At 38.2% G+C, this 109,529-nt stretch overlaps 1 protein-coding gene, 2 long non-coding RNA genes and 1 pseudogene across 6 annotated transcripts; 1 reads left to right on the top strand and 3 right to left on the bottom strand.

The window, feature by feature from the left end:
* Positions 1-3,176: 3,176 nt before the first annotated feature.
* Positions 3,177-107,018, top strand: WASHC3 (WASH complex subunit 3). 3 transcript variants are annotated; one of them, XM_035257396.2, is made up of 8 exons: positions 3,177-3,307; positions 3,864-3,962; positions 10,393-10,458; positions 12,299-12,406; positions 16,848-16,958; positions 38,881-38,945; positions 104,753-104,820; positions 105,180-107,018. In XM_035257396.2, the coding sequence occupies exons 1-7, from the start codon at positions 3,257-3,259 to the stop codon at positions 104,793-104,795; spliced, it is 543 nt and encodes a 180-aa protein (XP_035113287.1). In that variant the 5' UTR covers positions 3,177-3,256; the 3' UTR covers positions 104,796-104,820; positions 105,180-107,018. The 3 variants fall into 3 exon arrangements, with proteins under 3 accessions (XP_035113287.1, XP_009002737.1, XP_002752953.1); XM_009004489.4 differs by lacking the exons at positions 104,753-104,820; positions 105,180-107,018 and adding an exon at positions 51,423-51,675 and having other exon boundaries at positions 16,851-16,958; XM_002752907.4 differs by lacking the exons at positions 104,753-104,820; positions 105,180-107,018 and adding an exon at positions 51,423-51,675.
* On the bottom strand, positions 12,310-41,752 carry LOC118144320 (uncharacterized). Of its 2 annotated transcripts, none has more exons than XR_004729012.3 (4): positions 41,557-41,752; positions 34,662-34,799; positions 29,099-29,153; positions 12,310-12,444 (listed from the first exon to the last, which is right to left on the bottom strand). It is a non-coding gene; the product is annotated as an uncharacterized LOC118144320 (long non-coding RNA). The 2 variants fall into 2 exon arrangements; XR_013522386.1 differs by having other exon boundaries at positions 41,712-41,752.
* LOC128928600 (uncharacterized) lies at positions 59,546-88,842 on the bottom strand. The gene is made up of 4 exons (XR_008473946.2): positions 85,885-88,842; positions 61,325-61,361; positions 60,321-60,351; positions 59,546-59,787 (listed from the first exon to the last, which is right to left on the bottom strand). It is a non-coding gene; the product is annotated as an uncharacterized LOC128928600 (long non-coding RNA).
* LOC118144319 (neudesin pseudogene) lies at positions 94,609-100,144 on the bottom strand (annotated as a pseudogene).
* Positions 107,019-109,529: the final 2,511 nt, after the last annotated feature.

Raw genomic sequence — 109,529 nt, 5'->3', positions numbered from 1 at the left:
AATATCAAGCTGTCTAACATACAAGTATTTTTTGAAGTCCCAGAAGAAAAAAAAAATGATAAAAACTTTGTGAAGAATTAAAGCCAAAAATCTTTCCAAATTTGATTTAAAACAACGACCCCCAGATCTGAGCAGCTCAGCAAGCCACAAGCAGGATAAATACAAAGAAAACCATACCCATACCCCATGCACATTATATTCAAACTTGAAAACCAAGGACAAAGGAGAGAAGAGATGTGAAGAATGAGTAGGAGTTAGCCAGGCAGGGGTGGTTAGGAAGCAAGGGAAATAGTTCCAGTCAGAGGGAAGACAACATCTTGAAAGACCCACACAGAGCAAGCAGTTCCAAGAATTGAAAGAAATTATTTGGGGTTAAGGAGAAAGTTGTAACAGTGAGAGATATGGTTAAAGAAGTGGCCAAGAGCCATAGAGAGGACCTGTGAGCATATTTTTTTTTTTTTTTTTTTTTTTTTTGAAACGGAGTTTCGCTCTTGTTACCCAGGCTGGAGTGCAATGGCATGATCTCAGCTCACCGCAACCTCCGCCTCCTGGGTTCAGGCAATTCTCCTGCCTCAGCCTCCCGAGTAGCTGGGATTACAGGCACGCGCCACCATGCCCAGCTAACTTTTTGTATTTTTAGTAGAGACAGGGTTTCACCATATTGACCAGGATGGTCTCGATCTCTTGACCTTGTGATCCACCCGTCTCGGCCTCCCAAAGTGCTGGGATTACAGGCTTGAGCCACCTGAAGGAGATGGGGAACAAAATTATATCCTGGGTAATATAATCAGATTTGTCTTCTTATAAGTTACTATGGCTACAATGTGTAGAATAGATTAGAGAGACACAGGACAGAGGCAGGAACTATTGCAGTAACCCAGGCGTAAAAGTGTATTGAACAGAACTTGAGATATGGCAATAAAGATGCAGTTACAGATTGATTCAAGAGCTACTTAGGAGATAGAAGAGGTAAGATGTAAAGGAGGATGGAGTAAAGAGTGACTGTTTCCAGGCTCAGCCACTACCCTCAGGTCACATTCATTATCTTGTACCAAATAGAATGTCCCAAAGTATAATTCTGATCATGCTACGCCCCTGCTTAAAAGCTCTTCAGTGACTCCCATAATTTCTCTGCTCAAGATCTTTCCATGACTTCCCATTACACCCACAGTGAAGGCCAAAGTCCTTATGATGTCCCATAAAGCTCTGCATGATCAGGTCGCCACGTAACTTTCAGACATCATGTCCTTCAGTTCCCCATGTTGCTCACTCTGCTTCAGCTACATTGGATTCCATTGTGAGATTTGGGCTAGATATATAAATGTGAGAAACTCTAAACATTGGGGACATGAGAAGGAACCAGCAAAAGAAACTGAAAAGAAATGACAATGATAAAAACAAAACCAAGGAAGATTTGCCTTCTTGAAAGAAAAATTAAGAAAGTTCAATCAGGAGAAGGTGATCAATCTAAGGTTAAGCTAGGCAACGTGAAACACCACCCACTCCCAAATAATTGCTACTGATGGTCTATGGATCACATTAGATAAACGTGGACTACAGTATCAAATCTGGCATAAAAGGCCCTTAAATGAAATTTTTCTGGCTATGTTTCCTGAGGCAGAATAGGGTCTGGAGGGAGGGAGCCTAAAGCCGATTCATACTGACTTCCTAGAAAAAATCAAAAGGAAAACCCCAACTTTCTTTACCTAAGTAATAAAAGGACCAGAGGCTACTCCCTTTGCAAACCCCTACCTTTTTTGATGGGCAGGTGAAAATGAAAAGTACCTCTAATTGGTTGCTTTCTACAACCAGTCAGATTTTGCATAGGAGTGTAATTTTGTAACTTCCTTCAGCTTCTGATTAGTTGCTGTCTGCAACCAGTCGACTGACTGTGGGCCAAATCTTCTTTTGCATAAAAGTGCAACTCAGTAACATCACTTAAGCCTCTGATTGGTTGTTTCCCACAACCAATCAGATGTTTGCATAGGAATGTGACTGGTGTAACTTCAGTGTCTGATTGGTTGTTTTTCACAACCAATCAGACTGATTGTGGGTCACCACTTCATTTACATGAGGAGAACAACAAGTGGACAACGGGAAACCTCTAGCGGATATTTAAACAGAAGATTCTGTATCCAGACCCTTGAGCTCCCACCTGCTCCCACACTGTGCAGTGTACTTTTGTTTTCAATAAATCTCTGCTTTTTTGGTTCATTCTTTCCTTGCTTGGTGCGTTTTGTCCAATTCTTTGTTCAAAGCATCAAGAACCTGGATACCCACCACCAGTAACACTCCCACCTCATTTCCTACCATTCTCCATTTATGGGATCATTTGCTTCAACCAAACCAAGAGCGCCAGGTGCTGGTGGCTCATTAGAGTCACCAAATAATAATCCCACTGCTTAGGGATCGTTTGAGTCAAGGAATTTGAGGCTACCGTGAACTATGATCCTCACGGCACTCCAGCCTGGGCAACAGAGCAAGACTCCACCTCCCTGCATCTTTAAAACAAAACTGCCCACTTCGGTCCATGTCTTCATCTTTTTGATGCTCATCTTTTAAAAACCTTTGGAAGACTAGGTTTGGTGGTTTACACCTGTAATCCTAGCGCTCTGGGAGGCTGAGGCAGGAGAATCGCTTGAGGCCAGGAGTTTGAGACCAGCCTGGGTAAATAGCGAGAACTAGTGTATACACACACACAAACACACACACAGACACACACACACACACACAAACACACTTTAGAAGTACGTCTTATATCTCGTTCTTCAGAGCATAAACCTTGCCAGTGCAGCAATCGAACTCAATCTTTGTTTTCCCAGCAAGGCCTAGCTAGCAGAGTATATGGCACTTAGGATTTTTTTAAAAATTGTTGCTCAAGGAATGACGGAGCTGTTATATAACAGAACTAAGTAGGGATAACCTCAAAAGGACCCGCAATTTCTGGCTTTTTTGTTTATTTGTTTTTACCCGCCTCTAAGATTTTACTGCTATAACTGCATCCTTGCACCATCACGCACCACCCCGAAATTAACGTCACCATCTGGACTTAAACTACCAATCCCAGAATGCCTAGCGAGGAGGCGGGCTCTCCGGAAGCCCCGAGTGATTGGTGGGCGGCGGCGTTTTCTTCCGCCGGGAAGGGCCCCGGAGGCGGGGATTTGTGGGGGACAGTTGAGACACGATTACCAGGTTGGGCGGTCACCATCTGGGCGGGGTTTGTGGGTGAACTCTGGGTCCCCCGCCCGCTGAGGAGATGGATGAGGATGGGCTTCCTCTCATGGGGTCAGGCATAGACCTGACCAAGGTTTGTAAAAGACGGTGCTAAACTTCCGGCCACCCGGGAGGAGGTTGGGGAAGACGCCGCTTCCCGGGGAGACCCCACCTTCCCGGGCCCCACCCTGTCCCGACCCCAGGCCCTTCTGCCGGCCTCAGGAGGGAGAGCCCCACCGTCTACCTTGAAATAGGGTCCCTCCTGAGCTGATTAAGGAGAAGGTGTGCATCTCCCAACTTTCGCTTCCGGTGTCGGGGGTCTCTAGGTGCCACCGGCGACACAAGCCGGTTGTGATCGCTAGCCCTACCTCTTATTCAGCCCCAAGTTTTTATGTGTGTTTATGTGTGTGGCTTTTGCCTGCTAAAATTCATACTAGTGACGCTAGAGCCTGGTCTCAAACTTTAGTGCATTCTCTGTCATCTTCGGACACCCCACCTACGGTTTAGGACAACAAGTTAATGACTATTCACAGTCTTTCAAGAAATTCATCTCACACAGCAAAGTGCCTCGTGATTATGTCCAGATATTAAAAGGTTTGCACAGTGTACGTTCCTCCTGTATGAATCATGTTTGTTTTTACGTAACACAGGTGCCAGCTATTCAACAGAAAAGAACAGTGGCTTTTCTAAACCAATTTGTGGTGCACACTGTACAGTTCCTCAACCGCTTTTCTACAGTTTGTGAGGAGGTAGGTCCTGTGATACTGGTTTATAGAGTCGCCTAGAAATCACGTTGCACTGCTGAGATTGACAAATGGAGTAAAACAAGAATTACAGTCTTTATTCGTGTACCATGATCTCTTGTCACCAATTGTGTTAACACACCTTAAGTCCTCTTTTCTCTGATTTCTTGCACCCCCTCCTCTAGTGAATTAGTGTTCTAGAAGTCCTCATGAGATAGTTCAGTCAGGCTTATTGCAATTAAAGAGAACAAAAGGAAATCTAAAATTTCTTTCTTTTTTTTTTTTTTTGAGACGGAGTCTCACTCTATCGCCCAGGCTAGAGTGCAGTGGCGCGATCTCGGCTCACTGCAACCTCCACCTCCCGAGTTCAAGCAATTCTCCTGCCTCAGCCTCCCAAGTAGCAGTATTACAAGCATGCACCACCTCTCCTGGTTAATTTTTTGTATTTAGTAGAAACGGGGTTTCACCATGTTGGCTGGGCTGGTTTCGAACTCCTGATCTCAGGTGATCCACCCGCCTCGGCCTCTCAAAGTGCTGGGATTACGGGTGTGAGCGACCGCGCCCAGCCTCTAAAATTTCACAGTTGAAAATAGTTTTTATTTTGAAATTCCTTCTCCTACCCCAGAAATGCATTGTTTTTATTAAAATTATTTTACATTCTAATCTAAAAGATGGCTAGAGGATATAGCCTAGGACTTTGGCATCAAATATGATTATAGAAATAAAAATATTTTCTGTGAATGACTTGTGATGTAAGGATTAAGTACCCAACTAGGGATCAGGTACCAGAACTGGCACAGCAGTGTGCACCTGTAATCCCAGCTGTTCAGGAGGCAGAGGCAGGAGGATCACTTGCACCCGAGAGTTTGAGACCACCCAGGAGTTTGCGTGAATAGTTTTACAAATGAATGTTTCTGTGGGAGAATGAGTGCTGGGAAGTCCTATTCCCCCATCTTGCTGTTGTCCCACCTTTTTCTCCTTTATGTATGATAATCTAAGGTTGACTGTAACTCATTTTCTACAATATATATTTAGGCAATTTGGACATTCGTGTCAGCTGGAGACTGCTCAATGACATGACAACTAATATTTATTGTGTACTTACTCTGTGCCGGACATCATACTAAGTGCTTTATGTGTATTTAATTATCAGAGTCAGCCCTTTGAGAGAGGATTGGTTATCCTACTCGTGCAGATACAGAAACTAAAATGCAGAGAAGTTTAAATCATTTGCTTGGTCATTCATTTATTCAACATATCTTTGTGTGCCCCCAGTAGTTAGTTGTAGCTGCATTCACTACACATACACAGAACGTAGCAGAACTGGATTCCAACTGATTTTTTAACTGGAAAAGTCTGTATCTCATTACTTTCTTACATTGCACTGCCTTATCTGAATAAGAAGCATGTTTATGTAATTTTCGAGTGAGAGAGTACAGTACCAGTACCTTCTTATAGATATATTAAAATCTGTTTTTAGATTCATATTCACTTCTTTGCTGTGCCATGTCTGTTTGATGTAATATTTTTTATGTAAATTCCAAGGATATGTGTATTCAAATGTGAGGTGCCATTTTCTCCCAAGTTAAAGTCACTTCAGTGTTTTGAAATGTTTTTTGTTAATGGCCTCTAGTCCTTGTTTATTTAAAGCCTTAAACAAGAACCAAACTGACTGTTTCTCTCAACAAAAGAGGAATCTCAATTGTTAGTTTTTAAACTGAAAGTGAACTGGGAGGAAAAAGGAAACTTTTTCCACCCGCCACAGGATCTGGTCTGAACCAAACCCAAACTTAAGCAACTTTAGTCACAGATAAACTCTCAAGCCAGAATTAAGTTTGAAACAAATTGCTAGGCTTCTTTCCTCATCAGTGACACTGTTTTTAGAGTTCTTCACTAAAGAGAAGAGTATAAACTGCATTCTGTGAAGAACTCAACTTTTCAAACACTTTCTGCCTATTAGGCTACTTTTATAACTCTTCCATTGATTGGCACCAGAGTAGAAGAGAGATTAGATGACAGAGAAAGTAGTAGAATCAGACCCAAGTTACAGGGGTACTTAGGGTCATCTCCTCTTCCTTCACAAATCCCCAGTGAGCATTTTTATTCTTGCTTTAGTCAGCAGAATCTTATGGTCATCCATTGGAACTGCAAATTTTGAGGGGTTGGCAGGAAGCAATGTAAGATCTATGCATATTGCAGGTAAAAACCTGAGCATTTAACCTTATAGTGAACCTTAAAGTCAGGTATTTTGTAAACAGACATGTCAGATGTGTTACTATGTTTTTTTCATAATGTAATTTTTTTTTTTTTTTTGGAGACAGGGTCTTGCCCTATCACCTGGGCTGCAGGGCAGTGGCATGATCACAGCTCAAGTCAGCCTCAACTTCCTGGGCTCAAGTGATCCTCCCACCTCAGCCTCCTAGAAGCTAGGACTACAGGCATGTGCCACCACACCCGGCTATAAGTGTATGTGGGTGTGTGTTAAAGATAGCATCTCACTACATTATCTAGGCTGGTTTCCAACTCTCGGGCTCAAGTCATCCCTTGGCCTTGGCCTCCCAAGTGCTGGAATTATAGGCATGAACCACTGCACCAGGCCAGAATGTATTTTGATTTAAACTTTGTGTTGTTTTTCTGAGACAGGGTCTCACTTTGTCACCTAGGCTGAAGTGAAGTGGAGTGATCTTAGTTCACTGCAGCCTAGACCTCCTGCCTCAGTGCCCCAAATAGCTGGAACTACAGGTGCGTGCCACCACACCTGGCTAATCTTTTGTATTTTTTGTAAAGACAGGATTTCACTATGCTGCCCAGGCTGATTTTGAACTCCTGAGCTCAAGCCATCTCTGTGCCTTGGCCTCCCAAAGTTCTAGGATTACAGGTGCCCCCGGCCAAACTCAGACTTATTACTAAATATTGGATTTTTAAATAATTTTTAATATTCTGAAATTTCTTTTTCTAAAATTTTTAAGTACAAGCAAACGTGCTGAGAATTGTCACATAACCTAAAAGTTTCTTTAGTGCTTATTACCTGCCAGTGGACTTAACCTTTAATCAGATAATGTTTTGCTTAAATCTTTATTTGCTCTTGTATCTTTAACAACTGCTGGACTTAAGTATCAGATGCAACCTAATTAAAACCATTGATTGTTTCCTTTTCTGGCTTCTGGGACACATACAACACAGTGGGATATACCAAGAGATCCATTATTTTAAAATACTGTTTCTCTTTTAGAGAAATGGATATATAAGCTAGATATTTTACATCCATGAAAAACCAGTGTTTTATTTTGTTTCCATTTTCAACTAGTAACTCCATATTTCCTTTTTCTTTTTTCCTTTTGTTTTGACTTTATAAAATGTACTGCCTTAAAAATAGATCAAATTTTCAGCTTATCTGACAAATATCAGGTACTTTGTAAATTCCCCTGTTATCCCAAACCATAGCATTTCAAGTTTGTTTTTAGTCTTCATAAAGGTTATGGTTAAATGGATGAGAAAGACTTGTTACCTTTCCATTTCCTCTTGCTAAAACTTTCAGAGATGAGGACAGCTACTGTCACTGATTATGTTACTTAATAGAGCAGTGGTTTTCAACTAGGGGACATATGGCTATATATAGAGGTGTTTTTATTGTAATGACTGGGGAGTGCTACGGGCATTTAGTAAACTACTAATCTCTACTGGATAGAGACCAGAGATTCTGCTACCCATCTCGTAGTGCACAGGATAGTCTTCTGCAACAAAGAATATTTCACCCATAAATGTCAATATAGCCAGTGCTGAAAAATCTGCTTTATAGTGGTCTGGGGATTATATAAGGAAAACGCCACAAGCATAAACATCTTAGAAATGAACTTAAGCAGCCCATAAATGAACCCAAGTATACCTTTTGAACTGACAATGGCTCTGTAAAAGGTATACATTCATGTATGTTATAGCAATAAATACATTGTAACAGGCAAAACCATTTATTAGACTGAATTATCTTTGAAAAATAGTTCTTTCTTTATCATTCCATGGACAGTTTGACAGTCTAGTGAAACTAAATCAGTGTTTTCAGGTGGATAAAATAAAATGCATAGGATTACAAAAGAAACCAGTTATGTACTTTAAAAAATTCAAAACTATGATATACTGGTAGGTTCTTTATTAAAGCATCAAATTATAGAATCCTTTGGTATGTCTAATAACCATAATTTTGAAGTATAAAGAAATCTGTAATCATTATAATGTGATTTTTTAAAATCTGATTTCTATTGGTGATAGTCATAGATTCTAAAACCACTGTGATTTTTTTTGTTGTTGTTGACAAGAGTCTCACTTGATGCCCAAGCTGGAGTGCAGTGGCATGATGATCTCAGCTCACTGCAACCTCTACCTTTCGGGTTCAAGTGATTCTCCTGCCTCAGCCTCCCAAGTAGCTGGCACCACAGACACACACCACCAAACCCGGCTAATTTTTTTGTATTTTTAGTAGAGATAGGGTTTCACCATGTTGGGCAGACTGGTCTCGAACTCCTGACTTCAGGTGATACACCTATCTTGGCCTTTCAAAGTGCTGGGATTACGGGCATGAGCCATTGTACCTGGCCTGTGGTGATTTTTTTTAACTACATTTTTTTTTTAATGCCAAACTTAAGCTAGCAATAGAGAAAAATAAAGGTAGATTTTTTTTCTCTCATCTTGGTTCATGTCCTGTAGTTCAGAACCACTTTGTAAATGATCATCTCAAAATCAGAAGAGCAAAAGGCTTTTCCTTTTGACACAGAATCATCATAGTGAGAAATGAATTGATCATTTGTTAGCTTTGGATAACAAAAATTCCATGCAACACCCAAGAATTTACCATTATATCTTAACAATGTAAAATTCTCTCAAAAAAATCTGATGAAATGTATTGCCTCTGGAGTTAGAGGGTTTGAGTTACGTTATTTTAATTGTATGAACCTCAATTTTCTTATCTTTAAAACTGGCATAATAGTTCCTACTTCATAGATTTGGTATAAGATTTCAAATGATATATTGCATATACAGTGTAGCATATATGCTAATGTAAATGCTCAAATATTTATAATATTGATGATTGTTTAAAAGTACATATTTATATAGGTATATTAAAGCACAAAAATTTTTAATTCAATTTTTTGTTTCTTTTTCTGTTTCCTTCAATCAAACCATTACATCCCATTTTTAAATAAGTTGGAAATTATCATTCACTTTACGTATTAATTTGCTTAGAATTTCTTCTCTAGTGAATTGAGACTGATGAGATTTGCCAAAATTAAATTTCTATGATTTAAGGAATACACTTATAATTTGGAGAGGGACTCATCCATAATACATGTTATAAACCTGTATTAGTATTTACTTAGAAGCTTTATGTGAATGAATTCTGAAGTTAAGGGTAGATTTAGCTTTGATACCATGAAAACTAGATTCTAATATTTTATTTATAGATTATCTTGATATCTTTATGGATATCAAGATGCTAACCTAAAAATAAGTGACCTGTAAAGAAGCACTCTCTACTTTGTGGCCACTTTCAGTTTTTGCCCCCTCTAATTGTGGGCAGATGACAGTTTCACAAGATGATAAAGTTCTACTTAATAGTCAGGATTTTTAAAATATCCCAGGATACAGTCAGGATGCGTGTATCTGCCAACTGCTCTTGGACTATGTGACTGAATATAATGTTTAAGATTAGGAGGTTTTAAGTAAATGTTCCTACAGGCAATATTTTATGAGGTTACTTTTCTTTGTGTAGGTGTAAATTTACAAGGTATATTGATAATGATAATTTAATTATACGGAGTAACAAGCATGATAAGCTCTTCAATCTGGTTTATCTTGCATTTTGGTGGTAGATTTTTTAAAATACTCTAATTTTTTATCTTCTAACTCTTTCCAAAATGAATTACTCATCTTCCAATTTCATCCCCCTTTATTTTTCAAACTAGGGATGTTTAAATCTGGGACAAATTGTATATGCTTATTCATTTAAGTAATTTATAAAGGCAGTCCTTGTTACAGGGTGTCTTTGAATGGGAAAAATTCTTCATTCATCAACAAATAATTATTTAGCCTGTTAAGTGTCAAGGTATTATTCTGGGCACTAAAGGTACGGTAGTAAACAAAAGGCTCTGTCCTGGGCTGTTTATATTCTAGTCTCAACAATCGTTTACTGCTCTGATAATGAGTTTGCTAAAGCTGAAAATGTTACTATCTTAAAAGTGAATATAATTTTATAAAATAACTGAGAAGCATTCTAATACAGGTAATAGAAGAGTTCTCATTCCTACTCATGTAAGACCGTACTATATTAAAACATGACAAATATTTAAACCATGGTTTTTCATATTTTCAAATCTGCCCTTAGTATTGTTAACAGTTTATCTTAATCAGTTCTTATTTTTTGTCTGTGATTTTTCTTTTCCAGAAACTGGCAGACCTTTCACTTCGTATCCAACAAATTGAAACAACTCTCAATATTTTAGATGCAAAGGTTTGTATTTCTGAATAGTTTGTAGTATAAACTTTGCTGTACATATACCAGCTTTCTTAATCATACTTAACTTTCATTGCATTTAGGAATGATTCCATTTAACTTCTGTATCTATGAAGTGATACTGGTTGTGTTTTTAATTTTACTGCAGTTGCAAAGAAAATGGTGTTCAGTATGAAACATTAATTCAAATGTACACATAGTTTGAGATAGGCAAATGCATAATGCAAGTAACATGTTAACAAGTTGAGCTGTTATATAGTTCTCTTCATTTGATAGAAAATTCCAAAATTATTTTACTAGTTATTTGATAATACAATAATAATTATATAAATGTTTAGATGTCTCAGAGCAAACTTTGGAGACAATATATGCTGTTTCTGTTTGCAAATATCTTAAGTACTAATGAAGAATACCAGTTTTCATTAGTGTCAGAAATTGCAAATGATAACTAAGAAAAATAGGAGACTGTTTTAGATTGAAAGCTTAAAGATTTTGATAACAGGGATATATTTAGTTTGGTTTCATTTTTAATATATTTATATATTTCACAGGTTTTTTTCTGTTTATAAAGTTTTATGGAGACACTAGTGTATTTTCATGACTAACTTTTCTGAAATTAATATTTTCTTTGTCCATTTACCAAAAAAAACTAAGAAATATTCAATGAATATTTATTAGGAAGAAAATAATGATATCTCTTTTGAATATGACCAGAATATCTAGTTTGCACTTTCTAGGTCTCCTTATGGACCTCACCTGTGTTTCTCTTAGAACATTTCTCTAGTTTGAAAACCTGGCCTTGAACGTGTTTAGATATTCTTTTAGCAGCCATAACCACTTGAAACTATTTGGGCTGTAGCCACTATGCTAACTATGGTTATCAGTCAACAGTTTTCAATGAGTGCTACTGCTTGAGATCTTATTACCATTGGTTTTTTAAATTATTCTTTATTATGAATATGTGTCTTATTTTAGTGTTTAAGGAATTCTTATGGAGTTAGAGTCCAAGGTGACACGTTAAGTTACCATATGGAGAAGTTAACCTTAGTTATTCCCATAGCCATAGAGTCATCCCCAAAATTAGCCAAATATCTGATGAATATGTGTCATTGATACTGGGATGAACTCAGAAAAGAAGGTTTGCGTGGGTCTTGCAGATCTAACCTGAAATGCTTAACTATTTCATAGTGAAATGCTAAACCATTTCAGGTTGAAATGCCAACAATATGCCCATTGTTTTGCAGACAAGAAACATTTTAATAACATTCAGTGATGAGTGTTCAAAGAAAGAAAAAAGAATGAGCTGTGTCATACATTAAAGTGTAAAGACAAAATTTTTGTCATATCCTAGGTAATTTAAAATTTGCACAAAGCAATTTTTTCCCAAAGTATTATTAATAGAAATATTTTTACAACAACGTTACTAGGTACATTTTCTTATCTCCACTTTACAGGTGAGATAATTGAGGCATAGAGAGATTTATACAAGATCACACAGCTTGTGAATGGTCGATCTAAAACTTAAACCTAGACAGTCTGACCCCAAAGACCAGGCTCTCAGTCTTAACACTACGATTGTCTACATTTTGAAAAATGATATAAATGACATAGCTTCTTATATAAACTAAATTAGATTTTGAGAAGTTCTTCAAAAGTATTTATGACTATCTATCCCCTTTAGTTTATGACATGGAGAATTAAAAACAAGATTTTATGAACCTATTTGTGTAGACTTAAAACTTAAGACCGCTATTAAAAATACACAAACCTAGAAATGTATAGTGGTCATCTATGCAGGTTCTTTCTTTATAGTTCAATACCAGTTTTCTTTTCTCAGTTGTCATCTATCCCAGGCCTAGATGATGTCACAGTTGAAGTATCTCCTTTAAGTGTCACAAGTGTCACAAATGGAGCACATCCTGAAGCCACTTCAGAGCAACCACAGGTGAGTTGTAAGAAACGAGCAGATGTTCTTTGTTGAGACTGATAGCAGCAGGTTGGAAGGAAGAAAAATAAAAACATAAAACTTCTAATAGTAAAATTTTAAAACCTTAATATAGAAAATGAAATTTGGGAAAAACAAATTTGCTGTGTTATTTTGAAGGCCTTCCTGATGTTAATACTTGCTTTGCCTATGAAAAAGAAAATGAATCTGTATAAAACTAGGAAAAATCATCAAATAATTATTTTCTTGAAAATAATTAGAAATTTTTCTAAGTTCTTATAAGAAATGTATATTTAAGATGTTTTATTGTAAAATTTTAAAGCATACACAAAAATAGACCTAGATTCACCAGTTATTATTTTGTTACAATTGCTCCATCTATTTTTTGTCACTTGCTGAAATTAATTTCAGACATGTCATCTCACTCCTGCATAAATTTTTGAGCATCTCTGAAAAGTTTTGACATTTTCTTTTGTAACTTTTTTTTATATAAATGCCTTTATCATATACAATATAATTAACAATAATTGGCCAAGTGCAGTGGCTCACACCTATAATCCCAACACTTTGGGAGGCCAAGGCAGGTGGATCAGTTGAGCTCAGGAGTTCAAGATCAGCCTGGGCAACATGGTGAAACACTATCTCCACTAAAAACACAAAAATTAGCCAGGCGTGGTGGCGCATACCTGTGGTCCCAGCTACTCAGGAGGCTGAGGTGGGAGGATCAGTTGAGCCAAGGAGTCAGAGGTTGCAGTGAAATGAGATTGCACTACTGCCCTCCAGCCTGTGTGACAGCACAAAACTCTGTCTCAAAAAAAAAAAAAAAATCCTGGTATTGTCTAACCCCTTGTTACTCACATATACCCCATGGACCAACTGCATGGCCATCACCAGCAGCTTGGCAGAATGAAGCATCTCAGACTCTACCCCAAAACTGCTGATCAGAATCTACATTTTAATAAGACCTCTAGGTGATCTGTAGGCTCTTGAAATTTGAAAGCTACTGATCTTAGAAATACCAGTTGTCTAAAAAGTGTATTTTTGAAGTTGATTCGTTTGAATCTGCATCCTAGTAAAACCTATACTTTACATTTGGCTCTTAGATCTTAATGTTCACTTAAGCTTCTGTAAAATTTTTTATTACTTTTTATTTCAAAAAAATAAAGATTATTTGTTGTTTGAGAACAGTCTCTAGTGTATCTCAGTGAGGTATTAAAATCTAAAACAAAATAATCATCAAAATGGTGGCCTACCAAAATCATAATAAACAAATAAAACAAATAGACTTGCATAATGGAATTCGGCCTTTACACCTGGAGGTACTTTTCCAGGATATATTTTAGATCATGATGACGTTGACAATGATGATAATAGCTAACACATAAAGGGTGCTTCCTGTGTACCAGGGCTTGCACATTTCTAAGTGCCTTGCATAAACTACTTCATTTAATCTTTACAGCAGTCCTATAATATAAGCACTATATTATCTTACTTTATAGATGGGTCAAATGAGGTATATAGAACTTAAGTAACTTGCCAAAGTTCAAAAAGTAATGTAAGAACTGGAATTTTGACCCAGACAGTCTGGTGCCAAGAGCCCTAGCACTTACCTGCTACACTGCACAGTACTACACTACACTACACTACACTGTTTTCACTACCCGTGTTCAATTTATTAAACATATTGATGATGAATGGTATGAGGCCCTGTAGAAAGAGCCATATTTTTAGAATATCATATGTATTTGGGTAATAAATTAAATGGTCATTTACTTAATTAGATATTATGAAATTCAACATCCATTTATTTAATATAGCAAATTTTGGCTGGGCGCAATGGCTCATACCTGTAATCCCAGCACTTTGGGAGGCTGAGGCAGACAGATCAAGAGTCGAAACAATCCTGGCCAACCTAGTGAAATCCCGTCTCTACTGAAAATACAAAAATTAGCTGGGTGTGGTGGCATGCACCTGTAGTCCCAGCTACCCAGGAGGCTGAGGCAGGAGAATTGCTTGAACCCAGAAGGCAGAGGTTGCAGTGAGCCAAGATTGCGCCAGTACACTCAGCCTGTTGACAAAGCAAGATTCCATCTAAAAAAAAAAGAAAAACTACATATATATGTGTGTGTGTGTGTGTATATGTATATATACATACGTATGTATATGCATATATATGTGTGTATATGCATGTATACATATATATATATATATATATATATATATAGCATATTTCATTATCATGGCCACCCAAATATATAAAATGTGCAAGAAAATATCCAGATGTTGTAGAGGAGTTTAACTTTACATTACCTCAATTAAATATGACTATCCTCTTTCTAAAACAAAGCATCTATAAAGAATATCAAAAAAATATTTCTACTCTACCTAGTAGTTATGTGGTAGACAGTGTTGTCATATACTTTTATAAAAATTTTAAGTGTACCTAACTTTGATTATTAATTTTTCCAGGTGCTATTATGAATGCCATCTATAATATGTACTTTAAAATTTTTATTCAGTTGTGTTGGTCTCACATGTTTAATGTCCCAAAAAGTTGATTACCAGTAATCACAGCTGAATTTCTTAATGTGCTTTGGAAATTAAGAATAACCTGATATATCTCTGGCAGCTTTATTTAAAAATTGTACAGGTATTTATTTAGAGGGTTTATGAAGTTTTTTGGCTTCCAACGTTTGAAATATTGTGATAAAGTTGTATGTTGATTAGCTTAATAAAATAACTGCTCAGCATGTTCTTAATATTCAAATCAACTTCTCATTTCTTCATTATTATTAAATGGTATATTTTATATTTTATACAAAATGTTTTGAAATGGGCTTAAGTATTACTTAATGCAGAGTTTTCATTGACATTCTAGTCAACTCGATTATCAGATAAAGGAGAATAATGCACTTAAAAAAATTATTTATCATTCTTTCTAATCTATACGTGAGTCAAAGATGCAAGCTTTGTTTACTGATTTTTTGGCAAAATTTAATTTCATGGTTCCGATTTTATCATTATTCACAATAGAATATCCAGTTGTGGAGATTGAGATTGGTTTGAGAATAAATGAAGGACAGTTGAGAGATATGATAGAGGATTGAATGGGTCATTCAAATAGCAAAGGTATAATATATTTCATAATTAAACCTTGTTGAGGTCTTTGTTATTACACAAAAGTTAACAATTGAGAGCTGATATCTGGCCAGGATATAGTTCTCATTTGCACAATTTTGCTATTATATGAGTTTAATTTCCATGAATTTGTTAAAAACATACTTGGATATATTATTTTAATTTTTTATTTAACAGTGTTTTGAAAGCTTTGTATTTATGTATATTTTAGATGAATATATGTATACTCACTTTTGTAACACTTAACAATATCATGTAACAGAAGAACCTAAAGGTTTTTTGGGTGTTTTATTTGCTTTAGAGTTTTTGACAGATTTAATTTATATTTGAATTATCTGAGAAAAAACTTCAATATGCAATTTACATTCATATTCTAAAGACTATGAAGATAGAAAGATTGATTTTTCTATATTTCAGCATAGACAATAGACATACAATTGATTTCTGCTAAGGTAATTCTTCTTAATGCTTATATACAGATAATGAGAGAGATTCACAAAACTAAGCTTTTTCTAAATGTTTGGTTTGATAGAAAAATCAAGTGCTGTATACAGGCAGTTCTAGCTTTGCACTTAAGCAAGGATATTGATCTGATTTGCACAAGTTTCAGTACCATGGTACCAAGACTGCCTGGGTAACAACAGCATTTTTGTCTAAAAAGACCACTCCCCAGTATTCTTATTGTTAAGTTATATTTAGTAATTCATCTTAATCAGTCTGTAGGCAGTGTTACCATTAATAGTTCCATCAGTAGCTGAAATATATAAAACCAGATAATTTTGTTCTACAAATTCTCTAAAAATTGCTTTCTAAAAAGTTAGAAGAGCCATGTCCACTTAGAATAAAATGATTTAATAAATAAAGGGCTCAATTAGGTAGATGATAGATACCTAGGAAATCAATTCATCATTATCTCAGTAAACTTATTAATTTGTAGATAGTTCATAAGTTTCATTAGCTTTATTAAAAGTTTTGTTAAAATAGTATAACCACCTATAATTCATGCTTTGTGTCAGCACTCTGAGGACAAATAAAGCAGAATTTTAATTTTATTGCATGAATATACTTGCATTTTAAGGAACCAATATAGGGTTGAAATGTAACCTCTTCTGAAGTGATATTTAAATATTTGTAGGTATTTGGAAACATATCTCATAATTAAATTATTGGTATTTAAATTTGGGGATATGATTTTTTCTGCCATTTATTGCCTTAGAATTATGGAAAGAAACATCCCTTTTAAGTAAGATGATGGACCCCTTTTGTGAATTGTCTAAAGATTTACACAAAATACTCTCTACAGCAGAACAGTACACAAGACTCTGGACTACAGGAAAGTGAAGTATCAGCAGAAAATATCTTAACTGTAGCCAAGGATCCAAGATATGCCAGATATCTCAAAATGGTTCAAGTGGTAAGCTATTAGTCTGTCTTCTTTGTGTAGCAGCCTCATTTGAAATTCTTAACCCTGGAGGTTTTACTGTTATTTTTTCAATCTGAGAAAACTGGTAAACGAAGTTTTCTGTTCTCTTCTTTCCTATTTTAATTAATAATCTGATTTTTAAAAATCAGAAGTCAAATCTTGATAATTAGAATTGATCTCACATTTCAAATTAACATAGTTTAATTTAGATTTATGTAAATTTTTTTGCTTTACACGAAGTTATCAATGCAAATGTTAGATACAGAAAGTAATGAAAGTAGACTATTCATTTGGTAAATCATTTGACTCTAGCTTAATCCCCATACACTAGCACAAATAATAACTTTTTTTTTTTTTTAATTTTTATTGGATTTTAGGTTTTGGGGTACATGAGCAGAGCATGCAAGACAGTTGCATAGATACACACATGGCAGTGTCCTTTGCTTTTCTTCTCCCCTTCACCCACATTTGGCATTTCTCCCCAGGCTATCCCTCCCCACCTCCCCCTCCCACTGGCCCTCCCCTTTTCCCCCCAATAGACCCCAGTGTTTAGTACTCCCCTTTCTGTGTCCATGTGTTCTCATTTTTCATCACCCACCTATGAGTGAGAATATGCGGTGTTTCATTTTCTGTTCTTGTGTCAGTTTGCTGAGGATGATGTTCTCCAGATTCATCCATGTCCCTACAAACGACACAAACTCATCATTTCTGATTGCTGCATAATATTCCATGATGTATATGTGCCACATTTTTCCAATCCAGTCTATTATCAATGGGCATTTGGGTTGATTCCAGGTCTTTGCTATTGTAAACAGTGCTGCAATGAACATTCGTGTACATGTGTCCTTATAGTAGAACGATTTACAGACTTTTGGATATATACCCAGTAATGGGATTGCTGGGTCAAATGGAATTTCCATTTCTAAGGCCTTGAGGAATCGCCACACTGTCTTCCACAATGGTTGAACTAATTTACACTCCCACCAACAGTGTAAAAGTGTTCCTTTTTCTCCACATCCTCTCCAGCATCTGTTGTCTCCAGATTTTTTAATGATCGCCATTCTAACTGGCGTGAGATGGTATCTCAATGTGGTTTTGATTTGCATCTCTCTGATGACCAGTGACGATGAGCATTTTTTCATATGATTGTTGGCCTCATATATGTCGTCTTTCGTAAAGTATCTGTTTATATCCTTTGCCCACTTTTGAATGGGCTTGTTTGGTTTTTTCCTGTAAATCTGTTTGAGTTCTTTGTAAATTCTGGATATCAGCCCTTTGTCAGATGGGTAGACTGCGAAACTTTTTTCCCATTCTGTTGGTTGCCGATCCACTCTAGTGACTGTTTCTTTTGCCGTGCAGAGCTGTGGAGTTTCATTAGGTCCCATTTGTCTATTTTGGCTTTTGTTGCCAATGCTTTTGGTGTTTTGTTCATGAAGTCCTTGCCTACTCCTATGTCCTGGATAGTTTTGCCTAGATTTCCTTCTAGGGTTTTTATGGTGCCAGGTCTTATGTTTAAGTCTTTAATCCATCTGGAGTTAATTTTAGTGTAAGGTGTCAGGAAGGGGTCCAGTTTCTGCTTTCTGCACATGGCTAGCCAGTTTTCCCAACACCATTTGTTGAACAGGGAATCCTTTCCCCATTGCTTGTTTTTGTCAGGTTTATCAAAGATTGTATAGTTGTATGTATGTTGTGTTGCCTCCGGTGCCTCTGTTTTGTTCCATTGGTCTATATCTCTGTTTTGGTACCAGTACCATGCTGTTTTGATTACTGTAGCCTTGTAGTATAGTTTGAAATCCAGTAGTGTGGTGCCCCCCGCTGTGTTCTTTTTGCTTAGAATTGACTTGGCTATGCGGGCTCTCTTTTGGTTCCATATGAAGTTCATGGTGGTTTTTTCCAGTTCAGTGAAGAAAGTCGATGGTAGCTTGATGGGGATAGCGTTGATTCTGTAAATTACTTTGGGCAGTATAGCCATTTTCACGATATTAATTCTTCCTAACCATGAACATGGAATGTTTCTCCATCTGTTTTGTGTCCTCTCTGATTTCGTTGAGCAGTGGTTTGTAGTTCTCCTTGAAGAGGTCTCTTACGTTCCTTGTGAGTTGTATTCCAAGGTATTTTATTCTTTTTGTAGCAATTGCGAATGGCAGTTCGCTCTTGATTTGGCTTTCTTTAAGTCTGTTATTGGTGTAGACGAATGCTTGTGATTTTTCCACATTGATTTTATATCCTGAGACTTTGCTGAAGTTGTTTATCAGTTTCAGGAGTTTTTGGGCAGAGGCAATGGGGTCTTCTAGGTATACTATCATGTCGTCTGCAAATAGAGACAATTTGGCTTCCACCTTTCCTATTTGAATACCCTTTATTTCTTTTTCTTGCCTGATTGCTCTGGCTAGAACTTCCAGTACTATATTGAATAGGAGTGGTGAGAGAGGGCATCCTTGTCTAGTGCCAGATTTCAAAGGGAATGCTTCCAGTTTTTGCCCATTCAGTATGATATTGGCTGTTGGTTTGTCATAAATAGCTTTTATTACTTTGAGATACGTTCCATCGATACCGAGTTTATTGAGGGTTTTTAGCATAAAGGGCTGTTGAATTTTGTCAAATGCCTTCTCTGCGTCAATTGAGATAATCATGTGGTTTTTGTTTTTGGTTCTGTTTATGTGGTGAATTACATTGATAGACTTGCGTATGTTGAACCAGCTTTGCATCCCCGGGATGAATCCTACTTGATCATGATGAATAAGTTTTTTGATTTGCTGTTGCAATCGGCTTGCCAATATTTTATTGAAGATTTTTGCATCTATGTTCATCATGGATATTGGCCTGAAGTTTTCTTTTCTCGTTGGGTCTCTGCCGGGTTTTGGTATCAGGATGATGTTGGTCTCATAAAATGATTTGGGAAGGATTCCCTCTTTTTGGATTGTTTGAAATAGTTGTAGAAGGAATGGTACCAGCTCCTCCTTGTGTGTCTGGTAGAATTCGGCTGTGAACCCGTCTGTACCTGGGCTTTTTTTGTGTGGTAGGCTCTTAATTGCTGCCTCAACTTCAGACCTTGTTATTGGTCTATTCATAGTTTCAGCTTCCTCCTGGTTTAGGCTTGGGAGGACACAGGAGTCCAGGAATTTATCCATTTCTTCCAGGTTTACTAGTTTATGTGCATAGAGTTGTTTGTAATATTCTCTGATGATGGTTTGAATTTCTGTGGAATCTGTGGTGATTTCCCCTTTATCATTTTTTATTGCATCTATTTGGTTGTTCTCTCTTTTCTTTTTAATCAATCTGGCTAGTGGTCTGTCTATTTTATTGATCTTTTCAAAAAAACAGCTCTTGGATTTATTGATTTTTTGAAGGGTTTTTCGTGTCTCAATCTCCTTCAGCTCAGCTCTGATCTTAGTTATTTCTTGTCTTCTGCTGGGTTTTGAGTTTTTTTGATCTTGCTCCTCTAGCTCTTTCAATTTTGACGATAGGGTGTCAATTTTGGATCTCTCCATTCTCCTCATATGGGCACTTATTGCTATATACTTTCCTCTAGTGACTGCTTTAAATGTGTCCCAGAGGTTCTGGCATGTTGTGTCTTCGTTCTCATTGGTTTTGAAGAACTTCTTTATTTCTGCCTTCATTTCGTTGTTTACCCAGTCAACATTCAAGAGCCAGTTGTTCAGTTTCCATGAAGCTGTGCGGTTCTGGATCGGTTTCTGAATTCTGAGTTCTAACTTGATTGCACTATGGTCTGAGAGGCTGTTTGTTATGATTTCAGTTGTTTTGCATTTGTTGAGCAGTGCTTTACTTCCAATTATGGGGTCAATTTTAGAGTAGGTGTGATGTGGTGCTGAGAAGAATGTGTATTCTGTGGATTTGGGGTGGAGAGTTCTGTAAATGTCTATCAGGTTTGCTTGCTCCAGGTCTGAGTTCAAGCCCTGGATATCCTTGTTGATTTTCTGTCTGGTTGATCTGTCTAGTATTGACAGTGGAGTGTTAAAGTCTCCCACTATTCCTGTGTGGGAGTCTTAAGTCCTTTTGTAAGTCATTAAGAACTTGCCTTATGTATCTGGGTGCTCCTGCATTGGGTCCATATATGTTTAGGATCGTTAGCTCTTCTTGTTGTATCGATCCTTTTACCATTATGTAATGGCCTTCTTTGTCTCTTTTGATCTTTGTTGCTTTAAAGTCTATTTTATCAGAGATGAGAATTGCAACTCCTGCGTTTTTTTGCTTTCCATTAGCTTGGTAAATCTTCCTCCATCCCTTTATTTTGAGACTTTGTGTATCCTTACATGTGAGATGGGTTTCCTGGATACAGCACACTGATGGGTTTTGGATTTTTATCCAATTTGCCAGTCTGTGTCTTTTGATTGGTGCATTTAGTCCATTTACATTTAGGGTTAATATTGTTATGTGTGAATTTGATACTGCCCTTTTGATGCTAAGTGGCTGTTTTGCCTGTTAGTTGTTGTAGATTCTTCATTATGTTGATGCTCTTTAGCATTCAGTGTGATTTTGGAATGGCTGGTACTGGTTGATCCTTTCTATGTGTAGTGCCTCTTTTAGGAGCTCTTGTAAAGCAGGCCTGGTGGTGACAAAATCTCTGAGTACTTGCTTGTTCGCAAAGGATTTTATTTTTCCTTCACTTCTGAAGCTCAGTTTGGCTGGATATGAAATTCTGGGTTGAAAGTTCTTTTCTTTAAGAATGTTGAATATTGGCCCCCACTCTCTTCTGGCTTGTAGTGTTTCTGCCGAGAGATCTGCTGTGAGTCTGATGGGCTTCCCTTTGTGGGTGACCCGACCTTTCTCTCTGGCTGCCCTTAGTATTCTCTCCTTTATTTCAACCCTGTTGAATCTGACGATTATGTGCCTTGGGGTTGCTCTTCTTGCGGAATATCTTTTTGGTGTTCTCTGTATTTCCTGCAATTGAGTGTTGGCCTGTCTTGCTAGGTGGGGGAAATTTTCCTGGATGATGTCCTGAAGAGTATTTTCCAGCTTGGATTCATTCTCTTCGTCCCCTTCTGGTACACCTATGAAACGTAGGTTAGGTCTTTTCACATAGTCCCACATTTCTTGGAGACTTTGTTCATTCCTTTTTGCACTTTCTTCTCTAATCTTGGTTTCTCGTTTTATTTCATTGAGTTGGTCTTCGACTTCAGATATTCTTTCTTCTGCTTGGTCAATTCGGCTATTGAAACTTGTGTTTGCTTCGCGAAGTTCTCGTATTGTGTTTTTCAGTTCCTTTAATTTATTCATATTCCTCTCTAAGTTATCCATTCTTGTTATCATTTCATCGAATCTTTTTTCAAGGTTCTTAGTTTCTTTGCATTGATTTAATACATGATCTTTTAGCTCACAAAAGTTTCTCATTATCCATCTTCTGAAGTCTAATTCCGTCAACAAATAATAATTTTAAAACACTTTTTTATGTTCATCTATCAGTGATCTCTTGGCCATGTAAGGTAATGCTTTTTATATTATACGACTTCAGAATTCATATTTTTCATAACAAATCATAACATGGTATGGTACCAAAAATATCTGCAGTTATCTCTGACAGCACAAGTTAACATTATTTTATTCCTTTAGAAACTATTTCAGTAGTTGAAGGGTGTAGTTGTCCATCATTTTTCTGTTAATCAAATAATTAAGGCCACGCACAGTGGCACATACCTGTAATCCCAGCACTTTGGGAGGCTGAAGTGAGAGGATCACTTGAAAACAGGAATTTGAGATCATCCTGACCAACAAAACAAGACCCTGTCTCTACATTAAAAAAAAAAAAAGTTAACTCTATATGATGGTGTGTACCTGGTAGTCCCAGCTACTCAAGAGGCTGAAGTGGGAGGATTGGTTGAGCCCAGGAGTTCAAGGATGCAGTGGCTGACCTTACTGATTATTCCACTGTACTTTGGTATAGGTTACAGAGAAAGACCCTGTCTCGAAAAAAAAAAAGTTTTTGTAAAATTGTATTATCAAGCAAAAGAAGCACAATGCTAATACTAAAGGACAGTTTTGTTTTGCTGTCCACAGGATAGTTTATGACTAGTAAGTTAAAAGCAAATTCTGACAATCAGAAAGAGTAGATTGGCTCATTTGGAAGCTGCAATGGTGAAAGTGGTTAAGAAAGTACATTTACTTTCTCTAGCTATCTGAAGTGGATTTTTCACTTTCACGATTCCTTTTTCTTCTGAAGCCTAGAGCTCAGGGTATTGATGGTCAATTTAGAAAAAAATAAACCAGACTTTGGGGTGAAAATATATGAAATTTTTTAATTAATAAGAATAAAGCAGGCCAGGTGCAGTGGCTCATGCCTGATAATCCCAATACTTTGGGACGCTGAGGCAGGTGGATTACAAGGTCAGAAGTTAAAGACCAGCCTGGCCAACATGGTGAAACCCTGTCTTTAGTAAAAATACAAAAATTAGCTGGGCACAGTGGCAGGCAGCTGTAATCCCAGCTACTCGGGACGCCGAGGCAGAAGAATTGCTTGAACCTGGGTGGCAGAGGTTGTAGTGAGCTGAGATCAGGCCACTGCACTCCAGCCTAGGCAATAGAGTGAGACTCCGTCTCAAAAAAAAAAAAAAAAAAAAAAAGAATAAATCATATTGAACACATTTTTAAAGCTAAAACTCAGGAAAGCCTAAACTTAAAAGATAGACTTGTTATAAAAAAAAAAAAACTATGGGGCTAGGCATGGTGGCTTTACACCTGTAATCCTTACACTTTGGGAGGTGAAGCGGGCAGATCACCTGAAGTTTGGAGTTCAAGACTAACCTGACCAACATGGAGAAACCCCATCTGTCTACTAAAAATACAAAATTAGCCTGGAATGGTGGCGCATGCCTGTAATCCCAGCTACTCAGGAGACTGAGGCAGAAGAATTGCTTGAACCCTGGAGGCAGAGGTTGTGGTGAGCCAGGATCACACCAGCCTGGCCTGGCAACAACAGTGAAACTCCATCTCAAAAACAAACAAACAAACAAGAGAACACTCTGTTTCACTCTTTAAACAAAAGGGAGACGCTTCACAATGACTCTGAAAGATTTTTATGTTCACCCCTCCTTGCCAAGCCTATATAAAATAAGAAATAGGAACATCTACTAGGTTATACTCCATAAAATTGCCCTGAAATCTTTTATGAATACTGCATCTTAGAATAGTTGTTAAATTCTTGATAAATTGCCTTCGATTTTACAAGAACTTCAAAAACTTTTTCAGTATAAATCCGCCAACTGTTTATTCCACAAATATTTATCAAACACTTTAAACTACTGTGTTAGGTATTGTCTAGATTTATTTAGTGAGCTAAGGTTTCCAGATACCACTTGCAATTTTTATTTTTGTTATTAATTATGTAAACAAGTTCCATTGCTTTTCAGTCATTTATATATATAAAATAAATGACCCTTTAAATATTTACTTTTTTAATCATGTCTTATCGCCTCAGTAGGAATAAGCCAAGATCCTTCACAGGTCCATGAAATCCTAAACAGTTTAGCTCCCCTGTTAGCTTTACAATCTCATATCCTCACTTACTCTTCTCCAGCTCTACTGGCCTCCTTTATGTCTCTTGAATGAATATATTGGCAGTCTCCTGTTTCAGGGCCTTCGCTTCAGCTGTTCTCTCTGCCTGAAACACTTTTCCCCAGATATCTCCATTGTTTGCTCCCTCACTTCCTTCAAATCTGTATTCAAAAATACTACCTTCTAAGTATGGCCTTCCTTGGCCACATTATTTTAAATTGCAGCGTCCTCTTACCCAATTCCCTTTACCCCTTCTCTGCTGTATTTTTCTTCTTATCAACTTCTAGCATTCTACATGTTTTATGTATTTACTCTCTCTTTTCTCTACAAGAGTATAAACTCCACAAGGCAGGGAATTTTTTCATGTACTACACCATTCTTCATTCCTGCAACAGTACCTCCTTGTCTGTAGTCCTATAAATGAAAATGCTTATAATTTGTCTGTACCAGTTCACCTTCTGATAGGTTTAGGTGATAGATTTCTTTTCCACACTAGCTCAGCGGTTTTCAGAATAAGAAACTTCCAAGATGTAAGTTTCTGGGCCCTCTCTTACAAAATTAGAAACTCTAGAGTTGGTACTTGGTACATAGAGCATGTGTGTTTTGAAAAAATACTTCTGATGAAGAACTGCTTAAAAATATTTTAAACTATATATTAACATCATTTAATTTTTTTAAATTTACAAGCATTTAAGAAAATAAATAATTGTTTTATATTTAAAAAGCCTTAACTTTCTAGCTGTGCTTGGTACTTGACTCCAGCCCATCCTTTTTTGCTTGATGTCACTGAGTATGATAGGGGTTCAATTTCTTCTGCCTCAGACTTTTTCTGATTTAAGACAGATTTTTCTGTTTTTAGTCCTTTGTCTCATTTTTGCCTTTGGTAAGGGTATATCTATTTCCTAAGCATTTTCAGGGTTCTGGAAGTGCAGCTTCTTCCTGGTATCTCCTTCAGACACTTAGACTTTGACCTTCTTTTGCTCTGCTAAGTCATCATTCTTCTACCTGCTCTTAATTTTTATGCAATTGGTTCATATATGCCTCTTACTCATTGAAGCTGGAGGTCATATTCTGTTTCTAATTGTTAAGGAGTAATTTTCAAGAAGAAAGTGGGGAGCAACATCAGACTGCCATCATAATACTAGAAGTCCATCCAACTTAATTTTATTGTTTTTAGTTTTTTGTGCCAACTGACATCCCAGAACCTTATTACCCAACTTTTATTTCCTGTTGCTCCCTGTCCTAAATTTCACTTTTTTTTCTTTGAGATGGAGTCTCATGCTTGTCTCCTAGGCTGGAGTACAGTGACGCGATCTCGGCTCACTGCAACCTCTGCCTCCTGGGTTCAAGCCATTCTCCTGCCTCAGCCTCCCGGGTAGCTGGGACTACAGGTGCCTGCCACCATGCCCGGCTAATTTTTGTACTTTTAGTAGAAATGGGGTTTTGCTATGTTGGCCAGGCTGGTCTTGAACTCCTGAACTCAGATGATCCACCTGCCTCGGCCTCCCAGAGTGCTGGAATTACAGGCGTGAGCCATTGCATCAGGCCCTGAATTCCATTCTTTAATCAGACAGAACCACAAACCTTTCCCTATATAAGTTCCATGCTTTTCCTTCTCTGAATCTAGATTCTCCTTCTCTTTATTGTCACATGTCCAAATTCTGTTATCTAACATGTTCCTATGATTGTGTCCACTAAATCATCCCGGATTCTAAACCCACCAACACATAAAGCTAGAAGTAATAACTCCTTTTGTTGACCTATCCAGTAACTTTACTGGTATTCTTTCTGGAATTTGTCACTTAATAGCTTGTTTTATGATTATCTGTACATATTTTTATATCTCCAGTTGAAAATGGAACCATGAGAGGAAGAATGGTGTCTTGATTAATTTGCATATTCATTTTAACACCTTACCCATAAAGGTGCTCAATCAATATTCGTTTAAGGACTATATATGTAATCACACATATTATCTCTCCTTCCTAGCTTTGTGCTACCTGGATATGTATAAATATGTTCTCATTTTTTATGTTATCAATTTAAAATGTTTTCAGGACCAAAACAAGAATAGACCCAATAGAGGTCCTCCTCAAGATTAACATGAATCTACCAATCATTGTTTTTTGGATTATGATTATTGAACAGTCTATAAATTCACTCTTTCTTCTGTTTTCTAAGCATATTATGAGCGACTGTCAAAATTTCCAACAAGAGATGTAGGCTACATGTTTGAAAATGCCCAGGAATTTTCTTTCCTTGGTGTGATCAGTACCAGAATTCCTGCCCCTTCTTTATTATCATTTATTTTGGCCTTTGTGTTCAAACTTAGGCACAAATAGTTGCGTGTTTCATTGCCCCCTTTATCTATTGAGGAATTAAATTTTCATCAGGGCAACTTAAGAATTTATCATAGGCAAAATTAAACTTCTAGTATGTGTAGATGGATAATATTTCCCATCGTGTCTGTATCTTTCTGCTCGTTTACAGTGTTTTAAGAAAGACTTATCTAAATCTTCCATCTGGCAGGGTAGCAAAAAAGTATGCTCCATTTGATAAAATTCTTGCCTTCTTTTAGCCTCACATAGGAGTTTCTTTATCCCTTGTTTAAGAATTTCTCTATAAGTGTATATATTTTGATTTATGGTAATTGTCCTCTTTCCGCTGGGAAGCATTGTAAGACATTTCTTTCAAATACCAGTTGTCATACACAAGTTTCTTCCCATTAAGCGTTAGCTTATTTATTTTGAAATTTCAGATTTGCTCTATTTACATACACACAGACACACATATCACACACACATACACACTTTTTTTTTAGGCTATTGGCTTTGTTTACTGCTTACATTTTCCTCCTAATAATTTCCTGGCAGTTCTTCCACTGCTTTTTCCCTACTATATTGTTGTTATTCATAGGTCTAGTCTTACAATTTCAATTGAGGATTTTTTAATCTTTTGATTTCAGTGTAAAGCTTCTTGAACATACCTGTGGGTATTGCTGAACATAATCTGTTGGTTCTTCCAAACCACTTAGCACTTTTCCAAGAGTACAATCATTTTAATGTCATAAGTTATCACCTAAAATATTATTCTTCAGCAGTATCTGCATAGCTAGTTGTGTTTCCTATATCCATTTCTTTACAAAACTATAACTTTTAAGTGGAAGAACAGATGGCAGTACCACTCTGCGTTAGAAAATGCCTCACAGAAGTGGAGTGAAGAACAACCATTAGAGACCCATTACAATTTGTACCATTGAACCATTCATTTTCTGTCATAGACGTGGAAAGAATACAGATGGTTTTCTATCTCTATACCTCAGGATGGTGTTATGCCTTTCTATTTTCTGTGTTTGTCTGCTAATTGGTTGTTCACTCTGAAAATGTGGTTCAATTCCTGGAGTGTAACTGAGAACAAACAGGGTTCAAAGGGATATAGATAGAAAGAAAAGCAAATTTGACCACTGGCTCTAAGGAGGAGCCTAACCCCAGCTAATTCTGGAGGGTCACTTCATTACAGACTACCTTATCATACTGAAAAGTGTTTCACTTCCCCAACAAGATTTTAAATTTGTATTAAAATACCCACTTTTTCTCAACTTTAGGGGTGACTAAAGTTTGCTTATCTACCAGGCAAAATTCAGTTTTAGTTCTTAATGCACAGAAAGACCGATAACAACATAATTCTTTAAATGAGTTCCAGTTTGTCTATTGGTAGCTTGAGTAGCTTACCACCCATTGTACATAAGACAATAGGCTATAGAAACAGTTTTAGAAGCCTGCCTCTCAGCTTTTAGGGAATTGTTTGAATTAACGAAAAGGAGGATAACATTGTCTCAACAATAAAAACCTCTTTATGAAACAAAAAAAACTATATTTATACCAACAATATCTAATTCTTTATGCCAACAATATCTAATCCTAAGAGCCTAAAAATAACTGTCTCTATACATACAAAAGGGAATTAACAGTGCCACAGGTCTTTCACTTTGTGAAAGGGTAATAACAGATTTATCTCTTTTTCAGTTGCCTTTATATTCTTTTCATTTAAAAATATGAGTTACTCCTCCATAAGCAGAATCTTATACCTCTGTTCCAATGATACTGAGTTTCTTTTTCCAAAGTGTAATATACTTCCCCTCAGTATCATCTTGATACATAGCTCCTCAACAATCTTTTAACCTTTTCTCCTATTTTTTTAGAACAATTTTGTCTTATGTAATATGACAGAACCATGTTTTTCAAGCCCTTTTGGCTTCTTCTGTAATATAGAAAGCTTTGATTTGCAAAATTGTGATATGATCAATCACATCAGAAAGTCTTGCATGTTACAAAAACAGATTTTCTTGATTTTAAGACTTTCTGGGTATCAGGATGAACACAGGCTCCTTTGGCTTCCTCCCTAAACTGCTATGAAAACTTCCTCTTCCTGGGTACTATCTTCTGGAATGCCTTGCTTTTATATGTGCCTTGCTTCACTTGCCACATACCTGTAAATCTATTTTATAGTCTAGAGAATTAAAACTATTTAATCAATATAAACTCCTTTGAGAGTATAGAGGTGCAAACCAACACAGTCCTTCACTAATTACAAGTACCAGTTCACAGAGTAATAAGCAATACCTTGCTTTTTGATCTCCACGCCTTTTTCCGTCACTCCTGGATTACTGCCTGCCGTCTGAGAGATAAAACAATGATTAGATTAAAACAATGAAAGAAAAGTTGTTCTTTCTCTGGGGGAAAATTTCATTGCCTAGGAGTACACCCAGATCTTTACCCAGAACTTCTGGGGTACAACATGGTATAGTTTCTTAGCTTTCTCATCACACCGGGCCATGTCACCTCTCAAGACTTCAGTTCTCCCGTACATAAAATGAGATCAGAAGTTCCTTTTAGATTTATGATCTATTAATTGATCCCCAAATTTGAATCTCATTACTAATGACTGTTGCTGGAACACCTGCTGGCATTTTCTGACTTTTTTTTTCCTTTTAATCAAGTTTTATGCAAGATTTTTCAGTAATACTTTTGTGTTCCAAATGTGGCACAGAATTGATTTTGATTTAATGTTTGTTGTCATAATAGTGCAGCACAAGCCTTTACTAAATTACATATTGCTTTTATAACTTAACTGGAATTGTGTACATAGATCACTTTTCCAACAATTCTCCCCTTTTTACTGGCAGATCTTGGTGAATCCTTTGCCAGTAATAAATTGTGCATTGGGAAAATCCGACTTCCACATTAAGAAGCTAATGACTTGTATTTTTTGAAACCCTATTTGCCAAAACAGTCTCTTGGACACTTAGACTTTTTTAAAGCTCTATTTTCTTTGGCTGGCTTAAAATGTGAATTGAATAATCTCTTTGGTTCTGGTGGTTCTGATGCATCTGTTGCCAGTGGTGGATGTTGGCCTGAGGAAATGTGACTTCCATTACCTAAGGCAAATGATTATTAAAGATGTTCATCGAGAAGTTATGCACCTTGGACCTTGTGAAACCAATCAAGCAGGAAGTAGCATGTTCTTTAGATAACAAACAAAATGTAGTTACTGTAAGAGAACTTAAAGTCTTTAAAACCTTTTTTGGATATGACCCCAATGTGGCTTTCCATGTTTTAGACAACTCCAAGTCCTCATCACTGATCAACAATATAGTCAAAGTATAATCAAAAAAGAGGAGCTATTGGTTTATATATAATCATAGCTGTGGAAAACACTGTTACAGATTTAGCTTAATAATTATGTGATTTTTTTAATTTTTGACTATAGATATCATAATATTAATATGTATTTCATTTGTTTTATAATACCTAAGGCTTACTAATCAATATCAAAATCAACATTTATTGAGTACATGAAGGTTTGTGGGATGGAGCAATAACTTTTGTATTGTTTTAGCCTCAATTTGTTCATTGAAAATAAAAGCTTCATGTCCAGTTACTTTGATTTGCCACACTTATGAATATAAAGAAAAGATACAAATGAATATTTGTCTGTTTAATTAATTGCACAATTTAGCCAACTTTGATAATTCTAAGTAAAAAGTATTTTATCCTTCCTGTGAACTAAATAGGTAGGCAGGTCTGTCTGACTACAACTAAAAGAAAGAAGCAAAGCTTAGCAAAATAGTAGACTATATGAGTAGTAACTTTGAGTTGGGATAAATGAAATTAAAGTGACCTCTGACATTTGTCCTCCTCCTTCTACTTTCTATCTTATATGAAATGCAAGAAGGTTTGGATAGAACTTTCCCTTAAGCAGAAAACTGACAGTTATCCACCAACTGGAAGCTCCTACCATGGTTCCTATGCTTTGCCATGGCCCCGGTATACAGAGGACCTAGAGACAGATAACTTTTGTCAAAGAATTACAAAAATTACTCTCTGCTAAAGTCAGTGAACTGGCCTCTAAGGAAAGTATGTGTGAAGAATGATTATGCTAGGTTTACAGATTATGATTTTTCCATCGTTTTAGCTGCCTTTTGAACCCTCCCATGTTGCCTTGAAAGTTAGGGAGCTTAGAACCACTCATACTATGTACAGATTTAATGTTAAGAAGTATTGCCTTACTATTATGTATTTGTCCTTTTGCATATTTTAAATTTTTCTTGTTATAAGTGTTTGTTAGAGAGCAGTAAACAATGATACTGCTAAGTTTAGGTTTTAAATTTCTTGCTCTTTCTGATTTGTGATAAAGATAGAAGATTGAAGGAATTACTTGCCATGTAGTGGGCAGATCTAAATAGTTATATGGTTTTCATGTCAGTGCCTACTTGGTAATATTACATATGCCTCCCTCGATTCTTATCTCTTTATTTCTCACTGATACCACTGTTGTCATAATAATATAGCTGAGAATATTTTCAGGCTAATATCACATTTTTTCTTACAGCCATCCTTAGGTGGCATTTAATTGCCATGAAAGTATTTATTTTTGAATAATCTGTTTCCAGGAATTAGTTGTTTACCATAACTATATTTGTATATAGTACATACTGTCTCTGGAAAACATATTTTAAACTGTGACCCTTCAGAACATTCTAGAATTCTCAGTCATATTTGAAGAATAGTCACATACCAACAAACTAATAGATGGCATAGATGCCAGTCTCCATTAGAGTTGTAGAAGGCTAATTGGCTACTGTAGACTTGAGTTCTTTGTTTTTTTAATAAAACATCAGACAAGTAAAATTAATTTTAATTAAAAAATTTTAAAAGAGAGAATAAGTGAAACATAAGAGAATTTAAAATGCAAAATAATCTTTTTAAAAAATTGATAAGCTAATGTAAGGTGCTAAATTTGTCAAATCATTTTTTCATAAGTGTGAAAGTGTATTTGAAGAAGATGTTATTTCTTCAGAATTTATTCTCCATATTTTGGTGTCACTGGTATTAAAATTCAAATAATTTAGATAAGGTGGAGGATGGTTTATCTGAAACAGTCCTTTTTAAGCCAAAATGTTTAATTCTTGATTTTAGTTTATTTCACCAAGTGCTAATAATACGTATTTATCTACCTTAAATTCATCACAGCACCAAACCCCGTCCCCATCTCCTGACAGAAGAAAGTAAGGCAAAGAGAGAACACAAGAAAGCAAGTTCAGGGGAGAGAACTTTCAGCGGGTTAACTCAGAGTCATTCTGTTTCACAGGAATTTCCTTGAGATGATGCATAAAATGATAGTGCACAGAAGGCATAAGCAGAAAAACATTTTAACTTGTGACTTTATATCTTTCCTTCTAACTCATTTAAGCAACTCCTTAACTCTTTGGAAGGTGTGACAAAAGGAGCAGCACCCTACTGTTGGGATTCATAAGGAAGCTCTTGAAGATGCACATAAGTGATGACAGTTGTTATGCTTGCTAAAATGTGTGGTATCATTCTTTTCTCTGATGCAATCGTAATTTTTTAGTTTTCCAGCTTTGTTTTCTCAGTGCCCTTCTCTTGTCTTTCCCACTGACCACCTCTGCCAGAAAGAAAGGATCTCACATAAGTTTTCCAAGTTGGTGTATTTTAGAAACACCATGATTCTGACCTTAACTATAAATTTATCTAAGATCATGTTTAATTAATGAGAGAAAAAGTAAGGACCAGAGGAGCAAATGAGCTAGGATAAGCAAGTGGGCTCACCTCAGAAGGGAGAGAAGTGCCTTAGAAATTTTAGAGACCATGAACTTGAGGAAGGCATTTTTAGCACTATATCAAGGATCTCAGATGGTATAAGCATTCATAATGTGGTAGATCGTCCTAGGTCAGAAGAAAATTTGTCTTGAGTGGGTCAAAGCAATGTGAGATGCAACCACATACTTCATTCATAAGCCAATTTTTTGGGTGAGGATTATTTTACATTTTGGAGAAAATGCTGTTATATTAACTATATGTTTTAAAAGGAAATTAAAGAAGATTTCAAAAATATTGAATTTCATTGGGAAAAATGAATGAAAGTTTTCTGTTCTTTTACCTGAAGATAACCTCATTTTTGTGTTTATCTTAATGCCATCATTTAAAAAAACCTTTTCAGACCTAAGTATGACTTTCTGAAGACTTTCATAATACAGTGAAACACCCCAGATTTTATTTTCTTGCTTTTTCCTAGCCCAAGTTCACAAATGACTTTTATTCCATTGATTAGTTATACCATGTGCTGATGACACATTGTTATCAGGTTGAAGGCCCTTTCATTGTGGTTTCTTTTGCCACATGGAATGCCTAATCCTGGCCATCTCTCTTTAAATGGGTGCCTGTTAGATCCCTAAGGGCATTGAATGAGAGAATCATACCAGTTCAAACAAACTACCACTATTGGAAAATTAATTCAAAAGTGAATATGCTGTTATGTCAATCAGTAGTATCATCTTTATTGTTAATTACTAAGGATTCTGTTCTTTGTAACTTTTATTACTGTATTTGGTTGGAGATATTTCTTTAAAACTTCTTGAATAGGTGCAATGTAGTAATAAGTTTTGAAAAACTGCTCAGGAGACATCTGAACTTATTACACTCTTTATTAAATTTCAGTTTTAGATTTAAGGAGTACATGGGCAGGGTTGTTGCAAGGGTATATTGCATGATGCTCAGGTTTGAGGTACAAATGCTTCTGTTACCCAGGTAGTGAGCATAATACCCAATAGGTAGTTTTTCAACCCTTGCCCCATCCTCTCCTCTCCTCTCTTACCGTCTCCACTGTCAGTCATTTCTATCTTTATTTCCATGAGTACCTCATGTTTAGCTTCACTTATAAGTGAGAACACGTAGTATTTAGTTTTATGTTTCTGCATTAATTCACTTAGGATAATGGCCTCCAGTTACATCCATGTTGCTGCAAAGGACATGATTTTGTTCTTTTTTTATGGCTGTGTAGTCTCCCATGGCATGTATATACTACATTTTCTTTATCCAGTCCACCACTGATGGGCACATAGGTTGGTTCCTATCTTTGCTATTGTGAATTATGCTTTGATGACCATGTGTGTGCATGTGTCTTTTTGGTAGAACTGTTTATTTTCCCTTGGGTATATCTACCCAGCAATAAAATTGCTGTGTTGAATGGTAGTTATATTTTTAATTCTTTGTATACTCTTAATTTAATTAGCAAATTTCAAAATGGTTTACTATAAAAATTCTCTTAAAGTTCTTATTCCTGTAAAGGAAGATTTAGAAATGTATAATTAATGTATATTTCAAATTAATGTATATTTCAGTTTCATTCATCATTTGAATGAAATTAGGTATATATTCATAATGGAGTTTTAGCATTGATTAGCCTAGCATAGCAAATCTATAAATTTTAGATGCTGCTTTTGCATTTATAATGCAAAGAGGAAAATGGGTCTTCAACAGCCCAAATTATCCTTAAATCAACAAATACTTGAGTAGCTACAGTACGCAAAGAAAATACCATATACTTTTTTTTTGGTGATTAACAAGTGATGATGTCTATAATATATATATTTTATGCAGCATGGGAGGCAGGTGAAGGGAGTAGTGAGTCAATCACATAGAGAAATTTATGAATTGTATTTTCAATTGTGTCGTTAACAATAGATCGCTGACTTTTTGAAATTATTTTCTTAAAGGTTTTTCTTCATAGGCACTCAGGTTAACCTTAGTTCTCACCTGTAAAAGTCACAGGTCGAACTGCTAAAATGTATCTATTTTATGAATAAAGTAACAGTAATTGCCTTACCAACTTCTTGGGGCCCTGGTCTTGGCTGGTTTCATTTTTGTTCATTTTTTCATGTGATTTGTTCCTTCACCTTTAAAGATATCTCACTGGAGTCAGTGAAGAATACTTTTTGACTGAAACTGATGTGTTGAGATAATCCTTGAAAAAGGAATAACTTGCCATTAGTTTTCATAGAAACCACTGTGTGTGTGTATATATATTAACATATATATGTATATATATATAACTAGTAAAGATTTGTGAGACTCTTTTTGACCCACATATTTAAGTTCTAATTAATGATACTTGATGGTAACAGTATCAGCATTAATCTCAGAGTCTAGCATTTTCTAGGTCATTAGAAATAAAGTTTCCATTTTTTTAGATAGCCATATTCATTTTACAGTGATTAAAAGATTTATTTAAATTAATTTCTATTCCTTCACTGAAAGCCTTGAAGAGAAAAGGTCATTGAGCATTTGCTTTTATTTATGTTATAATTTGTTCAGTGAACAGTAATCCATTATATATTTTATCTGAAAATTTTATCCTAAATGTAGCATCCTATGAATTTATTTTATAAACTGCAATCAAATATTTTTTAAATAGCATTGTTGAAAGTCAGAAGGCAGGGGCTGGGCGTGGTGGCTCATGCCTGTAATCCCAAGCACTTTGGGAGGCTGAGGCGGGCGGATCACGAGGTCAGGAGTTCGAGACCAGTCTGGCCAACATAATGAAACCCTGTCTGTACTAAAAATACAAAAAATTAGCCAGGTATGGTAGTATTCACCAGTAATCCCAGCTACTCAGGAAGCTGAGGCAGGAGAATCACATGAACCAGGGAGGTGGAGGTTGCAGTGAGCCAAGTAACAGTGTGAGACTCCATCTTAAAAAAAAAAAAAAAAAGAAGGCAAAGATATGATATGAGTCCATTTTATGAAGTTAAATTTTAAGTAAAAGGAGCCTAATTGGAGGACTGGCTGCCTTTTAACAACCTGTAGCATCTTTTCAAATTCTACTAGTTCCCATTCTCTGCAAAGAAAAAGCTTTTTCCATCAACGTATTCAATAGATCTGTTTTTTATTGTTGCCTTAGGTAGGGAAGAAAACTTCAGGTTTTTCATCTTTTATAACTGAAATGTTGTGATTCACATTCATAAACTTTAAAGTTTATGAATAAAGAGGAAAAAACTTTAAAATGTAAGGCGGATTTTTAGTTATTTTTAAACTAGGAAAGTAATTTACCTCTCTTGAGTACAAAGTGTTTTTTTTCCTCCTTCTAATCTAAAACTTGAGGAACATTTCAACATGGTTTATAAAAGGATTTTGTCTTTTGACTTTCTTTAACACAATAAGAAATAAATGTAAATATTGGCAGGCCTATAAACCTCTAAACAGTTTTTTGTGATATAAGAAACTAGTATTTAACTATTAGTGCTGCCATCATAATTTCATTAGTGTGGCTCTGTACACACTTTCTCCAGTGACGCAAATACAGATGTTATTTTTTGGAACATCAGACTTATGGCTGCCTTCTCTCTTCTTCATTACTTATGTTGGACACACTGCCATTTTCACTTGCCAAGAAAAACCCCACAGTTCAGTAGACTTCAGTTTTGAGGTCTTTCTTGTCCTTCTTAGACCACCAGTAGCTTTGTCTGTTGGCAATCAGAAATTGGACACTTCTTTTTGGTGTTTAACAAACCAGACTCTGTTACGTGACCTCTAAGGAAGAATATAGCAAACTAAGCAACATCACTGGCAACAACAGCAGATCCCTTTGGAATGCATTCTTTGGAACACAGGCCAGATTATTCTTTTTTATCAAGCTTTATGAGATTTTTATTAAGGTAGTGATAAGTCTAAGAATCAAGTAAGATATGAGCAGTTGTATGTATTTTCCTTTACCCATATCCATATACAGAAATGACTAAAGATACCAAATTGTATATGTATCTGTGCTGTTCTACTATAAGCAGACCCCAGAAACTAAGGTTCACAATTGGAGCTTACAGGTTTAGGTTTCTATTATTCTTATTGTATAATCAATTCCGTGAAGCTAATGTTCAAATAGAGGGCTTATCTAATTCTACCAACTTCCCTGTTCCCCATTCCCCGCTTCCCACCCACTGCTTCCCCTCACCACCACCCAATATACACTTTCTTTGCTAATTTTAGGAATTTTTTTTCAACCTCCTTCTCCTCCCTTCTCTTGTCTTGGCTTTGTAACTTATGTGTATAACCTTTCCAATGATGTCCTGTGGATTATGCTAAAGTATAATGAGTAAATCACATGCTTGAGTTTGTAGAAAGACCTTATACCATCAAACCATAGTTTATAGAAGCCAAGAGGTCTTTTTAAAGAAGTATGACATTAACTCTGCTCTTCTTCTCTTTTTTCTTAGCACTCATATATTTTTTTGTGGAATGTTCCAAACTCCTAACTTACCCCTGTTATCCTAAATAATTGAATGACATTTAATTATCAATGCCAGCTGTGTCATTCAAGTAATCAGCTTTCTCCTCTACTATAAAAATTTTGTTAAAAAGTACATTTTGTTTTTAAATATATTTCATTCAAGTCTTAGTTTTAGATAATATATTTCAAAAGTGGTGTTAGTTTTAATTTCTTGCTTACTTTATTTCAAACTTGAGTCTGTTCACATTGGATGCCCCTAGCAAGTGGGCTTTTTTCTTTTTGCTTTTCTCTTTTTGCTCATTAAACTTATCTTCCACCTTCTTTGTATTCCAAACCTATTATAATGCACTTTTCAGAATATCTCAAAAATTGCCTCATGGAACAATATTGCTTTCAGAGGTATGGTTTTGCAAAGAATTCCATGATGGTGCTATTTATATTGATTCATCTAATATGTAGAATGCACTTGAGTATTCATTTTTATCTGAGTCTTAATAAGCTAAATCTTACTAATTTATGAGATAAAACACAAGTTACCGAGATAAGTATATAAATGGGCCTGCGAATGACTGCTTTGCCTTTGCTACCTCTCATGAGAGTCTTCTAAGTAACCTGTAAACTCAAAAGAAAGCCTTTGCTTTCCTAACCTTACTTAACCTAGCAGGCTGTGAGAGGGGATGTGGCTATTTTTTTCCTCCATAGCCAAAATAAGTGCTTATGAGTCTTTCTGTAGCTATCTTTTCTGGGCAGTTTTTTAAAGTAAATAAAAATTAATTTTATGACATAAAATTTTCTGATTAAAAACTGAGGATTAGATGTAATGATTTAACTTAATTTGGCAAGATCAAATTTGAAGCATGTACATATGATAGGTTAAGATTTATGTATATTTCTAAGTGTTTATGTTTTTCATTTTAGACAAACTCCTATCCCATCTTCAAGATGTATATTTCAAGCTAGCTATGGGAGAGGATTTTAAAAGTTTCTACCACAAATAATAAATATTGGAGGTGACAGATATGCTAAATAGCCTAATTTGATTTTTCCTCAATTATGTACATATTTCAAAACAGCACACTTTACCACATAAACATGTATAATTATTTGTCAGTTAAAAATAAAAGTAAAAATAAATGAACATCACAACTGGCTAGTGATAAGGGAAGAGTGTGCAACAGCATAGAGCAGTGATTGGGCTTTTTCCTGTGTGTTCCTGGGTGTACCTTCCTTCTTATGCCACATGGGGTAGGAGAGAGAGTCCCATGCTGTGACTCTGCCTCCTTTAAGGAGATAGAATCGAGGCCCTCAAATTGAACACATCAGTCTAGTGTTTCTTATCCTTGGGGATGGTATGAAGAGGGGGAGTTGACAGATTTGATGACATCTTCTCCCCTTAGAGCTTTACTAAGTGAACTTGGAGTAAATGTTTAGTTGTACATCAATTCTCTTCCCTTTTCAAGTAAAAGTGTTTGTTGTATCATTTCAGCTGGTATTTTAATCATTTGAGTAATGTTTTCTTTCTTTTGGTGATATAAGAAGAGTGAGAATATGATCTCTGTTTTCTATATGGCAGAATTAATAATGAATAAGCTCAGATGACTTAATTTGGGCTTATGTGGTATTGGATAAGACTGATTCTGTTAGATCAGTGTAAAATGGGTACTTTACTAGATTATGCAAGTGCTAGGTATGTGCTAATTTAAAAGTAGAATACGAACTCTTTTAAATAATGAGGCATCTAAAGGTCTTGTTTTAGATGGTATGTGTAGACATATAAAGGAAGCATTTTTAATGATCAGATTATCTCATGTCCTTTGCTTAGGGTGTACCAGTGATGGCAATAAGAAACAAAATGATATCAGAAGGACTAGACCCAGATCTTCTTGAGTAAGTAATTCTTCTAATATAATGATATTATTACCAGGACATTGACTTTGTCAGTTATAATAAAAATATTTCAGATTCTCTAAAATTTTTCTCTACAGTGTTTTATGGTTGAGGATATCATCTTTGTAAATAGCATCTTTTATGTTACCAAAAAGAAAAATATCCTATTCTACTAAAACCAGCCTTTATACATTTTAGAAACAGTTTCAATAGATCAATAATGATTCTAGATATCCAAAGGAGCTGGAATTTAATGACAGTTTTGGGTTTTTTTTTCCTTTTTGTGCTACCTCCTTCTTGGTTTTTGTTTGTTTGCTTGTTTGTGCTTTTTTGGTGGGGGGTGATTATTATCTACCAGGGGGTAGATGATTTCATTTAGGATCTTAGTTTGTAGGAGATTTAGTCTACTATAATGTAGGTTAAGGCAGATTGAAAAATAAATAGGTTAAAGTTACTCTATGTCTATGTTAATTGTTATTAAGAAGCTAGATACTAATTTATGTGAAATTTTTTTTTTTTTTTTTTTTTTTTTTTTTTGAGACGGGGTTTCGCTCTTGTTACCCACGCTGGAGTGCAATGGCGCGATCTCGGCTCACCGCAACCTCCGCCTCCTGGGTTCAGGCAATTCTCCTGCCTCAGCCTCCTGAGTAGCTGGGATTACAGGCACACGCCACCATGCCCAGCTAATTTTTTTTGTATCTTTAGAAGAGACGGGGTTTCACCGCGTTGACCAGGATGGTCTCGATATCTTGACCTCGTGATCACCCGCCTCGGCCTCCCAAAGTGCTGGGATTACAGGCTTGAGCCACTGCGCCCGGCCGAAATTTTTTAACCTTTAAGTATTTAATTCCATATTATGTGGGTTTTATAATTTTTTTTTTTTTTTTTTTTTTTGAGATGGAGTTTCGCTCTTGTTACCCAGGCTGGAGTGCAATGGCGCGATTTCGGCTCACCGCAACCTCCACCTCCTGGGTTCAAGCAATTCTCCTGCCTCAGCCTCCCAAGTAGCTGGGACTACAGGCGCACGCCACCATGCCCAGCTAATTTTTGTATTTTTAGTAGAGACGGGGTTTCACCATGTTGACCAGGATGGTCTCGATCTCTTGACCTCGTGATCCACCCGCTTCAGCCTCCCAAAGTGCTGGGATTACAGGCTTGAGCCACCGCTCCTGGCTGGGTTTTATAAAATTTTTTTGAGGAATGATAAAAAAAATTATGGCTCAGAAATTTGACAACTATTTATTTCATCCAAGTAAATCTGGCTACATAGTTCATCTTGGATAAAATATATCAATGGATTCTTCAGAAGAATTCTGTTTTGCAAGTATCTAGGTACTTGTAAAGAATCTTTCCAGTTTGGGGTTGTAGTTCACCCCAATGTATTTGGCAAAGCACTCCAAGCATTTATTACTGTGCTAGCAGTATACTTTGGAATTTTTACTTTGGTTCTCAGTCCTCCAAGAAAAGGTGTACACTTTGGAGGTAAAACACCATAAAAGAGTCTTTTTATCATATTTTATCTGCCAAAACATGAAATTTATGAATTCTTTTAAAGTCTGAAAGAATGAATGGCCAGCATATATCTATATTTGGTATACATCCAAGTAGCAAACAGTTCAAGTGTCGTGGCACAGTTTGGTAACTTGAGCTGAAGCATCTCTGGGATAGTTTGCATTTGTTCTAGACATTGTCTCTGACACACACTTTAAAAGCCAGATGGATTGTGATATATATTTTAATGTGAATAGAACATACAGGTTCCATCCATTTTGGTACTCATTGCAATATATAGGTTGTAAATATATTTAACATTAACTATGACCTCCTTTTGCTTCTGGAAATATATAGACCTCCTATAATAACAGAGAGCTAAAATTACCTTTAAAATTATGACATTTTTCTAGAGCAAATATAATAAATGGAAAAGTAGCTCCCTATAAACATCAGCATATGCTGGATATCCAAGCCTTTTATCTGCTACTGGCTTCATTTCATCCCCTGCCCAACCTGAATCTACTTTATAATCCTTTACTTTAACCCACACTGGCAACTTGATAATCTTCCTTGATTCTGTCTTATTCCTTACCCACTACAGTGTCAATCACTGTGATTTTCTCATTTTTAATATCTCTCACATCTCACCATATGCCTCCATATCCATTGCTGTTTAGTTCACGCCCTCATGATTTGTAATCTGAATTGCTATAGTAGCTACTGATTGGTTTTCCTGTTCTCTTTCAAGTTATCCACTGAAGCCTGAGTGGATTTCTTCATACTTCATCATTGCTTCACCTCTTCCTGTGACCCTCCACTGCCTTCAACATGTAGTCTAACCTCTTAGTATTGCATAGAAATGCTTTTATCATTAAGACCCAGATTCTCTCACTAGCTTCATCTCTTGTGATTCTTTCACATAGGCCCATTTCATTTAGCCATACCAAACTACTTGCTGCTCCCTGAATGTATCATTTTCCTATTCCCTTTTTGTGTCTTAAATGTTTTCTTTTTCTTTCTGTGAAACTCTCTTCCCCCATCTTACTGGCCTGGCTAACCCATTATTCTTCAAGACTCCATCAGGTGTCACCACCCGATAGAATCCAAAGGTAACTACCATGGCGTCAAGATCCCAGGCCCTTCAAAATTTCCATGTATCTCACTTGGCCAGTTTGAAAGTATTTCGTTGTCTATAAATGTTGAGAAACATTCACTTGTGAGGTGGTGCCAAGTTTAAGGGTAAAATTCCAGTAACAATTAACATTGTCTTACAGAAAAGCTGCTCCTCAACCACAGCCTGGAGCCTCAATTCTGACCCATTACCTCATAAGCACATGCCATTGGTCACCAGGGGCACTGGTTGGAATGGGGGTGACTCACTGTAACCTATCATCACTACTGGCAAAGCAATTTTAACTGTCTTTAGCTAGATATGATAAGTGGAATCAACCACCTTGTTAACAGAGGAATTCTGGTGCTTTTGGAATCATGTTTACATAAAAGTTACATAGCCTCACTTTGGGAGAAAAGTATGAGATGATGAAAGAGAAGAAAATGTGCCATCCAAGGCAAGAGTACACTTTATTTAGAATCTTAGGTACATTTTAAGCCTCAGCCAAGAACTTTCAGTAAAGATTGTTCTGTGTTCTTTTTTATTTTAAAGTGTAAACATACGCTTTCTTTTTTATTAGCTTTAGGTAGTAAGACAAACTCATATAACTGTTGGAAGAAATGGCCTAGATCTGCCTGCATTGAGCAAAGGGCAAAACTGAGGTTAATATAGAAATAAATGCTGATCAGAAAATATATTGATATTTGATTGACTTATGTATATCAAAAATTGGAAGCTGAGAGTACATAATTTTAAACCAAAATATTTACATGGTAAAGGAGAAGAGACCCTGACAATATTCCTAGAAAAATGACTATTACAGAATTTTAGGAAGTCTATAAAACTGTAGAAAATGCCTGATAATTACTAAATAAAAATTAGATTTTATTCTTCTGATTGTTTTTAAAAATTCAAGTTTTTGAAAATAATTATTTATATATAACCAAGAATTAGTCCTGTTTCGTTTCTAAAAATTAGTTTTACTACCACTGAGATAAAAAGATAATGTGAAAGAATACCTTTGTCACCAAAATATTCGAAAGAGTTTAAGGGGAAAGAAAATGGAAAAGTTTAATTGGTCTTTGGCCAAAGGTTAATCTGTTTTAGCTTTACATTCGGAAATATAAAATGGGTAAATCATGCCTTAAATATTCTTTCAATTATTGCCTAGATTTTCTTGCTTAGAAAAAAAGAAAAAGGTTTCTCCCCTATCCTGTTCCGTCCTCTTACATTTAAGTCCCTGAACTAACGTTACTATTGTTACCTAGTAATTGCTACTTTTACTTTTCTAGGATAAACAGATCAGCTTCTGGACTTGACCATTAGCAAGGCATGAAATTCATGATGGTTAAGGCTCAGGAAGAAGGCCTACTTTAGAGATGGTCTACTTACTTGTATTCAGACTCTACCCTGCCACTTTCTAGCTGTATGAACCTGGTTTGATTACCTAACCTCTCTGAGCATCAGTTTCCTCATCAGTAAAATGAGAAATAGAAGAGTTCACTCCCTTATAGAGTTATTTAGACTAAGACAGATAATGATCTAAGCACTCAGCACAGCTCTGGATAAGCAGTAAATGTTTAATAAATATTAGTTGTGATTTATTAATGTTTTAATGGAGGAATATGTAGCAAATTCTAGACAATGGAGTTATCAGGCTTTTGGATCACAACTTGTTTATAATCCTTTAGTTGCCTCTATAGTGTTCTCAACAAAGACATATTTAACATATACAGAGTAGTTACCTTTTTAAATTACATTCTGTTTTCTCAAACTGAAAACCTATAGTGTTACTTTGCTATAAAGAACAAATTTCTGAAATTAAAATTCAATTAACCACACTCTTAACCTTAGTGGGAGGGTGCAGTGTGCAGTTTATCAATTTGGCTAAAGAAAGCATATAAAAACTGAGTTCAGAAGCAGACTTTGAAGAGAACTAGCTCAGTTGGGATTTCTCCTGAATATATCTATCCAAAAGACATTTGTACCATCCTCCCAGACAGTGAAATGACCACTCTTACAGTTGCCAGAAATAAAAGTAGCCACCTTCGCCTACTTATTATTGAGACAAGAGGGGATTTATTATTGTTAAACAAAAGCATACTGGGAAGCAAGAAAACTTTTTTTTACATGGCATGTCTAGCAGATTTTTCTGCCATCTAAGAGAATGCCTTATCTGCCAGAAGGATCTTTATCTCCTGCTATATAATAACATAGTGGATTAAAGATTGAGTTTTGGCTGGTTAAGGATAGATTAGACCTCATTTGAACAACTGGACATCCAAAAATAGGGTTTTTACTGTTTCCATTTTGTTAGTTTTTGGTGAGCTTGCTTCTCCATTTAATGTAATTACCAGTCCTCATTCATTAGCTGGCAGACATTAGAAAGTACAGGAAAAATAAAAACCATGTCAAAAAATTGTGATTGTTCTGCTTCTAGAGAACTTGATCCTAAGAATGAGAGAGATAATAGTGTATCAAAGAGGAGGTGTTAAAAAGCAGTTGTGGTCTGTCGTGGCTGGCAGAGGCGTGACAGAGGAGCTGCTGAGAAATAAAGTATCTCAAGATCAATAGCAAAAGCTCATCCTCCTAGAACAGCTGCTTTTCTTTTTCTTCATGATATCAGGCATTAAATTGTTTTCATGGTTGCAGGAGTCTACATATTAAGGCAAAGAACAGGATATACCTGTCGATTAGAATTCAAAAGAGAAAGATACCAAATGATCTCACTAGCTGCTATAATATCAAAGGCAAAATTGTTATATTTTTAACTACCCAGAGGTCCTTATTAAGTCAATGCAATCTCAGTTCATCTGACAAACCACCATTAATTGACAAAAGTACCATGTGACATTATAATTTCATGTGTGTAGTTGACATTAGTGATTTGAACAACTACCTCACCACCTCCTACTCAGCAATATTTTTACTAACAATGTTTTTGTACTTAATATGCTTTAAATTCAGTGATTTTAAATGTATAGAAAATGAAAAATGTTTTTAAAGTCTTTATCATACCTGTTTTCCCAAAGAATGTTTGGTTTTTGTTGTCTTTAACTGCAGTTTTTAAACACAAATACAAATCTTCCTTTAATGAAAACAAATTAAACCAACAATATTGCTACATTAGGACTCTCTTCATATTTAGGATGGCAGAAACCAACTCAAACTAGCTTATACAAGAAGGGAAGTTATGGACTCTCATAGCTGAGAAATCTAGGTAAGGACAGGGTCATAGGATTCAGTGTCATCAGGGCTGCTGGCAGCATTCTTCTCTCCCCACCTCATTCTACCTTTACTTCCTTGGTATAATAAACCATGCCTCTCCTAATTTCCTCTCTGAAGCCTGGGAACATATTACCCAGTAAGGCTTTAATATTGCTAGTTTTTCCAGTTGAACAGAAATAGAGCTCCTTCTTCTCCATAACCCATAGTTTATTTATTTCTTTTTTTTTTTTTTTTGCCTGTTTTATTTTTTATTTATTTATTTGCATTTTGGGTTTTGGGGTACATGTGAAGAACATGCAAGATTGTTGCATAGGTACACACATGGCAGTGTGATTTGCTGCCTTCCTCCCCTTCACCTATATCTAGCATATCTCCCCATGCTATCTCTCCCCAACTCCCCACCACCCGCTGTCCCTCCCGTATTTCCCCACAACAGACCCCAGTGTGTGATGCTCCCCTCCCTGTGTCCATGTGTTCTCATTGTTCAACACCCGCCTATAAGTGAGAACATGTGGTGTTTGATTTTCTGTTCTTGGGTCAGTTTGCTGAGAATGATGGTTTTCAGGTTCATCCATGTCCCTACAAAGGACATAAACTCATCGTTTTTGATGGCTGCACAGTATTCCATGGTGTATATGTGCCACATTTTCCCTGTCCAGTCTATCATCAATGGGCAGTTGGGTGTGTTCCAGGTCTTTGTTATTGTGAACAGGGCTGCAATGAACATTCGTGTGCATGTTAAGGGGACAAGTCCTGCCTGAATTGTGTGCCTTTCTTTGACTCCATCTCTCTCTCCTTCTCCCCACCACCCAGGAAATAAATAGATTCCTGTGATTGGCCAAGCCTAGATTATGTGATTGAAACAAATAAGTGGATAGGGAAAAGATGAGGTAGCAAGGATTCTGGTTGACAACCTTCATCGACTCACATAAATAGTAGAAGAGTAGGTGTCAAAATTAGAATGCACACAGCATCTGATATTAAAACAAGGGCAGATTTGTATATACTTTATCCTTCCTCCTGCTCCTTTCTATATTTTGTCTCATTTTTAGTTGAGGTCAACCTAGTAACTTCTTTGAATATATATATTTAGATAGTTTAGATATAGTAATTAGTTTAAACTTAAACTTTTTAAAAATTTGCTTTTATTAAAAATTGTACTGATAATTTTGATGTCACAAATATAAATATGATTATTAAAATGTAGCCACCAAGTATTTTTATTGTAACCATCAAAGATTGAAATTTTTAAAAAATATACATGATATTCATGATATATATTTTTCTGGATTTTGTTAATATAATATTTTTTGGAAATTCACATATTTTTAAAATAATGAGAGACTATTATAAAGTCGACGTTTCCAAATTTTAGTAGTAAAGTGTGTTTTCTTTGAATTGAGAGAAGCTAAACTTTAGTAGTTTAAAGTAGCAAGTTTTTCAAATATGTCTTAAAATTTCTTTCCATGAAAAACAACTTATAGGATGAAGTAAGAACATTTATGATCATAATATACAGAGCCAAATTTTCATTCCCCTTGAAAATACGAATATTCAGGCTGGAAATGATGGTATTGCTTGAGTTTTATTATTAGTAAGAATATTTTTAAGGCTTTACAATTTATAAAATGCTTTCCTATGTATTACCTCATTTGATTCTTATGGTTTGCTTTTTTTTTTTTTAATTTTTTGAGATTCCGAAGTCTTGTGCTTTTCTTTTTTTATACTCAAAGAGAACTAGTGTATACTTTTTGTTTTGTTCTCCTGACAATTAGTATATATTTATTTATTTATTTACTTATTTATGTTTTGAGACGGAGTTTCGTTCTTGTTACCCACGCTGGAGTGCAATGGCGCGATCTCGGCTCACCGCAACCTCCACCTCCTGGGTTCAGGCAATTCTCCTGCCTCAGACTCCTGAGTAGCTGGGATTACAGGCACGTGCCACCATGCCCAGCTAATTTTTTGTATTTTTAGTAGAGATGGGGTTTCACCGTGTTGACCAGGATAGTCTTGATCTGTTGACCTCGTGATCCACCCGCCTCGGCCTCCCAAAGTTCTGGGATTACAGGCTTAAGCCACCGCGACCGGCCTAGAATTTATTTTAACTTGAATGAGGGGGCCAGGCGCAATGGCTCATGCCTGTAATTTCAGCACGTTTGGAAGCAGGGGTGGGCGGATCACCTGAGGTCAGGAGTTTAAGACCAGCCTGGCCAACATGGCAAAACCCTGTCTCTACTAACAAATACAATCCCCAATACTCGGGAGGCTGAGGCAGGGAGAATTGCTTGAACCTGGGAGGCAGAGGTTGCAGCGAGCCAAGACTGCACCACTGCACCCCAGTCTGGGCGACAGAGCAAGACTCCATCTCTAAATTAATTAATTAATTAATTAAAATAAAATGAGTGAGGAACCAGGTGCAGTGGCTCATGCCTGTAATCTCAACACTTGGGAGGCCAAGACAGGAGGATCACTTGAAGCCAGGAGTTCTAAACCAGATTGGGCAACAAAGTGAGACCTCATCTTTACAAAAAATTAAATTAGCCAGACACAGTGGTGTCTATCTGTAGTCCCAACTACTTGGGAGCCTGAGGCAGGAAGATCACTTGAGCCCAGGAGGCTGAGGCTGTAGTGAGCTATAACTGTGCCACTGCACTCCAGCCTGGGAAACAGAATGAGACATTGTCTCCAATAAATAAACAAAGACAATGATAAGTATTGGTAAGGATATGAAGAAATTGAAGCCCCTGTGCGTTGTTGGTGGGAATATAAAATGATGCAGCTGCTATAGAAAAGAGTATTGTGGTTCCTCACAAAATTAAAAATAGCATTATTGTTCAGCGCTTCCACTTTTGGGCACGTACCCAAAAGGATTGAAAGCAGGGTCTCAAAGAGATTTTGTATATGCGTGTTCATAGCAACATTTTTCACAATAGCCAGAAGACGGAAGCAATGCAAGTATCCATCAGTGGATGAATAGATGAACAAATATGGTATATACATACCATAATATTCCAAGGCGGAATATTATTCAGCCTTAAAAAGGAAAGGAATTCAGACACATGCTGCAACATGGATGGCCTTTTAGGACATTATGCTATATGAAATAAGCCTATCACAGAAGGACAAATATTGCATGATTCCACTCGCATGAGATATCTATAGTAGTCAAATTCATCGAGACAGAAAGATTAGTGGTTGTCAGCAGCTGGAGTGAGAAGGGAATATTATTAATTGGGTACAGAGATTAAGTTTTGCAAGATGAAGAGAGTTCTGGAGATGGATGGTGATAATGGTTGTACAACAGTGTGACTGTACTTAACACTACAGTTGGGAAAATGCTAGTTTAAAAAGTTCACTTGCTGGCTGGGCACGGTGGCTCACGCCTATGATCATAGCACTTTGGGAGGCAGAGGCGTGTGCATCACCTGAGGCAAGGAGTTCCAGACCAGCCTGGCCAACATGGAGAAACCCCATCAATACTTTTTGTATTTTGTAATAAATACAAAAATTAGCTGGACATGGTGGTGCATGCCTGTAATCCCAGATACTCAGGAGCCAGAGGCAGGAGAATGGCTTGAACTCTGGAGGCAGAGGTTGCAGTAAGCCAAGATCACACCACTGCACTCCAGCCTGAGTGAAAGAGCAAGACTCTGTCTCAAAAATTTAAATAAGATAAAATAAAAACAGAGCTGGGTGCTGTGGCTCACACCTGTAATCCCAGCATTTTGGGAAGCCAAGACACATGGATCACTTCAGGTCAGAAGTTCAAGACCAGCCTGGCCAACTCTCTGCTAAAAATACAAAAATTAGCCAGGTGTGGTGGTGCATGCCTATAGTCCCAGCTATTTGGGAGGCTCAGGCAGGAGAATCTCTTGAACCCAGAAAATGAAGGCTGCAGTGAGCAAAGATGATACCACTGCACTCCAGCCTGGGTGACAGAGTGAGATTCCTTATAAGATAAGATATAAATACTAAGTGATAGAAGTTTCTCAGCTCTATTATAATCTAATGGGCCCACCATCATATGCAGTCCATCCTTGACTGAAACATCATTATGTGGCACCTGGCTATATCACATTCTGTAACAATTTGTTTGCATTTTTGTCTCCCTCACAAAAATATTATCTGCTTCAGGGAAGGAACTACTTGTTATTCATCTCTGTATCTCCAGTACTTAATGCATTTTCTAACTAATAGTAGATACATGATGAAAATAATATAATAACAGCAGATAACATTCATTTCCAGATATTATCAGACATATTTTATGTTTATTAATTAATTTAAACATCACAAAATCCAATCAGTCAGACACAAAGTAGTTAAATAGCTTCCAAATCGACCAACAAGTAAGAAACAAGCATGGGATTTCATCACAGGCTGTCTATATTCTTAATTACTCTGCAATATATAGCATCACATGTATCAATAAATGATTACTCATGTAAACTAATGAATTTTATAGTTTCACTTTCTTCTAGACCTAAGCTGCTGCTTTTACCCTTTCCCTTTTTTTTTTTTTTTTTTTTTTTTTTTTTTTTGAGACAGGGTTTCATTCTGTTGCCCAGGCTAGAGTGCCAAGGCATGATCACAGCTTACTGCAGCCTCTGCTCCCAGGCTCAAGTGATCCACCTCACCCTCCCAAGGAGCTGGGACTACAGGCCTGCACCACTACACTTGGCTAATTTCTGTATTTTTTTGTAAAGGATGGGATTTTGCCCTGTTGCCCAGGCTGGTCTTGAACTCCTAGGCTCAAGCAATCTGCCCTCCTTGGCCTCCCAAAGTACTGGGATTACAGGCATGAACCAACATCCCTGGCCTACCCTTTACTAAAGTAGCATTTATTTTAGGAAGTTATGTACATTGTTGTATTTGTTTGAATTGTCATAGATACTAATATAATTTTGATGTGGTATTGAAATAATGCCCACTGTGAGTGTTTTCCTACTTAACAAAGTGTAGTCAGTAAGAAATCAACTATATAGCAAAGAGAAATTTACTGGGGAAAATGTGCCTAGTATTCATGCCCACTGATTCTAGAATTGTTGCTTCAAATGAAAAGCGTTGAAGGTGATGGCCCCATGTTAGTATTTTAGGCAGATGGAGCATCAGTCAAATCTTGGAACTGCTGTACCCAGCTTTAAAGTTTTACTGTATTGAGTAGGTAAGTCTTCCTTCTAGGTATAATCTAAAATTGTTCAGCAGAGCAAATGGGTTTATATTTGACAACTAGGGAGCAATGCTAGCATTTCTTTCTCTTTTGTAGTATGCCAAATATATTTTAAAACATAAGCCATAATTTTAATACCTAAAGTAAATACCATGCATTTTTTTAATTTAGTAATTTCTGTTTGCGGTGAAGAAGAGTTTTATTTTTAACTGTCCTAAATATTTAATAAGAGTCAAAAAGCATGAGGGAGATATCAGTTTGGTAGTTTTTAATTATTAAGATACAGCAGTTGTAGGCTAAGCACGGTGGCTCACGGCTGTTATCCCAGCACTTTGGGAGGCTGAGGCAGGCAGATCACAGGCTCAGGAGACTGGGACCATCCTGGCCAACATGGTGAAACCCCATCTCTACTAAAAATACAGAAATCAGCTGGGTGTGGCGGTGCATGCCTGTAGTCCCAGCTACTCCAGGGGCTGAGGCAGGAGAATTGCTTGAACCCAAGAGATAGATGTTGCAATTAGCCAAGATTGCACCATTGTACTCCAGCCTGGTGACAGAGCGAGACCCTGTCTCAAAAAAGAAAAAAAAAAAGATATGGCAGTTGTATTGTTATTCCTTCTCCTGTTGTTTCCCCCCTGAAAATACTTTCCTTGCTTAATTTGCTTTCTTGGTAAGAGTGAATAGAGGCTGAGTGATAGTGCCACTGCACTGATAAGTGATTTACTGGCACAAAACTACTGGGGCTTAACTAGTTGACTGTTTTAACAACATCATTACAGTTTCATTTTTGGTTTATTAGAGCACATCCATGCAAAGTTGGAATCTAACCATTCTCATGTCTCCTTATTACGCCTAGGGAATCTTTGAAACACTATTTTTGCCACCTCATACTTTATATTTTCATTCTATAAATGTGAAATATGTAAGTGAAAACATTTAAAAAAACATTAAGAACCTTCTTTGACCAGGTACTCTCCTTCACTACCAAATTTCCTTATTACCTATTTTGTTAATAGCCATTATTGAACTCTCTTCCGTTTCTAAGTTTCTCCTTGCGGCTTTCCTGAACATGAAGTGTTTCCTTTTCTTTCCATTTCTAGCTTTCCTTTCACTGTACCTCATGTACATTTGGAAGGTTCAGGGATTTAGCAGTGGTCATGCCAGCCTCTACAGATCACATCTCTGTCTGTAGTTGAGTCTCCATGGTAATGAGAAGCAAAAAGTGCTGAAGCAGCACACTATGTAGGGACTGGCAAGAGAAAATACTGCCGAGGCCTCTACAGGCGTAGCATTTAATCCCCATGGTGCCGAAGAAGCCCAAGAGAAGCACGCTGTGGTGTGGAGCGGGAGACTAAGAACATGGACTTGGCAGATTTACTAGCAGCAATATTCTAAGATGAACCTAATTTACAGTTTGCAAGTGCTCTTTTCAATTGGAAAAGACCTTGAATTTTTTTTTCTTTTCTTTTAGGAGGCCAGATGCTCCAGTGCCTGATGGCGAAAGTGAAAAAACTGTAGAAGAAAGTTCAGATAGTGAATCTTCTTTTAGTGACTAAACTTAATTTTGATAAGAATTACATATGCATGCATAAGGGTACATTTACATTCTATGAGAGACTGAGCCTGAACTCTAACTCTTAGTCATAAAAACAGATGGCCATCTGTCCACTGTCAAGCTTCTTGTATATTAAAAATAATAATAATAAAGCATTTATAACCTGCCAGTATGTCTCATTCCTAAAATAAAGGGCCTCAGAATGAAAAATAAGATAAACTAAAGAACAATTAGTGCTACAAATACTAAGATGGACTATTTTAGAGATGAAATGAGCAATTATGGCCTGGCACAGTGGCTCACAACTGTAATCCCAGTATTTTGGGAGGCCTAGGTGGGTGGATCACCTGAGGTCAGAAGTGCAAGACCAACCTAGCCAACATGGTGTAACCCCGTCTCTACTAAAAATACAAAAATAAGCTGGGCATGGCAGTGGGCACCTGTAATCCCAGCTACTCAGGAGCCTGAGGCAAGAGAATGGCTTGAACCCAGGAGGCATAGGTTGCAGTGAGCCAAGATTGTGCCATTGCACTCCAGCCATGGCATCTAGTGAAACTCCGTCTCAAAAAAAAAAAGAGAGGCAATGAGCAATTTTAGATGAAGTCAGTGTGAGTTTAGTGATTAATAATAAACCTCATGCAAAAAAAAAATAGTGAATTTGACAAAGTTATTCAATTTTTGTGAATATTTTAGCATGAAAAGTATATGGATTCATATCATGAGTTGTTAAAGACATTTCTGGTAGAAAGTAATACTGGGTTGAAATTTTCTGTGGCAACTTAAAACACATCACCTATGTTATGGGTATGGTACTTATTGGTGGTATTTTTTAGCATATACAGACTTTTACCAATGGCCATTAGTTTGTATGTTTTTTTAAGTCAGATATACAGTTGCATTGATTAACAATAGGGATCCATTCTGAGACATGTGTTGTTAGGTGATTTTGTTGTGCAAACATTGTGGAGTATACTTACACAAAACCTATTTCTTCTAGGCTACAAACCTGCACAGTGTGTTACTGAAGTGAATACTGTAGGCAATTATAACAGAATGGTATTTGTGTGTCTAAATGTAGAACAGGTGCAGTCAAATATGGTATTATAATCTTAGGCAACATTGACCAAAATATTGTTATGTAGAGCAGGACTGTATTTATTAGTGGATGGAAATTGAATTGAAGGTAGTTTCAGTGTGGTTCAGAGTGAGTAACCATCATTGCCATCAACTCCTTTATTACCTAAACAACAAAAAACATTTGTGCAGGATTAAAATGTTCTCACCTCACCTTGCAAATAAGTAATTATTCATAGTTATTTACACACAGTCTAGAAAATTCCTAAAGTACTTACGTGGAAAAATATATAAATGCCTTTAACTAATTGTGCCCATTTTAGTTTAGTTCACCTGAAAGTCGAGCCTGAGAAGAGGACTTGGGTGTATATATGTCATTTGCAAGGTGATCCCAGAAAACAGATGTGACAGGTGGATCACTTGAAGTCAGGAGTTCGAGACCAGCCTGGCCAATATGGTGAAACCCTGTCTCACTCCATCCAGCCTGGGTGATAGAGTGAGACTCAAAAATAATAAAAAAGTTTTTAAAGTGTGTTATCAAGATTGCCAATTAGGGTTTGAGTGCTCCAAGACCTTCTGAGAAGCTTTCAGAATGCCTCCCAAAATTTTCCACCTAATATAACTGGGACCATTTATTAACCAGTTTCTATCCACCATTAGATGAGAGTTGTCTCTAGGGGCATTAATTATCCTTGCACTTCTGGGCTGTGCTTTTGTGTGGGAAAGCAGCACCTCAGTGTTGAAAAAAGACTCAAAACAGAAAGCAGAAAGATGCATGGCTTCAGCTTGCAGTGGGATTTCACCAGCAAAAAGGACAAGTTTGAGCTTACTCACCTAGAACCATCCAGCTGTGACCGATACCGGAAGTGGACAAGGGAATGTGCAAAAGAGATACTTACTTCAGTCTACCCATAAGCAGGCAAATCAGAACTGTTTGAGTCCCGTGTTAAGTCTGTTTTGTCTTTCGTCTGTGGAATAGCACAAGGTGGTGGCCAGCCACAGTCTTTCTAAAATCTACACAGTAAGATTAGTGAGACAAGCTTAGTGTCACTACTCCTGAATGCAAGACCAAAACTGATACTTCTCATCTCCTCCACCACCCGTTTTACATTTCTCTTGCTCTATCAGAAATTCCGCTGGTCTAGGTTGATTGTCATGTATAGTGACCCAGACCTTCGTCCTTTAAGTTTTCTAGGGTTTTGATTGCTTTGCCCTGTCTAGGCAATGGTTATCACAGTAATCTGTTTGCTGTTCACACCAGGAACTGAAGCACCATGACATGCCCCAGTGAATCACCTGCATTCTAGACATATTCTTCCTGTTTCAGTCTGTAATCACAACCCTAGCTCCTCATGTTAACATATTACTTCCTGTTTTTGTCTGTTATCCCACAGACATGAGCAGTCCCAAGGGACCGATTGGCAGCAGTAAATTCAGTTTAGTGGAATCCTTACTGTGCTTGCCCACGGAAGTGTGCTAGTTTCTTCCCCCTACCCCATCTGTGAACTGGGACTTCCAGCAAAGTCTGAAGTGGCAGGATGGGAAGCACAATTGCTAAAGAATGTCACTGAGAATGGTGGGAAAGGACCATTCCTATTTCTTTTCTCTTGGTTCCTGGGTCTGTGAATCCTGGCAGTTGAAGACACAGCATCATACACTAGTCATTTTTATAGTGCATTTACCACAACCTAGAGATTGGCACTTCAACCCTGCAGGATGTCATCTCTGAGCTGGTGCCTACACTGAGCCTATAATAGGCAATTTCATTGCTCTATTTGATTGATTTCTTCTGGATAATGCTGTATATGGTAAGACCGGTGGATCCAACAATTCATGCATCTATTGTTGCTCATTTGCTACAAAATAATCCCAAGATCTGAAGCAGTATAATGCAGAATACCATGTTGATAAATAGGCATTTCTGTAGGGTTTCAGAGAATAATGCTGGCAGAGGTGCCGCTTGAAGAAAAGGAAAGCCCCTATTAAGAGTAATAATTAATTACAATAGGAAAGAATTATTCTTCTTCCAAGGTGGAAGAAATTTAATGCAAATAAATTGCTCCCAAGTGACTGGTTAACCTCTTCAAGGAGTAGTACCAAATCATTGGTCTCTGCTGCCAACCAATTGGGTATTCAGCAGTAGTTGAATCCTAGCTCATCTAGCTCATCACTAGATGAGTTTTAGTGAGGAAGCCCAAGCTGTTGGTCCCAATCATAGCTTGCATCTCTGCCACCACGATTACTCCATTTGTGGGCTCGTTGTGTAACCTGGGGCAATCAAGGACAAGGCTGGTTGACATGTACTGGAGAAACCATCCTATCCACCTAATTTTTCCTCCTAAGTGTTTCTGGTAGAAAATCTACAAAAATCTCCACACTTGGGCACATTCCCATAGTTTTGTGCACATTCTTTATCTCTAAATCTCACTTTCTCTAATCTTCCAATATTGTTCCTTCCTCGTCCCTGACCAGCCAAGCCAGTTACCAAGATCAAAAGTGTATAGCACTTAACTCAGTCCACGTGCTTTTTCAGCAACATCATGACAAAGTGTACTGTTTGAAGTTCTGTCCATCAGGAAGTTTATTTTCCCTACCACTAATTGTTAGAGCCGCCTCTGTTAGAGGCAGTAGTGTGGCCACCAGTCATTTTTGCCCACATCAATATATCAATCTTGACCATGCGTCAACAAGGTCCACTCTTTCCTGTCAGCTGGTGTGATACTATTGGCAAAAGTAGCTTCAATTGTTCACTTCTCCCTATTCCATGCCTTTTGCCAGTTTGCATTGCCCTCCCGCTCTGAGTAGAGAATTTGGCCTCAACTTTTTATTCTGAACTTAGCCAATGGAATATTAACAAATGTGATCCAAGCACAGGCTTGACAAATACTTGGTTGGTTGGTCTTGCCTTCTCTTGTGGCTCTGTTATTGACATAAGAACATGACTTGGATAGTCTGATGAGGATGAAAGATGCATGGAGCAGATGAGTTGTTCCATTCACATATCAGCCAGCCCAAGACATGAGCAAGACCAGCCAAGATCAGAAAACCTACCTAGCCAATTCCCAGCTGGCTGTGGATGTGTGAATAGTAAATGCTCACTGTTGATTATCATAAAGTTTTTTGTTGTTCTTGGTTGTTACCACGTAATTGTAGTGATAAATAACTGACACAGTTGACAACTGAAGATGCCCCATGAGATCACACAAGTATGTTGAAGATAAGGCATTGGTGTAGAGATGTAAATGAGATGGGCGGTAAATGATAGGTCACTTGTCCGTGTAACTTACATGTGCTGTATCGACTTTTTCAGGCTTCATCCCAGATGTATAATTCCATTAAATAATGGATTGCTACTGTGACTACTTGACTTTATGATTTGGTATATCTGATAACACCCAGCTTATGATGGGTAGCTCAGTTCATTACTTGATACCATATATGGTCAGATTCTGTTTTTTTTTTCTTTGTTTTTTTTCTAAAAAGAAGAAAGGAAAAAACAGATTCTCACCTTCTACTGGGCACACGCTAGGTATTGCTGTTCAAACAATGAGAAGGCAAGACCTTCGCTCCAGAAGCAGGGGTTCTGTTCTATTCATCTTGTTAGGGCTGGCTAGACATACTGTACAATCTTCATATCTACTATAGACATCTCTATCATCAATCGGTAATCTGAGCCATATAGTTCAGGAAGGAGGGCAGCTTGTATCACAGCCTGAGCTGGCAGCAGAGCCCTCTCTTGTTCTGGGCCCCACATAAAACTTGTAGTCTTCCAATTCAGAGCTGTATTCCTGAGAAAGTATATGAAGCTTTCAAAAGCAGAAGTCCCCAACATGCTATGTCTCTTTCTTACTGGTAAAGGGTAAAAGTTCACTAATTTGTCATTTACCTTGGAGGGGATGTCCCAGCACCTTCCAGACTATTGAACTTCTAAAAGCTGTGGGGATCTGAATCTTCCGTCCTCTGGCTTGTGTGCATCTTATTGAACACTAAGAGTTCTTTCTGCTGTTTCCCAGATACATGCAGCCTAATATTATCAATATAGAGGATCAACACAAGGTTCTCTGTAATGTGAGAATAAACAAGATCCCTGAAGACTACACTGTGGGCCAGGCCTGGTGGCTCATGCCTGTAATCACAGCACTTTGGTAGGCTGAAGCAGGTGGATCACCAGAGGTTAAGAGTTTGAGACCATCTGGCCAACATGGTGAAATTCTGTCTCTCCTATAAATACAAAAATTAGCCAGACATGGTGGTACGCACCTGTAGTCCCAGCTACTCAGGAGGCTGAGCCAGGAGAATCACTTGAACTTGGGAGGCGGAGGTTGCAGTGAGTCAAGATGGTGCCATTGCACTCCAGCCTGGGCGACAGAGACTCTTTCTCAAAAGAAAAAGACTATACTACATTGTGAGAGAGAAGACAGCTAACGTATTTCTGGGGCAATCAAATTAATACATATTTCTATCATTTTCATATAAATATAAACACTTTTGATGTTCCTAATGATTGGAAAAATGTTTGTCAGAACAGTAGCCACATATCATGCAGAGGCTATGTTGATATGTTCCAGGAAAGCTACCATACTTGACATGGTAGACACAATTGGTACTACTACTTGATTAAGTTTATAATATTCCCTTGTCTTCCACCATGGCAGGTACCATACACGTAAATGCAGAGGATGCTACCTCTGCATCCTCTAAGTCTTTGGAAGTGGTACTCATCTCAGAAATTCCACTCAGAATGCAATATTGTTTCTGGTTTGCTATCTTGGCTGGGTAAGGAAGGTGCAATTTTAGGGAATTTTCACTAGCTCTTCCATACCACAGTGGATGTTTTTCCATAGGTCAGGAAGCTAATGAGAAGGTATTAAGAATATTTAGCCCAGGTATGCACTAGATACCAGGGAAACAATCAAAGTAACCCCACTGGAGCAATTGAAAATACTGTGAAATGAACTGGAGGAAAAACTCCATCTATTACCTGGTATCCACAGCCTCCACTCTCTTTGGGGGGCAATGAGGATATTTTAGATCACCTCATATCAGGTCAACTAAGCCTTGTATACAACAACCTTTGAGAAGATTGAGTATTCCACTTGTTTCACTTTGCTAAGTGGTTTAAAGTCCTTTGGAGAAAGATTGAGTGAATGTTTACCATATGTACTCCTGGTGACAGAGGTAGCATTTACTTCAGGATTGCTGTCACTTTGTTGCAGATGGTTGAATGCCACTACCTGCCTCCTGCCATTATGGAATTCTTTCATCTCAGTTAGTACTAAAGAGCCCAATTCTATGCCATCATATCCTACTGTGAATCCTGGCCTATAGGGTACAGTTTCTGATTATTTTATCGAAGATATTGTTGTCACCCTCAGTGACATCCTTTATTATCTTAGTCAAGAGAGTATTCTCTGGTCCCTTCCTAGGTAAATGGTACATTTGTTCTCTTCTTCTCACATTAAATAAATGCATTCAAATATCCACCTCTCTCTGACCTCTTCTTCAACACTTTGATGAGGCATTTCCACCATTCCTGCCTCATTTAGTGTAGACCATTATGACCAAGTCTCAAGAAGCCATGTCAACAGCCTGTTAAGACCAGCTCATGTGTCCTAAAGATGACACACTATATCTTGAGTCATCCTAAAGATGAGATACTATATCTTGAGCCATAAGAGAGTGCTCCTGTGTCAGTAAACTCTCCTCTATTCCAGCCTTATATTCTGCCTCTCTGGTCCAGCCCACTCAAGACCTATCTCCACTTATACTCTCCAACTTACTGCCAGTACTTCTTAGCTAGTACCTAAAATTCTTTCAGTAAATAAGCTATTTCTTCCCAGTCCAAGGACTGTATTTTTCCTCTCAGTTAAATCTGAGATTAATCTAAAAGCAGTTGGGGAAGTCAGAGTCAGATCTTGAGACAGGAGTCATTTTACAAGGCATCCATCTCAGACAAACACTTCACATGGTCTCCAGGTAAGGGGAGGTTGCTCTCCTCTAGGGTGGGAGAAACAGCTGCTTTGGCTGGCATGGAGGGTTCAGAGGAAATCTGAGACTCAAGCTTCTCAAGCACATGCACTCAAATTGTCTCATCTCAGGTCTCAGAGTCCTACTCCTTTGACATGAGAGCCCTGACTTAGCAAAGGAGACTTGTTGAGGTGGCATCTTTTATCTCTTTGCCACTCTGCCATCCTTACAGTTACACTCTGTGCCTGGCTTTTAGCATAGCTTCCCTATGGCTGAAGGGATAATAGCCTTTTTAAACACTGCCAAGGAGGACTTTTGGCTTTCACAGCATGCCCTAAATTGATAATTGGCTGATCTGGGCCTGCCAGCGTTTTTTTTTTTTTTTTCAAAGTTTCCAAGGCAGTGGACAAATGTGAGCCAGTTCCACAATCCTTTGCCTCCATCCATTGTAGTGACAGAGTCACCAGATAACCAATTTCTTCTCATCCCAATCCACCACAGGTAAGATTCATAGGAATTAGGATGCACACCAGGGGTTAGCACCATCCTACTTGTCCCAGCAATAAGGGTAAGTGATCCAGTCCCAGAATCCCATCCTAAGATTTGTCCTCTAGGGTCACACCTCATATCAAAAGTTTTATATTCCTCCTAAAGCAGAACCTGGGACAAACACTTGGGTGCAAGGAGTTTGGTAATCCCAGGAAGCAAAAGTGAGAGAGCAGGAAGAATGAGAAGAAAGCCCAATAAAATGCATATTACTGTGATTGTCATTATGGGTATGTGGGATTTGATTGCAGGACTAGCAGCTCCTTAGAAATGAGCAATGCTTTTAGAATTGTCCATTGGAAGGACTGGAGACTGGAGAATTTGTCCACTAACCTAGACCAACTGATGGGGGGCATTACTCCTCTATATTAATGGGATTACCCACACAGAGCTATCAAGGAAAAGAGTCACACTCTATAAAATATTTGAAGAGATTTATTATGAACCAAATATAAGTGACCACTGGCCTGTGACACAGACTTCAGGAGGTTCTGAGACCATGTGCCCATCGTGATTGGGCCACAACTTAGTTTTATACATTTTAGGGAGACAAAACACATCAATCAATACATGTAAGATGTGCATTTTTTCAGTCTGGAAAGGAAGGACAACTGGAAGCAGGGGCTTCTAAGTCACAGGTGGATTCTAAGATTTTCTGATTGGCAGTTGGTTGAAAGAGTTCTTATCCAAAGACCTGGAATGAATAGAAAGGAATGTCTGAGTTATGATAAGGGGTTGTGAAGACCAAAGTTTTATCATGCAGATGAAGCCTCCAGGTAGCAGACTTCACAGAGACTAGAACATAAATATTCTTATCAGACTTAAAGGTCTGATCTATCAGTAATTCCAAAAGGGAGAAGGGCATGTATGGCTTCCCATTCCTATCTTTGCCTAAACTAGTTTTTCAGATTAATTTTGGAATGCCCTTGACGGAGAGGAGGTGTCCATTCAGATGGGTGAGGGACCTTGGAATTTTATTATTGGTTTACATAGGCCTAGGGTGCTCCCATGACCTTGGAAAGGATACAAGATCAGAAAGTGGAGAAATGGAGAAGTCATTTAAGGTTGGTTGCGGTCACCAAAAAGTGAGTCTAAAATTGAATGGAGCTCCCCACTACAGCTGTGGCTGAAATCCAAGGTGGGTCTGGGGATGTATTTCAGAATATCACCATAAGCATCAGCTACAGACAGTGCTGCTTCCAAAACACCAAAAGGACGTGAGCTTACCTTTATTTAAAATGCACACTTTTCTTGTTGGCTAGAAAGACAAGTTGGATAGTAAGCCACATTTAAGATTTCCAGAACTTTTTCATTAGAAATTTTAATTTTAAAAATATTCCAAGAATGAGCAAAAGATAAACAATGACTAAATCTGTATCTTTATAGTCTGCTGTAATTATAATACAATTTTTAAATGTTTCCTTTTACACATACCTCACAGTGTTTTTCTGTGAAACTTTTATATCTGAACCAGAGCATGGCTCCTGTTAAAGAATAAATTGTGTCCATGTGCTCTTGAAGACTGTCCAGACAGCATAATGTTTAGTAACACTCTTTTGTTTCTGATCAAGTTCTTCACACAAACAAGCTTGATTTCCAGGGCTTGTGCAGAGCTTAGATTCACACAATTCAATCATCTTCTTTAACAGCTGCTGCAACAGTGCCAAGGAATCTTTTCAAAAACACTCACTTTTACCTTTTTGGTTGGTAAGATTAATAAATGAGAGGACTGCCACCAAAGCAGTTCTGACTTGGATTTTGGGCAGATTGCTTAAACAAGAGACATCTCTTCCTTTGGAACATGAAGCATAAAGATTGTATGTGTGACTCCATTTCCTCTCTTCCCAAATCAATATTACTTTAGCAGCTTACAAGCAAATTAACTTGGAAAAAACTCATTTTACAGTATCTACAAATTATTTACTAGGCATCTTTATATACTTAGGTTCCAATTGGTATAATTATTTTAAAACACTTCAAACACTTCGTTTCATAGTTAACATTGAAAACTTTTTTAAAAAGTTGATGTTTAGAAGAAGTCTTAGTAAAAATCTAATCTAATTGACTCATTTTTACCAGTGAGTAAATTGAGGCCCAGAAAAGTTGAATGATTGCCCAAGAAATGGGAGAAAGAAAAGAGTTTAATTATATAAACAAAAATATTTAATATATTAGTAATATTCTTATAAATATTACTAATTTTAGTCATCTATACAAGACAAAATACTTACAATTTTGGTAATCTTGTTAAAATTTCACATTGATAATCTGCAAAGTGAAATTGTGAAATGCTTTTTATGTCTCTTAAGTACATTTTAACATTGATCTCTCAATTTTTCACTTGCATTAAAAGATGTGACCCTGTAGCAATCAAATAAAGCTACTTCTACATTTTCTTAGGGACCTCTTAATCATATTGGTTTATATTTTAGTACACTGTCATTCTAGTTTTAGAAATAAAACCTTAGAAAATTCTGAGAAAGTGGAAGAATAGTTTTTATTCTATCTTGTATTTTAAATATTTCACTGACAAAATTGTGTATATTCAAGGTGAACAGTGTGATGATTTGGTATGAGAATACATTGTGTACTGATTACTACAGTCAAATTAATTAACACATCCACCATCACCCTTCTTTTGTGTGTATGTGTGTGGTGAGGATGCTTAAAATGGCCAGAATAAACACAGAATACTTAGAAAATTTTTAAAAACCTCCATGGCTAAAATCTTTGACACAATTTCTTGAAGGACACAAACTATCAAAAACCACTCAAGATTAAATAGATAATTTGAACAGCCTATGTCTACCAAGGAAACTGAACACAGAGTTTAAAACATTCCCATGAAGAAAACTAGAAACACACATGGTTTCAGGAGTGAATCCTACCAAACTAAAAAGAGAATCTATAATTTTTTTAAAAATAAAACATATGTCCAGGTGGGATTTATCCCAAGAATGCAAGAATGTATTGGCACTTGGAAATCAATCAATGTAATTCGTTATATTAACAAACTAACAAAAAAGAAAGCCCATTATAGCAGTCTCAATAGGCAAAGAAAACACATCTGACAAAAATCCAACATCCACTGCTGATTTTTTTTAAATTCTCAACAAACTGAAAACAGAAATGAGCTTCTTCAGCCTCATAAAGCATGTCTACAAAAATCCTGGAGTTAACAGCATACTTAATGGTGAAAGACCAAATATTTCCCCTAAGATCAGGAACAAGACAACAATATCTGCTCTTCCTTCTTCTATTCGGCACTATTTTGGAGATTCTAGCCAGTAAAATAAGAAGAAAAATAAAGAGCATACAGATAGTGAGGAAGAAATAAAACTGCCTTTACTTATAGATGACATTGTCATCTATGTCTAAAACCTATTGCAATCTATTAAAAAGCTGCTAGAACTAATAGGTAAGTTTAACCACATTTTTATATATTGATCTTGACCAGAAATGTGATCCATAAAAACCAAGTTGATAAATTGGAACACAAAAATTAGAAACTTCTATTTGGAACACAAAAATTAAAAACTTCTATTTGGAACACAAAAATTAAAAACTTCTATTGCCACCATTTTTAAAATGGGCAAAGGGCCTAGTGTGGTGGCTTATACCTATAATCCCAGCACTTTGGGAGGCCAATATGGGTGGATCACTTGAGACCAGGAGTTTGAGACCAGCTTGGGCCATATAGTGGAACCCCAGCTCTACAAAAAATACAAAAATTAGCTGGGCATGGTGGCATGAACCTGTGGTTCTAGCTACTCAGGAGGCTAAGATGGGAAGATCACTTGAGCCCAGGAGGTTTGCGCAGCAGTGAGCCGAGCTTGTGCCTCTGTACTCTCGCCTGGGTGACAAGGCAAGACTCTGTCTCAAAAAAAAAAAAAAAAATGCAAAAGATTTACCAAAGAAGATATACAGATTACAAATAAACATATGAAAAGATGCTCAACATCATTAGTCATTAGGAAAATGCAGATTAAAACTATAATGAGATGTTAATGTACACCTATTGGAATGGCTAAAATTTAAAAGACTGAACATACCAATTCTTGGCAAGAATGTGGAGGATTTGAGATAAAGTTTACATATACACAAACTTTAGATATATATTTATTATATATTTACATATCAAAGAAAATTTTACATAAATGTAATAGGAGTTCATGAAGAAGAAAAAGAAAGCCATACAATGTAAAAAAGAAATGTTAAAAAGTACAATTCAAGAAAACTTTTATAAAAAAGACTACATATTGAGAAGGCATAGTATGTATCTGGGAAAGTAGACCCAGAACAGCTAACATCAAGACATATTTTACTAAACCTATTGGACAATAAGAAAAAAAAATATTTTAGGCATCCAGGCAAAAAGAGCAAGTCATTTCTAATTGAAATAACATTAGCTCATCCTCAAACTTTTTGATAACAACAGTTTATGCTGAAAGATAATGGAGTAACATATTTAAGACACCCAAAGAAAGAAAATATGAGCTGAATATTTCATATCCAACAAAATTAAACTTCAAGTATAAACATACAAACTGTTAATACTTCAACTCAACAAAAACAACCCAATTTAAAAATGAGTACTTGGATAGTCATTTCTCAATAAATAAATAAATAAATGTGTGTGTGTGTGTGTGTGTGTGTACACCTATTGTAATGGCTACACACACACACACACACACACAAATGGCCAAGAAGCACATGAAAAGATATTCAATATCATTAACCATTATGAAAATGCAAATCAAAACTACAGTGAGATACCAGCACCTACCCATTAGGATGACTGTTATCAAAACAAACCAAAAGACAACAAGAGTTGGCAAGGATGCAGATAAATTAGAACCTCTGTGCATTGTAGGTGAGAATGTAAAATTGTGCAGCCACTGTGGGAAACAGTAGAGCAGTTCCTCAAAAAAATAAACGTAGAATTACTATATGATCTCGCAATTTCTCTTCTGGGTATATACCCAAAAGGAGTGTAAGCAAAGGACTAAACAAATATTTCTCTGGCCATGTTCATAGCTGCAATATTCACAGCAGCTCAACGTCAGAACCATCTGAAATTCCTGCTGATGGATGAATGGATAAGCAAACTCTGCTGTATACACACTGGAATATTGTTCAGTCTTCAAAAGGAAGGCTTTCTGGTATATGCAACAACATGAATGAACCCTGAGACATTATGAAAAATGAAGTCAGCTAGACTCAAAAGGACAATTTTTTTCTTTTTTACTCAGAGTCTTGCTCTGTTGCCTAGGCTAAAGTGCAGTGGCGCAATCTCAGCTTACTGCAACCTCTACCTCTCGGGTTCAAGTGATTCTCATGCCTCAGCCTCCCGAGAAGCTGGGATCACAGGTGTATACCACAAAACCTGGCTACTTTTTTGTATTTTTTGTAGAGATGGGGATTCACCATGTTGGCTAGGCTTGTCTCAAACTCTTGACCTCAAGTGAGCCACCCACCTCAGCCTCCCAAAGTGCTGCCATTAGAGACGTGAGCTACCGCACCCAGTCAAGGACAAATGTTTTATTACTCCACATGTCTGAGGCACCTAGAGTAGTCAAATTCATGCAGCCAGACAATAGAATGGTGGTTGCCAGGGACTGAGGAAAGAGAGGAGTAGGGTGTTAGTGTTTAATGGGTGCAGCATTCAGTTAAAGAAGATGAAAAAGTTCTAGAGAGGGAATTGGAAAAGTTCTAGTGATGGTTGCACAACAATGCGAATGTACCTAATGCCACTGAACAACATACTTAATATTGATTAATGATCTAGGTATGGTGGTATGGTGGTGTGCACCTGTAATCCTAGCTATTTGGGAGGCTGAGGCGGGAGGACCGCCTGAGCTCAGGAGTTTGAGACTAGCCTGGGCAACATAGTGGATCTCATCTCAAAAAACAAAAACAAAAAAACAAAGAGATTAAGATGTTAACTTTTATTTTATGTATATTTTGCCACAATAAAAAACTTTTAAGAGAATGCAGGAACCTAATTACAGAATATTTTTTCCATAAGATTTTTCTTAGGAATCCAATAGAGAATGAACTGCAGGCCACCAAATTAACTGGAGAAACATGATACAAAGAGCTGTGGCCCTGACCAGGTATGGTGGCTCACACGTGTAATCCCAGTACTTTATGAGGCCAAAACAGGGTATCACCTGTGCCCTGCCAGAAGTCCAAGACCAGCCTGGACAGCATGGCGAGACTGTGTCTCCATATAAACTTTTTAACAAGTTTAAAAAAGAAAAAACTGTTGCCCTTCATGCTTAAAGACCAAAAAAGTCATGATCGATTTAATATCAGTTTTGACTTTTTATCCTTTCTCATAAGAGGAATCAAGTCTCCTGGGCAGGGTAGAAAATATACACTATGAGACCAGACAAGATGTTGTCATATCAGCAAGCGAGAAAGCTATTAGAAGCCAGGCTTGGCGGGGGGAGGGGGGGGTCTGGTGGCTCATGCATGTAATCCTAGCACTTTGAGAGGCCAAGGAGGACAGATTATTTAAGGTCCGGAGTTCAAGACCAGTCAGGCCAACATGATGAAACCCTATCTCCACTAAAAATACAAAAGTTGGCCAGACACAGTGGCTCACGCCTGTAATCCCAGCACTTTGGGGGACCAAGGTTGGGAGTTTGAGACCAGCCTGACCAACATGGAGAAACCCCATCTCTGCTAAAAATACAAAATTAGCTGGGTGAGGTGGCTTATGACTGTAATCCTAGCTACTCGGGAGGCTGAGGCAGGTGAATCGCTTGAACTTGGGAGACTGAGGTTGCGGTGAGCCGAGACCGCACCATTGCACTCCAGCCTGGGCAACAAGAGCGAAACTCCATCTCAAAAAAATATAAACAGAGGGAGACCGATCCAAGATGGCCAATCACTAACATCCCAGGACTGCAGCTCTCAGTGAAGGCACGGAGAACTAGACGACGCCACACTTTCAGACAAATTCTGGTCGCTCACGGAGCAGAAGATCCCCAGTGGAGGAATCACACGGGTTGCCAGCGCGACTTTTCGTGGCGAGGCAGCTCTCGGAGCAGAGTAAACAGGTTCGGAGGACCCACAAGGGCCCCCAGCACAACACCAGAGCCCAGCGCAACGGCTGTGACTGCACCTCGGTGCGGCAGCACTCAGCGCAGAGGCGCAGAGTAAACGGAACCGGCTCCCATTCTGACCGAGGTTTGGAGCCCCGGGAAGGCAGAGTCACCCACTACGGACACAAGAAGGAAGCCAGACAAGAGAATCCTGGGCAGAAAAGCACCATCAGTTTTAACACCGCTGCTCTGGCCCTGGGAACTAACAACCAGGACGCCCACTCAAGAGACCTAATCTGAAAGTTGGTAAATTCAAAGACCACAGGAGGATAAACTTACAATGACGGGAAGAAACCAGCATAAAAAAGCTGAGAATACTCAAAGTCAGAACGCCTCTCCCTCTAAAGATGATCACAGTTCCACATCAACAATGGAACAAGGCTTGATGGAGAACGAGTGCATCCCGATGACAGAATCACTCTTCAAGGAATGGATAATAACAAACTTCGGTGAGTTAAAAGAACATGTTGTAGCCCAACGTAAAGAAACTAGGAACTTTGAAAAAAAGTTTGATGAAATCCTGTTGAAAATAGACAACTTAGAGAGGAGTATGAGTGAAATAATGGAACTGAAGAATACAATACAGGAACTCCGAGAAGTTTGCACAGGTTTAAACACTCAAATTGTTGAAGCAGAAGAAGGGATATCAGAGGTCAAAGTCCAACTTAATGAAATAAAACGAGAAGACAAGATTAGAGAAAAAAGAATAAAAAGGAATGAGCAAAGTCTCCAAGAAATGTGGGACTATGTGAAAAGACCAAATCTACGTTTGATAGGTGTACCTGAATGCGATGGAGAGAATGAATCCAAGATGGAAAATACCCTTCAGGAAATTATTCAGGAAAATTTTCCTAAACTAGCAAAGTAGGTCAATATTCAACCCCAGGTAATACAGAGAACACCACAAAGATATTCCTCAAGAGCAACCCCAAGGCACATAATCGTTAGATTCACTAGGGCTGAAACGAAGGAGAAAATACTAAGGGCAGCCAGAGAGAAAGGTCAGGTTACCCACAAAGGCAAGCCAATCAGACTTACAGCAGATCTCACAGCAGAAACTCTACAAGCCAGAAGAGAGTGGGGGCCAATATTCAACATCCTCAAAGAACAGAACCTTCAGCCCAGAATTTCATATCCAGCCAAACTAAGCTTCACAACTGAAGGAAAAATAAAATCTTTTATGAACAAGCAAGAACTCAGAGATTTTATTACCACCAGGCCTGCTATACAAGAGCTTCTGAAAGAAGCATTACACACAGAAAGAAACAACCAGTATCAGCCCTTCTAAAAATATACCAAAAAGTAACGAGCACCAACATAAAGAAGAATTTACACCAACGAATGGATAAAACAGCCAGTTAACATCAAAGGGCAGTAACCCTAAATTTAAATCGACTGAATCCCCCAATCAAAAGACACAGCCAAAACCCAACGGCATGTTACATCCAGACCTGTTTCACAGGCAAGGATACACAAAGACTCAAAACAAAGGGAAGGAGAAAGATTTACCAACCAAATGGAGAGCAAAAATAAATAATAAATAAATAAAAAGCAGGAGTTGCAATTCTCGTATCAGATAAAATAGATTTTAAAGCAACAAACATATAGTGGTAAAAGGAACAATGCAACAAGAGCTAACGATCCTAACACCCAGATACATAGAGACTTAGACACAATGAGACAGAAAATTAATAAGGATATCAAGGACTCGAACTCAGATCTGGAACAAGTAAACTTAATACACATTTATAGAGCTCTCCACTTCAAATACACAAAATAAACATTCTAGTCAATACCACATCACACGTACTCATAGGTTTAAATGAAACATTGATTGGCCATTATTAATACCCATTTTTTTTAAGAATAAAGCAATATTTCCACTCACTCTCCCTCTTTCTGTTCCTCTTCCTCTCTTTTACTCATTTTTTTTCTTCTTTCCTTCACTCAAAAAAAAAGAAATCAACTTGTAAACCTCTAGATCCAGGTCGACAATGTCTCTCTCATTGCTTGAATTCCTTCCTTCCCTTCCCTCCCTCCCTCCCTCCTTCCTCCCTTCCTTCATCCCTCCCTTCCTAAAAAAAAAAAATACAAACATTAGCCAGGTGTGGTGGTGCATGCCTGTAATCCCAGCTACTTGGGAGACTGAAGCAAGAGAGTGCCTGGGAGACTACTTGGGAGGCTGAAGATGAGAATCCTTTGAACTCAGGAGGCAGAAGTTGCAGTGAGCTGAGATTGCACCACTGCACTCCAGCCTGGGTGACAGAGGAGACCTTGTGTCAAAAAAAAAAAATTTTTTTTAAGCCAGCCTATCCAAGAACTGTTTTGCATAGGTTTCCACTGACCAAGTAAGATAATTTGAGGCTCAATAAAGATAATAACTGCAATGACTTGAAACACTTTCAATATGTTTAAATCCATTAGGTCACAAAGGTACAAAAAGTTAAAAATAAAAATGTACTATTCTTCCTTAAAGGATGAAGTGAACTAACTCATTACTTTGAAACAACAAAAAAATGAATTTTTATCTTATATTTTCTATACAAACTATTTTTTAGGGTAATCAAATAGTCAATTAGTGAAAATTTGTCTTTTTAGAAACATTCCAAATTAGAAAAAAATCAAAATAAAATATCACCATTTCGTAACCTCTAATAAATTAGTAAATTTTTGCATTATTCAGATAGAGAAAACAATTTATGAAATAATCCCAAGTTATTAAGCTCCTCTCATAAAGTTTGTTTTTTTAACAGTGTGAGCATCTAATTCTTAACTTGAAATGATAAGAACCCCAAGGTTGAGTTTCGAAAAATGACTTTGTGTAAATATAATGCTATTCACACGCCCTGGTATTATGCTTCAGTTTTATAAAGCATTTTGTTTGTGGCTTATGCTCAGCTTGCAATAAACACACATTCTTCAAATACCTTTTATGTGGAAGGCAGTATTCCAGGTGTTGTGGGACCTTACTCCTGCCCTGATGAACTTGCAGTATTGAAGAGATTCATTTATTCACTATAGTATATGCCAAAAAATTATACTAAGCACTGGAGATACTGAGGTAAACAAAATATAGTCACCTTGGGGAGTTACAATCTTGTAGGGGGTACAGATGAGTAAACAAGGTTGCAGTAGAGTGTAACAACCCATATTATGTGTTAGATACTGCTCTAAGTGCTCAGGGCGAAGATTTATTTGTTTGCATCACAAATGACTGCTGAGTGCTTACTATGTGCCAGGCACTGTTCTAGGTGTCAAGGATATTGCAGTGAACATAACATGTAAAATGTTTCCACCTTCTTGTATCTCATACTCTTTTTTAGGGATAGACACACACCTAGTATGCCAGATGGCAATAAGTGCTTGAAGAAAAGCTAAGCCAGGGCAGAGGATAGACAGTGTAGAGGGCAAGGAGGGACTCACAATCTAGTGATGGGAAAGCCATGAACAGATAGTTTTTAAAAATCAAAGTCAATGCTTCACAAATAATATATATGGGAAGGCACCCAATGTCAACTTGGAAAAGGGGAATGTCAGGGAAACTTCAGATATGGAAGTGTCTGACCTGAGTCTTAAAGAATGCCATGAAGAGGTATTAGTAGGAGGGAGGAAGAATTAGCAGAAGGAGTGGCATGTGGAAATACTGGGATCTGTGAGAGAGCAGGGGGCATCCAGGAACTGAGTAGTTCAGTATGTGGTAAGAGACAAAGGTGGCAGGTTAGGGCACTATGAGCCATGGTGGTGAACCTAAGTTTTATCTTTATGAATAATTACTTTTTAAAAATTGTGCAGAAGCAATAATAATTGGATTATATTAGGTTGGTGGTATAAAAGTAATTGTGGTTTTTGCCTTAAAAAATGGCCAAAAAAAATCACATTACTTTTGCACTAACCTAGTATTTCAAAAAGGTCACTTTTGCTGTATGGGACTATTTGAAAGAAACCAAGGTCAGAAGCAGGGAGATAAGACTAACAAATCCAAAAGAAATAAGGTCTGAATTAAGTCACTGGCTGTAGAGGTAGAACGAGACCCATTTGAGAAATGCTTACAAGCAAATTAACAAGATTTGGTGGCCAATGGTATGTGTGGTTTGAAGGAGAGAGAAATCAAGGATAATGCCAAAACTTAAGGCTGTGATGAATAGGTCCCATTCACTAGGTTGAAGAGCTCAGAGGTGAACAAATTTAAGGGAAAGAATAATTCCATTGGATTCTTGTTTACTTTGGAGCACTTGTGGATATATCCCAGTGAAGTTGTCCAGGAAATAAAGCAATTCTGGAACTTAGGGGAAAAATTCTAAACCTGGGATATATATTTGGAAGTATCAGCCTAAAATGGACAGATAAAACCATGGACATGAATGAAATCATGAAAGAAAACGTATGACATAAATGGAAAGAAGAGAAAGGATCAATTCTGGCAGGACCCATCACCTGCTGACTAATGAGGCTTCGGGTCCTGAATAACCAGCAGAGATACCCAGGTAGTGAGCCATGAGCCTTGGGTAAGACTCTGAGACTATTGGTTTCAGGTGAGATTCAGCACATTCCCATCTATTGTGGTTATGGATAGACTCCTTCTGCTTGAGAAAAGTGGAGGAAAAGTAAAGGGGACTTGTGTTGCACCTTAAGTATCAGCTCAGCCATATTGGGGTAGAGCACCTAACAGGCTTTTGAGGTCCCCACTTCCAAGACTTGGCTCTTGGATGGCATTTCTGAACCTGCTATGGGCCAGGGAAGCTCACTGTTCCGAAGGGTGAGTTCCAGGCCAGGCTGCATTTACAAGCTGACTGAAGAACCCTTGAGTCTTAAGGGAATATCAGTGGTAGCCTGGCAGTACACCTGTGAGCCTGTGGTGGTGGTGGTCATGGAGTGAGGCTCCTCTGCCCGTAGAAATGGGAGGGAAAAAATGGGAAGGACTGTGTCTTATTGTTTGAGTGCCAGTTTGGCTGCAGTACAATAGAATACCAGATACACTTCTAAGGTTTTTGACTCCAGTCTCTGACTCTCAGACAGTACCTCTGGACCTGCCCAGGGACTGAAGGAGCTTGCTACACTGAAGGGAAGAATATAAAACTGATTGGTTTTACCACCTGATGATTGTAGAGCCCCAGGGCCTTGAGCAAACATAGGTAGTGATTACAGCAGACCTTGGGCAAGTCTCAGTGATGTGCTGGCCTCAGGCCTGACCAAGCACAGTGCCAGTGGTGGTGCCCACAGGCATTCTTTTGTCACCCTACACCCAGCTCCAGGAACCTTAGAACAGAGAGAGAGAGAGAGAGACTCTGTGTGGGAGAGAATAGAAGAGAGCAAAAATATCTGGTAATCCAGATTAATTCTTCTAGATCTTATCCAAGACAACCAATTGTCCCTTCATGAGTCTGCAAGAACCACAGAATTACTGGACTAGGGATGTCCCCTAATGCAGATAAGGCTTAGATAACAATCCCCAATTCCTTTCAACTACCTGGAAATAGCTGTACCCAAGAAGAATGGGTACAATAAGCCCAGACTGTGAAGATTCTAATAAATACCTAACTCTTCATTGCCCAGACACAGACAAACATCCACAAGCATCAAAGCTATCCAGGAAAACATGACCTTACCAAATGAACTAAGCAAGCCACCAGGGATCAATCCTCGGGAAACAGAGATATGTGACCTTTCAGACAGATAATTCAAAATAGCTGTTTTGAGGAACCTCAAATCCAAGGTAACACAGAGAAGGAATTCAGAATTCTATCACATAAATTTAATAAAGAGACTGAAATAATTAAAAAGAATCAAGCAGAAATTCTGCAGTTGAAAGATGCAATTGACACACTGAAGAATGCATCAGAGTCTTTTAACAGCAGAACTGACGAAACAGAAGAATTAGTGAGCTTCAAGACAGGCTATTTGAAAATACAGAGTCAGAGAAGACAAAAGGAAAAAGAATGAAGCATGCCTGCAAGATCTAGAAAGTAGCCTCAGAAGGGCAAACTTAAGAGTTAGTAGCTCTAGAAAGGAGGTAGAAAAAAAGATAGGGGTAGAAAGTTTATTCAAAGAGATAATCTCAGAGAAGTTCCCAAACCTTGAGAAAGATATTAATATCCAAGTGCAAGAAGGTTATAGAATACCATTAAGTCAAGTTTAGCCTAAAGCTGCCTCTTTACAGTTTTTAAGTTGGGCCTAAAAGTTTTTCTGTACATCATGAACTATAAGTGGAGGTGTAACCACCCTGTAGCCACACTCATGCCAATCACTGATTTTTGGCCAATCAAATGTAACCAACTGTTTTAACTGTGTTCAAATAAGGCAGACGCCAAGCTGTAACCAATCTAGCTGTTTTTGTACCTCACTTACACTTTCTGTATCACTCTCCTTTCTCATCCATCATGGGGCTGTTCTGGAATCTCCAAGCCAACTCTGGCTGGGAAGGCTGCCTGATTCGAGAATAGTTGATTGTTCAATTAAGCACCTTTAAATTTAACTTGGCTGAAATATTTCTCTTATCAACACCAAGCAGATTTAAACCAAATAAGACTACCTCAAGGCATTTAATAATCAAACTCCCAAAGGTCAAGGATAAGGGAGAGATCCTAAAAGCAACAAGAGAAAAGAAACAACATACAATGATATCAGCTTAAAATGATGGGTTATAAGACAGTATTTACAAGCCTCACGGTAATCTCAAATCAAAAAACATACAACAGATACACAAAAAGTAAAAAGCAAGAAATTAAATAATACCACCAGAGAAAATCACTTTACTAAAAGGAAGACAGGAAAAAAGACTAGACCACAGAACAACTGGAAAACAAATCACAAAATGGTAGGAGTAAGTCCCTACTTATCAATAATAACATTGAATGTAAATGGGCTAACTCTCCAATCAAAAGACAAAGTGGCTGAATGGATTGAAAAAATTAAACCCAATGATCTGTTGCCTATAGAAAACACACTTCACCTGTGAAGACACAAAGAGACTGAAAAGTAAGTGATGAAAAAAGATATTCCATGCCAATGCAAACCAAATAAGAGCCAGTCACTACACTTACATCAGACAAAATGGATTTCAAGACAAAAACTATAAGAAAAGACAAAAAATGTCACTGTATAATGGTAAAGGGGTCAATTCAGCAAGAGGATATAACAATTTTAAATATATATGCACCCAATACTGGACCACCCAGCTATATAAAGCAAATATTACTAGAGCTAAAAAGAGAGACAGACCCCAATATGATAAGAGCTGGAGATTTCAACATCCCACTTTTAGCACTGGACAGACCTTTCACACAGAAAATCAACAAAGAAATATCAGACTTCATCTGCACCATAAACCAAATGGATCTAATAGACATTTACAGAACATTTTATCCAACTGCTGCAGAATATACGTTCTTTTCTTCAGTACATGAATCATTCTAGATAGACTATATGTTACAGACTGCAAGTCTTAAAACATTCAAAAAATTGAAACAATGTCAAGCATCTTCTCTGACCACAATGGAATAAAACTAGAAATCAACATCAAGAGGGATTTTGGAAACTAAGATTTAGAAGCAACCTCAGTGTCCATTAACAGATAAATGGATAGAGAAAATGGGATACTAACACGCGCATTAAAAAAAGAAGAGAGAGGCCGGGCGTGGTGGCTCAAGCCTGTAATCCCAGCACTTTGGGAGGCCGAGGCGGGTGGATCACGAGGTCAACAGATCGAGACCATCTTGGTCAACATGGTGAAACCCCGTCTCTACTAAAATTACAAAAAATTAGCTGGGCACGGTGGTGCGTGCCTGTAATCCCAGCTGCTTGGGAGGCTGAGGCAGGAGAATTGCCTGAACCCAGGAGGCAGAGGTTGCGGTGAGCCGAGATCGCGCCATTGCACTCCAGCCTGGGTAACAAGAGCGAAACCCCGTCCCAAAAAAAAAAAAAAAAAAAAAAAAAAGAAGAGAGAGATCCTGTCATTTGCAACAACATGGGTGGAACTGGCAGTCACTGTGTTAGGTGAAATGAGCCAAGCACAAAAAGACAAATTTTGCATGTTCTCACTTATTTGTAGAAGCTAAAAATTATGATAATTGAACTCATGGAGGTAGAGAGTAGAATTATGATTACCAAAGGATGGGAAGGGTAGTAAGGGTCAGGAGGTGGGAGTGGGGATGGTTAATGGGTACCAAAAAGTAGTTAGAAAGAATAAGACCTAGTATTTGATAGGACCACAGGGTAAGTCTGAAATAATTTAATTGTACATTTTAAACTAATTAAAAGTATACTTGGATTGTTTATAACACAGGATAAATGCTTGAAGTGATAGATAACCTATTCACCTTATTATGTATTGCATCCCTGTATCAAAATATCTCATGTAATCCATAAATATATACCTCTACTTTGTACCAACAAAAATTAAAAATAAAAAAGGGGGAAAAAACACAAAGATTAAGCTAAAATAATCCACTGTATTTGGTAGCAAATTGGTCACTGGTAACCTTGATGAGAAAAATTTGGTGGGAATGATGAAGATGGAAGCCATATGGTAGTGTGTTGTGGTATAAATGGGGTATGAAAAAAAATAGAGAAATCTTTTCAGAGGCTTGGTGTGCAGGGAAAAAGATAAAACAACCATAAGTCAAGTGGGGTAGAAGGGTCATGGTAGGTTTTATGGCCATTAAACCTTTTGTAGTTCAAAAGCTGGTAGAGATCTGAACAGGAAAAGAAGAGAATTGAGGGAGAAGGTATGTTCTGAATGGGGAAGAAGGCAGAATCCAAAGCTTGAGTGAAGTAAAGATATAAACATGACAATAGTTGCATAAAAATTTAAAGGTTAACTATAGAAACACGTATTCGTTGCAAACAAGAATTCAAGTATTCATTGAAACAAGTATTTATTTAATCTGGTCAAAAAGGTGCAGTGTTCAGGAGAAGACTAAATCATTTGGATGGGTCCAGGAATGTTTTTTGGAGGATGACTCTTAAAGTGTGTTAGGTGGAGAAGGTGAAGAAACAGAGGAAGAGCATTCTAGGTGAAAGGGCAACAGAGGTAGTGCTTTATGATGAGAAAAATCCCCTGGATCTTTTAAGCCATGCTTTAGATTTATCCAGTGTGGAAAATTTCAGCCATTGCTTCTTCTTTTTTTTTTTTTTTTTTTGAGACAGAGTTTCGCTCTCGTTTACCCAGGCTGGAGTGCAATGGTGCAATCTCGGCTCACCGCAACCTCCGCCTACCATTGCTTCTTTAGAACAATTTTTCTGTTCCCATCGTCCTCTCCTCACTTTTCGGGACTCAATTACACTTGTTACACTGCTTGATGTTGCCCATAGCTCACTCACTGATGTTCTATTCTTTTTTTTTTTTTTTTTTTTTTTTTTTTGAGTCGGAGTTTCGCTCTTGTTACCCAGGCTGGAGCGCAATGGCACGATTTCGGCTCACCACAACTTCCGCCTCCTGGGATCAGGCAATTCTCCTGCCTCAGCCTCCCAAGTAGCTGGGATTACAGGCACACACCACCATGCCCAGCTAAGTTTTTTTTGTATTTTAGTAGAGACGGGGTTTCACCATGTTGACCAGGATGGTCTCGATCTCTTCACCTCGTGATCCACCCGCCTCGTCCTCCCAAAGCGCTGAGATTACAGGCGTGAGCCACCGCGCCCGGCTGTTCTATTCATTTTTTTCCCCCAACTGTTTTATTGTTTGATTGGTTTTGTTTGTTTGCTTTAAAAATAGGATCTTGCTGTGTCACCCAGGCTGGAGTACAGTGGCATGATTGTAGCTCACCAGAGCCTCAACTCCAGGGCTTAAGTAATCCTTCCACATCAGCCTCCCAAGTAGCTGGAACTGCAGATATACACCACCATGCCCAGTCAACATTTTTATTTTTTGTAGAGACAGGGTCTGGCAATGTTGCACAGGCTTTTTCCCAGTGTTTTAGGCTCTGTGTTTCATTTTAGATAGGTGTTTGTTTGTTTGTTTGTTTGTTTTTTGAGAGTCTTTCTCTGTCACTCAGGCTAGAGTGCAGTAGTGTGATCTTGGCTCACATTGCCTCTGCCTCCTGAGTTCAAGCAATTCTCCTGCCTCAGCCTCCCAAGTAGCTGGGATTACAGGCGCGTACCACCACACCTGGCTAATTTTTGTATTTTTATTAGAGATGGGGTTTCACCATGTTGGTCAGGCTGGTCTGGAACTCCCAAGCTCAGATGATCCCCCTGCCTCAGCCTCCCAAAGTGCTGGGATTACAGGCATGAGCCACCACACCCACACTTCATTTTAGGTGGTTCCTATTGTGAATTTCAAGTCCATTGCTCTTTTCTTCTTGAAATGTGTAATCTGCTGTTCATTTCAGCAACATTCGGTGCACTTTTCAACTCTAGAGGTCTGACTTCAGTCTTTTTTTCATAGCTTCCATTAGTCTTCTTGTCATGCTTATGCTTTCCTCATACACTTTAAACATATGGGATACATTTATAATAGCTGTTTTAATGTCGTTGTCTACTAATTCCATCATCTATTTCACTGAGTCGGTGCCTATTGATTTTCTTCTCATCATGGATCTTATGTTCCTGCTTCCATGCATGTCTGGTAATTTTTAATTTAATGTCAGACATTGTAAACTTACTTTTTGAGGGATGCTGGATATGTTTGTAATCCTTTCAATATTTTTTATCTTTGCACAAGAATGCAGTTAAATTACTTGCAAACATGCTGGATGTGGTGGCTCACACCTGTAAGCTCAGCACTTTGATAGGCCGGGGCAGGTGGATCACTTGAAGTCAGGAGTTTGAGATCAATCTGGCCAACAAGATGAAACCTTGTCTCTACTAAAAATACAAAAATTAGCCACTGGGCATGATGGCACATGCCTGTAATCCCATCTACTCAGGAGGCTGAGGCATGAGAATCAATTGAACCTGGGAGGCAGAAGTTGCAGTAAGCTGAGATCACACCACTGCATTCCAACCTGGGCAACACAGTGAGACTCTGTCTCAAAAAAAAAAAATTACTTGCAAACAGTGTTATGTTTTCAAGGCTTGCTCATAAGCTTTGTTTGGTAGGTACAGAACAGCCTTCAGTCTAGGGATAATTTGGCACTACTATTGAGGCAATTACCCTTTAGAAGGCTCCACTCCGTTTCTTTTGTGATAAGAAGTCCTTCAACTGTAGCTCATGGGAACATAAAGTATTCCCAGCCCTGTGTGTGCTCTAAGGATTGCTCCACCTGCTCCTTTCCAGTGGTTTCCTCTCCAGCTTGGTAGTTTCCTCAAATTCATACACTAATTATTATTCAGCTAAAGACTCAAAGGGACCCTCTGCAGATTATCTGGAGTTCATTCTCTCTCTCTCTCTCTCTCTCTCTCTCTCTCTCTCTCTCTCTCTCTCTCTCTCTGTCTGTCTCTCTCTCTGTCATTGTAGCTTCCTTCTATCCTGTACTTTGCCCCTCCACAAAGTCTAGATGCCTTGGCTTCTCCGAACTCTGAATTATGTCTCCTCAGCTGAGGGAGCTCACCAAACTAGGCTAGGTTCCCATCCCTGTGCAGTGACCTGGAAAAAACATTTTTTTTTTCTTTGAGATGAATCTTGCTCTGTCACCCAGGCTGGAGTGCATTGGTGCAATTTTGGCTCCCTGCAACCTCCACCTCCCAGGTTCAAGCAATTCTCCTGCCCCAGCCTCCCAAGTAGCTGGGGTTACAGGCACATGCCACCATGCCCGGCTAATTTTTGTATTTTTAGTAGAGGGGGGGGGTTCACCATGTCAGTAAGGCTAGTCTCAAACTCCTGACCTTGTGATCCACCTGCCTTGGCCTCCCAAAGTGCTAGGACTACAAGCATGAGCCACCATGCCCGGCCAACCTGGAAATTCTTTAGCCAGTAATCTGGGTCATTCTTCAGGCTCATCCTTGCTTTTTTTTTTTTTTTTTTTTCTATTCGGGAAATGTCTGTTTTCTAATGTCTGAAAGTCATTGTCTCATAGATTTTTGAACATTTTTTTAATTTTTAAAGAAGGGAGGGTAAATTTTGTCCTGATTACTCTATTATGGTCATGGGTAAAATTTCAATGCTTTAACTTCAGTTAGAGTCTTAAATTTGGTTGGAATGTGAGCACCTTGAAATTAAGCTAGCACCTAGAATAGAACTTGGCACATAGTAGACATTCATTAAATATTTTTTGAATGAATGAGGTCTGTTTCCTTCAACATTGTCCTCCATGAACTTTTTTCTTTTAATTCTAACCATTGCTCTGATATACCAAGAACATTATCAGTTCCAGTTCACTCTCCTGAAATATTGACTCTCCTATATCCATCTTTGTGTGGTTAACATACTTCCATAGAATTTCTTTTTTTTTTTTTTATTTTTTATTTTTTTCAGAGATGGGTCTCATTACTGCCCAGGCTAGTCTTGAACTCCTGGGCTCAAGTGATCCTCCCACCTTCGCCTTTCAATGTTTTGGGATTACAGGTGTGAGCCACCACACCTGGCCTTCTATAGAATTTTTTAAATGTTTAGAAAAAAATCCCCAAGAGAGAACCTACATAAACTGTAGATTCTTCTGTTTGACTTAATCTGCTGATATCTTAGTGAACAGCATCTCTAAACAGTTACGTACCCATCAAGCAGTAGTCTAATCCAGCGGCCTAAATTTTCTTCAGAGGAAATGATTCGTATGTCTCATCTGCCAAAATAATTTAGCCTGGCCCTGGTCTCATAATTTATGCTCTGAACACTAGAAAGTGCTAGGGAATGGCCAGTATTGGCATATAGACTCTGTCTCTTCCACACTACCAGGCTACCTGCTTAAAAAAAACGTCTTGAGCAAAACCATCTCCTAAATCAGAAGAATAAAGTACATTCAGTTCAAAGTTAATAATTGTGTTAGCACATAGTGGGCATTTAGGCACCCTCCATCCTCACTACAGCTGGTTTTCTTTTATCCCTACTGACATGTTTGTCTGTTTGAAATGACAAGAGTGGATATCCATATATCATTCAATCATTAAGAGGAAAAAAACACCTTATTTGGATTAAACGAATCAGATGTGAATTAAATGAAAACACTTTTTAAGTGAAAATAATTTCACTTGAATATATTCTCTTAACATATTCTCTTCAACTTAAAATGGAATCTAGTGAGAGTACACCTGGCAACCACAACGTAAATGACTTACCACTGCTGCTTTCCAAGGGAGCATTTTCTGACATATTGCTTTTGCTCTACATTTATTTTTTTACTTTAGAATAATAAATCTAGATCCTTAAATCCTAGAAGGAATTGGTTTCACTTAGCAACTTGAATCATACTCCCTAGACTCTGAGGGCTTATCACTAGCAAGATAGATTAGAACTGGAAGTATGATTTGTTTAGAGTGGTTTTTGGATGTTTCTTTTCAGTTTTCAATGGAGAAGAGCAATAAGTCTGCTTATTTGAGCTTACTGTTGAGTCAAAGTTAAAACACACGATCTTTTAAAAAAAAATTTTTCTGAGATATAGCATGTTAATAACTGAAACTTTTCTTCTAAATGAGATGCTCACGTCACAATTTCGTTTTTCTTATACATTGGCCTCATAGTACCCATACGTTTCTGGAAGCGATCTCACTTTAAACAGTTGAAACTGAATGGAGAACAAAGGGATCTCTTAGAGTTTCTTTCCTTTAAGTAAAAGAATGTAATTATTCTTCAACTTTATGAACTATACTCCCCAAACTGGCTAGTAAAGCAATGATAGTAGTAGCAAAACAAAACTCTGTAAATTTAATTTATTAGCAGAAACTTGGTTTGATTTTCCAGATGAAATAGTGCTGAAACATTTTGAGCACAAAACTTCCAAGGTGCAGGTGGATGTCATCCATCACATGGGGATATAAGGGCCAAGTTTAATTTATTTTTCCCTCCTTTTATTTGTACTAGTAATTTAAGGGAAGAGCTTTTCAATGTCGACTGTAATTATAAGGCCAAGAGATTTTAGTTGACAAGGTTACAACATTCAGTGCAGAGGAAAACCGGGACAAATCAAAGTCAAAATAAGTTTCTCCTTCTGGAGCTATTACACGAGTGGGAACAGCTTGTTCATGAATTGCAGAGATGAAGTCATTTTTGTTGTGCTGATATTAAAGGCTTGACCTGAGAATTTTTCAGTCCCATCTCACTCTGCAATATAACCCTGGTGACAGGTATTTAGGAACTGCCTGTTCTTCCAAAAGGTTCACTGTCTACCAAGTACTATCAGACTGTTCATATACATAAACTGCTCCCAACTCCTTTAAAGCACCGCAGACCTTCTGTGTGGTAGGCATGCCTCAGGTTGTAACTGTCTCCTTCGAGTTGGGTTAGTCACGATTTAACTTCTGAATTCTTTTTTTTTTTTGCTTGCTTACACTTCAGAAAGTGAATAATGCTTTGCTTTTTTAAAGAGACCACTTCTATTTAAAAACAAACTTATCTCCTAAATGCCAAGAGCCTTGCAAAATGTAGTAAAATACTTTACAGGATGTCTCAGACCCTTGCTTAAGTTTATTTTCATTGTACAAGTGAGTTCCATTTGGTGGAGACTCCTTGAGCCTATTTCACATTCTCTTCAATGCTAACACACACCAAATTTGTAGAATCATGGGGGATGCTGCTATGAAGCAGGAATGATTGCGAAATGAAGACAAATTAAGCTAAATGTCTGTGTTGTGATCAAACATTACAATTTCCACTAGCCCACAAGAAAATAATAATAATAGGAAGCCCTGAAGTTGAATCCAGGAACGCCTTCTCTGAACAGTTGCTTGCTGTTTACCAATGTGAAAGCAAATGATCCTTCAAGTACTGCTTCTTGAGGATTTGCTATTGTTATGTGATGTTCTAATAGAGATATTGGCTCCAAGTTCTTTGCAAGGGAGGAGTATTTTGCAATAACTTCTTTTTTAAAAAGGTCTCTATGTGAACATGTCAGACCACACTTGCCTGACATGAAAGTTATTATTATTAGACCTTTTCCCCTCCTTGACTTTTTTGCTTTTTAATGTCCCCAAACAATAAACCATTTCAAATTTTTCTGTTTAAATAATTTTTATAATATGCAAACTGTACGGAACACCGTGGCTATTAAAAAAAGCCTGCAGTTGCACTAATCTCCATAGAAACATTAAAATGCAGATAAATAATCCTAGAAAATAGATAAGAATGCATTAAGCTGTTTATTACAGTTTGAATTTCTTCCTAGTACACATGTTGGCAAGTTCCCTATGAGGAAAAAAGTTCAGAAACATCAGAGGAGATAGAACAATTTTATGATTCCAATATGAACTTTCCATAGAAGTTCTGTCCAGTAGTAAAATTAGCCATATATTTTAATTTTTCTAGCGGCCACATTTTTCAAAGTAAAAAGAAACATTTACTTCCTTATAATAAAATATTTTATTTAGCCCAACATATCTAAAATATTATTCAACATGTAGAATGTTTTTATTATTCAAAAAGCAGTAATGAAACATTTTATATTTTTTTCTCATATGAAGTCTTTGAAATATGGTAGACTGTGTTTGACACTCATAGCAAATCTGAATTCAGACTAGTTGTATTTCAGATGCTCAATAGCTGCATGTGGCTTGTGGCCACCATGTTGGACAGAGCAATTCTATAAGATAGAATTGCTCATTATTTATGGCATTTAAAAAAGAACTAGAGTCTCTTTGATGTACAGCCCTTGTTGTTTTCCCCTTGGTCTTGCTTAGAAACTATATTATCCCCACTCCCTGACCCCCAAGGACCTGATATGTTCCTGTCCAGAATGATTATGTCTTAGGGTGCTATGCATGTTACAAGATGGCATTTTGCTTCCCTTTGTCTTCTATATTAAATTTGTGCCCCAATCCAACAGTGAATCTTGGTTGCTGGCTGTAGTATTAATCTTCTAGAATCTTTCCCACTTCAAGGCCTCTGTTCCAGCAACCTACTGATGAAGCTGATTTGAACCTAAGAGGAGGCTCATCCAGTTCTGATGGGCCAAAAGCTGTTGTCAACATGAATAGCCTATCAACGAGCACACATTCAATGCCATTATAAGCTGGTCAGTAGCTTCATTCATAACCTCATTTGCTTTCAGCAGCACATCTGTAGTGTAGCATCCATCTAGTTCCCTAATTGTATGGCATCTCCCCATACTCTCTCTGCAGGTGCTCCAGCCACATGGAAATTGCTTCTTGCCAGTTTCTGACCATGCCTTATCATTCTTATCACACCAGGTTTAAATACCCAGTCTCCTTTGTCTAGAATAAATGTTTTCCTCTTATTTACCTGTCAAAATCCTACATGTCCATTCTTTTTGTACTAGCTACATGTTGAATAAAATTTCAGATGTATTGGCTTAAATAAAATATATTATTAAAATATGTGTTTCTTTTTACTTTGAAAAATATGCTTCTAGAAAAAAATGGAAATCCAGTGCAGTGTCTTAACTTCCCTACTTACTCCATGGTGAATTTCCTTGCTAATCCGAAAACACTTTTGTTTCTGACGAAAGGATCTACTGCTACTTCCATGAGCAAGTCCAAAAACGCTCAGACTTTGAAGAGCACTAGCGCTTTGGTCTCATCAAAAGTAGTCTCTCAGAAAAACAAGTAAAAACTTTATTTTAAAGGTTCACTTGGAAGGAAATTGAATAATTAATACTTTTTAGCATAGTCATATCAAAAAGGGGCTAAAAATGAGACTTAGATCTAACGCTTTTTGTAGCCTGAATCCACATAAGCACTCATTTTGTGAGTATTAATTCTCTCTTTAGTATTTTTCAATGTCATTTTCCATTCATGTTTTTATTACTTAATTTAATTTATTTTATTTTTATTTATTTTTGACATGGAGTCTCATTCTCACCCAGGCTGGAGTGCAGTGGCACAATCTCAATTCACTGCAGCCTCTGCCTTCCAGGCTCAAGTGATTCTCCTGCCTCAGCTTCCTGAGTAGCTGGGATTATAGGCACCCACCACCATGAGCAGCTAATTTTTGTATTCTTAGTAGAGATGGGGTTTCACCATGTTGGCCAGGCTGGTCTCGAAGTCCTGACCTCAAGTGATCCACCCACCTCGGCCTCCCAAAGTGCTGGGATTACGGGTGTTAGCCACCATGCCCAGCCTATTTCATTTCATTTATTTAATTTTTTAAGACAGAGTCTCACTCTTGTCACCCAGACTGGAGTGCAATGACGTGATCTCAGCTCACTGCAACCTCCACCTCCCCAGTTCAAGCAATTCTCAAGTCCCAGCCTCCTGAATAGCTGTAATTACAGGCATGCGCCACCAAACCCAGCTAATTTTTGTATTTTTAGTAAAGACTAGGTTATGCCATGTTGGCCAGGCTGAGCTTGAACTCCTGACCTCAGGTGATCTGCTTGCCTCAGCCTCCCAAAGTGCTGGAATTACAGGCATGAGCCGCCGCACCCTTCCTTCATTCATGGTTTTACAGCAGAGCTATCAACTGTTCACTCTCACACCTAAGCGTATTCCCGATCAAACTCATCACCATCTCTCTAAAACCTGTTCTTGTGGACTCTCTATCAAAAGAACATTCCTTGGAGTTACACTCAATGTGTCCTTGTGTGTCACTCCTGGCAACAAATACATCGCAAAGTTTTCTTAGTCTACCTCTGCAGTATCATTGGCAATTGCTCCTCCTTTCTGTTACCACTGCTAATATTCTAGTTCATGCCCATATCACTTCTCACCCTTGGAATCACCTCTAGCCCTGTTTCTCTTCAACTCCTAAATTCCAACTGCTACCAATGTGATGTTTCTAAGGCCCAGATCTAAGCATGTTGCCTCCCAGCTCAAAAACCCTCAGCTCCTTCCCATCACCTAATAAACACAGTCCAAATTCTTTAGCCTGGTAGTCAAGGCCCATCCATGCTCTGACCCCAATATAATATTATATATTTTTTTTATTTTTTTTTTGAGACGGAGTTTCGCTCTTGTTACCCAGGCTGGAATGCAATGGCACGATCTTGGCTCACCGCATCCTCCACCTCCTGGGTTCAGGCAATTCTCCTGCCTCAGCCTCCCGAGTAGCTGGGATTACAGGCATGCGCCACCATGCCCAGCTAATTTTTTGTATTTTTAGAAGAGACGGGGTTTCACCATGTGACCAGGATGGTCTCGATCTGTTGACCTCGTGATCCACCTGCCTCGGCCTCCCAAAGTATAATATTATAATATGATCTTCTCCTACTCGCCTACAGGCACTCCAGCCAAAATGTACTGATCAGCTTCCAAACACATCCTACCCATTCTAGCATCTGGGTCTTGTCTGCAGTGTTCTTGTCCTTTCTTCCCTAACTTCTTGCTGATTGAAATATGATGCCATCCTTCGAGTCCCAGTCAAAGCTGCTATCTCTTCCAGGCAGTCCTTCTGGATGTTTTAGCAGAAAATAATCTTTTGGTCTTTGTGTAGAATTTAGTTGTATCTCTATGATGACTTGCTCTGTAGTTACATTGTAAGCTTGTTTGTGTGTGTGGTGTGTATCTCATCACTGCTCAAATTATAAGGTTCGTTTCATTTGTTCAACAAATATTTATTGAGTATTTATGATGTGCTAATACAATATAGAAAATAGAAAGATATAGAATATTCATTTTAGAGGGTCATGATACAGTGCCTAGCATGTATCTTGCACTTTGTAAGCACTCAATGATTATTTGTTGAATACCTGACTGAATTTATCTGAAACATATATATCCAGGAAGTTTTATTTTCAGAACAGAAAACTAAGAATAGAAAATAAATTTAAAAGGCTTCAGAGGAGCCAAACTAGGCGTTCACAACATAGATGTGTTTGACTCTTGCCCAGTTTGGCCATGGCCATGGAGACTCTGGCAAGCCCTCACACAGAGAGCCCTTTTCTCTCAGTTTACACACAGTTCTAACAATAATAATCATGACAATAACCACCGTGAGCTTGGACATCTGATTTCCAAACTCATTTTAGATGAGAAGCAGCAAATTAGGATCAGGGAATAGAAATGGCACACTCACACGGACATCAGTGAGATGGACAGCGGCAAGGGAGGACTCAGAAGAGCCAAAAAAACAAAACAACAATAAAAACACAGCAATCTGCAGCCATTTAGACTAGGGACAAACAGTTCTGCAGACCTCAGTGGGGCCTGAGGGCTTCTCAGTCTTTAGTGACAACCCCAAGTCCTCTGGCTGGGTCATGTTCATAAGGCACTATTTGAGAAGACAGTTAAGATTGCTATATTGGAAATGTTTCCATCCAAGACAATTAAAAGTAAAAGCAAAAAGATAAATCCTCAGCCATCCATTAAACTCACTTGTCCAGAACAACTCTCACCCCACCCCGCACCTGCACCCTCTGGAGTCAGGGTTTTATTGTACTTCCCTGTACTTGATTCATTTGCCTTAAAACATTCGTTGGCTCTTGGCATCCAGTTCAATTTTCATTCAATAAGTTTGATTCCCATTTTATTTGTACAATACTCTAAAAAAGCCAATGGACGACACAAAAGATTTAAAAATTCTAGATCCTAGGCTTGTTTTGTGAATGTTCAGGGTCTACTTGAAGAGATAAGACCTAGAGCCTTGAACCAACATAAGGATAAAATAGAGTTAGATACATGTGAATGCATGGTGAAACATGAAGTTTGTAATGAAGTATTGTTTAGGAAAGGGCTAGAGCTAATGAAAAAAGATTTCTTACCTCTCGGGGTCCAAAGTGGCTCCCGCCGGGGTCATGGTGCTTGCGAAGGCGAGGTCATCAGTTCAAGGCTAACCTGAGCAACCTCATAAGCTCAAACTGATTGGCAAAAAAAAAAAAAAAAGATGAGCCTCTCAGCCAGAAGTGGAAGATTTGGGGAGGGCATTTTGGGCAAATAAAATAGCATGGGAGGAGTATATAGCAGAGGCAAAAAAGAGCAAATTGCATTCAGGGAATAGTAAAGAGCCGCCCTGGCAGATTAGAGCTAAGGGGACCCATCTGGGTATAATATAAGTTTAGAGTGTTTCCATAATTTGTACAAATCCCTGTGGTCTTTCTGAGATCATGTCTTAGTTGGCTAGGACTGCCATAACAAAATCCATTGACTGGGTGGCTTAAACTTCAGACATTTATTTCTCACCATTCTGGAGGCTGGGAAGTCCAAGATCAAGATGCCAACCAATTCAGCTTCTGGTGAGGTCTCTCTTCCTGATTTGCAGATGGCAGCCTTCTCACCATGTCCTCACATGGTGGAGCAAGACAGAGCAAGCTCTCTGGTGTTTCTTCTTTAAAGGGCACTAATCCCATCATAAGGGCCCCAACCCTCATGATTTTGTCTAGCCCTAATTCCCTACCAAAGGCCCCATTGCCAAATACCATCACATTACGGGTTAAGGCTTCAATATATACATTTTTAGAGAACACAAACATTCATTTCATAACATATCATGTGAATGTAAATTCCTGCATTGTATGAAAATCCCCCAAAGTCAAGTTTGATGTACAGATATGCTGTTTTCTTCAATCACATCGTTTTGCTAGAGAGTTTAAGTGACTGCTAATTGCAAGCAACAGAACTGACTTGATTTGCCATCTCTATGTTCATTTTACAAACACAACCATAGGAAATGTAAAGTTCTCCTTTGGCTAGATACCCTGGAGGATACCACATCGTGAAGTATGTGAAGTTTTGGGTGATGGTTGATAGATTCATGGGTAATTGGGTATGAATACAAACATTTTTCCAACACTTGACAACTGATAAGGACTGAAGATTTATCAGCCTGTTAAAATGAGATTCTAATAACTGCACTTTTACCTTTTTCACAAGACTATAGGCTCTGGGAGGATGAGGTGTTTTCCTTAGTGTCTAGTCCAGTGTCTACCAGCAAGATGGGATTTAGTATTAAATGAACAACTGGATAAGTGATTGAACGTAAAACAAATTTATTTATTAACACTTGACTAAAGTAAAATCAAGTATTTCTCAAAATAAACTTGGTCTGAATTGGCTGAGATTTTTTTGACTGCTGGATCATGCTTTTTGAATGAATTAGAAGTAAACCACAAAATCAGGGATTTAAAAGTAATTCTTCACAAACGTGTTCGTTATAAATCCAATTCACGTATCCTGTTGAATTGGCTGCTTTGTGTAATTGAGGGCCAATTTCAACATTCACATGACAATGAAAATCTCAAGCTTAAATTTATTAATATGTTGCCTTGGCAGAACACCAAGCCTCTTAATAACAAAATATGGAGAGAAAGGATATTAGTCTCCAAAGACTCGAGTTTGATTTTGAAAATAAACCGATGTTCATTTAAAAAAAATCATTCATAAGAAGACATAAGACTGTGGAAATATAAATTTACATGGAAAATAATTTAAAGGACAGAACCAAACAAAATTTTAGTATGCTATTTAGTTGGGGTTCCTGTTGAAGGAAGGCCCAAAGATAAAAATATTTAAGTATTTTGGGGCCCACCTGAGCAATTCAAGTCTTTAATAGTTGCTAACCCACTAATCAGATAACTCCTATCTAGATATAACTGACAAATAACTTGTCAAATACACCCAGATATGAAACAGGAGCACTGCATGGTCAACCAGACAGATCCCAGTAAAAGTGATTATCTCATTTTTAATAACTGTGGCTATTATTTATTATCAGGTATCTGTCCAGCACTTGATATAGTGCTGGACAGACATTATTTTATCTAATACATACAAAACCCCTATTGAGCAAATGAGAAACAAAGGCTTAAAAATCGTTTAAATAAATTACCTCAAATTAATAAATCTTTAAACAAGAAACCAGGATTTAAACCCAAGATTGTTTAATGGCAAAGCCGTTGCTATTGACCACTCCATTTTATTTTATTGTTTTTCAAAGGATGGTTCTTGAATTGGCAACATCAGCATCAACTGAGAATTTGTCCCAAAGTCCCAAATTCTACCGAGGCCTACTGAATCAGAATCTCTGGCTATGAGACCTACAAGTCTATTTTAATCACCTCTCCAGGAGGTTCTGAATCACACTAGAATTTGAGAAGTACACCTCTACTCTATTTCTCCAAACTTAAGCAAATATATAGATAAGGTTTCACTTTGCCAGTGAAGATTCTTGTAAAACTCAGAAAATGAATATCACATCCATTTCCTTGTTTCAGCTATGTGATCAATTGTCACTATAATTCCTACAAATGGAATACATAAAATGAGTTCCAAGGAAAACAACACAATAGCATTATTATCCATCTAAAATATGAACAAGGGCTACAGTGATTGGAATTATTTCAAGACCTGACTACACATATTGATTTGGGATTAAAACAGTATCACTTAGCTCATTCTCTAAGCTTTAACAGATAAAACAAATTTTTAATAAAATCTGACAAATGAGTATCTTGCCAAGAGGGAAAGTAAGGCAAGAACAACCATCCAGTGTGCTGCGGTGAAACTGAAATATATGAAAAATGACAATCAGAATTTCAATCTATTGCTATGAGTGGTTATCTTGCCAAATAATGAAATGTATTGACACTAATGCTGTGCTGTCACTGGCATGTTATACAGATGATGAAATTTTCTAAGCAAAGTTGCTGGAGGTCATTCAAATATTTACAATGGTGTAATAGGTGAACTGAACTCTCTAAAAATTTTTGTTCCAAACTCCTTGATGAGAAAATATTTGGAATAAAGCACAATAAGTTCATACATATATATATATATATATATATATATATATATATATATATATATATATAAACACAATAAGTTTATATGATCGAAATTAATTTTTGTTTCCCTGGGAATTTAAGAATCTTTTTAATAGTTGAGAGCTGGTGTACAGCTGCAAGAGATTGTCTTAATAAGAACCCAATAGTTATGCTTTCTTGATAGAACAAATGAGAGTTCTCTGTTTTCTATCTTACTTATGCTGAAAGCCTGGCAACACTAGGATGTAATACTTGCACCTTCAAAATGTTTCTACATTGTTCACAGTTTCATATTTCATCTCAGAGCTGCTTTATTTATAATATTACTAAACCTCAAAGAGACCCATATGGTGGAAGAGAATAAAGAAACTTTGTGATTTCGCTCTTTTATTCCTTTTTCAAAGAATTGACTTGAAAGTGAAAATTGTCTTAGTCTGCTTTTTATTCACGAGGACTGTGTCCCTGCTTTGCAATGGGATGGCTTAAACAGAGAGGGAAATTATATTACACAATAACTTTTTTTGACTGATATATAATTCTGCAAAAATTGTCCTCTTTCTAACAGGTATGTGAAAGTTTATGTAGATATTTGCTGTTTATATTTAAATAAAGCAAACCCAGCCTTGCAAAAACACAAACATTTTTGACCAAATACAGATCAAGAAATACTGCTACCAGCAGCCCCACTCCTTAAAAGTTTTTTGGTTCTTTCTAGCATTACTTATTTATTCCTACTGCTTACCATTTTACTATATTGAAGATCTGTTAAAAGCCAGCATTTTAAGCTAATTTATTTATTTTCATGAGTACATAATCGATGTATGTATTTATGGGTACATGAGATGTTTTGATACCAGCATACAACATGTAATGATCAAATCAGGTAATTGGGGCATCCATCACCTCAACTATTTATCATTTATTTGTGTTAGGAACATTTTAATTCCACTCTTTAAGTTATTTTAAAGTATACAATAAATTATTGTTAACTATAGGCACCCTATTGTGCTACTGAATACTAGCTCTTATTCATTATATCTAAGTATATTTTTGTATTTATTAACAAGTTCCACTTTATCCACCCCTCCCTGCTACCCTTCCCAGCCTCTGGTAACCATCCTTCTAGTCTCTATCTCCATAAGTTGCTTTTTACTTTTTAGCTCCCACATGCAATATTTGTTTTTCTGTGCCTGGCTTATTTCACTTAACATAATTTCCTTTAGTTCCATCCATGTTGTTGCAAATGACAGAATCTTACTTTATTATGGCTGAGTAATATTCCATAGTGTATAAGGATCACATTTTCTTTATCCATTAATCCATTGATGTACACTTAGGTTGATTTCCTATCTTGACTCTTGTGAATAGTGCTGAGAGTACAGAAATCTCTTTGAGATACTGATTTTCTTTCTTTTGGATATATACACAATAGTGGGAATTCTGGGTCATATGGCAGTATTATTTTTGTTTTTTAAAATGCTATACTGTTCTCCATAGAAGCTGTACAAATTTACATTTACCTGAGGTCAGGAGTTTGAGACCAGCCTGGCCAAACATGGTGAAACCCATCTCTACTCAGGAGGCCGAGGCAGGAGCATCGGTTGAACCCAACAGATAGAAGTTGCAGTGAGCTGAGATCATGCCACTTCGCTCCTGCCCAGGCGAAAGAGCAAAATTCTGTCTCAGGATGGGGGGAAGAATTATTCTTATTTGTATTCTATTGAGTTGTTTGAGCTCCTCACATATTCTGGTTGTTAATCCTTTGTCAGATGGATAGTCTGCACCTGTTTTCTCACATTTTGTGGGTTGCCTCTTCACTTTGTTGATTGTTTCCTTTGATGTGTGCAAGCTTTTACCTTAATGTGATCCCATTTGTCTTTTTTGTTTTGTTTCGTTTTGTTTGCTTTGGTTAACTGGGCTTTTAAGGTCTTACTCAAGAAATCTTTGCCCAGACCAATGTCCTGAGTGTTTCCCAATGTTTTCTTCTAGTATTTTTATAGTTTCAGGTCTTAGATTTAAGGCTTTAACCTATATGATTGATTTTGTACATGATAAGAGACAGAATCTAGTTTTATTCTTCTGCATACTCATACCCAGTTTTTCAAGCACGATTTATTAAAGAGGCTGCACTTTCCCCAGTGTGTGTTCTTGATACTTTTGTTGCAAATGAGTCAGTTGTAGATGTATGGATTTCTTTCTGTATTCTCTATTTGACTCCATTCGTCTTTTTGTCTGTTTTATGCCAGTACCATGCTGTTTTGGTCACTATAGCTTTGTATTATATTGGCCTTTAGTTTTCTCTCTTTTGTTGTGTCTTTGTTTGGTTTTAGTATCAGGGCAATACTGGCTTTGTAGAATGAGTTTGGAAGTATTCTTTGTATTACAGTCAGGTAAAGTGATTCCTCCAATTTTGTTCTTTTTGCTCAGGATGGCTTTGACTATTCTGGGTCTTTTGTGGTTCCATATAAATTTTAGGATTATTTTTTCTGTTTCTGTGAAGTATGTCCTTGGTATTTTGGCAGGGATTGCATTGACTCTGTAGATTGCTTTGGGTAATATGGATATTTTAACATTGATTCTTCCAAACCATGAACATGGAATATCTTTTCCATTTTTCTGTGTCCTCTTCAATTTCTTTTATCATTATTTTATAGTTTTTATTGTAGAGATTTTTAACTTGTTTGATGAAAAAGGTATTTTACTACTAGATATTTAATACTAATTTTTTGGTGTTTTTGTTTGTTTATTTGTTTTGTTTTGGTTTTGACATGGAGTTTTTCTCTGTTGCCCAGGCCAGAATGCAGTGGCATGATCTTGGCTCACTGCAACATCCACCTCCTGGGTTCAAGTGACTCTCCTGCCTCAGCCTCCCAAGTAGCTGGGACTATAGAAACATACCACCATGCCCAGCTAATTTATGTATATATATATATATTTTTTTTTTTTTTTTTTAGTAGAGATGGGGTTTCACAATTTTGGCCAGATAGGCCTTGAACTCCTGACCTCAGGTGATCCACCTGCCTCAGTCTCCCTGAGTGCTGGGATTACAGGCATGAGCCACTGGCCCAGGCCTACTACTAGGTATTGTACTTTATTTGTAGCTATTGTAAATGAGATTACTTTCTTTGTTTCTTTTTCAGATTGTTATCTCTTGGCATATTGAAATGCTACTGATTTTTGTATATTGACTTTGTATCCTGCAACTTCACCTAATTGTTTATCAGTTCTAATAGATTTATTCAGTGGAGTCTTTAGGTTTTTCTAAATATAAGATATCATCTGCAAACAATGATAATTTGACATTTTCCTTTTCAATTTAAATGCCCTTTATTTCTTTATCTTGTCTAATTGCTCCCACTAGGACTTCCAGTACTATGTTGAATAACAGTGATAAAAATGGGCATCCTTGTCTTGTTCTAGATATTAGAGGAAAGGCTTTCACTTTTTGCCTGTTCAGTATGATACTAGCTATAGGTTTTTTGCATATGACATCTCATGTTGAGGTGTGTTCGTTCTATTTTTCGAGACAATTTTTATTATCAAGAGATGCTGGATTTCATTGAATGTGTTTTTGGCATCAGTTGAAATGATCATCTGGTTTTTGTCCTTTATTCTGTTGATATGATGTATCACATTAACTGATTTGCATATGTTGAATCACCTTTGCATTCCTGGGATGAATCCCACTTGATCATCATGAATGATCTTTAAAATGTGTTGTTGAAATTAGTTTTCTAGTATTTTGTTGAGAATTTTTGCCTCATGTTTATCAGAGATGTTGGCCTTTAGTTTTCTCTCTTTTGTTGTGACTTTGTTTGGTTTTGGTATCGAGGCAATACTGGCTTTGTAGAATGAGTTTGGAAAGTATTCCTTTGTCCTTAATTTTTTGGAATACTTTGAGTAGGATTAATATTAGTTCTTTAAATGTTTGATGGAATTCAGCAGTGAAGCCATCAAGTCCTGGGCATTTCTCTGATAGGAGGCTTTTTATTACTGCTTTTATCTCATTACATGTTATTGCTCTATTCAGGTCTGGGATTTCTTCATGGCTCAGTATTAGTAGGTTGTATGTATCTAAGGATTTATTCATTTATTCTAGATTTTCCAATTTATTGGCATATAGTTGTTTATAATAGTCTCTAACGATCCTTTGAATTTCTGTGGTATCAGTTATAAGGTCTCCTTTTTCATCTCTGATTTTATTTATTTGGGTCTTTTCCCTTTTTTCTTAGTTTGACTGAAGGTTTTTGTCTTTTCAAATGATCAGCTTTTTTTTCATTGATATTTTGTGGGCAAGCATTATGCTGCATGCTTTACCTGAGGTCGTGTGTACAGGTGCAGAACTCTGACAGGTAGTAAGCACTCAAGCAAATGTTCTCATCTATAAAATAATATTTCTACTCTCAGAAGATGTGCCTGTAGACAGAATAATTTATGCTTCTCACTAGCTGAGTTTTGACATAATGTACATCATCTCTCTCTCTCTGTGTGTATGTCTGTGTGTGTGTGTGTGTGTGTGTGTGTGTGTGTGTGTAACAGAGTTTCACTCTGTCACCCAGGCTGGGGTGCAGTGGCACAATCTCAGCTCACTGCAACCTCCACCTCCTGAGTTCAAGCGGTTCTCCTGCCTCAGCCTCCCAAGTAGCTGGGATTACAGGCGTGTGCCACCACACCCAGATAATTTTTGCATTTTTAATAGAGACAAGGTTTCATCATGTTGGCCAGGCTATTCTCGAACTCTTGACCTCAAGTGATCCACCTGCCTTGGCCCCTCCAAAGTGTTGGGATCACAGGCATGAGCCACGATGCCCAGCCAATGTGCTCATATTTTAACAAAAAGAATAAGAGCAGGAATCCAATTTGCTAGTATAATGCAGTAATGAAGATCATGTGCATTGATGCCAGGCAGCCTTGGTGTCAATTCTTGCTCTACTGCTTACTACATATGGGATCTTGAACCACTCACTTAGCTTCCTGTTCCTCATTTCCAATCTTAGAGGGCTGTGGTGAAGATTACAGAAGAGAGTGTTTCGAACTATGCCTGGCATGAGGTAGGTGGTTGATAGATGGAAGCCATCATTATCATTCTCTGGGCCTCATTTTTATCACCTGTTAAATGGAACTAAGACCTCCAAGAAGCCCAATTCAATGGCATCATGGAATAACTCCTTTCTTGACTCAGTCAAGAAGAAACTGGTAACAGCATTGGACTGGAAATCCAGATTAAAATTTAAGTCCTGGCTCAACTATTTCCTAGTTGTTTGCCTTTCACAAGTCATTTCAACTCTTTGAGTCTGTCACTTCGATTGTAAAATGATGCATTTGGGTTGAAAGTTCCTCTTCTGACTCTGGATCTCTACAATTTTAGAAAATATGTCCTTTGTTCCTGAACATATGAACAATTTTTATAATTTATCCTTCATATATGTAGCATGCTTATCACACACACACACACACACACACGAGAACCACCTAAACCCAAGAGGAGGAGGTTGCAGTGAGCCAAGATCACGCCACTGCACTCCAGCCTGGGCAACAGAGTGAGACTTCGTCTCAAAAAAAAAATTTTTTTTGCTCTAAAATAGAGCTCTCGACCAATACTGATATAGAGAAGGCAAAGGTAAGGACAAAACAAAGGTGAAAGATTTTTGTAATATACATTATATGTGTATATATGTAGCATACATGTGTATGTATATATGTAACATACATATTATATGTCTACTGCTCTAACTTTAAGCCTCTTGAGGCCAATACCTGATAATATTCATATTTGTGTCTGTGATCTTTTGTCACTGCCTGGCATATAGCGAGTGTTATAAATGTATTTTTAGGGAAGAAAATAACTGTATTGAAGGAGTACAGAGAACAAAATAACTACTCATGACTAGAGCTTGTTATAAGTTGTATGTTGTACAACTCTAGGAGGTGCAACTTACATTGTAATAATGAATGGCTCTCTTTAGAGTTGTGTGGTACACACCTGCACAGGTATGTGTGGCAGCCCTAAGGAAAAGAGCAATAGAAAACACATCCAGAAAAACATTAAAATTGAACTGGGCTTTGAGATAATAAAAAAAAATTCTACACGTGAAGAAAGAATACAGAGGCATTTCAGACTGAGGAAAGAGTCTGTATAGAAGCCCAGAGTCAGGGAAAGGCAGCTAGTAGACCAGGTAGCTGAGAGTTATGTTGATAAGGAGGTAATAAACGATAGGTAGAGAAGTTACTTTGCCACTCAATAATGGAGGATGTTGCCTGCCACACCAAGTGTGAGATGTTCTTGGTAAGCATTCAGGATCTATTGCTGCTTTTGAAGGAGGGAAATAACGTGAGAAAGCTCATTCTGGCCATTGTACAGAAGATGCACTAAAGAATAAAAGGCAGAGAGACCACTGCCATAATGCAGCCAAGAGATGATAGGGTCATAATTAAGATAATGACAAAAAGGATAGAAAGAAAATGGCAAATAGAACTTTGTGACTTAATTGGCTGCTCCAGGTGAAAGAGAGGAATGAAAAATTATTCCAAGGGTAACTTGGTAATGGGACAATTAATTGCAAAAGGGGACAGGACTTTTTTAAAAAGGGAGCTGATGTGTTCAGTTTAGCAACAGATGTTTTGCATTTGAGGTAACAGCAGGATGTCTATAAAAATACCTGGTGTAGCGCTCATAAAAGAGGTAAGATTAAGATTTCTGAAGTGTCAGTTCATGGAGGATGGCTTAATCCACATAGGCCAGGTGGGCAGCAGTATAGGATGTTACTGGTTCTCAACAGGGTAAGGCCAGGTAGAAAATGCAGGTTCTTCAGTGGTTCTTTCTTTCTCTCTCTCTCTCTCTCTCTATATATATATATATATATATATATATTTTTTTTTTTTTTTTGAGATGAAGTCTTGCTCTGTTGCCCAGACTGGAATGCAGTGGTGCAATCTCGGCTCACTGCAACCTCCACCACCCAGGTTCAAGTGATTCTTTTGCCTCAGCCTCCAGAGTAACTGGGATAACAGACACAGGACACCACACCTAGCTAATTTTGTATTTTTAATAGCGACAGTGTTTCACTATGTTGGCCAGGCTGGTCTTGAACTCCTGACCTCAGGTGATCCACCCTCCTCAGCCTCCCAAAGTGGTGGGATTACAGACCTGAGCCACTGTACCTGGCCAGGTTCTTCAGGGTTGGTCTAGTTTACCTATTCCTGAGTAATAAACTACCCCAGAGCTTAATGACATAATACAACCAGAGCTTAATGACATAATATTTTGTTCATGATTTTGTGGGTCAGGCATTTGGAAGGGGTGTAGTTAGGTAGTTTTGTTCCACATGATAGTGACTGGGCCTGAAGGATCCACTTCCCAGATGGACTCTCCACTCACACATGGGATCTCATCCTTAGCAGCTGCTTCATGTGGCCTGGCTTTCTCATTCCATGCTTGTCTCAAGATAATCACACTCCTTACAAGAGGTAGGAGGTAAAAGCTACCGGACCAATGAAGGGCTATGTCTAGAACTAGCACAGTCATTGCTATCACATTCTATTGGCCACAGATGTCACAGGGCTCAACCATATTCAAGAGGTTGAGAAATAGACTTTATCTCTTTTTTTTTTTTTTCAGATTAAGCATCTGTTTTATTCAAACCTAGGTAACTCAGAAGCTTTATGCAGCCTGTTTTGCAGGATATTTAGTGCTGGAGTGTCTTCCTCCCTCATACTCCCAAGAACCTGCTCCTGCAGATGGAACTCAGAACGCTTCCTTGTTGTCAAAATGGGGCTGGTCTTCAGGCTTGAAGTCCAGCTTAGGGCTGCCAAACTCATTGAGAATTGTCAGAGCCCTGTGGCCAACAATGGGGTATTTTGGCTTTGTACACACTGGTGAAGACATCATCCACAAAATCCAACTTCTTGGCTGTGAGACCTGTGGTGTGTCACAGGTTAGGTCTACATGACCCAAGGACATCTTGGCTACCCCTCAAGTGGAGTCTTTCCTGTTCAAGGCATTGTAGGTGGCTCTTTGTCCATAAAACTCCTTTCCAGAGGTGACATCAAGCCCCACTCCCTTCACTACCAAAGAGGTGGGCTGATCCTCCTCCTGCTGTGGTGGATCAGCCCCCCAGGCTAGCACCAGGACCAGGACTAGCACTGCCAACTGCTGCAGCCACTGCCTTGGCACAGGGCCCACCACAGTGAGCATGTGGCACAGAGCAAGGGCAGCCTGGCTGGCCTACATTTTTATCTCTCTCTTGATATGGGAGTGGCATAGTCACATTGCAGAAGAGCATGTGGGATAGGAGATATTTTGGAGCCATATTTGAAAACTACTCTCTGCTACAGAAGTGTTCTTCAAAATCACCTGAAGAGTTTTTCTAATAATAGCTATTATGCTTCCAAGTTTTAAATAAATTACATAGAGGCTTCTGATATATATGCTTGACCAAGACCCACTAGAAAAAGTGGCTCAGGACTGAAATATGCAAGGAGGAGAGCAGCTCTGAATACGGAGCTCCTGCTGGTAGACCAGAGACGAAAGAAATGAACTAGAAGCAGTACACAAGCCAAAAGAGAAGGGAGTTTCATGGAGGCTGAGGTCGGAAGCACTAACTGCGATGGAGATAGTGAGAATGAGGAGAACTAAGCAGAGGTTGATGAATTTGACTTTAAAAGCTTTCCAGGAATCTTTGAAATCTGTTTCAATGGAATTGAAGTCTGAATTCAGAAGCTTGTAAACTGAGTTTGCAACCAGAATAACTTCTTTTCTGCTAGACGTGTGGCTAGCCTCATAAAATGTTATTTGTAAAGATTGAGATAGCAGTTCTATGACAATATACCCAGTCTGCAGACAAAATGTTGTAAAGGCAGCTAAGGTATAAACTTTAAAGGCAGCTAAGGTGTAAACTTCAAGCAAATGGATATATCTTCCTTTTGCTACTTCCTTTTATCTTTGCAAATACATTTCTTGGTATTAATTCTGATGTTTTTCTGTATTTGGGATATCAACTCAGAATCAAGTAGTGTATCAGTTAGTTCTTGTATAACAGATCACCCAAAACTCAACACCTTAAAATCAGGGGTTGGAAAACTATAGCCTGTGGTCCAGATGCCAGTTTTTGTGAATATGTTTTATTTGGACACCACCATGTCTGTTCATTTGTGTATCACCTATGGCTATTTTTTGGCACTACAGCAGCAGAGGAGAGTTACAACAGAGCCTATGCTGCATGCATCTATGTTATGTACTATAGGATCCTTTAAAAGTAAAGGTTTGCTCAATTATACTTAACACAACAAGTATTTGTGACTGCTCATGAGTCAGCTGGCCTTTTCTAGTCTCAGCTGTGCTCACTCAAGCCTCACTCATGATCATCTGTAAGCTTTGGCAATGTGGGGTAAACTCTCTCATCTGTGGTGGTTGACTGGTTGTTGGCTAGTTTAGTATGGCTTTGACTGGAAGCACTGGGATCTTCTCCATGAATTTTTATCTTCTAAGTATAGCCTAGTGCTGTCATGAATGTGTCCCCCAAAAGTCCATATGTTGAAACTTTATCACCAATGTGATAGTATTAAGAGGTAGAATCTTTAGGAGGTGATTAAGTCATAAAGGCAGAGCCCTCATGAATGGGATTAATTATCTTATAAAAGAAGTGCAAGGGAGCTATTTGCCCCTTTTCTGCCTCCATCTGTTTCACCATGTGAGGACACAGAATTCATCCCATTTAGAGGAAGCAGTGTTCAAGGCATTATCCTGGAAGCAGAGACTGGCCCATCACCAGGCGCCAAATCAGCTGACGCCTTGGTCTTGGACTTCCCAACCTCCAGAACTGTGAAGATTAATTTCTATTATTTATAAATTATCCAGTCTCAGGTATTTTCCATAGCAGAAGAAACAGACTAAGAACCTAGACTTATCCGTATAATGGTAGCAAGTTTACAGTAGGGCAAGCAGAAGTTCACAGGTCTCTTGGGGCCTATGCTCAGAAGTAATGTGCCATCATTTCCACCACATTTCATTGGCCAAAGCAAATCACAAGGCCAGCCCAGATTCAAGAAGAGGGAAAATAGTCCACCTTGAGATGAAAGGAACTGCAAAGTCATGTTGCAAAGGATGTGGATATGGGGAGGCCCAAAGGAATATGGTCATCTTGGTAATAAATCTGGAGTAGTGCTTTCTAGAGTACAGAAAGTACACCAGATTGGGACCTGAGAGAACTGAGGTCAGATTCTGACATGGCTGCAAATTCACTCTGTGACCTTATACACACCACTCATAATCTCTGAGCCTCAGACTCCTTAGCTCTAAATTAATATTTTTAAATGCTGTATCTGTTCTTGTTTGCATTCAACAAATGTTTATTTCCTTGAAATATCTTTTAACAACTCTTGAAAATACTCTCTATTTTCTAATGTGGTATTATTGGGGCCAACATAAAGGAAACCATCTGCTTTTTTTTTTCACTCTTTTGACAGGGATTCTAAATATTTGTAATTTACATGAAAAAATTACAACAGTCATGCTGGGTTTCTTTCAAATGTGAAGAAAGAGCAAAGGTTTTGCAAATGAGAATGATAGAAGCCACCTTCATGGGAAAATATTCTAAAGATAATGTTTGCTCAGAATGGCTCAAAAAAATCCCCAAGCCCTTCCCTTCATCAGGCAGTACTGGTAGAGAGGAAATATAAGAGAGATTCAGGTTAATGAACTCTCTAGAGCATTCTATAATAAGAGTTATAATGACTGGGTTTGCCATATGCTCGTCAGTCCATTTCCAAATTAAACTAGAAAGACAGTGGTGTGAACTTGGCCCTGCCTAGACCTGCCATCAGGGTGATCCTCAAGCAGCATCCTTCCCATGTAGCCCCCAAAAAGGCTCTCCAGCATCCACCTTCAGCAATCTTGAAACAGAGTTTGCACAGTTGGGCTGGTGTCATGAGGCTATTCATTCTTTTTAATCAGGTTCCCAGTGCTACATTGGGATACTTAAAAAGATAGGGAACCAGCCGGGCACCGTGGCTGACACTTGTAATCCCAGCACTTTGGGAGGCTGAGGTGGGTGGATCACTTGAGCTCAGGAGTTTGAGACCAACCGGGGAAATATGGTGAACTACTATCTCTACAAAAAATATGAAAATAGGTGGGTGTGGTGGCATGCACCTCTGGTCCTAGCTACTTGGAAGGCTGAAGTAGGAGAGAAGAGGATCGCTGGAGCCAAGGAGGCAGAGGTTGCAGTGAGCTGAGATCATGCCATTGTACTCTAGCCTGAGTTACAGAGTGAGACCCTATCTCAAAAAAAAAAAAAATATATATATATATATATATATATATATGGGGAACAAATTTACTTTTAATCATCAGTTGAGTTATTAATCAGTCCTACCATTCCAAATCACTTCAGCCTTGTCCCTTCCTCCATCCCTTAGCTACTACTTGCTGCTCATTTTTGTTCATATTTTCTCTTCCTCCCCTTTCTTCATCTACTTCTCTTCTTCAAATCCTAATTAGACTTCAGAGCCAGGCTAAATTTTGCTTCTCCCTGGAAGCTTCCCTTAACAACTACAGGGCTCTCTGACATCTGCCACACAAGCATGGATTGCCCAAAAGGGCAAATGAGTATGCGTATGTGTTCAAGAAGTAACATTTATTCTGCATGGCATGGGGATAAAGCGCACAAAAAAAGTATGTTTTATTGTTTTTGGCCTTTAGAGCTCTTAATTTTGTTGATCTTTCCTCTGAAATTGTATTTTACTTGTGTTTTCCATAGATAGGAGCATGTAATTATATATTGTTATGTGTATGTGTATGGTCTAGTGGCTGAGAATATGTATTTTGATTTGTGTGGTTGGAATCTTAACTCTGACACTTGACTAGTTCTGTGATTTTGGCAAAGCATTTGTGGTAGATAGTCTCCAATCATGGCTGTCATCAACTCCTTGCCTCCCGTACATTCACACCACTTCTCCACTGGAAGGCAAAGTTTATTTCTCCTTCCCTCAAATCTTGGTGAGCCTGTGACTGCTTTGATCACTAGATAGTGGCGGAAGAGATATTCTGAGATTTCTGAGCTCAAGTCTTAAAAGAACTAGAAGTTTACATGTCTTTCCTCTTGGAATGCCCCCTTTTGAAACACAGCTACCATCCTGTGAAAGGTACATGGAGAAACAAGCATGGGTATGTGCCCTTGTGGATGGTCCCAGCTGTGCTCGCAGCTGACAATCAGCATTGACCGCCAGCCATACGTGGGAGCCATCTTGCATGTTCCAACCCAGTTGAGCCTTTAAATAAATGCATCCCTAGACATCAGCATGTGGGGTAGAAGAACCACCCAGCTGAGCCCAGTCTATTCATAGAATCATGACATCATAAAACGGTGGTTGTTTCAAGCCACTAAGTTCTGGGGGTTGTTTATTATACAGCATAGATAACTTCCATCTTAAACAGTATTTAAACTCACTAAGATTTGGTTTCTTCCTCTGTAAAATTGGGTCAATAATGGTACCTCTCTCATAAAATTGTTGTGAGAATAAATGAAGTTATATGTATGGTAAGTGCTTAGGGCTAGTATGTTACTTATTTACGTGAGAGAGAAAATGGGTGGAGCAAACATTTATTGGACAGCTAGTAGGTTGGTGCAAAAGTAATCATAGCTTTTGCCATTACTTTTATTTTTATTTTATTTCATTTTATTTTATTTGAGACAGGATCTAACTCCATCACCCAGACTGGAGTGCAGTGGTACAATCTTGGCTTACCACAACCTCTACCTTCCGGGTTCAAGTGATTCTCCTGCCTCAGCCTCCTGAGTAGCTGGGATTACAGGCACATGCCACTGAGTCTGGCAAATTTTTGTATTTTTAGTAGAGACAGGGTTTTATCATGTTGGCCAGGCTGATCTTGAACTCCTGACTGTGGGCCAAGATGGCTACGGGCAGACCTGTTATTTCTAGTTAAATGATTACAAGCTTGTATCATGTGATCCACCTGCCTGGGCCTCCCAAACTGTTGGGATTACAGGCATGAGCCAATGCACCTGCCCTGCCATTACTTTTAAATGGCAAAAACCACAGTTACCTTTGCATCAACCTAATACTACTAATACTGCTACTATGTGCCACAGGCCTGTGCTACATTTTCACATACGTGATCTCTTGTTCTTCACAAAAACCTTGTTAGGCACATATTTTTGTCCTCAGCACTGAGCTGAGATTCAGAGAGGTTAAGTGGTTTACCCAAGGTCTTACAGCCAGAAGGTAGTGCAAGTAGGCTTCAAATCCCTGGCTGTCTCACTGCAAAGCTCATTCCTTTTTTCTACTTTTCCACACACTTTGGATAGAGGGGCTTCCTGAAATCTTCCAAAGTGTGGTAACCCTTTTCAGCAAGAAATTATATAATCAGTCAGATCCTATGCAACCCAACCAATATTCTGCTTCTGACATGAATACTAAGGAAAACTTAAAAACATTCTCCAAAACATTTCACTTCCACTAAGAAAAGTATTTACAAATCTAGTAACAAAGAATCTAGATAAATCTTTCATGGAACTAGTTACTTTTAGCTTATGCCACTTCTCTGGGAAGCAATTTCCAGGCATCTAAAGTGGTATTTCCTTTTATTTTATCTAAAATATTACCTTAAACCCTCCAGGAAAGGCTGTCCCCCTCATGCCTGTATACGTTGCTACTTAATGTATAAATGAGAAAATAATGTACCTTTTCTCATAGAGCCCATTTGCTTGGTAAGGTTAGTACAAAGCTGACAAGAAAACCTAAACTAGGTCCCCCATACTGGGCCTCCGACATCCTGGCTGCAAGCTCACCAGAGATCTGTGTCCAATAACAAAATCCTCCTCAAATCTGGGAGCATTCAGCTTATTCCTGCCTTCTCAATCTTTTAAGTGCCTCCCTCCCATGCTCCTTCTTTTTCTTTCCCCAGTCTCTTGCAAAATCTTGTTCCAAAATGTCAGTCAACCATCAGCTATTGGGATCAAAAGTTGCCTCACAATCACAAAAACCTCCTGGTCTCAGCCAAGGGCTCCCCTACCATCACATCCAGTGTCCCAAGATGAACTCCCAACCTCCATGACATAAGAAGATATTTCAGAGAAACTCATTCGTTATTTTTTTCGAAAGACCAAGGAAAGAAAATGTTACAACCAAGGAAATTGTTGGTGGGTAATTGGCTGGGACACTGACATTCGAACATTGAACAATTAATTTGAGAATAATATAAACAGGTTTCATTATACCAATTTTAGGAATATGATATGAATTGTCTGTTGTTTTTAATTCTAGAACATCCCTCCCCATACGGGACACCATTCCCAGAGCCTACTGGCCCCCTTACTATGAGCTGGCACTTCTCATAGTAAGCTGGCACTTCTCTCTCCTGCTGGTTGTTTTCTCCATCCCTGTCTGCTGTTAAGAGTACAAACGAACTCACTCTGTGACTGGCTTCACGTGGTTGCCTTGCCTACATTTATTCTGGTTTTCTATTGTGTTGCTGACACATTTTTAAGAGTTCCATTATGTTGGAGCTTTTTTTTTCTACTCTCTTCAGAAAAAAACACAAATGACTTTTCAAAAGAAAGGTCTTTTAAAAAATGTTTTTGTTTAAAGAAATGAGGTTCCCTCTGGTTCTTTGTCCTCTTTCACAATTACAGCCATGTAATCCATAAGGAATCCATTAATGTGTAAGAGGCTTCGAAGCTGCTACGTGTGTGCATGCATGTGTGTATGTGTGTGCATAGGCTGTATTTTCTTACTCTTTCTTTCAGAATATTGCTGCTGCCAACCACTGATTTAGGAATGTTTAGGGGTATATGCCAACTCAATAATCAAAATCATTTTGGTACTGGGAACCCAACCACAGTCTCTGCAGACCAGTGGAATTTATTGCTTGCTCCAGTTACATTAAGTAATAGTACCAACAGCATTTTGAATTAAGAAGAGTCTGATAAGATGTGATAGAATGTGAGGATAATTCATCTTGATCATAAAATAGTGCTTGTTTTTGAATCTGAAATGTTAAAAGCACAAACAGCCTGATGATCACGTTCTCCATCCCTTGACCTGGGATGGGAATATGATTCATAACTCTCTTCAGGAAAGAAGCTTAGTAAAAACTGATGGTTTTCTGCTACACACACGTTCTTGTTTTTATTCCACAAATACATATCTAATACCTATTGGTAGCCAAGCACCGTGCTAAGCACTGGGACCACAGTGGAGAGGAGAATAAACACAATTCCTGCCACATGGCACTCACCGAGGGAAGCTATCTTGGCTGCGTCAATTACTTGCTAAGACATTTGAGACACATACAAAACAGAGTAATGTTGAGGCTTGTGGACTCTGGAGTCCAACGTAACTGTGTTCTGTTCCAGACTAGACCATTCCAAGCTATTTTATCTTGAGCAACTTACTCAGCCTTGCTTAGTTTCAGATTCGTAAATTGCAGTACTTACCTCATAAGGTTATTTCTAGGATTAATTGGAAAAATGCTTGTACAGCTTTTAGCAAAGTGCCTCATTAGCCAGTAATAGTAGTAGCAGTAGTAATAGTAGTAGTGGTAGACGGGCCATATCTGGGGTCCCCAAACCCAAGGTCACAGACCAATACTGGTTACCAGTCCATGGCCTGTTAGGAACTGTGCCGCACAACAGAAGGTGAGCGGCAGGCGAGAGAGAGAAGCTTCATCTGTGTTCATAGACACTCTTCATCACTCACATCACTGCCTAGCTCTGCCTCCTGTCAGACCAGAGGCAGCATGACACTCTCATAGAAGCACAGACCCTATTGCGAACTGGATATAGGAGGGATCTAGGTTGTGCACTCCTTATGAGAATCTAATGCCTGATGATCTGTCACTGTCTCCCTTTAGCCCCAGATGGGACAGACCATCTAAATGCAGGAAAACAAGCTGAGAGCTCCAACTGATTCCACATTATGGTGAGTTGTATAATTATTTCATTATATATTACAATGTAATAATAACAGAAATAAAGTACACAATAAATGTAATGTGCTTGAATCATCCTGAAATCACCCTGCCCGCCACACTGGTCCATGGAAACATCATCTTCCATGAAACTGGTTCCCAGGTGCCAAAAAGGTTGGGGACCACTGGGCCATGTAAACCTTCAGTAGAATATGCTGTTTCCTTATCCTTGGTATTTCAAGTTCATGGGTCCACCTGTCACCAGTAGGTCACAGATTCATCCTACCCTGGGATTCTTTTGCATTTGAGGGAGAGAAAAAAAAAAGGCTCGCCTAATGCTCAGAAACCCATCTTCTGCCTTCTCTTGCAGTGCCTCCTCGTGCCCATAGAAGGATTCCAGCTTCTTGGTCCTTCACTGCCCAACCCAGTTTAGTGGCTGGCCACTGCACAGAGAGGATCCTCCACACTACCTGAGCCCTGATGTCTCTGGCTCCAAAGGACACAGCTCTGTTCATCCCCTCCCCTGAGGCCCATCATGAGTTGCTGTGGCTGTGGAAGCCTGCCGTCCTGGGATGGAGACTCTTCCCACTGCCCTGTCCCTTCAGTTTCAGCAGGAGCATGATCCTGCTCCATGTGGATCCCTGAAGCAGCAGATCTGGAACCTCCTGTAATGCTGGGGCCTTCAGGAACCACAAGAAACCCATCTCAGTGATGAATCCTGGACTTTTATTCCCCCTTGGGACAGTCCTGGTTTCAAACATTTACCTTGAAAAGAGCACTCAACAGCTGCCACGTGGCTGCCCTGAGGTTTGGGCTGAAACAACATGACCATTATACCTACTCAGACCCCTCCCAAGAATGGTCTCGAGGTTCTCCATGGCACAATGGAGTATGATTGGGCTACTCTGCCCCAAACTGTGATTTGGGGCATATAGTTATGCCTTCCCTGGTTCCTCTGTACCTAGTCTCTCCAGTGGCTACCTCTTCTGTTCAGCAGGACAGAGAAGCTCTCTTGGTTTCTATTCTAAGAATCCAGGTGCAAAACAAACAAAACACCTCATGGTAGCTAATCTGCTCCCTCCATTCTCTATGAAATGGGCAGGAAGACAACATCCCCCCTGACCCTTCCTAAGGGATCTTACTATAGCCATCTTGTGAGAGGAGAGTAAATCTAAATGAAAGAACCATGAGTTTCCTCCTAGCAATAATAGCTCTATTCATTCAACACTTACTGAGTGCCCAATTACGTACTTGGTGCTAGAAGACAAGATATATCCCAGCAGCCTTCTTGGTTAGCAAGAAACTGGCTAAGCAGGTCTGTATTAGCTCAAGGGAAAAACAGGCTGATGTCAGAGGCTGAACTCTAGAAGTTCTTTCTTCTAACAAGGCTGCTTCCTCAACCAAGAAGTTGCTACTATCTGCAGTGTGCTAGATGCCCTCTGCCATCGTTTCTCATAAATACATAGAGCAGTAAGGGGCAGGGTCCTTTCCCAGGAGCTCCTGCCAGGAAGCCAGTATCCAGGTCTGGCTGACCAAGTACACAGCTTTCTGTTGATGATTATAGTGAGGGTGCTATGCGTTCTGCTGCCACTCCACATCGAAGCATCCCCAGTAAACAATATTTCACTTTCTGCTACTTGTGAGTTGTCAGGTGTGTATCTACATCACCTGGGCATGACAACATCAGATCCCAGCAGATTAGCCATGCAAGTGTGAACTCAAGGTCCTTATGCATAAAGAATTCACAGTCTTATGGAAAAGAAATCAAAGACAATAATAGATGCAAATACATGTATAGACATTTCTTATTTTAAAAAGTGATTTTAACAGGCTATTACTCTACCCCTACTCCATACAACAAACACACTATGTGTGGTGATTGTAGTCTTAACTAAGATGCATATTTCTGCCTGCTTAGCAAAGTCCCGTAGGACCACTCCTTTGAAAAACATAAAAAGACCAGAACTGGTTCCTGGACCCTCACTTTTGCTCTCCAGGTATTAAAACAAACGAACAAACAAAAACCCTATAGAAAACTTTATCCTAACAAGAACTTCCATAGGAGGATGCTATGGTCTGAATGTTTGTGTCCCCCTAAAATTCACATTTTGAATTCTTAACCCCCAAGGTGATGGTGGTAAGTCCTTTGGGAGGTGATGAAGTCATAAGAATGGGATTAGTGCCCTCATAAAAAGAGACCTGAAAGAGTTCCCTCGTCTTTTCCAACATGTGAGTTACAGCAGACGATGCCACCTGTGAATCAGGCAGTAGGCTTTCATTAGACACTGAATCTGCCAGATCTTGATTTGAACTTCCAAGCCTCTAGAACTGTGAGAAATAAGTTTCTGCTGTTTCTAAGCACCCAATTTATGGTATACTGTCACTAGAGCTTGAATGGATTAAGACAGAGGGGATCTTCACTAAAAGGGAGCTAATTTTGTTGGAGAATGGGCCACTAACTCAAGTATACTCTTTTTGTTGTTGCTCTTGTTTTATTTTTGAGACAGAGTCTTATTCTGTTGCCCTAACTGGAGTGCAGTGGCACAATCTCAGCTCAATGCAACCTCTGCCTCCTGGGTTCAAGCAATTCTCCTGCCTCAGCCTCCTGAGTAGCTGGGGTTTACAGGCGCAAGCCACCACGACTGATTAATTTTTGTATTTTTAGTAGAGAAAGGGTTTCACCATGTTGGCCAGGCTGGTCTCAAACACCTGACCTCAGGTGATCCCCCTGCCTTGGCTCCCAAAGTGCTGGGATTACAGGTGTGAGCCATTGCATCTGGCACTAATTCTTTACTTGCATTGACTCATTTAAGAAATTTAACAGAAAATGCTAAGTTTTTGCTACACCCCCAAATAATGTTTCCACATGAGCAGACACTCCAGTAGGGATTAAAACATACCAGTTGGCCCTTTGAAGTGAGATGGCAAACCTAGGAAAATACTCAGGCCTGGGCTGCCACATTCAGGTTGTACCTTACACAGGAGAGAGGGGCTGATGGGAAGAGAGGCTGAAATTGACTCCTCTCTTAGCTTGTGTGGCCGAAGTACCCAGTGGAAGGGGTACAATGCTTTTATTTCACACAAAGATTCTACCACACACCAAGCCTAGAGAAGCCCATGTTTTTCTAATTCATCTGCCTAGAGGCTCTCCTTTTTATAATCAGTGTAATTTGAATGTGCTAACAGGTGCCCTAACTTCCCTCAAAGCTTTCTGAACGTGATGGTTCTGAGGGCAAGTGGGGGATCCAACTATTAATAATGTGAAGCATCCGCCCTTCATTTAGAAATGGCATCTTCTTAAAAGCCTCAGACTTACTTTGGACTCTGATCTTCTACCAGTGGGTAACCAGGGAACTTTAGAAAATGATGGGCTCTGTTCATTTAGGGATTTTTAAAAATTATTATTAAATTTTTTATTGTTGATCACTGTAAATTCATACACAGTTGTAAGAGGTAATACAGAAAGATCCCATACATCCTTTACCGAAGGTTTTTTTTTGTAAACCAACATTTGTTGAGCATTAGAAAAACAGAGATGTTTTAGAAGAAACCCTAGCCCCTTAGGACCTTCTATCCTCATGATGAAGACAGACACAGAAGGTCTTTTTGATGAAGTTCATTATGCAAAGAGCCCAGAGTGAAGTGAACACCTCAGAGAAAGAGTCCTAGGCAGTGTCTTAGGGGATGAGCAGAAGTTTCCCAAGGGCAGTGGATGTTAGAAGGGCAGTCTGGGCAGAGAAAACAGCATGGGTCAAGGCTCAGAAGTAAGAAGTAACATGGGGTGTGCTGGGGGCCATTCAAGAAAGTCAGCATGAATCTGAGCAAAACATTCAAGGATGGGAGTTCACAGCCATCCTGAGAATGAGAAGGGAATGTTGTGTGATCTTGACTTCCCATGTTGTATGCTGGGGAAATGAAAAGCAGATGGGAAATATGCTCCCAAACACAGCTAGAGAATAGCTCTCAGAGCAGCAGGAGAGAATCTCATTTAGAACTGAAGAGCCTACAGAGACCTCACTTGCAACCACTGGGATAATAGAGTCTATCTTTCTTCTGTGACCTTCACACAAAGCCAGGGACAGGAAGTTTAGCTCACATCCTTCCAGCAAGGCAGAAAATTATTCTCCTGCCTAAGGGCAGCAATTGGAACAAAATATAGTCCCCATCTACCAATCTGGGCTGCTCAGCTCAACTGTCCTTGGCTCTCATGTGGTATGGAGAATGTTCTGAAGTCCTTCAAGGTCCCAGTGAAGGATAAAGAAGGTAGATGGTAGGCTGGCAAGTTCAGCAGAGGATTACCAAAGTGGGAGCTTGTGGGGCATACCACCTGGGCTAATGATCAAGTGGGAATCCCCACAACTTTAAGGAAATACACAACCTCAAAGCTGAGTTGAGGCAAGTTAACCAGGAGGCCCCAAACCCTTGCTGAGCTAAGAGACAGCATACCAAGAATATTATTCTAGCCACAGGTGTTTGCAGGAGGTGGCAGTAGAGTGAGGAGTGACAGAGTAGATGGGGAAATCATTTCTTCAAAACTGGTGAAGATCTGGCATGAGACCAGCACAAAGACTGGCGTTCCAACCACCCACCACCACAGCAACACAATCAGCAAACCTCAACAAGCCACTTGGAGCAGAAGACAGAGGGGACACTGAGAGACTTAAATCTAAGTTTCCTTGTTACTAGGACGGAGGATTAGATAATTTATATATATATATAT

The sequence above is a fragment of the Callithrix jacchus genome, chromosome 9, assembly GCF_049354715.1.
Source record: "Callithrix jacchus isolate 240 chromosome 9, calJac240_pri, whole genome shotgun sequence".
Taxonomy (NCBI): domain Eukaryota; kingdom Metazoa; phylum Chordata; class Mammalia; order Primates; family Cebidae; genus Callithrix; species Callithrix jacchus.
The sequence above is the reverse complement of the archived record's forward strand: the minus strand, read 5'-3'. Positions and strand labels throughout refer to the sequence as shown.

Coding starts and splice junctions, on each gene's coding strand:
- WASHC3 (XM_002752907.4), top strand. CDS start 3,257: ATGGATGAGGATGGGCTTCCTCTCATGGGGTCAGGCATAGACCTGACC. Junction 12,407..16,847: donor CCACTTCAGAGCAACCACAG/GTGAGTTGTAAG, acceptor TACTCTCTACAG/CAGAACAGTACACAAGACTC. Junction 38,946..51,422: donor CTAGACCCAGATCTTCTTGA/GTAAGTAATTCT, acceptor CTTTTCTTTTAG/GAGGCCAGATGCTCCAGTGC.